Here is a 142,473-nt window from a genome sequence, read left to right as displayed (position 1 = left end):
GATCACCCGGCAACCATTATTTGTCCGGATAACTAATGGGCAGGCACCAGGGGAGTTGGAGGTGAAGGGGCTTCCAGAAGGAGGGTGGATTCGTTTTGGGCTAGGGGAGGCGGTTGTTGTTGTGTGTAGTGTTTCCGTTGGGGTGTTGCACTGTATCGCTTGGAAAGAACTGTTCGTTGGAGTGTTTCACTGTTTCGGTTGTGAAGTGGTGTTTAAAAAACTGTAAGTAAATAAAGTGTGTTTTTCAAAAAAACTATTTTTGAAATTTCAAAACTCTTTCATTGAAAACTGTTTTTTACACAAAATATGTTTTTGAAAAACTATATTTATAGTTTTTAAAGTTTCAAAATTATTTGTGTAAATACAATTCTTTCCAAATTTTTCAAAATTGTATTTATAGTTTTTAAGTGAACAAAGTGTGTGTCTTTTGAAAAACTATTTTTTCGTTCTAAATACTCTTTTTTTTTAACTGTTTCTAACATAAACTGTTTTTTTTCCTTCAAAAATCGCTTTTTCAAAAAATATGCGTAAAATTAAGAGAAAAAGTTTGGAGAGCCCATTGGTTTGGATTATGGGCAAAAAATAACCAACTTGGGATTTGACATTGTTAACTTTAGAAACCTATAAATGGATAATCAAAATTTGGTGTGTCATGTTTTGATTATTCGTATTTGTTTATTCCACTGCTGATACCCTTACTAACACGTCCACAATCAAATGCTATACAACTGCAATAAGCAGGTAACAACTAGAACCCTAGTAACGATCGAGAAAGAGAATATGAGAGAGAGAGATCAATGTAACAATCGAGAAAGAGACCATTTCAATCATTTGTTTTCTAATATCCTGAAACAAATATCGTGTCAAACGCCTGTGATTCTCCATTGTTGAGCAGTTGAGTTAGACAGCCTACGATTCTCTCTCTCTCTGGGTTTTCATTGTTTTTGTGCGAAGAAAGTCCACTTTTGAACAGGAAAGAGTCCCCTTAGTCAAAACACCCCTTCAACGTTTCTGACAAAAGAAACAGAAAAATTTCTCTCCGGATCACCCGGCAACCATTATTTGTCCGGATAACTAATGGGGAGGCGCCACGTCATCAAATTTTCCAAAAAATGTACTTTTTTCGACCGAGCATCATTTATTGTGGGTCCCCTCCTAAACTTAGATTCGTCTAGTCTACAGAATTAGCGACATTGGTGAGGGAAGGGGGAAGGGGAGAGTCTAGTCTTCGAAGGGACATTTTTGCCAAACAGTTGGTATGCGTATTTATGGTCTACAGAGGTGGACAAAGGGGAAAGGAGAGAATGTTTGCAATCAAAGACGGGGTGGAAATTTGAATGCGTGACTTACCTGTCTTGGCCTTGTGTCGGGATGCACTTGGATTCTGTCTGGTACGTTGTTGTTGTTATTGTTGGAGTCTTGGTTGTTGTTGTTTGAGCCTTGGTCGGAGGCTGCTAGAGTAATTAAGCAGGAGAACAGGGTGCTAGAAGGATGGTGCAATTGTTTTTTGGGGGGCCAGGGGAGTTGGAGGTGAAGGGGCTTCCAGAAGGAGGATGAGTTGGTTTTGGGCTAGGGGAGGCTGTTGTTGTTGTGTGTGGTGTTTCCGTTTGGGTGTTGCACTGTATCGCTTGGAAAGAACTGTTCGTTGGCGTGTTTCACTGTTTCGGTTAGGAAGAGGTGTTTCAAAAACTGTAAGTAAATAAAGTTTTTTTTTCAAGAAACTGTTTTTCAAATTTCAAAACTCTTTTATAGAAAACAGTTTTTTAAACAAAATCTGTTTTTAAAAAACTATATTTATAGTTTTTAAAATTTCAAAATTATTTATGTAAATACAATTCTTTCAAAATTTCTCAAAATTGTATTTATAGTTTTTAAGTGAACAAAGTGTGTGTTTTTTGAAAAAAAAAATTTTGGTTCGAAATTTTTTTTTTTTTTTGAACTGTTTCTAACATAAATTGTTTTTTTTCCTTCAAAAACCGTTTTTTCAAAAAATATGGGTAAAATGAAGAGAAAAAATTTGGAGGGCCCATTGGTTTTGATTATGGGCATAAAATAACCAATGTGGGATTTGACATTGTTAACTTTAACAACCCCTAAATGGATAATCAAAATTTGATGTGTCATGCTTTGATTATTCATATTTGTTTATTCCACTACTGATGCTCTTACTAACGCATCCTCAATCAAATGCTATATAACAGCAATAAGCAGGTAACAGCTAGAACCCTAATAACGATCAAGAAAGCGAATATGAGAGAGAGAGAGATCAATGTAACAATCGAGAAAAAGACCATTTCAATCATTTGTTTTCTGATATCCTGATACGAATATCGAGTCAAACGCCTATGATTCTCCATTGTTGAGCAGTTGAGTTAGACAGCCTACGATTCTCTCTCTCTGGGTTTTTATGGTTTTTTTCCGAAGGAAGTCCACTTTTGAACAGGAAGGAGTCCCCTTAGTCAAAACACCCCTTCAACGTTTCTGACAGAAGAAAGAGAAAAAGTTCTCTCCGGATCACCCGGCAACCATTATTTGTCCAGATAACTAATGCGGCGGCGCCACGTCATAAAATTTCCCAAAAAATGTTCTTTTGTTCGACCGAGCATCATTTATATTGGGTCCTCTCCTAACCGTGGGTTCGTCTGGTCCACAGAATTGGCGACATTGGTGGGCGAAGGGGGAAGGGGGAAGGGAGAGTCTGGTCTTCGAAAGGACATTTTTGCCAAACAGTTGGTATGCGTATTTATGGTCTACAGAGGTGAACAAAGGGCCACGGAGAGAATGTTTGCAATCAAAGACGGGGTGGAAATTTGAATGCGTGACTTACCTGTCTTGGCCTTGTGATGGGATGCACTTGGGTTCTGTCTGGTACGTTGTTGTTGTTGTTGTTGGAGTCTTGGTTATTGTTGGAGCCTTAGTCGGAGGCTACTGGAGTAATTAAGCAGGAGAACGGGGTGCCAGAAGGATGGTGCAATTGTTTTTTGGTAGGCCAAGGCAGTCGGAGGTGAAGGGGCTTCCAGAAGGAGGATGGATTGGTTTTGGGCTAGGGGAGGCGGTTGTTGTTGTGTGTAGTGTTTCCGTTGGGGTGTTGCACTGTATAGCTTGGAAAGAACTGTTCATTGGAGTGTTTCACTGTTCCGGTTGGGAAGAGGTGTTTTAAAAACTGTAAATAAATAAAGTGTGTTTTTCAAAAAACTGTTTTGAAATTTCAAAACTCTTTGATAGAAAACTGTTATTTATACAAAATCTGTTTTTAAAAAACTATATTTATAGTTTTTAAAATTTCAGTATTATTTGTGTAAATACAATTCTTTCAAAATTTCTCATAATTGTATGTATAGTTTTTAATTTTTTGGTTCGAAATACTTCTTTTTTTTTGGAACTATTTCTAACATAAACTGTTTTTTTTTCCTTCAAAAACCGTTTTTTCAAAAAATATGCGGGAAATAAAGAGAAAAAGTTTGGAGGGCCCATTGGTTTTGATTATGGGCAAAAAATATCCAACCTTGGATTTGACATTGTTAACTTTAGCAAACTTCTAAATGAATAATCAAAATTTGATGTGTCAAATTTTGATTATTCATATTTGTATATTCCACTACTAATGCTCTTACTAACACGTCCATAATCAAATGCTATATAACAGCAATAAGCACGGAACAACTAGAACCCTAATAATGATCGAGAAAGAGAACATGAGAGAGAGAGATCAATGTAACAATCGAGAAAGAGACCATTTCAATCATTTGTTTTCTAATATCCTGAAACAAATATCGAGTCAAACGCCTGTGATTCTCCATTGTTGAGCAGTTGAGTTAGACAGCCTACGATTCTCTCTCTCTGGGTTTACATGGTTTTTGTGCGAAGGAAGTCCACTTTTGAACAGGAAGGAGTCCCCTTAGTAAAAACACCCCTTCAACGTTTCTGACAGAAGAAAGAGAAAAAGTCCTCTCCGGATCACCCGGCAACCATTATTTGTCCGGATAACTAATGGGGAGGCGCTACGTCATCAAATTTCCCAAAAACTCTACTTTTGTTCGACCAAGCGTCATTTATTGTGGTACCCCTCCTAACCTTGGGTTCGTCTGGTCCACAGAATTGGCGACATTGGTGGGCGAAGAGGGAAGGGGAGAGTCTGGTCTTCGAAGGGACATTTTTGCCAAACAGTTGGTATGCGTATTTATGGTCTACAGAGGTGGACAAAGGGGAAAGGAGAGAATGTTTGCAATCAAAGACGGGGTGGAAATCTGAATGCGTGACTTACCTGTCTTGGCCTTGTGTTGGGATGCACTTTGGTTCTGTCTGGTACGTTGTTGTTATTGTTGTTGGAGTCTTGGTTGTTGTTGTTGAAGCCTTGGTCGGAGGCTGCTGGAGTAATTAAGGAGGAGAACGGGGTGGCAGAAGGATGGTGCAATTGTTTTTTAGGGGGCTAGGGGAGTCGGAGGTGAAGGGGCTTCCAGAAGGAGGATGGATTGGTTTTTGGCTAGGGGAGGCAGTTGTTGTTGTGTTTAGTGTTTCCCTTGGGGTGTTGCACTGTATCGCTTGGAAAGAGCTGTGCGTTGGAGTGTTTTTCTATTTCGGTTGGGAAAAGGTGTTTTAAAAACTGTAAGTAAATAAATTGTGTTTTTCGAAAAACTGTTTTTGAAATTTCAAAACTCTTTCATAGAAAACTGTGTTTTACACAAAATCTGTTTTTAAAAAACTATATTTATAGTTTTTATAATTTCAAAATTATTGCTGTAGATATAATTCTTTCAAAATTTCTCAAAATTGTATTTATAGTTTTTAAGTGAACAAAGTGTGTTTTTTTGAAGAACTGATTTTTGGTTGGAAAAACTTTTTTTTTTAAACTATTTCTTGCATAAACTGCTTTTTTTCCTTCAAAAATTGCTTTTTCAAAAAATATGCGGGAAATAAAGAGAAATAGTTTGGAGGGCCCATTGGTTTTGATTATGGGCAAAAAATATCCAACGTGGGATTTGATATTGTTAACTTTAGCAACCTCTAACTGCAAAATCAAAATTTGATGTGTCATGCTTTGATTATTCATATTTGTTTATTCCACTGTTGATGTTCTTACTAACACGTCCACATCAAATGCTATATAACAATAATAAGCAGGTAACACTTAGAACCCCAATAACGATCGAGAAAGAGAATATGAGAGAGAGATCAATGTAACAATCGAGAAAGAGACCATTTCAATCATTTGTTTTCTGATATCCTGAAACAAATATCGAGTCAAACGCCTGTGATTCTCCATTGTTGAGCAGTTGAGTTAGACAGCCTACGATTCTCTCTCTCTAGGTTTTCATGGTTTTTGTGCGAAGGAAGTCCACTTTTGAACTGGAAGGAGTCCCCTTAGTCAAAACACTCCTTCAACGTTTCTGACAGAAGAAAGAGAAAAAGTTCTCTCCGGATCACCAGGCAACTATTATTTGTCCAGATAACTAATGGGGAGGTGCCACGTCATCAAATTTCCCAAATAATGTACTTTTGTTCGACCAAGCATCATTTATTGTGGGTCCTCTCCTAACCTTGGGTTCATCTGGTCTACAGAATTGGCGACATTGGTGGGCGAAGGGGGAAGGGGAAAGTCTGGTCTTCGAAGGGACATTTTTGCTAAACAGTTGGTATGCGTATTTATGGTCTACAGAGGTGGACAAAAGGGAAAGGATAGAATGTTTGCAATCAAAGACGGGGTGGAAATTTGAATGCGTGACTTCTCTGTCTTGGCCTTGTGTTGGGATGGACTTGGGTTCTGTTTAGTACGTTGTTGTTGTTGTTGTTGTTGTTGTTGTTGTTGGAGTCTTGGTTGTTGTTGTTGTTGGAGTCTTGGTTGTTGTTGTTGGAGCTTTGGTCGAAGGCTGCTGGAATAATTAAGCAGGAGAACGGGGTGGCAGAAGGATGGTGCAATTGTTTTTTAGGGGGCCAGGGGAGTCGGAGGTGAAAGGGCTTCTAGAATGACGATGGATTGGTTTTTGGCTAAGGGAGGCAGTTGTTGTTGTGTGTAGTGTTTCCGTTGGGATGTTGCACTACATCGCTTGGAAAGAACTGTTCGTTGGAGTGTTTCACTGTTTCGGTTGGGAAGAGGTGTTTTAAAAACTGTAAGTAAATAAAGTGTGTTTTTCAAAAAATTGTTTTTGAAATTTCTAAACTTTTTCATAGAAAACTGTTTTTTACACAAAATCTGTTTTTAAAAAACTATATTTATAGTTTTTAAAATTTCAAAATTATTTGTGTAGATACAATTCTTTCAAAATTTCTCAAAATTGTATTTATAGTTTTTAAGTGAACAAAGTGTGTGTTTTTTGAAGAACTGATTTTTGGTTCGGAAAACTTTTTTTTTTTTTTTGAACTATTCTTGGCATAAACTATTTTTTTTCCCTTCAAAAACCGTTTTTTCAAAAAATATGCGGGAAATAAAGAGAAAAAGTTTGGAGGGCCCATTGGTTTTGATTATGGGCAAAAAATAACCAACGTGGGATTTCACATAGTTAACTTTAGCAACCTCTAAATGGATAATCAAAATTTGATGTGTCATGCTTTAATTATTCATATTTGTTTATTCCACTTCTGATGCTCTTACTAACATGTCCTCAATCAAATGCTATATAACAGCAATAAGCAGGTAACAGCTAGAACCCTAATAACGATCGAGAAAGAGAATATGAGAGAGAGATCAATGTAACAATCGAGAAAGAGACCATTTCAATCATTTGTTTTCTGATATCCTGAAACAAATATCGAGTCAAACGCCTGTGATTCTCCATTTGTTGAGTAGTTGAGTTAGACAGCCTACGATTCTCTCTCTCTAGGTTTTCATGGTTTTTGTGCGAAGGAAGTCCACTTTTGAAAAGGAAGGAGTCCACTTAGTCAAAACACTCCTTCAACGTTTCTGACAGAAGAAAGAGAAAAAGTTCTCTCTGGATCACCCAGCAACCATTATTTGTCCAGATAACTAATGGGGAGGCGCCACGTCTTCAAATTTCCCAAATAATGTATTTTTGTTCGACCGAGCATCATTTATTGTGCGTCCTCTCCTAACCTTGGGTTCGTCTGGTCTACAGAATTGGCGACATTGGTGGGCGAAGGGGGAAGGGGAGAGTCTGGTCTTCGAAGAGACATTTTTGCCAAACAGTTGGTATGCGTATTTATGGTCTACAGAGGTGGACAATGGGGAAAGGAGAGAATGTTTGCAATCAAAGACGGGGTGGAAATTTGAATGCATGACTTATCTGTCTTGGCCTTGTGTTGGGATGCACTTGGGTTCTGTCTGGTACGTTGTTGTTGTTGTTGTTGTTGTTGGATTCTTGGTTGTTGTTGTTGGAGCCTTGGTCGGAGGCTGCTGGAGTAATTAAGCAGGAGAACGGGGTGCCAGAAGGATGGTGCAATTGTTTTTTGGGAGGCCAGGGGAGTCGGAGGTGAAGGGGCTTCCAGAAGGAGGATGGATTGGTTTTGGGCTAGGGGAGGCGGTTGTTGTTGTGTGTAGTGTTTCCGTTGGGGTGTTACACTTTATCGCTTGGAAAGAACTGTTCGTTGGAGTGTTTCATTGTTTCGGTTGGGAATAGGTGTTTTAAAAACGGTAAGTAAATAAAATGTGTTTTTCAAAAAACTGTTTTTGAAACTTCAAAACTCTTTTATAGAAAACTGTTTTTTACACAAAATCTGTTTTTAAAAAACTATATTTATAGTTTTTAAAATTTCAAAATTATTTGTGTAAATACAATTCTTTCAAAATTTCTCAAAATTGTATTTATAGTTTTTAAGTGAACAAAGTGTGTGTTTTTTGAAAAATTGTTTTTTGGTTCGAAAAACTTTTTTTTTTTGGTACTGTTTCTAACATAAACTGTTTTTTTTTCTTCAAAAACCGCTTTTTCAAAAAATATGTGTGAAATGAAGAGAAAAAATTTGGAGGGACCATTGGTTTTGATTATGGGCAAAAAATAACCAACGTGGGATTTGACATTGTTATTTTAGCAATTTCTAAATGGATAATCAAAATTTGATGTGTCATGTATTGATTATTCATATTTGTTTATTCTACTGCTGATGCTCTTCCTTTCCAAATTAAGGCCATAATATGGGGCTAGCCTTTTAACGAGGGTTGTGAAATTGCTTGACAAATCACAGGAAATGGCAATGTCATTCATATTTCATACCTTATCTCAATACTTTCTATGTTATTACTTTGAAACAAATTCTTTTGCATGTTCAGATTTCAAAATAGAAAAAATTAGAAAAAAGACATTGATCCTGTGAAAGTGTAATCAGAGACGAAATCAGGATTTCTTTAATGCAGGGGCCGAACTACGAACAACAAGATTTTAAAATTTCAAGGTTCAAAAATCTAAAGGATTTAAACGTCTAAATAACGCCAAATACAAAACACAATATCTAAATGCTCTTAACAAACAAAAAAACAACTAGAAGGTGAAAAAATAAAAGTTTCTCAATGCATTACCTCAACCATGTATCAGAATGGAATGGGACGCTCCTTTAGATCCTTAAAGTCGTCGACAGAACCAAAATTTCTGTTAGTATTTCAGTGGCGGGGACCATCCATGTGCTTTGTTTTATTGAGTCACGTGAGATTGAAGACAATGATTGTTTCCAATTTCGGCCACCATGTTATCCTAAAAAAAAACTGAAACAACGGGATGGCTATGGCCCCCAGATGACCATTGGTAGATCCGTCGTTGAGTGTAACTATGTCCATGTTTGGTAAAATGGCAAGGTAGTCCATCAAAAAGCAATTTTGATTTTCTAAAAAATGCCTGATTTCATTTGGAAGACTTGTAGAGATTGATGTGGCCGGGTAACCACAATCCATTGCCAATTCGTCTCTATATAAAAGTACATGTTCTCAGCAAATTTTTTTTTTTTTTTGGGTCAAAATGAATCCTAAGGTAAAATCACTTTCGATTATGTATGGGCTCTTGGGCCCAAAGCTCTCTTCTTCGCCCCGAAAGTACTAGGCCCAGGCCCTGCGTCAGAACGCTTTCTATAATGTATGGGCTCTTGGGCCCGTCCTTTATTATCTTTAGAGAGAGGCCCAAAATGGTTGTTGGATGTATTGGGCTGGGCTAATGGCTTACGGGCTTTAGGATTTCTAACCCCTTTCCCATTTCACCTATTTTTCATTTTCATCCTTGAAGGGGCTGAATTACTTGATCCCATAACGCTGTCGTTTTGGATCGCAGCAAATCTGCAGCCCTTTCGCTCACGAATTTTTATAAAGGATTCATTGAAATAAAAGACTGGATTATAACACCCTTTATTGTATTTTGAATGTTTAAAAAAAAAAAGAATGCTCTTCTTTTCTAGTCCTGCTTCCAAGTCAAATAAAGGAAGGATCACCTAGTTTCGCGTCAAATTTTGTGAATTATTAGTTTGACTTGACAAGAAGAATTGAAAGAGTAAAAAAAAATATATATGATCTGATCCTAAATTTTCTTGAATAAAAGACAAAAAATTTACTAAAAAGCCAGATATTTTTGGCAGTGGTCCATAAAAATTGAACTTTGTTGCAAGCACAACGTTAGAAAGATGGTGGACCAGAATTGGAAAGCCATCCCATAGGGAAACTTCTTCTGGACTATGCTATTTTCTTCTGAGTGGGCCTTTTGCACTAATGTTTAAGTTAGTGAGATTAATTTATGCAGAATAATTTTTTAGTTTTGTCTTTATTCAATTTTTTTTTATATTTATTAGTTTTACGCCAAATTTTATGTGATATGGGCGAGTAAGAATGAGAGGAACCGAAAAAGTAAAAAATTATGATTTTTACACACAAGTATTTTTTGAAAATATCGAGATAAAAGCTCAATATGTCAATTTTTGGACCTTTTTTTTTGGATATTTCCAGAAATACTTGTTTAAAAGTCATAATTTTTTACTTTTCCGATTCCTCTTGTCCTTACTCACCCATATCACATAAAAATTTGGCGTAAAACTAACAAACACAAAAAAAAAAAAATGAATAATGACAAAAACCAAAATATTGCGGTGCATAAAGTAATCACTAGCGAGAACGGGGCAGCTGCACGAGAAGCTTTGGGTCGGTCTTTGGGTAATCTTTCATTCTCCAGGATTGAATTTTTGTCTCTTCCAAAAAAGACTATTGAAAATATCCCCAATTAGATAGCAGGCCGAATTAATGAATAAATTCTTTTGAAGGTTATGGGTGTACCTTTCCATCCCGTAACTTAGAACCAAAATAATATCAGGCAATGATGGGTAGATAATCTCGAAATTTGCATATTGACTTGGTTGCTTGGTTAACTTTAAAATTAAACAGCGGCAAAAACGAAAGCGACGTTCTAATTTTGAATAAAGCTTTCTCGCGGAGCATTCAAATGGCAGCACAATGGCAACTTCGCTGGAGAAAAACAAGAGTTAGAACTCAAAAAATATTTATGGAATGTTAATTTAGTATTTAATTTAATAAGTAGGCACATGTTCGATTTAATAGTCCCAGTCAGTGTGAGCAAATTAATGAATTTTGATGGTAGAGGATAATTGAATAATACCTCAATAGTTTAGGTGTCTAATTGAAGTTTCGTAAAGTTTAGGTGTCTATTAGACACCGAGGAAAAAGTTTGGGGGTATTTTAAAATATTTCCTTTATATTGGTACAATATCAAAGATTGGGGATTATTTTGAAATTAAGTGGTTCAAATTTTCAACTATTTAAATAATTGTATTTAAGATCACAGAGAAAAATAAAAAAATAGAAAAAACATGTAAGGGAGTATATGACAATTTTTTTCACAGAAGAGATGAGAACATATTAATTAACTAAAAGAAGCCCTTTTTAAAAAATAAAATAAAAAAGGGGAATAGGGACCCCATGTTTTACACGTACTCCCTCCGTCCCATAATATTTGTCCGGTCCGCGAAACGAGGACTACAAAATAACGCATTTCTTTCGAGAAAAAATTTAAATTTTTTTCATAAGTTAAAAGAACTCGTCGAGATCTAGTAAATTGTTGAATTTTTTTTCAACTTTTCTCACAAAAATAGTATTATTTTTATGTCTCCGTTTTGCGGACCAAACAAATAGTATGGGATGGAGGGAGTATTAGATATCTACATCTTACATCTAAATGGATCCCACTTTCTATTTTACTTAAATTAAGTTTGTGAAAAGAAATAAAAGAGAATTTATATTATTATTTTTTTGGAACAGAGGAGAATTTAAACTTATTGCGTGGAATTATATTTCTCTGAGCATGTGGTACATGTTGTGTGGCCCGTCTCTTCTGGCTTGAGTCCTTCCTCCGCTGGTACAGTGGTCTCCTAGCCTTCTCCCCGTAGCCTGCACAGTGAGCGCACGACTAAGACCTGGCCGGGGGTCGCCCGGCAAGGCCCTCCGGCGAGAGGATAAGTATGTGTAGGAAGAAAGGGAAGAGACTAGGGTTTTAAGTGGATATTCGCGTGTATGAGTGCGTACCTTTTCAGAGGCGTTATCCTTCAGTATTTATAGAGTCTCTCTGACTTACTCTCCAAGCACAGGCACGTGCCTTGAGCGGACCAGGCGATGTCACCGTGACGTCACCGAACAGATCTGGTAACCGCTTTTGGGGGTGAGCTGGCATGATTCATGTGCGCTCATGATTATCCCAGGGCGTAACCGTCTCCGCACGTGGGTGGGCACGTGGCCGCGCGGGTGGCCGAGCCCAGAAGAACTTGTCGGTTGCCTAGCTTGAAGGGAAGCCGAGCCCGAAGGGGATTCGGGCTAGGCGACATAGTCCGCGGGACCGGCCCCAAATGGTGGAATAACAATTAAGCTCGGCCCGCTACAATAGCCCCTCAATCTCAGCCGTCGCCGAGCGCGCGGTTGGGATTGATGTTAAACTTTAGCCGAGTCCTTTTAATGCCGAGCGCGGATCACAGTTTGCCGGACAGAATTTTGCCGAACCCAAATTTTTTCAACAAACCGTCATGGACATGGATCAATGGAGATGCGCCAGGTGTCCCTCTTCTGCTGGGTACAGCTGACGGGGGACAGTTGGCACGCGCAGGGCTCTGCCAAGCCGTCTAATCAGGCCACGCGTCAGGTGATCAATGGCTGTAGGTTCGGCGGTGCAATGATTTGGGCGGAAAACTCAAACTCCCAAACCCTAGCTCTATATATAGCGCTGGGGGTTGAGAGAAAAGTCACGATCTCTTTCTCTCTCTAAACCTCCATTGCTAGAGCTCTACCGCGCCTGTTCATCTTCCAGTTTCAATTTCCAAAGGATTCTGCATCTTCATCTTGCAAAAACTTCAGGTATTCGTTCAATATATCACTCCTTCTTCATTTCTGCATTTTTTACGCCCTGTTTCGTCATTTTTTTTGGGTTTTCTGGGGGCTTTCTGTTCTGTGTGAACAGTACGAGGGCTGAGATGAACGACTGTTCATCTTCGCCTTCATCCTGTTCTTCCGAGCCCCAACTTTGTTGTTGGCTGGTCTTGGCCGACGCCGAGCCCCACGACAAGAACTTTAGATTCTCCCGAGCTTAAATTCCTCATAAGACAAAGATAGAGTGGGCCAGTAGGGTAGCCGAGCGTGTGGAGATCCTCATCCGTCGCCGACGATAAGGTTTCTCATCATTTTCTTTTGTGTTGATAGGTCTGGCTCACCCAGTCATAGTCATTTCTTCCGACTCTGAAAGCTCGGGGGAAGGTTCTGGAGATTCATTTTTCTGTGAGTGGTTGGAACAACACAAGCGCCGACACCAAATATCGTCCATCGCCTCGAACATGTCTACCGACACCAATGATTCGAATGCCGAACGTGTGTTCGAGTACGGTGCCGACGAGTTTGACACCGAGCCTGAGATATCGTTCACTACGTCAATGCACTCTGAGGCCGAGCCTCGCCCAGGGCCAGAGGCCGAATCCAGATTCGTCCTTCATGCCGACGCCCCCTCCTCCGTTCGTTCCGGGCACAGTGAGTCTCAATCGGAGGGTAGAGGGGTCACCGATCTCTATGAGAGGGGCCAAGTTTGCCCTCATGCCCATTTCTTCAGTGGAGACCCTAGGGAGTACCAAAGTTTTTGTCGAGAATACAGTATTCCCGATGATGTAGTTGTTAGTCAAGTGGCCAGCAACCAAATCAAGGACCAGAGGGAGCAACGTCCCGAACATATCACAGTTCCCTTGATGGCCATTTGTGAAGCTAGGCTACGGTTCCCTCTTCACCCATTTTTGAGAGAACTTCTGGCTAGGTTCAGCATCGTCCCACACTACTTCGCCATTAACAGCTACCGAATAGTAATGTCGGTGATCAAGTTGAAGGAGCTTCGCGACCTTGAGTTCACCGCCGCTGACCTTTTCCACACCTACATTATGTCTAGGCACGGCCAGACCGAGCATCGATACTTATCAACATGTAGCAAGAAGCAACCCCTAGTAGATGGCTTGCCCGACACTGACAAATGGGCCAATTTTTATGTCGAAGTGAGTGGTAACTTTGAGTTTGGCAACCAGTCCAACCGTAGATTCATTGTTCCGAAGGTTAAAGACTTCAGAGGTAGCTTCAACCACTTTTTGTCACAGCCGAGCCCATTTATAACTTTTTCGATTGTTGACTGTTGTTTCTTCTTGCAGATCACCGAGCCATCACCAAGACTCAACAGTCTCTGTCCGTCGAGGCGCACGTCGATATCCTCTTGTCACAAGCTTGTAGAGACGCGCCGACGCTGCTTGGTTACGAGCCATCCTACAAGGGAAAGCTCAGGAGAAAAGGAAAGGAAACGAGACTGAGCACAGAAGGTCAAAGCCGAGGGAAGAAGGTAGGGTCGTCGGGAGGCACTAAGCAGCCGAGGGTCAAGTTGCCATCATTCCGGAAGCCAGCAGAGTTCTGGTTCCAAGAGAGTCGTCAAGCCGAGCAACTGGGAATTCACATTTTGCTTCAAACGCTTGTGCCCAAACCTAACAACGAGATGGGTCGACGTAACGTAGTCCGGGTGAACATCAGGATGGGAAAGCCGTCCATCAGGGGTCGGGTTCAGCCGAGCCTGCTAAAAAGAGGCAAAAAGTCACCCATGACTTCTTCCCGACCAAACCACCAAGTTCTCGCCCTAGCAAGCAAGAGAAGACCGAGTCGTCAGCTGCTGGTGGCTCAAAGGCAGCCGAACAACCTTTAGGCTCGGCTGGCCGTGTCGTCGCTCAGGAGTTCGCTCCATCCTACGCAATGGCCGAAGGCAGAGTCGTGACGGTGGAGGACTCTGTCAAAGTTGAACCTGGGCTGGCCATTGCCATTCTCCAAGGTCTAGCCTTGCCGAAGGACATGGCAAAAATTCCTGAGGGTCTCCAGCCGAGCTTGATTCATGCCGGTGCTTACCTTGTTTAGGTATGATCCGACCTTAGTCCTTCGCCATCATTTTTATCCTTTTGAGTATTTTCATGCCGACGTTCTCTTTGTTTATCAGGCCGGGCAGGCCTTGCTCCGCTCATTAAAAGATGCCAAACTCGTTCTCGCCGAGCACGCTCGCTTCCATGAGGACTTAAAGGTCGAGCGAGAAAAGGTGAGAAAATACAAGGGAAGTCTGAAGATGGTGAAAGCGCAGGTCGCCGAGTTCGAGAAGGAGATAGAAAAGATGGAGGAGAGAATGAAGAAGGCCGAGCGCGAAGTGGCCAAAGTTTTGAGGAGGGAGAAGAGAAAGATGAAGGAGGTTGATGGAGCGGCTTATCAGGTTGGATTTGATCGGGCTGGGGCCGAGTACATGCGGGAGGCTCGGTCAATGGTAAATAACGCCATCAGGATGAGGGTCCCCATCGCCTACCGAACGGGATATAAGGACGGCGTGAAGGCCGCTCGTGGAGTTATGCAGCTGGAGGCTGATACGAATTTGATGAAGTCAATTCCTGCTCCAGTAGCTCCCGAGCTCGTCCTCCCATATACTGAAGAGGAGTGTGCACCTCTCCCGCCAGAGGAATTTCCCGAGAGCGAGGATGACATTGAAGACCTGACCGACGCTGACGTCGTTGCAGTAGACTCGACAGGTTTGGAGCAGGCTGGTGATGGTGGCAAGAAAGCTGCTGCTCCTGCCGAGCAGGAGTTTGTGAATGTGGATAAAAATGCTCGGGCTGAGGATGCCGCTGCCAGTGGTGGTGCTGATGTCGACGCAGGTGCCGCTGGGCCTGGAGTTAGTGTTAAGGAGGCTGTCGAAGGTTGAGGATGCTATAGCCGAGGCTGAAGTTAAATTTTTTTTGTCTTTCTTTTGATTTTGAACTTTTTGGACTGGACGGATCCGAGTTTGGATTTTGCCGTTCCAGATGTATTGAATACTAGCTTTGAACATTTCGCCGAGCTTGAATGTATGGTCTTTTTTAATGAATGACTTATCTTTTTGCAACGCTTTGTTCGAATTTGTAGTTATCCATAGCCCCCACTTTGGTTTGGGTTCGGCTTAGTGGTAGGAATGTTTGTCCAATTGTTGAAGTTGCTAGCTGTGGGTATTGCCGAGCCTGGACCAAAGTAGTGTAGTAGAATGGAGAGTTTGCCGAGCGTGATGTTGTTCTTTGGCCAATTTGCTATTTTAGTGAATGATACTAAGGTTAGCCGCCGAGGTCTATGGAGTGTTTGTACCTGTGGTTTAGTGCTCGGCCAAGGTGCCAGCCCCTAGGAGAGGTTATGAGGTGTTGTAATGTTTGTGGGTGGTTTGCTCACCAAAATGTGAGTGTAACTGGGCTATGGCCGACCTCATTGTCTTGCCAAGCCGAACCGGAGCCCAAATTCCAGCCATATTGTGTGTCTTTGGGCTCGGTGGACCTGATGTCCGTTTTGCTTCTTTGGGCAGTAATAGTGGCCGAAACAGAGGCGTAGGAGTCGTTTGTGGGTGTAACCGAGGTCAACGTTTGTGGTCGGCCAAGTATGCCGAGGTAGAATATAAAGTAAGAAAAAGGAATTTGGAATTTGCAAATGACAACTGCCAGATAAAATTTCTTTGACTCCTCAAACATGAAGTACAGGTTGAAATGTAAAGACTTGGGCCGAAGCCAATAAAGAAAAATAGGATAGGTAGTGGCCAAACATGAGGCACACTGTTGGGATTTCGGCTACATGTATGCCTTCTTGAGGTTCTCTGCATTCCATGGGTTAATTAGAACTTTCCCATTCATGTCCTCTAGCACGTAGGCACCTTCACCAGCAATCTTGACGATACGAAAAGGTCCCTCCCAGTTGGGCTTGAATTTTGATTTCTTGCTGGCTTGCACAACTTTTCGCCAAACCAAATCGTCCGGCTTGAACTTTTTGATTCGCACGCTACGGTTGTATCCCTTGGCCACCTGCTGCTGGTATTCAGCGAGGTGCAGGCGAGCGTCGTCACGCTTCTCTTCTACCAAAATCAGCTCTTGTGCCATAGCGTCGTCGTTTGTTTTGGGGTCAAATGTTTCTGTTCTGAGTGTTGGAAACTTGGATTCTAACGGGATCACGGCTTTCATGCCAAACGCCATTGAAAATGGTGTCTGGCCCGTTGAACGCCTTGGTGTAGATCGGTAGGCCCATAGAACGAATGGCAATTCTTCAGCCCATTTTCCTCTTTTGGAGTTCAGCCGACGCTTGATGCCGGCGCAAACGGTTTTGTTTGTGGCCTCTGCCTGGCCATTTCCTTGGGGGTATGCTGGTGTGGAATTGAAGAAACGTATCCCAAACTCGGCATAAAGGTTGGTGAGGTCCTTGCCGACAAACTGAGTTCCGTTGTCAGAGACAATGGCGTATGGGACGCCGAACCTGGTAACAATGTTTCGCCATACGAATCTTCGGACATCAGCCTCAGTTGTCGTTGTCAGGGGTTTAGCTTCGACCCATTTGGAGAAGTAGTCCGTTGCTGTAATCAGAAATTTGAAGCCTCCTGGAGCAATTGGAAGCTTTCCCACGATATCAAGCCCCCATTAGGCAAAGGGCCAAGGACTAGTGATGGGGGAAAGGTTCTGGGCAGGCTGTTTCGGGATAGGTGAAAACAGCTGGCAGGGTCGGCATTTGCGGACAACTTCCTCGTAGTCTTTCTTCATGTTTTTCCAAAAGTAACCTTGGCTCATGGCACGTTGACAAAAGGAGCGGCCGCCAGAGTGGCAGCCGCAGCTACCTGCATGAAGTTCTGTCAGAATTTCAGGCACTTGGGTAGGGTGGACAACGAGGAGGTATGGTCCGGAGATGGATTTCCTGTATAGTTGGCCGCTTTCAGAAAGCCAGTAGTAAGCGGCTTTGTTTCTCACACGGTAAGCTTCTTTCTTGTCTGTGGGTAGGGTGTCGTGCTTTAGGAACGCAACGATCTCATCCATCCAGCTAGGACCGAGTTTGACATTGAGTATCTCTGGAGTGGGCTCAAAAGACGGGCGGTCAATGCTGCCGAAGTTGATGGTTCTGAATTCTGAGGCTGTGGACGCTGAGGCGAGGCCTGCAAGTGCGTCCGCGTGTGCGTTGTGCTTGCGGTTAATCTGTTCAATGCTGAAATTGCGGAACTGAGAGATGAGCTTAGCTGTTGTGGCTTGGTATTTCAACATTCGAGGATCCCGAGCTTCATAGTCACCGAGTACTTGGTTAACGATGAGTTGGGAGTCGCAGTAGACAATGAGGTTGGCGACTTTCATCACGATGGCTGAGCGTAAGCCAGCGAGGAGGGCTTCATATTCAGCTTCATTGTTGGTTGCTGGGAAGTCGATGGTGAAGGAGCTTTCATGAAGTGTTCCACAGAGTGAGACCAAGACTACCCCGGCTCCGGCTCCATTGCTATTGGAAGCCCCGTCGACGTTAAGTCGCCAAGTTTTGCCTTGAAAAAGGTGCCATGGTATGGTCACGGAGCTATGTTCGGCAACATCCAGTGGGGTTGGAGCATTGAGTGCCACTGTGTCTGCTGGAGTGAGTTCTGCTATGAAGTCGGCCAATACCTGGCCCTTAATTGCCGTTCGTGGCTCAAAGCTGATGTCGAAGTTCGCAAGTTCGATAGCCCATTTTGATACCCGATTGGAGAGGTCTGCTTTCCGAAAGAGAGCTTTGAGGGGGTGTTCTGTTAAGATGACGATAGGGCGTGATTGGAAGTAGGGCAGGAGTTTCCTGGCCGCTGAAACGAGAGCAAGGGCTAATTTTTCAAGTGGCAGGTAGCAAGTTTGAGCTGGAAAGAGCGTTTTGCTTGTGAAGTAGATTGGCATGTCAATGGCGCCATCTCGCCGCACGAGTGCAGAACTGGTTGCGTGGGCGGACACGGCGAGGTAGAGATATAAAGTTTCGAACTCTTTAGGTTTTACCAACAGCGGGGCCGAATTTAGGTAGTCTTTTAGTTCGGTCAAAGCAGAGTCACAATCCGGGGTCCATTCAAAGCTGCGTCAACTTTTTCCTTTCAAGGCATGGAAGAATGTGTGACACTTGTCTGAGGATTTGCTGATAAATCGGTTTAGAGCCGCTGCCATCCCAGTGAGCCTTTGTACTTCCTTGATTCTCCTTGGTGGGCGCAAATCTTTAATAGCCTTGATTTGGTTAGGGTCGGCCTCAATACCTCTTCGCGTGACTAGGTATCCGAGGAATTTTCCCACGCTCACCCCGAATGCGCATTTTTTGGGATTCAGCCGTAGCTTGTGTAGTTTGAGGATTTCAAAAACTTCGACCAAGTCTCGCAGGTGGTTGGATTCCTTCTTGCTTTTGATGACTAGGTCATCAATGTAAGCTTCCACGGTGTGACCGATTTGTTCTTGCAGCATCTTGAATATTGCTCTGTTGAATGTTGCGCCCGAATTCTTAAGTCCAAAGGGCATGACGCAGTAGCAGAAGATGCCATATGGTGTAATGAAAGCGGTTTTCTCCATGTCGTCGGGGTCCATGGCAATTTGGTGGTATCCACGGTAGGCGTCGAGGAAGCTTAACCGAGCATGGCCTGCTGTCGCGTCCACCAGTTGATCAATCTTCGGGAGTGGGAACCAATCCTTTGGACAAGCGTCGTTGAGATTGGTATAATCCACGCAAACTCGCCATTTGCCATTTTTCTTTTTGACGACCACCGTGTTGGACAACCATGTTGGGTATTATACTTCTTGGATGGCATTGGCTTCCAGTAAACGCTTGACCTCTTTGGTGACGGCGTCGGCGTGTTCGGCTGCAGAGCGCCGTGCCTTCTGGATGGCAGGTTTAGCGTCTTTCTTGATGTTGAGGGAGTGACTGATGAAATTGGGATCGACCCCCGGCATTTCGTTGGGGGTCCAAGCAAAGACTTCTACATTTTTCTTGAGGTATTGGAACATTTCTTCGCAGTCAGTCTCGCTGATTAGGAAGAAACGGGAGCCATCCTCGTTGATTAGCATTTGGACGAGGTCCTCTTCTGTTTTGTCTTCGGCTTTCTGGCCGACGTCGTTGATCACAGCCATGTCGGGAACTTCAACCCATTGTACTTCTTTGGCCTTGGCGGAGTTGTGGACAGCCGAGACGTAGCACTTTTTGGAGGCTACTTGGTCACCTCGCAGGTCTTCTTGTCGTCCGTTGGAGCCGATGAAGCGGACAACCTGGTGGTAAGTCGAAGCGATTGCTTGCATGTTGTGAAGCCAGGCTCGGCCAAGAATTGCGTTATACGGGCTCGGCACGTTGACGACGATGAACTCAACGGTCAACGTTTTCGAACCTGCGACGACCGGAAGAAAGATTCGTCCGAGTGGCCAAACCGGTGCTCCGTTGAATCCGATGAGAGGGACTTCGGCGGGTTGTAGGGCTGACTCAGGAAGGTCAAGCTTTTTAAACAAATCATAGTACATCACCTCTGCCGAGCCTCCCTGGTCGATGAGGATTCGCTTGACATCGTGGACCCCGATTTGCACGGTAACGACGAGAGCATCGGAGTGTGGTGTTTGTACGAACTCAAGGTCGCGCTCGGTGAAAGTTATGGTCCACTTGGTCTTTTAGTCCGGGCGCGGGCGCTTTGACCCGGGTCTTACCGCAAGTACCTGTTTAGAAGTGGAGGCGCGATCAAGGTCGGCTCGAAGGTGTGCTTCGGATTCTTTGGTCACTGGGCCATGGATGACATGTATCGTCGACCGTGGTTCATTGAGGTTGGGATTTTCGACAGGTGGGCGGGCGGGTGTTTTTGCTCGATCAATGTATTGGTCGAGATGGCCTTGGGCCGCTAATCATTCCAACAGCGCCTTGTACGGAGCACATGCCGTTGTGTAGTGGCCGAGCTCATTGTGATACGAGCACTTCTTCCTTGGGTTCTGATCCACTTGGCTGTTGTCCGTGCCGAGCTTGCCTTGCGGCCACTCGATCCATGGTTGCCTCATGATTTCTTTTAGGAATGACTAGATGGGTTCTTTAAAGTGGGTGGTTTCGGCTACATAGTCGTGCTCTTTTGGCTGGCGTTTCTTCCCTTCTTTGATGTTATTGACGTGTTTCTTTGGCTGGGATTGTTGAGTTACGATTGATATCTGCAGCTGAGGGGCTGTCGTCGGTAGGCAGGTTGTTGAATTGGGGATCCCCTGAGCGGCTCGGTCCGCATAGAACTCTTCAAGGGTACAAAATCGTTCTACGACACGCATCAACTCTCCCATGCCGTGTGGAGGTCGAATAGCCAGTTTATCTAGTATTTTGCTGCCAGATTCTAACCCATTTTTGAAGGTGCGCGCGGCCCAGTACTTGTTGATTCCGGGAATTTCATTGAAAAGTTGCCAGTAGCACTCGGCGTAGTGCCTGAGTGTTTCATTTGGGAGCTTCCTCATCTGGGACAAGGACGCTCCTTGGCTGTTCTGTTGCTGGTGATAAAGCGAGTGTTGAAGGTGCGTTCAAGGTCGGCCAGGTTCCGTATGGATCTAGCGGGCAATTTGTTGAACCACTAGAGTCCAAAAGAGCCGAGGCTGGATGGGAATGCTTTGCATTTGATTTCATCCTTCGTAGTGCACAGCTCGATGGTTTGGCGAAAGTGAATCAGGTGAGTGTAAGCTTCGCAGGTGCTTGGATCGAACTTCGTGAATTTTGGTAGGTGGAAGTTAGGTTCGGCAATGGTGTTGATGATGTGGGAGGTGAATGGTGAGATACCAAGGTCCTTTAGTTGCCGCTCAAATCCTGGACGCGGTGGTTTGCCGAGCTCGTCCGTGCTCGACTTCTTTGGGTGCTTTTCTATTTCTGAGGTTTTCTCGCGTACTCGGCTACGAAGCTTGTCCCGCAGGTCCGTTGTTTCCCTATGGGGGTGGTCGATGGACCTCTCCTTGTTGCAATAGGTTTTGTTCCCGTTCTCCACCCCTTCGATCCGTACGCCTCTCCCCTTCCACTAAACGTCGTTTTCATTATCCAAGTTTTCTGGTGGGATCCCCCCGAGGCGTTTAGAGACGTGGCGCCTGGTTTCTACAGAGTCTTAGCTTCGGCATGAGGCTGTTGTGCGAGAGAACTCCGCGCGACCAATCGAGTACGTGCTTGTGAAGGATTCGGTGTCCCGTGTGCGGGTTCGCTCGTGGTGGGACCTCGAGCGGTGCGTACCAGATGTTGTAGGTTGTTTGTAGAGGATAAGTTCCCTGGTGTCTCCCTTTTCTGGCGTAATCCCAAAACGGTCTTTGACGGAGACGCGGTGGCCTACCTCGTTGGGGTGGTCCCATGGTGGAGGGGGAGGAGGTGGAGAAGGAGAGCTTCTTCGCTTCCGTCGTCCGCCTCCGGTAGATCTTGAGGCGGCTGGGGTTGCTTCCTGCAAATGTTGCTTCATTTGGGCCACCTCAGCCCTTAGCGCCGCAAGTTCATTATCCCTTTCGTCATCTCGTCATTGCTGAAGGCGGACGTAGGCCGCTGTTATGTCGTCCGCGGCCGGAGATAGCCCGGAATTGGGGGGGAGCGAGATGGACATGTGCCTTTCGGAAAACGGTGGAAGAATTGCATTTCCACTAGCGTCTTTGGCCCCCGAAATGGAAACGTTTGGTGGATCTCCGCCCATTGCTGTTGAGTTTTTGACTGTCTTTTTGAGAGGAATGTGGTTTTGAAGAGAGTTTGAGCCGTTTGGATCAGAAGCTGAGAAGGTTTCACGTCGAGTTCACCAATTGTGTGGCCCATCTCTTCTGGCTTGAGTCCTTCCTCCGCTGTTACAGTGGTCTCCTAGCCTTCTCCCCGCAGCATGCATAGTGAGCGCACGACTAAGACCTGGCCGGGGGTCGCCCGGCAAGGCCCTCCGGCGAGAGGATAAGTATGTGTAGGAAGAAAGGGAAGAGACTAGGGTTTTGAGTGGATATTCGTGCGTATGAGTGCGTACCTTTTCAGAGGCGTTATCCTTCAGTATTTATAGAGTCTCCTTGACTTGCTTTCCAAGCACAGGCACGTGCCTTGCGCGGACTAGGCGATGTCACCGTGACGTCACCGAACAGATCTGGTAACCGCTTTTGGGGGTGAGCTGGCATGATTCATGTGCGCTCATGATTATCCCAGGGCGTAACCGTCTCCGCACGTGGGTGGGCACGTGGCCGCGCGGGTGGCCGAGCCCAGAAGAACTTGTCAGTTGCCTAGCTTGAAGGGAAGCCGAGCCCGAAGGGGATTCGGGCTAGGCGACATAGTCTGCGGAGCCGCCCCAAAATGGTGGAATAACAATTGAGCTCGGCCCGCTACACATGTCAACAATTAATTGTTATGCAATATAAGTCAACTCATTGGCTATAGGGAAAGCTACTCGTATTTGAGCCATTGATTTTGATTTCAAACCTCACCTAACATAATAGAGGCCATGGGGGAAAAATGGAAGTCCACATTCCGGAAAAACCATTGGAAATGATTTTTCTAGCACAATTATATGCAGTTCGATTATGTTCTCATTCATAACAAAACTAAACTCACAAGACATTAACGATTCTTTAAAAGCCAAACAGTCATGCCCTAATATCAAAAGGCGGATCCTTCGAGTTGGTACATGTTTGCACAATCGACGCCATGTATGATCCGATGATCACCTTGAAAAGATTTAGGCCAAGCCCCAACTGCAACCCATCACGAACAGCCATAGCTCCTGCAACCCTTTGACACCTGATTCCCGTTTGGATGTTTAAAGAAATCCCCAAGACCTTGCCATTACTCTCTTGGGCTACATAGCCCATTTGTACCACTTATTTTCATCTCCCGGACAACCCCGAATCCACGTTAATCTTCATTGTATTCAGTTCTTAACGTGGCCACCCACACACTCTGTTAGTATTTATCTCATATCGTTCATCTAAGTTATCCAAGTTCGGTTAATACATTTTAGAGACTACTCCACTTGTTACCAATTGATTTAAGGTTTGAATCTTCAATAAATCTAACAGTACACTTTGGTTTCATTTTGTGAAGTCTTGAAGAAGAGGGAGAAGCCTTTGAATTTGCTTCCATAAAAACTAGGAGTGATAGAAATCGCCCATCTAACACCTTAAAAAATAATATCGTTTCTCATCCGCCAAATCCACCAGCACCATTAAAAATAAAATCGTTTCTCATTGTAAATTCACCCGAAGATGAATGCAAAGAAATTCACCCTTGTTCATGGACCGTATCATTTCTCAATGACTTGGGCTCACAGGCTCTGTGTCAGAACGCTTTCTATTTTGTATGGGCTCTTGGGTCCTTCCTTTAAAGCGAGGCCCAAAACAGTTGTTAGGATATGTTGGGCTTGGCCGATGGCTTACGGGCTTTAGGACTTTCTAACCCCTTTCGATTCTTCCTATTTTTGCATCTTTGAAGGGGCAGAATTACTTGATCCCAAAGCGTTGTCGTTTTGGATCCATCGCTGCAAATCTTCAGCTCATTCGCTCTAGAATTTTTATAAAGTATTATTGAAATTCACCCAAAAGATGAATGCACAGAAATTCACCAATCCATGTTCATGGACCATATCATTCTCAAATGACTTGGGGTCTTAGGCCCAGGCCCTGTTTCCGAACGCTTTCTATTATGTAATGGGCTCTTGGTCCCTTCCTTTATCTTTAGAGAGAGGCCCAAAACGGTTGATAGGATGTGTTGGGCTTGGCCGATGGCTTATGGGCATTAGGACTTTCTAACCCCTTTTATTAGTTGTTCCAAGTAAAAACATAATATCACTAATAGCCTTGGTGGTTTGCGATGTAGGACTTGGGTTCGAATCACATGAATGTTTTTTCTTTAAAATTAGTTTTTTTTCTTATTTATTTTCTATGTATTTTCTTAAAAATCTTTATTAGATAAAACGCAATGCATATATGTGGTAATTGATATATTATCATGTTTATATTTTGATTCAAATTTTCTGAATCATATAAAATATTTAGAATCTTATTTTAGTTAAATAAAAGGAAAAGATTAATAAATTATTAGATTATCAAAAAATACATAGAAATAAAGTAAAATATAATCTGAAATCTCTTATTTATTTAATAACATTTTTTTTTTGGTTTTTCCATGCCTCGTGTCGTGCTGTGCCTAACAAGAACCGTGTTGTGTCGTGCATGTGCTGTGCCGTGCCCGACTACAACTGTCACTACAAGAAAATCGTTCTATAGCAACGGTCGAAAGCGTTGCCAAAAAACCCAAAAACCGTTGGTAGAGACCCGTTTAGGCTATACCAACGGTTCGGCCAAACCGTTGCAATATATCCGTTGCTATAGAGGTATAGCAACGATTTTGACGAGTGTTGCTACAGATTTTTTTTACCAACGGTTTCATTAGCAATTTTCATTTTTAAAAAAAACCAACCACTGTGTGACGTAAGCCTCCACGTGGCAGCCACGTGTCGCCCGCGTGGCGTTGACATGGCACCCGTGTGGCAGCCTACATGGCGCCCACGTGGCGCCCACGTGGCAGCCTACTTGGCACCCAATCCCACGTGGTGCCCACGTGGCGGGCAAAATATTCTTGCTCCTCCTGAGAATCGAACCTCCGACCTCGTGTGTGCGCGCGCGTGCGCGTGCGCAAACCAACTGTGCTAGCCTATTACTTGTAAAAAATCATACACCTTTTAATATTTATACTATACTAACCGGTTTTTTTTAATTCTTTTTTTTTAAATCCGGTTTCTAGTAACGGTTAATGAAAACCGATGCTATAAACTAGTTTATAGTAATGGTTATTGAAAACCGTTGCTAAAGGTCAGTTTTTAGCAACGGTTAATGAAAACCGTTGCTATAGTGCAGTTTTTAGCAACAGTTAATGAAAACCGTTGCTATAGTGTTGTAATTTACTAACGGTCACATGAAAACCGTTGCTATAGACCTGTTTCTAGTAATGTTTTGTAAACCGTTACTATACACCGTCTATACCAACGATTTTTTTAACCGTTGCTAAAAAACCGTTGGGAGATCCAAAATTTCTTGTAGTGCGTGTTATGTCGTGCTATGCCCGTCCTACTTCAGTGTCATGTCATGCCTGGCTAGAACCGTGTCGTGACTCGTGCCCCATCCCACTTCCGTGTCATGCCCTTCTAAGACCGTGTCGTGTTGTTTCCGTGCAAGGCCAACTTCCGTGCCCTGCCCGTGTTGTTCCCGCTCACTTTCGTGCTGCGTGCCCACTAAGACCGGACTGTGCCATGCCGTGTCAGGATTAAACTATGTCTGTGGTGTGTCGTGCTGCCTACAAACGTGTCATGCTCGTGCCATGCCCGTGTCGACCCGGCCTGTTTGACACCCCTAAACAAAGGGGTCGTGGCATTAGCCACACCCAAAAAAAATGTTAGTTGCACAATACGTATGATCGATATATGGCCAATACTACTTTTATCCCTCTCGAATCACTTCCCCCTATTTATGTTCTCTAGATGGCCAATATGAGTGTGTGAAATTAGGCATAATTAAAATTGCAATAAATCGGTACGTCATATATTTCAACAACGATCCCATATCAAGGGCATAAGAAAAGAACTAGTACTTGAGATTATTTAGCCACAACCAGGAACATAATCAATCTACTATTTCATGCATGGCGCCATGTCAAACTCCTAAATATTCATGGCGACAAATGGGGCATTTTGTGCTGCTCGATGTCAACCATTTGGTGATGCATTCATGGTGAAAGATATGATTGCATGCGGGGAGAAAGATATGATTGCATGCGGGGAGAACTCCTACTCCTTCCCCGTGCACAAACTCGTCATAGCATATCTGACAGCCAGATTCTCCAAATCCGACTGTTCCATTGCCTGGAAAAGAAAGCATCGGAAATATTTCGATTGCATGTTGATCGAGTCTCCGTGCTGCAATTCGCCCTACCACGACTGGTCCAGGGCCACCTACTTCTTGAGGATTCGCATGCATGCGTAACCTCCGGCAGGCATTGAAAATTAGCAAACCTAGCAAAACTGGTAATGTAATCGCTACAATTTTTGCTACCATATTCCCTAATAATATATACGTAGCGAATGCCTCATCTTCCCAAGAACGTGGAACTACCATTCAGTAGTGCTCTACTTGCGCTCCGACACAATGTGAAGAGAGGAGGACGGCCCAAATAGTGAGCGCTAAACTTGCTCGAATGATGAAAAATGAACCACTTCCTGACCTTGAACCTGATCAAACCACATCCGTTAATTAGTTCAACTATTATTGTCGTTGTATACAATTTTCATGTATGATGGATGTGTCATACTATTACGGATTGGGAAAATGTAAGAGTAAATTAACAAGCAAGGTGACTTAAGACTCCACTTCTAAACATGTATTAATTTTAATTTGGTTTTTTAAACTTTGGTACATTTTTTTGTATTTAAATATAATTATTTTCAAGGCGAACAATTAATTATTGAGGGGTACTTTACCAAATGTGCTAAACGTGCCAAAACTTTTTTTTTTTTTTAATTTAGTACTTTGAACACTTTTAGCGCATTTGAGAAACTCCCCCTAAAACGAATTTAACAAGTTAAAAAACAAAAAAGAAGACAGGATGAAACCCACCCTAAATATCAAGTAATTATTTAATGCTCCAAAGGCATTGCCAAATGGTGCCCCGACTTTTTTCCCATCACATATTTGTTTAGGCTCCACATACTTTGTGGTGGAGATCACATAAATGTGCGGTGAACCGAAGGATGGTGCTTGACGATTTCCTAATCCTAAAATAATGGGTTGTCCTAAGCGTAGGGCGGAGATGGACGCAGCATAATATTCGGTAAGCCCGGAGTCGAATCCACAAAAACGGTAATGTGTGCTAACTAAAAACTCGAATTGTTACTATTTAAACTGGCTCTTAAGTAGCCACCCCTTCAAGTTTGATGCTGAGATTAACTAAAACTAAGAAATAACTATTCTTTTCAAATAATTAAAATGAGGTACGGTCGTATGGTTCATAACACTCGCAACCAATCCGGATTTACCTGCTCCATTCAGTGTTCTTAAAAACATTCAACTTTAGATTGAAAAAGATATCCCGCTAGATGCGAACCCTAATGGTCGCCGTTTATCCATGCGCAGCGGAAAATGAGTTTTAAACCTTCATTCCCCCGTTCACATGAGCTCCGACAATGCCCGGGTTCGTCTGCGGAAAGTATTTTTTCAATCTAAAATTATCTTTTTCATTGTTTGAAAATAGGAGCAGTGCCCGAACCGGTCACAGCGTTCTAATCACCCGCGACCCTATCTAAACGACTACTCACTAATCATTGCACAAAAAACAAAAGAAACCCTAATTTAAAACATGCTTCTATTACTCAGTACGAAAAATAAATAAAAGATTCAAACCAAACAAAAATAAATGAACAACTTTTATTAAAAACAAAAATTAAAACGAGTTATCTCAATACGAGTAATTAAACAAAGCTTCAAATAACTTGAAAGTAAAAGAAACCCAAAAGAATATATGCTACAGCCCCGTCCGTCCGTAACTTTTCACAGCAGTAGCCTTTTTTTCTTTTTTTTCTGTTTCGTTCGAAACCCCTTTTTCCAAAGCTGCCGCTGATGACATTATCATATCTCTATTATAAAACAGAAGGGTGTGAGACAAGTTGTTGGAACGGCTTATATTCATTTGATCCAAAGGCTGTAGTGCATTCTCCCACTTCCCGATTAAATGCCCATAGTTTTCACCTAAATCACATAACTGTCATCCCCTTCCAATCGGGATGCGTAGTGCCGTAGGCACGAACTAGCACTAGATCCTTATATAGGGTAAATATGTTTTAATTACACAAAGCTTCCTTGAGCTATGTATAATAACAACTCATAAAATCAACTTTAAAGCATTTTACACTTTTAACCCCAAACTTCTTTAAAATCTTCTTTTTATCCAAAGTCTCGAACAACCTATAAATATAAAAACACATAATAAAAATCAGTTAACAAATATAAAAGACTAATAAATGTAGATTGGAGGGCTAAAATATGTATATTTTGACACTTATCATACCCTCCAACTTACACTTTGCTAGTCCCGAATAAAGAAAACAAAATGCAACTAAATAAAATAAATTAAAGTTGATAGTTCTTTTAAACCTCCAGGCGACCCCGATAGGACGAGTGAAGTCTCGTGAGGATTTTCAGCAGTGATCACCTGCAAAACACCACGAATCCTTTCACATGAAAGCCGAAAAACTGTAAGACAACTTAATGATACCTCAAACAAAGCCATCGTAAAGAGATAACGGGCATAAGCAGTTCTAGATACTATCAAAAGTTCTCTCCGGACCGAGTCTCGACTTAAAATCTCACCATGTCATGCACTCAACAAATAAAATCATTTGAAACAATGTGTATATTACTCTCAATATGTGCGGACGGACGTTATGTAAATGAAAGCAAAATACTTCCGCACTTAATGACACAAAAAGAACACTCTATAAAGTGAACACACGATCTCATAAAAGAAATACCAAGTATTAAAAATTCTCTCTATCTGCCAATTCACAGACCATTGCCCCTAGGATCAAATAGGATTCAAATCTGGTGATAACGTTAGGTAGGAGAAAGTATTTCAAGGCTAGGTAAAAATTCAAGTGTCCGAGAATAGGCTAACCACAACTCACATAAGACAAATATAACGATGAATGCCCTCTTTTTCTTCTTCTTTTTTTTTTTTCAACTCCGCCTCATTTTTCTTTCGTACCTTTCTTTCCCACATTTAGAACAAATATTTCTCTTTTTTCACAATAAGTTGGTGTCTTCACTTTTTACTTCTCTCTCTCTCTCTCTCTCTCTCTCTCTCTTTAATGGAATATTTAAATATTCATTCTCTTTATCCATGCTATGTAAGAATTCATCCCGTCATTTTTTTATATTTATATTTTCATCCTTTTAGTGTGTGAATTATCTTTTTTATCCTTTTCACTATGAAATACATATATTATGTTATATTGCTTTCCTAATTTAGTGGGATTGAATTGGATTGTTTTCTCAATTTAGTGGGATTGGATTGAATTATTTTCCTAATTCAATGAGATTTGGTAAATTTTAATATGATTCATTACTTCTTCTTTTTTAATCTTGGAATGTATTTGAGGAATCGATATTTTTAGGAATATAACATGATAAGTTGACCACATCTTTGCATTTTTTCTTCATTCTTCGAGTTGGCCAACAGAACATAACTAAATTACCATAAAAAAAATATAACATGATGTACTCAAACCGTTATATGGTTAAATTACCTTGATATTACATGGTAAATTACTTATGATTACATTCTAAAATTATCGGCCTATATAGACAAGAATTTTGAGATGTAAACATAATTATTTGTACATCTCAACCTATCCTTATATGAATTGGTCTGCGCAATGGCCTAACAAATTTCGCTAGACTGGTTTCATGGTAAACGGTCCAAATAATTAATCATGAAATAGTTTCATAGTAAATGGTCCAAATAATTAACCATTAAATGATAAAAACATACAGACATATTTCATGGTAAATGTTACAAATAATTTACTATGAAATCTAAAAGCTTGTATTACATATATGATTTAAAATATATAAATATATTAAATTAAATTAACAATACTAAAAGGGCAATATCGGCATTAAAAGTATGAATGATGAAATCATAAGTTGTTGAAGAGGATAGGATGAATTCATAAGTGAAGAGGACAATAAGTACAAATTTTTTCCCTTTTTTTAAAAATAATATTAATATTAATATTTTTTTTTCCAGAATACCTAAGTATTGTATTTTGTATTGGGTGTTATTTTTAGACATTTAATTGCTTTAAAAATATGTTTGTTTCGGATCTCAAATCCCAATTTTATCTCTGCGTACGGTCTTTCATAAGTTTTTCTTCAATTATTAATCTCATTTTTTTAATCTCTCTCGACTTAGTACCCAAAAAATCTTCCTCAAAATCTAAATCAACCGAACTAGTCCCTCATTCCCTAAATAAGTTTTCGGCGCGTAAATCTGGGCTTTACAAAATATGCATGTTTTTCGTTAAAAAATCTATTTCCTTTTTACAATCTAATATAACTCATTGTTATTTATTCATTTGTGAAAAAAATTAATTTTTTTAACAAAAAAATGCATCTTTTTAAAAACTTAGGTTTGCGCGCCGAATACTTATTTAGGGACGGAGAAAGTATTAGATTCTCGAACCTTGAAATTTTAAAATCTTGTTTATTGTTCGGCCCCCGCCTTTATAAAATCTCAGTTTCGTCCCTGCCGATGACTCTCCGGCGAGCTGAAACTCTCTCCCTCTCTTTTCCGGCGATGCACAGTCACTCATCCGACGAGGGGGTGGACCACACGCTCGGACGCTCCCCTTACTCCCGGAATCTAGCCATTTTTGGCGAGAAACAGAACTAGGCTCGGGAGGGGTTCTGGTCTCCCTCCATCTCTCACCCTTTCTCACCTTGTTCCCCTTCCAAACGAGGGAGAGATTGAGCTCTCTCTCAGTCTCTTTTCTTCTCGTGCGAACTCTCGCGTACCAAACGGGTTGTTAGAGTTAACACAGGGTGTCCACAGACTATTCATAGCCCTGACCCACAAAACTCCGCCTCTCGTGGGACTTGAACCTTGGTCACCACTGTGGGAAGGAAATGAGTTACCAATTTCATTAGAAGTGATTCTCGGGTGGGCCCACCTCTTAAAAAAGAATGGATTTGTAATGATATATTTGAATGCTTTTTTTAGAAAAGGATATGAAAAGTGAATATGATGGGATTAGATGTCAAATGACTGAATTGCCCCCACTTAAATTTTTAATGTTGTGTTCTTTTTAGTTTTCAAAAAAAAAAAATTCAAAAAATTTCTCCTAAATTTCTTTTACTTCCAACATTTCTCTCTCTATCTCTCTTCATTTATTATCCCTACTATTTTTCAAAAAAACTTTCAAAAACCAAACCAAACACAGTATAAATGATCAAAATTCGTTTATTTAATTATGATTATAATAAATACATATTTACCATTAATTATTGCATAAAATTAAATCAAATCAATATAATAAAATAAAACTGTGTTTGAATTTAAAAGATAACCAATGCTCTAAATTATTCTCATGCCTACCTAAATCTCTACCCTTCATCCTACGGAAGGCATTTTAGTAAATACCTAATCCATCTATCATAAATGGCAGAGAAACCCTAGCCGCACCAATCCATTATTTATTTATCGTTTATCTCCATTCCCCGCCCCCCCCCGCGTCTCTCTCTCTTCGATCGACCAACCACCACAGACCGACCGCACCACGGCATTCCTCTCTCCCCCTCCGACCAATCGCACCACCGCAAGCCCTTGGAACTCATCTCTGTAGAGCCCGATTGGATACCACTAGCACCACCGACCTACGCGACGAGTCACCACTGGAACATTACCAGCAACCATTCCGGGTAAGAAATTTCTGAAATCGAAAAGAGTTTTCAAAGTTTTAATTTCACTTTTTGAAGTTCTGATTGCAGTTCTCAATTACCTCTATGGTTCTATTCTGATTACAGATTGTGAAGAGAGTTGGCTAAATCTGGGTTCTCCTCTATGGTTCTATTTTGAAATTTCTGATTTGTTGATTGGCTTTTTGTTTCCTACTGATTCTGTATATTGCGCAGAAACATATATACACACGTACGTACCGATAGAGGCAGGGAGAAATGGCGGATCGGTTAACGCGCATAGCCATCGTCAGCTCCGATCGATGCAAGCCCAAAAAGTGTCGCCAGGAGTGCAAAAAGAGCTGTCCTGTTGTCAAGACCGGTAAGCTAAGCAAAAACGTTTTCTTTTCGATTTGTTATTGTTGCTTTTTGTTTATTTATCCTTAAATTTATACTTTTTGTTGTCTCCTTTTACATCCTTATTGATCCACTCTTCTTTGCTGGTCTAGCTTTAATTATTAGTGAATTTTGATCGTCTTTTGTTAAAACACGTCACTTGGCTGTCTTAGATCTCTCTGGTTTGACCATAGTAAGACGGGAATGTTAGAAGCATCTGATTGGAATTGTAACTTATATTGTGGATGTTGAATAATCTTTATTGGTACCCCATTTGAACCATATTTAGAGATTTTCTACGATGTTTTTTCATCTGTGGGACTGCTACTGTGGGTTTATAATAATCTTGCCGAATTGGGTTCTAGGAGCTTTGTATGTTGAATATTGTGGGGCTCTAGATCTCTGGCTAGGTAACCCTTCGAGCCTCTGTTCCAGCTGCACCTTCACCCTCACCCAGCCTGCACAAGCAAGGACGATTACAGACCAAGTCAGAGGAACTCCGGAATGGTCCTCCGGCGAGAGAGTAAGAATGTGCAGAGCAAGGAAGGGAAAGTACAGGGTTTAGAGTGTAGAAGATGATGTACCTCTTTAGGGTTGCCTTACTTCCTTTATATAGAGCGTCCTTGCTTGCTCCAAGTTTAGGCATGTGCCTCGCAAGCCTTAGCTGATGTCACCGATAAGGCATGTGTGAGCTGTCACCCCCAAGTGCGCTCATGATTACTTTGTTGCATAACTGTTTTGGATGATGTCATACCCGTCACACTAGATAAGGAGCACGGGGATGAGCTGGCATGAAGGGCTGGGCCATGGCCGAACATTGGGCCGACCCAGTAAGTTGGACTTCACGATAGACGGACAAACAACCCTTAGATGTCGGACCAGGCTCCTCCGTGGCCGAACTCTGATGCCGAGCCTATAAGCCTGTTCAGGGGTTTGATCGTCAGGTAGATCAAAGGGATCGGTCCCGGCCTTCTGCCAAACCTGATATTCGGCCCACTACAATTATGTTTTGTATAAAGTATTTTACTCTACTTATGAGGTTAATTTATGGGTTTTAAAAAGGAGTGTTGTTCACCACTGTCCACCTGTATTTGCAGGTAAACTGTGTATTGAGGTCAGTCCTCAATCTAAAATTGCTTACATCTCTGAGGAGTTGTGCATTGGATGCGGTATCTGTGTCAAGGTTTGTGGACTTCAATGTGCATTTTCGGTCTACATCTGTAGCTTATCAGAGTGTGGATTGTTAGTTAGTGCATCTTACCATTTTTTTACTGGTTCGTGTAGAAATGCCCATTTGAAGCTATTCAAATTATCAACCTACCGAAAGATCTGGATAAAGACACAACTCACCGTTATGGGCCCAACACCTTTAAATTACACAGGTTAGTTCATAGGTGCAGTTATGCTGCATAGTGGTTTCTTTTTACTTCCTGTTTGAGAAAGTATGCAATTGCAATTTCGAAATTATAGGTTACCAGTCCCGAGGCCAGGGCAAGTTCTTGGCTTGGTTGGCACAAATGGAATTGGGAAGTCGACTGCCCTTAAAGTTTTGGCTGGGAAGCTGAAACCTAATTTAGGCCGTTTCAAGGTACTCCTCTTATATATTTTGGTATCTCTATTTGGCCTTGTGCGTTCATTTTTTACCCATGTGGATGCTTCTTTTGCAGAATCCTCCAGATTGGCAAGAAATCCTGACATATTTTCGGGGGTCTGAGTTGCAGAATTATTTCACTCGTATTTTGGAAGATAATTTGAAGGTGCTATCTCAGTTAGGATGTCTTTATCATGTCTTTGCCTGGTCCACTTATTGATTAAATATTGACTGTTTGAAGGAGTATGATATCTGGATTGGTTATGCATAATTCATTGATTATGTACTTGTATGTAACATTATGTAAAAAGATTATCGAATTCATTTTAAAACAGAATCTATTCCTTAGCCACTCTGCTGAGGTGAATCTATCCTGTGATTGCTCATTAAAATATGACATCATTATGATTGCTCATTAGAAGATGTTAAGAGATGAAGTGGGGAAGTGGGTATTGTTCACATTTTTATGTCAATTTTGGTGAATTCGGAAAAGCTACCACTTGAAAATGCCACAAGATGATTTATGTGGCAATTTGTAGGGAAACACCGTGGACATAATGATGCACATGAAGGAAAAAGTTTCGATAATCAATGCTAGGTTTTTCCATTCCCTTTCAATCCAACCATTTTGTATACACTTTCTCATGAAACAAGCCACAGCACTTTCTGTGATGCAAAGAAGAGTGGGTTTATATATAAGTTATGTGACATTGACATTTCTTTGTGCTTGCTCAAGAGGGTGTCATTTTGTTAATTATCCTACCTCTGATGTAATTGTGTTTCATAGGCGATCATTAAACCCCAGTATGTTGATCACATCCCAAAAGCAGTGCAAGGCAATGTAGGGCAAGTGCTCGAACAGAAAGATGAAAGAGAGATGAAAGAACGACTTTGCGTTGATCTTGAACTGAATCAGGTACTGGATCGTAACGTAGGGGATTTGTCTGGTGGAGAGCTTCAGAGATTCGCTATTGCTGTCGTTGCCATACAGAATGCAGAGATATACATGTTTGATGAACCCTCGAGTTACCTTGATGTAAAACAGAGGCTTAAAGCTGCCCAAGTTGTTCGATCTCTGCTAAGGCCTAACAGGTATATGTTGCCTTGATTTCTGATTAATCTGAATGTTTATGAGATTTCTTTCTCGTATAAAGTAGAAATCTGTATTTGAATTTCAGTTATGTAATCGTCGTGGAGCATGACCTCAGTGTCCTAGATTACTTGTCGGACTTCATTTGCTGTCTTTATGGGAAGCCTGGTGCATATGGGGTTGTTACCCTTCCTTTTTCTGTCAGAGAAGGAATTAATATATTTTTGGCGGGATTTGTCCCCACAGAAAATCTGCGGTTTCGCGATGAATCTCTTACTTTTAAGGTAAATTGGTCACATCTTGGTTGTGTAGTGCCTAATATAGCATCCAGTGTTCACTTGTTTTTGATTCCCACAGGTTGCTGAAACTCCGCAAGAAAGTGCTGAGGAGATTGAAACATATGCACGTTATAGGTACCCGACGATGACCAAGACTCAGGGAAACTTTAGGCTTCGAGTGGTGGAGGGTGAGTTCACTGATTCTCAAATTATTGTAATGTTGGGTGAGAATGGTACGGGGAAGACAACATTCATCCGCATGCTGGTAAACTTTCTTTTTGTTTTGGTTTTCTACTCAATTCATAGCCAGGATTGTGATGTGGTCTAACTGGCAAAATATGCAGGCTGGTTTATTGAAACCTGATGTCATAGAGGATTCTGATGTGGAGATACCTGAGTTTAATGTCTCCTACAAGCCCCAAAAGATCAGTCCAAAGTTTCAACATAGTGTTAGGCACTTGCTACATCAAAAAATACGTGATTCCTATATGCATCCCCAGTTTGTGTCCGACGTGATGAAGCCTCTTCAGATTGAGCAGTTAATGGATCAAGAAGTTGTGAATCTTTCTGGTGGGGAGTTGCAAAGAGTTGCATTAACTCTGTGCCTTGGAAAGGTATTTTTTCTCATTGCAGTGTGCTGCACTGCCAAATACAGAGTATATAACTTTTGGCAGTAATCTTGTTTATTTTCTCTTTATTTGTATATGTCAACATATCTCTCTCTTAACGAGTTCTTTGTTCTAATGGACCAGCTCTTTTGGTAAGTATTGAACCCTACTATGTGATAAATTAGTCAGTGGGCAAGATTTATGCCTTCATTGCATGGGGATATTACTCCTCTATGCCTTGGTGTGAAGAAGGCACTAGAGGAGCCACCTCAAAAATTGCTTCTTAGTGGTTGAACTTGGGTTAGCTCTATATAAAGAGAGAAGAAACCACGATTACATAATCACAAGGGGCAATGCCCCAAGTCTTTACAAGCATGCCGTCCATTGGGATTTCTATCTGTCTAGCTCCCACTAATGAGTGGTGGAAGAAAAACCTAACCTAATCTAACCTAACAAAACTAATTCTTCGCACAGCCCGCAAGGCAAGGATTATCAATGATCCGCGACTTCAAGTCAGGGGAAAAGTATGAAATCCACCCCCAACCTCTGTTATTGTCTGGTTTGTGAATCATATCCTACGGTTCTCGACTTGTATCCTAAGGTTCTGTTCGACACATCAAGCTATCGATTCGTTTTGGTGAGGCAAATCACTAGAACACAAAAAATCTGTATGATACAGCTACAAAACGTCCGAACGGTTCAATGCACCTAAAAATCAACTCACTTTATCAACATTCTTCACTAGTAATAAGTTCTGCTAAAAAGTGGGACGCTTGAATAAGTGTGGCAATCTGAGTGTTGAAAGCCTTTTGAGGTGAGTAGTAGAATTGTATGGACTACTAGAATCTGATTAATGGAATTCACATTCCGTGTAATACTATGGTCTTCCCTATTAGAACATGTGATTCTCAATTCCTCACTTAGGACAAGCTTCTCATTGATGTAGGCCTAAAATAATTACTTCAAAGATAAGTTTTTCATCTTTCTAATCTGAAGATATCCTGTGGTATATATCAGGGTGGCAAACACCAAATATAAACACTTCGGATATACTATTCGGGGTGATAACATATCCGTCCCTTATATCCCGTCAGCAAACGGGCCGTAAGACTCTAAAATGAGTACTTCGGATAATTCTTGTAAATCCGACAAGGAACCATTATGTGGGCCTGGAGAGTAACGAGGCTATATGGAACTTATGGTATGAATCTTAACATATGACAGATTTTGTGCGCGGATCTGAGCATTCAAGATTTGATTCGATTCAGAATTCGGAAAAAAGGACCACTGATTTTTTTATTTGATTCACGATCTGAAAGTTATGCTGCCAACTATCCAGCCAATGCCATTAGGACTCCCAGGGACCATTGTAGAGGGTCGGAGTTTCCAAATAGTCAGCAGTGTACCCAGTCATAACCCGTAAACCCTTTTACAGTAGAAGCACATAATTTCTTTGGCATGCTAAACATTGCCATCTATGTAGCACGGGCACGGACGCGACACGACACCGACACCCCGACACGTAAATTTTCAGAAAATGGGGGACACGACATGTTTGGGGACACGTCGATATATATATATATATATATATATATATATATATATATATATATAGAGAGAGAGAGAGAGAGAGAGAGAGAGAGAGAGAGAGAGAGGAATTTTCAAGTGAGGGATCCCTCATTTTGTTAAAATGAGGGACTTACATTTCCCGATCAAAATTTGAAAATCCGAACCGTTCAATGTGTGCAGAACGTAATTTTAAAGGTCCCCGCGAGAAATCAGCAAAAAAAATGACCGGGAAGGGCGTCATCCGAGCAGTTTTTTTTGAACCGTTCAATGAAAACTGCTCGGATGAAGCCCTTCCCGGTCATTTTTTTTGCTGATTTCTCACGGAGACCCTTAAAATCACGTTCTGATCACTTTGAGCGGCTCGGATCATCGAAATTCAATCGGGAATGGGAGTCCCGCATTTTAATAAAATAAGGGATTCCTCACCGGAACCTAACTCTATATATATATATATCAAAAATAAAAAATAAATTCAAATAAGATAAAAGTTAATAATATTATATCCAGATAGCCTTGTTTTCACCTTTGCAGTACATTGTTTTCCAAGTAATTACATCTATTATCTATACCTTGCAACAAAAAGTGTCCCAAAAGTGTCTGGAAGTGTGTCAAAAGTGTCTGGAAAGTGTCCCAAAGTGTCTGTCAAGTGTTTGACTCCAAATATTGCCCAAAATAACAGGACACTTCTAAAGAAGTGTCTGACACGTGTCGGCCGCGTGTCCGGTGCGTGTCGGTGTCCGACACCGGTACGTCACCCCTGGTGGAGTGTCGGTGCTACATAGATTGCCGTCTTAAAGGCAAAACCAGAGGCTGGTGTCCCGAAACCAGGAATTTAAACTAGAACTCCTACCCTCCCATGCAGAACCCCAGCGTCCAGTGACTGAAGCACAAGTTTCATTGTCTTTGAGAACCGTCACTTGACAAAAGCTTTGTGGGGTAGTTCCTAGTTATAGATTAAAAGGCATTAGGATTTATAAAAAGATTCAGGGCCATTTATTTGGCTACGGAGCTCTGTGTTTTCCTTGGCTTGTGAGCATGGTTTTCTTTTGGATTCCTTGTGGTGTTTCTGTCTGCTTACATTAATATCTGACATATGATGTGTGTCGAGTATGTTGCAGCCTGCGGACATTTATCTGATCGACGAACCTAGTGCATATCTTGACTCTGAGCAGCGTATTGTTGCCTCAAAAGTTATAAAGAGATTCATCCTCCATGCGAAGAAGACTGCATTTGTGGTGGAGCACGATTTTATTATGGCAACTTATCTGGCAGATAGGGTCATTGTGTACGAGGGGCAGGCATCAGTAGATTGTACTGCAAATGCACCTCAGTCGCTCTTGACCGGGATGAATCTTTTCTTATCTGTAAGTGGTTGTTTAGTGTTTTTTTGGGAAATTATTGTGTCTCTTTCCAATCTAGCTGTTATGCTGGAAGAAAAGATAGATTAAAAGGGTTAGTGCAATATGAATATCACTCATCTGGTAATCCACTTGAAACTGGAGAAAGTTAACTCTGTTCACCGTTAGGTGACAGATTTTTGTGCTTGCAATTGTTTTGGTCATCTCCTATTTACCAATTTCCTCATGCCGGCATTCTGTTTTGTTTTTGTGTTAGCATTTGAACATCACATTTAGGCGGGACCCAACAAATTATCGCCCGAGAATCAACAAACTGGAATCTACCAAGGACAGGGAGCAAAAATCTGCTGGATCCTATTATTACCTGGATGATTGATTATGAACAGGTAGTAGCTCTGTGTGTGTGTGTGTGTGTGTGTGTGTGTGTGGGAAAAAGTGGATATTAAAATGAGTATAAGATGAGTTTTTCCCTGTTGCAGTGTCTCTTTATCGAAGTTAAAGGACATCTATGTCTGCCAGACATCATGGGCGCTTGGAATTCGGTTTTTGATTGAGAAAGAGGTGAGGCCCTTCTGCATGATAGTCATCATCGGGTGCGACGCAGATGAGAAAGTTGGGAATAATTTATTGATTTCCATTTAGTATTTTTGTTTCTCCATGTTATGTGTTGTATCACCGATTTTGACCATTTTGGGTGGGTGTCTGGTTCATTGTTTGTACTAGTGTCTTTTTTTGGGATAGCATCAATCAGAGTGTTTGACTAGATTTATGGAAAATTCTAATTTCAAAACTAGCAAGTTTTGGAATGTGTTCTAGCGAGTTGACTCGGCCCTTTGGTGTATGGCTCGGCCTGTTTTTCTGGGCTGGGCTTGTTTTTGGACTTCAATATTTCTTGTTAGGGCAGATAAGGCTCATAGGTGTTCGGGCTTGGCCCATTTTATGGATTTGGCTCTTGGGTGTTTTGGGTTTCGGCCCTCCAGGTGTTTATCCAATTTTTGGTTGGATTCTCCAATTTTATGTATCCGTTGTCAAAATTTTTCTAATAATATTTTTAGCCGCTTAAAAAAAGAGAGATGTTCTAACGAGTTTTATAATCATAATTGCACTTTGCAGTTGGCTTCGTGATGAACTTGCAAATTTAACTTGGGACTACTTGTTAGAACTATCTTGCCGAGTACAATTATATTGCGAAATGCAACTCTGTTGTTGGGTGGAAACACAAAATGATGATTTCTGGATTGAAAAGCAAACTCTGTTTGTATTTTTCTGAATCTAAACTGCTAAAAGTCCTACACGGAGCATGAACCATTTTCCAACAAATGTATTATTATCATCAAATTTCAGTTCTTTTTAATGGCGATGGTCTTACTCCAATTGGACTTGATCTTGGCCAGTAACACAAAGCTTTACCTCTATTTTTCCGATCAAATCGTATTATTGCAGCCATTCCGGCCTATTACTACTAATTTTGGCAGGTGGATATGATTTAGGTGGAAATGTAAGACGAGCGCTGATATGTTAAGAAGGGTGGCTCTATCTTACTCTTTCTTTTTTTGCTAATATTGTATACATTAGTGGAGGTGTTATAGCCCCTTTGGATGGAGAGGTGAGAAAAGAAAAAAAGAAAAAGGATGTGTTCTCTCTTATTAGTGAGAAAAGAAAAGAAAATAGTGATTTTTCACCCTCCCATCTAAATAGTAGTGAGAAATCAAATTCTCACAGGAGACTGGCCTCTTTTCGGTGACTCTCCGGCGAGCTAAAACTCTTTCACTCTCTTCTTCGGCAAACTTGGTACTCTCTCTCTCTTCTCCGGCGACGCACAGCCACTCGTCTGACGAGGGGGTGGACCACACACTCCCCTTACTCACGGAATCTCACCACTTTTGGCGAGAAACGGAATTGGGCTTGAGAGGGGTTCTGGTCTCCCTCCATCTCTCACCCTCTCTCGCCTTGTTCCCCTTCCAAACGAGGGAGAGATTGAGCTCTCCCCATCTCTTTTCTTCTCACGCGAACTCTCACGTACGAGCATCTCCAATCCACCGAAAATAGAGGATGGATGTGACACATTGAGGGGAGATTTCATAATTTATGCTCTTTTTTCTTCACTTTTTGTACTTTTTTGGAGAATTTTTGAGGGACCCACCGTCCTTTTTAGAATTTGGTCCTCCAAAAGTAAATTTGGTCCTCTAAAAATGGAGGACCAAAAGTAAATTTGGAGTACAAAATTCCTCCAAACTCTACAAAGGACGATGGGTCCCTCAAAGATTCTCCCAAAAAGTGAAGAAAAAATGGAATAAATTACAAAATCTTCCCTCAATGTGTTACATCCATCCTCTATTTTAGAAGAAATGGAGATAGATTGGAGATGCTCTACCAAACGGACTGGTAGAGTTAACATAGGGTTCCAAAAGGCTATTCATAGCCCTGGCCCCGACTGGGAGAAGATAGATGAGTTACCAACTTCACTATAAGTGGTTTTCGGGTGGCCCCACCTTTTAAAGAAGAGTGGAGTTGTAATGAGATGTTTGGATGATTTTTAAAAAAAAAGATATGGAAGATGGATATGATGGGATTAGATATCAAATGACTGAATGGCCCCCACTTAAATTTTTAAATGATCAAAATTCGTTTATTTAATTATGATTAGAGTAAAATACATATTTACCACTAATTATTGCATAAAATTAAATCAAATTATCTTTAAAATGTTTAAACCTTATTTTGATTTCCCCCAATTTGATCGATAAACCAGAGGATTGAGAGAACTTCACCACTCTTTCTACCTCTCTCCGTCCACTTCTCCAACTGATTCCCCCAACTACCAGCAACGAGAGCGACTCCGGCGATGATGGGTACGACGATGGCTGGTCTAGTGATCGAATCAGAGCCACCCCCAAATCTGCATTCAAAACTTCGGCCGTGACCATGACGACGGCTCAGGCAACGAACAGTACTCTCTCTCTCTCTCTCTCTCTCTCTCTCTCTCTCTCTCTCTCTCTCAGTTCTGTTGTGCTAGAGTTAGAGGGCATGTTCGTCATTTGGGAGCCCGGATATAGCAGCGACAGGGGTACCCCCATCGTTACCAAATCCACCTGCGGGTGGATTACAAATCCGGCTCGAGCCAAATCCGGGTGGGGTTTTTCGCAGCCAAACACCGGAGATGAGGAGGGGGAGATTAAATCAGGGCGCTTGGCATATCCGGCTGCAAATCCGGCCGCCAAACACTGTTGTTGTTGTTGCCTCAGATGCCCCTGCTGACTACTGTTGCCGTCCCCCATTCTTCAACTCTAGTACTCCACTATATACGCATGCTGTATGTATGTAGAGTCAACAAAATTCTGCAGCTTTCATTCCATCTTCCCAATTTGAAGACTGGTCCGTTTAACGAAACGAATCTGGAAAAAGAGAACATATATATATATATATATATATATATATATATATATATATATATTTATATATAAACAGAACGTCCTCCGGCTTGGCTTCTCTGTCGTTCAAACCCCTCTCGTGGCTTTCCAACCAATTCTCATTATGGACACTGTTCATGGTTTTTGTCAATTTCTTTTTGGCTTGAAATTCTCTTCAGAGTCTGTTTATATTGCGAGACGCCCTATGAAATATTTTAGATTTCCTATCTTATTCGATGCGTTAATTATATACTTGCTCAAACATGCATGACAGAGAACAAAACTTTAAATCTAATTGTTTCCTGCAACAACTGAAAAAAGGCTTTGTTTTTACTTATGCTAATGAGATTGAATTCTTTCGATTCATTGTTTCTGTGTCTTGTTCTTCCAGTTATTTAATCCACTTATGCTGGTTATTGTGGTATATTGATTGAGTAGTTATTGTATTGAATGTGGCCACCAACTAAGGATGGACGGAGGCCAGGGACGGATTTGTGTGGGGGCACGTGCCCTCACTCGAGACTAAAATGATTTTGTTATTTTTTTTGTATATATTAGAAAAATTATGAAAGTGTGCTACTATATAAATATACACACATGCTTATATCTCAAACATATACATATAGAATTAGTTTTATGTTTCAATTTCATCATATGATGCATTTTTACTTGTTGGTTTACGAAATGTTTATCCATTTGGAGCTATTCTTTCTTGATTTTTAAACATCTAGGAGAAATATATTAAAATTAAGTCATTAATAAAACGATCTCGATAATTCTAAAAATTGCCGATGTTCATGTAAAATATACCCTAAAATTTTGCCTAAGATTTTGTGCTAATTTTTACATAATTTGATTGAAAGTACGCGTTATAAACTTTTGTAGTTAGTAATTAATGCCTTAATTTTGTACGATCCTATTATGGTTGGCTAGAAAAAAATAAACTTTTGTCATTATAATTAACAAGGTGCCCCCACGAGGCTACATTATTGGATCCGTAGCTGATGGTGGCGACTAGATAGCTCAGGAAATTTTTATTCACCAGCTGCATTGTTGAGTCTTGAATTCGGAACATGCTTTGATATTCTTGCTTGAACGCAACTAAGATGTTGTCATGCTGCTATAGAAACTAGACATTTTTCTTTGAACATCTAGTAAGTAATTGTTTAGCTTCACCAGATTAGACATCACTCTTTGCTGCAAACAATCAAAACCCACTAATAAAAACTCTCTCTTGACTGATGATCTGTTATTTAGGTATGGAGATTTTATTGGAAACTGGAGAATGCAAGAGGCGAAAAGATAAATCTTTAGAGGAAAGCTTGGAAGTAGTTTGAATTATTACGTCTGTATGTAAGGAAACTGGAGAATTGGAAACTGCATAATTATATGGGTGAATGTTGAGACATAGCTCTTAGATCTGCACGTAAAAAGAAGCTGGGTGTAAACACGCATTCTGTTTTACGATTGTTGAAGTCATTACAAGGTGACATCATCTTTTTGTATTTCCATATATGGAAGTGTCAGCTGAAATAATGTGCTAATCCCTCACACAACTACTTGAGAAACACGAGCTGAGAGTTAGTCATTAGTTGCCATTTCTAAGGATTAGATAAATCAACACCAGAGCAATAAATTGTTTCATTGAAAAGTGTGTGCTTAGAGTTATTCTTGAAGTCTGTCGACTCTATATATCCTAATCCCATCCTTATTTTTTAACACTAAAAACTGTAAGTTACCATTGAAAACTGCTGTACAAATTCCAAACACATGTGCCTTTTGGTCTATACGCCTCAAAGGCCAAATGGATTTTGCATATCAGAAGAAAATAGTAGGAACTGGGATCATATAAAGGTATTGTATTCTACTGTTTACTTGTTGCAGTTCGTGCACTAAGAAGGGAAACGGTATTAAATGCAGTTATAAAGGGGAGTGCTTAGATGTACAATGCACATTTAACTCATCGCTGGGTTGAGAGTTTTTCCTGTTTCAGAAGCATTTAAGGCCTTTGATTTATGTCTTGATAATAGCTTACTCCCTCACTGGCGGACTGGCGCCATAATACACTGCTCTTCCTGCTGACTTGCATTGCGTTGAGGTGGATCTTCTCAAGAAAAACCCTAATAGGTTCTGGTTAAACATGGGACAATATGAAGGAAGATGGCAGAAAATCGTCTATGAGAAAGACTTATGGTATTGTATGTCTTGTTCCAAAGAAGGTCATGCAAAGTCAAACTGCCAACTTCATAGCTTACTCCCTCACTGGCGGACTGACGCTATAATACACTGCTCTTCCTGCTGACTTGCATTGTCTGGTGTTCCAATTCCGTCGTCATTTGGCCCTACCCCCACATACTGCTGCACCACCAGCACTGATGCAGCTGCTGCAAAATCTGCCGATGCCAGAAGGTCACCAATTACTCCAAGTTCAGGGCACTCACTCCACTCAGTGAGTCCTGCTGTTAGCGGCGATATTATTCCTTCTCCTCTTCCAACTAGGAAAAGATCATGGATGTTGTCTAGTGCCCTTATTACCGCCACTGTCTCCTCTCCATTGTTCACCACCTTTTCTATGTAAGAAAATGATTCGTCAGTAGCCTTCATCATCCTGAACTCTTTTATGCAGTCATCATCAAGCTGCTTGTCTTGCTCTTTGCCTATTTGCAGAGTTAGTATCCCAGTATCATTGAGATCATGACTCTGGTCCATTGTCGGCTCAACTGCATTCGGACCCTGAAAGAAACGAATAACATTGAGGCTATTCCCAGGATGCTCAGACATTCTCATTGCGTACGATAGTGCCTCTCTGTCATCTGGCCCACCAAAGAATAGCACAGCAATGTTGTGAGATACCTGACCCGCTGTCAAGCTTTTGGACCCACTTAGTCCTCTGTCAACCAAAATCCCAATGGAACAGGGTGCATTTACTAGTACGTTCTGATTCAACATTTGGATTTTGGAGTTGGCAGATTCCATCCCACCATCAACTGTCGGTTGCTTATGGAATGGAACGATGATGAAGGCAACTCGCTTATCCTCTGCCAAGTTGCAAATCTCTTCATGCATTGTGGAGTAAGGGGAAATGGAAGTGAGAGATTGGACAGAGACAAAATTGGTGTGCTGCTCCAAGGTCTTAAATGCATTTGTAATCTGGTCAGACTGCGCCTGCATTCTGTTTATGGCTGTACTGTCGGATTTTTGAGAGTTGTGGACAATGAGTGTAGCAGAACCATGACCAGTGAGTTCAACTAGGTGGAGTGAGAAGACAGATATTGGGGTTTTCTTGGTGGGATGGGAGGCTTCAAGGAGGCCGATGATTGTGGGGGCATTCCGAGGGGTGTGGATGCATGCCAGTATTCGCATCTCGGCATCTGCTTTTGTCTTTTGAATTGTTCTCCTTTTGTAAGGTACAAATTTCCTTGCCGGCCTATAAATTTGTATTAATAGAGGTGTGATGACTGCATTCATAAATATTGTTGTGATCACCATCATTGCGTATGCTGTATCATCTATAACCTGCAAAACATTGGTTTCTCTGGATGTCATGCCCGATAAACAAACAGATGCATGGTTGTGCACGCGCACACAGAGAGAGAGAGTGAGAGAGAGGGGGGGGGGGGGGGGGGGGGAGGGAGAGAGACCTTTTGATCTTTCCCATGGTTGAGGCCAATCAATTCAGCGAGGCCTTTGGAGTTCATGAGCAAACCAAGAGCAACTCCTTCACGAAAAGGCATCTTGACTGAGAGTGCAACGAGGACAGTTCCAGCAACTTTGGCAGCAGAGGATAGAATACTTGCCATAATTAGTGTAAACCAGGTTGAGGCTCCCTGGATTTTTGAAACATTAGTCTTTAACCCACTACTGACAAAGAAGAGAGGGAGCAGAAAACCCGTAATGATGTCTTCAAGCCTTTCTATGAGGGTGACTGCAAGAGGGCCGTTTGGAAAAACCAGGCCGAAAACAAAAGCTCCAAAACTTGGATGCACTCCAATGGAATCTGATATGAAACCAAAAATCATAACCCCACCGAGAGCAATGGATATGGTGAAATTGGTGAAGTTTTCATCCTCTGGGGTACTTCGCCTTGCTAGCCATGAGATTCCTGGTCGGACTACGAAAATGGAGAACACGACAAAAATTATGCTACTTGCGATCACCCAGAGGGTTGTTGAGAAAATAGTTTGTGACTCTGCTGTAGAAATGACAAACACTACGAAAGCTGCTCCGAAAGTGTTATTGAAGAGAGCAGCTGACTGGACTATTTTGCCAATCTCCATGTCAAGGAGTCTGTACTCTGAAAGGATCCTTGAAACCACAGGAAGTGCAGTGATGGAGAGAAAAATGGAGAAGAATATAAGGAATGTGTCTTCCTTCATGGTTGTTTTGTGATGCAAAAAGAAGGAGAAAGCACAGCCTACGAGGAAAGGCAAAAAGATCCCAGAAATGGCAAAGACGAAGGCCTTTTTCCCATTTTTCCGGATGACCGAGAGGTCCATTTCTAGTCCAATTATGAAGACGAAGTAAAGGATACCGATATTGGCTATTGTCTCAAGCAATACCAGCGTTCTCTTAGAAAATGCGACATCAGCTACCCACTTAAACCGTCCAATTGCTGATGGACCCAAAATTATGCCAGCCTGCAACCATTGAGCAAAACAGAGATGAAGTAGAAATATTATTTCAAGGAGTGTGTCAGAGCCAATAAATGCAATAGAGTATAAGTTAGTATTCAAAATTCAAGGGGCTAAAATTAAAGCAACTACTATAACTACTAGAAAAATTCATGTCCAAAGGTTGGTGTGGGAAATTCAGAGCCAAGTGCAAAGCACAATGCATGAAAATTGCTATCAATACCTTGATCATTATTACCCAACGTATGTGAGTGCAAAACAAAAAAAAAAGTTGTTAAAAAGTCATCCCTTGCATCCTTTTGTTCGCAGATTTAACACAATTTGGTGAGCTGAGATTGTGTGTTTGAACCCGTGTTTGGATGTCCTTAAACAGGTGCTGACTAAGGAATATCTTGCTTTGTCATCTTCTTCATGTCATTGCTTAGCTTTGCTTGCTAAACTTCGTACACCCCTTCATTCCTTTGTCTCGTGGGGTCTTTTACCTTTCTTTCATGTGTCCTTATTTTTTGCTCTGATTTTTAGGTTTTTAGCTGTCTCATTCGATGACCGAAGTGTGTCAATGAAAATCACCATGATAGAAGACATTTTTCATTTTCTTATACCAAATTGCTAGTTGTCAATTGGTCAAAACCATAGGATAAAGACCTACATGGCAATGCAAGTAATAAGTGTCATGAATTACGTTCAAAATGGTACAACGAACTTTGTTTGAACTTGTGTGAAAATATAGGATCTCATCAGTGGATAAACGAGGGTAGTAGAGAGCCTGTTGCTGAATTAGCTAAAAGAATCTAAACTTGAAGACTAACTCAGCCTAGAACATAGCTTGGAGAACCTGTCTTGGCACTGTTATGTAGAACATTTGGAAAGAAAGAAATAGGATTTTGTTTTGCGCCGCAGTTACACAATTACCCAAATGCCTAAAGGTTTTCCATTCTTCCAAAATATTGTGGCATGATTACTGTCTAGTTGTGAAGTGTATTTGGCCTCCCGTGGGGAAAATAAAGCTGAATGCATATGAAAGTGCTGCAGGATATCCAGGCTGAAAGAAGCTTGTGGGTTTATGGATACTATGGCAAAGAGAAAGTGGAACGGTTCATTAAAGCTGAAATTTTGGAACCTATATGAGGCCAACTCTTATCGTGGAGAAGAATTTCCTGGAAGTTCAAAAATTTTGCTATTGATTCTCATATAGTTGCCTCATGTCTGGTTGATCCAAGACGGTGCTGCTCAGAAGTTTTCTCCCAAAGCGCTTGTGGAGGATGCTAGAGTTCGAGTCCTCATGACCAGGTGCAGGTGCTCTATATCTCAATACAATTGTCTTCTTCTTCTTTTTTGGGTTTCTGGGAGATTGTGCATTCATTTCTTCCTATGTACCGGATACATAAAATAAGACGAGGAAATCAAGAATTTCAGGGATCTCTAAATGCATTTTCACGTTGAATCCACTATGTGTTAACATTCTAATTTACTTTCTTGAGTTTTGGTTCGTTTAAATTTGTAGGTTTCGAAGTAGGCGCATTCTATCTGAAAATTCATTATGAGATACATTATTGATCGTTTAATATCCCAATGTTTTCTTTTTGGTTCCCTTAACTGACAAAATATGTGGATGAATTTGGATGATTACAACTTTTGGCGTAATTTTTTCTTTTCTTCTTTCTAATATGATGTTCAGAATTGCAGTAGGACCTTTGGTTTGCTCTGATTAGTTGCAATGAGCTTCCTCTGTTCCTCATAGCTTGGAGTACATAACAAAGGAAGCTCTTTCAGAAAGCATTTTTTTGTTCTGCTGAATGTAATGACCCACCACCACATGTGATTATCACAATGTAATTCATGAGGGAAAAATTTCAAAATGACACCTGAACTTTGCACCAAATGTCACGGAGACACCTGAACTTAAGTTTATTTCAATTAAAGACATGTACTAACAAAATCCCCAAATTTAGTCACCTGAACTTAAGTTTATTTCAATTAAACACCTGTACTAACAAAATCCCCAAATTTAGACCCCGCCGTTATACTCCGTCCCCAAAATTGCTGATATGCTTAAGTTCAGGTGTCTAAATTTGGGGATTTTGTTAGTACAGGTGTTTAATTGAAATAAACTTAAGTTCAGGTGTCTCTGTGACATTTGGTACAAAGTTCATGTGTCATTTTGAAATTTATACCCAATTTACCTACACATATACATATGCATTTATGTAATATATAATTACATTTGACAACCATGTAATTATGACTTACACACTGCGTATTTAGTTATGAATGCAAAATGGAGCATGAAATGTCTTTTGGTAAATGTGACAGGAAGCTTACGATGAGCTCCGCCAAGATGCGAGGCTGGTTGAGAGGCTTAAGAAGAAGCATGAGCAGGCGACATGTGAGGACGATGAGCACCAATTGGAAGATGAAGATAGGCAGTGAAAATCCCATTGGATCCTCATTCACAAATATCCCATTCGTTGTTATCATGGTCCCCGAATAACATACTGTTTCGTTCCCAAGCAGGCCCGGAGCTGCCATGATCGGCGGCAATTGGTTCGTGCCCATTGTTACGTGTCCTGGAATTCAAACACCACCGCAGCCTCCTCGAAAAACAATTCCGGTCTTGTTCGGTTCCGCGCCCGGCACATGGAGGTTTCTTCTCATTTGGCAAAAATCAAATGAAACCGGAAGAAGATAAACAAGGAGGGAGGAGAAAAAGGAGGAGGAAGAAGACCAGATGGTCAAACTAGTTGTTTCTATTTCTTGACCGTTGGGATTGAAAAAGGGTAGTACAGCTCAGTCTTGCTATTTGTGGCTGCGCCCAGCCCTATTTTGGCTCCAACTGATCGTTTTGTCAAAGACATACTAAATAAGTACAACCTGGTCTTGTCTTTGAATTTCGTCAACTAATCCCCCTTTGCCTGTTAGTAGGATATCGGGAACTCTAAGGCCACCGACCATGGCCACCGACTTGATGGCCCCATTGACAGCAATTCTCGAATTTGTTTCATCTGCCTCAACTCGTTAGCAATTGTATACTTGATGCATGCCCTATTGACAGCAATTCTCTCATTTAGATCTTTCGTGGGTCTCGCTAATTATGAACTGAGGAAATGAGCCTATTTATTCAAAGCAGCATGGAAGCTGGGCGTAGTACGAAAAAGTTTAAACACGTGTTTTGTGAACAGTAAATTTTTCCTTCCGTTTTTCTCTCATTTCCCTCCCGTTTTCTTCTCTTTCCCTTTCTCCCATTTTCCCTAAGTTCCAAACAAAGCTTAAAGATTTCTGATAAATTTTGTCCATATAGCAGATTGGCAGGCTTCAATACACCGATAGAAGAGGTGTTGACAACCCACTCTCCTTTATCACCCATTCTCCTTCATCTTAATTTCTAGCTAGGCCAGGTAATTATTTAACATTTCTTTTTGCAATTCCATGAACTAAAACTAGGTAATACGAAGTCAAGGCCATATCTCCTTAGTTCGAGTTCTTCTAAGGGACTGCTTGTATTTTCTTTTCAATTATAGCTCACTCATTCTTCTAGTGCACATGTGTTTGTTTCCAAAAACCATACCGCGTAAATTTTAAAGTTAAGACGATGCACAAGTTCTTTTCTATAGTAATACTTACTGTAGAAAACGGGTACTTCATAAATTTGTTGTGAGCAATTCATATCATCGTATGCTCCTATGGCGTTTCGAGGGGCCAAATTTGGACGTGAACAACATTAAAGCACATAGCACCTCCATGGGCTGGGAAAAAAAGTCAAATTAGATTTGAAGTTTCATTTTGGTCAATTTTTTAGACTGGCAAATGAGGTTAGCAGCTCATATAAATGTTTCCTTTTGTGTTGTGCAACAGGCTCCGAAGGACCCAATCCCAACCCAATGATAGTTGAGCAATAGATTACTGGATTCGATTTTGGTTTATTCGGACTACTTCGGCCAACACAACAACAAAGAACCTTTATTTTTTTTTTCCAAAATCCAAAACCATATTGCACCCATAGCTCAGGAAAATTGAACAAAACAAAACTAAGTTTTAAACCGTTTCGAGTTTATTACAGTATAGTTTTTATTTCACCTTCAATCTTCGGGGTGCATCGAAATAAATATTTCTCGAGACATAACGTAGAACCACTTACCTTAGACAACACAAAGGAAGACAACCGCATCATAACTAGTGATTAATTTATGCACCACAATTTTTTGGTTTTGTCCTTATTATTATTATTATTTTTGCAATTGTTAATTTTATAACATTTTTATGTGATATGGGTGAGTAAGGACGAGAGAAATCGGAAAAGTGAAATTTTTTGACTTTTAAACAAGTATTTTGAAAAATATTCAAGAAAAAGTCAAAAAATTGACTTTTTGAGCTTTTCTTTGGATATTTTCCAAAATACTTGTGTAAAAGTTAAATTTTTTTACTTTTCCGATCCCTCACGTCCTTACTCACTTATATTACATAAAAGTTTGACGTAAAACTAATAAATGCAAAAAAAAATTAAATAAAGACAAAACTAAAAAATTATAGTGCATAATTTAATCACTAACGTGAAAGGGGGCCTAGTAGATCTAATAACTTTATGTGGTCATTGAATTGAAGGTAAGTTCTTTTTTTTTTTTAAATTTTTAATCTCATTGTTTGTTTTATTATCTTTCTTCATTGATTATAAAAAATTCTTCCTCAAAATCTAAGCCAAACAAATTTTTAAATTTCCAAATCTTTAAAATTTTAAAATTTTATTGTTCATTATCTGGCCCGCATTTCCAAAATCATGGTTCAGTCTCTGGTGCCACTGACCCGATTGACTAGTCTTAAGACAGCCACAGTTCTTCGACCTGCCGCAATTGCGTTCACTTTCTCTACCAAAATTCTCGATTCCCAGAAAATTCCCAGGTTAGTTTCTTCTCCTTTCCAAACATACAATTGATCGCATGACACCTGCAATCTTATCAGATGCTAATTTCCATTCATTTGGGTTCCTCGTCGTTGTTTGCTGAATTTCTGAAAAGTTGAGCGAAATTCGTATGTTTTCTTTTTTGGACTCTTTCTTGCTAAACTGATGGAAGGAAAACCCAACTGCAAATTATTGAACTTCTGTCGTCTTTACTGTGTTTTCTAACGGTGGGGATTGTAAGGAACAACTTGACTTATTAAGAAAGTTGTGATTTTTGGGGCCGGTTTGCCCGGCTATTAGACTTCAGGCCCGGAATTATTCGAGGTGCGTGCAAGCTGCCCTGGACATCCGGTTATCCCAAAAAAAGAAAAAGAAAAAGAAAGAAAGTTGTGATTTTTCTGCTTATGCTTTGTGGAAACTCCTCTATGTAATATTGGATTACCCTATTACGGCGCAGCGTTGCGTGCCTGTGCTTACAAACTTTGTGAAATCTGAAAATTTGGAAGTCTCTCTTATTGCCAGGAGAATTTATATTAGGGTTGCATGTATAATCTCAACTTCTAAGCAAGAGGAAGAGGTAAACCGTAAACGTTAAGTATGTCACAGGGAATTTAATTTGAACTTTGGAATTCGGTTTGTAGTTGACAGGTGATCAAAATGGAACATAAATCTTGACATACGGCCGGGTTGAACAGCTTGTACGTTGTAGCTGTAAATGTTGCCTACCTTAAGAAAGTTTGTTTTGTCATTTAACTCCATCGCTCGTTAGCAGGGAAAGACAAAATTAAGTGCTGTTTTAGAACTACGAACGATTAAGGAAACGAGGCGAATTAGAACTACGATTTGTTAGCATAGATAACTTTGAAAGACTAGAGAAGGAGAGATTGAAAAGTTGTTTCCTGTAGAAATCGGAAAACTAATTAATGTATTTGGGGTACCATGTAATCGAAAGAAAATGTCACCACTATATATGAAGACTCAACCAACGAAGTCACAATTTACTGATGCTTAAACGAGGAGAGGGTTTAATCTGCCATCCATTTCCCGTTCCATTAAATTTGTAATCAATGTAATGGCACTTCTACATTTAAACAAGCAATTTTCCCAAAGAACGTTTTTATCTGGAAATTTAATGCAGTCGTCAATAACTTTCGAGCTAGTCACCTTCAATCTAGCGTGCTTTGTTTATTTTAGAAGAGGCCGACCTTAGAGCTATATTTCTGGCTTGTTGCAGTGGTACCTCTCTGTTGGTGTTTTATGTGGTTATTTTGTGTTTCACATGCTCGATTTTTTTCCCCAAAATATTAAAAAATAGTGTAGGGACTCCAATGGTTTTCATGACAGTTGGAAAACAAATCTTTGCAGCTAATCTTGTACTAATATTTGCATCCCAAAACAGTCTTATTACCCTTCTAAACCATATTTTTCTGATACACTTAACTGGATCGGATATATATGGTTTAGTAGCGACTACTTAACTAATGCTATGTGTGACCACATCCATATGGACCCTCCCTGGCATCCCACATATTTCTATCCCCCACCCGTCAATCAACTGAAACGCGTACCCCACAGTACATGGATAATGTCAATTATTCGGACAGTAATGGAGCCGTAAGCTAGTTCAGATTCGTAATAATTAATTAGAATAACATGCAGTATTAACTAATAACTTCAACAAACATATTACTCCGCCATACCAACACGCAGAGAGAGAAAAGGATTTTGCATGTGGAGCTTAAATTAAACTCATACTAGAAAGTGCAAGAGTGGTCCTTAATTTGCATCGCATGTTGTCACGTCAACATCGTCAAATCTCTTCTGATAATTGTAAATGGTCCCCTCCTTATGCAAAATGAGAATTGAAAATAATTTAATAAATAACATTATTTAGTTTTTCGTATTTTATGTTTTAGTAATTTTGTTAGGAAGTTTTAATTTTAAGAATAAGTGTTCTAGAGTATTCAGTTTTCCAATTATAGTTTATTTAGTTTCCTTTATTCTCTGGTAATCAAATTTGGGAATAACTCAAATCTTTTGATTTTGGTAATTAATTAGTCAATTACCGGGATTCAGCTTCCTGTTTTGCTGTTTCATTTTCGGTCCAAGTTTTCTAGTATAAATTGAGTTGTAAGCCTTAGGGCAAATTAGTTATTTATTGAACTAAAGAAAATTGAGAATTTTCTCTTTATTGTGTGTTCGTAGATGGAGTATCTATAGTTCATATTTATTCATGATTGTCCTTGTTATGCATCCATCATTTTTCAACACGCCTCCCTGCATCACCTCCCATGGATTCAATTTTTGTCTCTTCCAAAAAAAAAAGTACCGAAAATTTCCCAAAATTAGATAGCTGGCCAAATTTCATATTACAACAACTAATGAACTTTTTGGTTGAGTTTTCTTCCGAAATTGGAGAGAAGCAGAACCCCCTAAATATATACATGAGCTCAACAGCTCAGTGCATTAATTCAACAAAATAAAAATAAACGACACATAATTAAAAGTCCATTTAACAAAGAGGAAAAGTGATATTATGTTTGCTTTTCGTCTTAATTTTCTACTAATTTATGTTTTTAATATTACTGTTTTTGTAGGGGCTAAACTGTTTTGCATTAAATATTACTGCTTTTTAATTTTACTGTTTTGATACTAAATTATTATAATTTACGGGTTTATTTCGCACAAAAATACCAGAAAAGTACAAAAATAAATAAATTGAACTTATAAAAATTTCAACAAAAGACAAATTTAATCTAAAACGTTTATTTGTTTTGGATTTACTTTGGTCTATAGGGAACAATTTCAAGTTTTTAATACTATTTCATATTTCTCTCGTCGAGACGAATTAATAGGTTACAATACAAAAAAATTGATACAAAAACTTAAAATTACTATTTTGCATTAAAAATTGCTACTCCTACTTTTTAATATTACTGTTTTCTATTAAGTTATTATGGATTATTGGTCCATATCGCACAAAAAAAAAAAGGTCACAAGAAGCATACGTCATAAGCGTAGACTGCACAGAAAAAGCACGAAAAAAGCACGGTCACAAAACTTTTAAACGGGAAAAATGCATCTTTTTAAAAGTCTAGAGTTACGCGCCAAACACTTATTTAAGGACGGAAGGAGTACTATTTGGTTTAGAGCATTAAGAAATCGTAGTCCCAATTTGTTCGAAATTAACCTTCATATTAATGACCGAAATATTTATCATCAAAAAAATTTAGAAAAAAAAACTTGCATCAATTGCAAATTCCACTTAACAAGATTACATGCAAATTGTGTGCAACGACAATAATAGTTGAACTAATTAACGAACGTGGTTTCCGGTTCAAGGTCTGGAAGTGGTTCATCATTCAACATGCTCGTAGTTCCAGTACATTCTCGGAAAGAGAAGCTATCCACTGTGTATATAGTAGTAGGGACTATTGTAGCAATTACATTACCAGTTTTGCTAGTTTTGCTATGTTTATATGCCTGCTGGAGGACACGCATACATCCTCAAGAAGCAGATGGCCCTGAACCAGCCGTGGTAGGGCGCCGGCCAGTCGCAGCACGGAGACTCGATCAACACGCGATTGAGTTATTTCCGATGCTTTCTTTTCCAGGCGACGGGACAGCCGGATTCGGAGAATCTGGTTGTCAGATATATTGTGACGAGTTTGTGCACGGGGAAGGAGTACGAGTTCTCCCTGCCTGCAATCATATCTTTCACAATGATTGCATCACCAAATGGTTGACGTCGAGCAGCAGAGAATGCCCCATTTGTCGCCATGATTATTTTGGAGTCTGACACGGCGCCATGCATGAAATAGTGAGTACCCCTGGACCTTTTCTCTCCTTGTTTTATTGGACTGCCTTTTGGCAGTGTGTATGTGTGCTAGAGACTTGAGTGAGAGCAGGGAGAGAGTTGAGTGAGGGCTCCTCCTTCGGGAGGAGCGGTGCTCGTGCTTCTCGGAGATGTTCGGATACTTTGTCGAAGAGCATCCGGATGAGGGAGTGTGAGAGAGAGGAGAGGGGAAGCCGGTTTGTGCTCTCCCGGAGAAGGTTTTTTCATACATGTATATGTGATTTATATATAGTGGAGTTTTTCTTAGGATATCTCTCGTTTGTACTTTGTTATTTTCGTGCTTGTGCTTAGAGGTGTGAATCGGGATCGGGCCGTGACCCAACAGCAATAACGGAGTATTTCCTATAGCAATAATATCTTACTATGCATAATTAAATGGAGAGATTCACACTAGCTAGCTAGAGTTGAAATATAAAATTAATCGCCGGCTATTCCACTTTTATTGAAAAAAAAAATGCTCAATATTGTTCTTTCGGATTCTAATTGGACAAAATATATTTTAGAATTAATTATAAAAAAGTTGTGCATCTAGCTAGTTTCCTTTTAGTCTTCCCTCACTTAAGGATGGACAGGGGAGCGTATGAGCTCCAGCATTCGCCCGGCTCATTTTTTTAGATTTTTAGTAGAAATTTAATGACCGAACCAGAAATTAGAATAGTTGAGATGCGCAAAAACTGAACCAAAATATCCTGGACCATTGAAACAGGGAAAAAAAAAAGTCATTGAAATTATCTCCGGCTACTTTCAACAGCTTGCTTTGTCTGCAATATCCGTCCATAACTCCTCTTCGCTCTGCTCGTTGGGGATTGCATACACCGCAAGAAAATCTAGTCTTATGTTTGGGCCATATTTGGTTCTCCTGCTTCTTGGAGAAAAACGCGTCAACATCTTCATAATCTTCCCTAATCTGTTTTGGCTACTCTGATTTTTAATACTCCAAAGCACTCACATTTACTTGGTTAGGGCCTCTTCAATAAAAATACTTGGTTAGGGGGGCCCATAAATGATAAAACCCAAATTCCTCTTCTTCGTCCCGAAAGTAATAGGCCCAGGCTCAGCATCAGTTGCTTTCTTTAATCTATGGGCTCTTGGGCCCCTCTTTTATCTTTAGAGAGAGGCCCAAAACGGTTGTTGGATGTCTTGCAATACAAGATTTTGTATTATGAGACCCATTTTTTGTTTTTTTTGATCCGCTATTAAGAGACCCATTAATTATTGTATTTTAAATGTTTGAAAACAGAGAGAGTAGGATGGACTTTTGGAAAGGACCACTTGAAAAAAAAGAACAAAATAAAGGCTCTTCTTTTCTAGTCTTCTGCTTCCAAGTCGAGATATCATTTGCGGATGTAATTAATTTCATAATCTCAACTCGCACGCACAACGTGCATTCCCGACTCGTATTAATAAAAAGGATTGAAGTAGTTAAATTCTCCAAGAAAATTCGTTAGGTTTACATGGCATGGTCCATAAAAATTGGACTTTCTTGGGAGCCACAATGTTAGAAAGATGGTGGGCTTGAACTGGAAAGCCATCCCATGCATGCTGAATGCATGTCTTTGGGGAAAACTAACAAATTTTGGCCCAAAGTGTTTTTGGAGGCCCAATATACTGGACTAGAGCATGCAATATTTTTTCTTTTTTGGGTGGGCCTTCTGGACTAAGGCTGCAATGCCCACTGGATTGAACCCCGAGCCCCGCCCGAGAAACTTTGGGCCGGTGTTCGGCTAATTTCTCATCGAGGCAAATTATCAATTGACGAAGAGACTATGGAAAACAAAATTCTCTCTGGAAATAACTTCATGGTTTATGTGGCGGTTGGCTGTGTTTGGAATGCACAAAGAAATTAGATTTTGGCTTCTTTTATCACCAGGAGCCAGCCAAAAGTCTCATAAAATTAACAGCCTTGAACTTGAGCACTTGCGGTGAGCGACAAAGTGCCTTGAGGCAACTGAGAAGAAACTGATCCATCTGAGCCACTCAATAATAGGCTTGGCCCCGTCCCGTATGGAGAATGACTCCTTTATGGCAGGGCTTATCCAGTTAATTATTATCGCAGTTCAGATAAGATTCGGACCGCCACTTTTTTTGTGCCAAGAGAACTTTTTTGTTCAGCTAACAAGTCTGTTTTAGTTGTCTTCGAACATTCTCGATTTTTCAGAATCTGTAGCCTCGATTAGATTTCTTGGAGATTAATGGCTTTGTTCTGACAGGAACAATATATACTTATTTAGGTTTGGTTTGGTTTGATTTGATTTGAGCTAAGCATCACTGTGAAGAAGATTATTTTTTTCCTATAATTTTGAAGATGTGTATTTTCTGCGCGCGTCATGATGCGGTGACAAATTCGAATAGCACTGTGAGAAATGACCAGTTATCTCGAGTCTTGATACAAAAGTAATGAAAAGAATTGAAGAGAATGGAACTATGTAAGTATTGTCCATGCAGTTTTTTTATTTGTTCGGGCGGGTGGAAAAGTAACAAACTTCATTGATAAAAAAGATTACAACCTACCGCGTCCATATAATACAACAGACAAAATACAAATTGAACATATAAATAAAATACAAAATGAACATGCGAAAGACAAATAACACATGCATATCAAACGACGGATAAATTCAACGATTGATCCGATGCTCAGATCGATTGTCCATGGAGTTGATGGAAGTGAAATATGCATTTGCAAATGAGAATCTAAAAGAATCCGATCCAGCCATGTAATAGTAGATTTTTTTTTTTCTTTTCAGGTCAAACGGAAATTCATAAAATACTTACGAAACAAAGTACCACATCAAGAGTATCAACATAATAAACATTGCGTGCAAGGAAGTAAAATAACTACTAAGCCTAGTCTAAAACTTGCGTAATGTTTAGGCTATCTCTAAGTACAAACTCTCGCATAACAATGGGCATTTCCATAAGGAATACAAGGTTGACATCTTGTTCAGCTCTCCATCGAGCAAGATAATCTGTGCATTAATTGGCTGTTCGGTAAGTATGACCAATCGTGATGTTGGTCCGATCCATGAGATGACGGGCTTCATTTATCATCACACTTTGGGGGTGTAATAGTAGATTTGGCTCCTGGTTGTAGCGAACAATATAATCTCATCTTCTATTTCATACGCCCTCCGGGTATTGGATCGATGTTGAAATACATACGTACCGATTTATTGCAATTGGACTTATGCCTAATTTCACAAACTCTTCTCGATCGGCCATATGTAGAAATAATCTGCAGCTGACTTTCTACACGAACAAAAAACTAATTACTACCAAAATATAGGAATACTACAGATCTCTCTCTGAGCCACGGTCTCCCATAAGTTTTTATTTCAATTATTTATCACATTTCTCTTTCTATCTCTCTTCACTTACTATCTGAAAAAACTTTCTCAAAACTTAAGTCAAATAAACTATTAGATGTCCGAACCTTGAAATTTCAAAATCGCATATCACAACATGTAACGGTTTCAGGGACCAAACATATTGGTTGCAAAAGCCAAAATTTTGGTTGGCAAAGGGAATTTGGGATAATAACAAGGTTTGAAGGTTTGTGCCTAAAGCATGGTCCAGAAAAGTAAAAAATCACTTTTAGAGACCAAATTATGGGTTTGTTGCTAATAGGGTGAACATTAGGGACCAAATGCCCAACTTGTCCCTAAAAACTTTGTTTTTGCGGTATGTATTTCAACATCGATCCAATACCATGGGCATATGAAATAGAAGATAAGATTATATTGTTCGCTACAATAAGGACAATCGATCTGACCATCGGATCTGTTAGACTTGTCCTATATCGCTCATCTAAGCCACCCAAGCTTGGTTAATAAAATCTAGAGGCTGCTTCACCTATTGCCAATTGATTTTAAGTTGGAACCCTCCAAGAAATCTAACATCAATCGCTAAATTTATCCGTCATTTGATATGCATGTGTTGTTTGTCTTTCCCATGTTCAATTTGTATTTTATATGTTCAATTTGTATTTTGTATGTTGTATTATATGGACTCGGTAGGTTGTAATCTTTTTTATCAATGAAGTTTGTTACTTTTCAACCCCGAACAAATAAAAAAACTGCATGGACAATACTTACAGAGTTCCATTCCATTCCATTCCTTTTCATTACTTTTGTATCAAAACTCGAGAAAATTGGTCATTTCTCGCAGTGCCATTGGAATTGTCACCGCATCATGACGCAGAAAATACACATCTTCAAAACTATAGGAAAAAAATAATCTTCATCACAATAGTTAGACTTGTCCCACATCGCTCATTTAAGTCACCCAAGCTTGGTTAATATATTTTAGAGGCTACTCCACCTATTGTCAATTGGTTTTAGGTTGGAACCCTCCAAGAAATCTATCATGGTATCAGAGCTATAAGATCTAGGCCCTGTGAAATTTTCACTCTCGGCGGGCGGCCTAAACTTCGTCGCCGTCTGCTGGGCACTCACAGTAATATGTAACTGACTTGTGCACTCGGATTTCACCTCAAATCTCTACTGTCATGGCTTCTCTCGCTTATGACTGTTTTTGGCTCTCCTAGCCGTTTCTCTTTCCCGGCTTCTTCTAGTTTGGTTTGGTTTGGTTTGGCTTGGCTTGGCATGGCATGGTTGCTCCTGGTTTCTCTTGGTTTTTTCAAACTCAAGTTAGTAGACTACTTGAGTTTGAGGGGGATGTTAACATAATATTAGGAAATATTATGTTGCCATATTTTCTAAGCTTTATTATTACATTTCCAATTTATAATATTAGGAAATATTATGTTGCCAAATTTTCTAAGTTTTATTATTACGTTTCCAGTTTATGAAGATTATTATTTATGTTTCCTAGTTAGTCTTGATTTCCTTATTATGCGTATTTTCTTGTTATGCGTCTTGTAGTTGTAGCCTATATAAAGGTGTGTTAGGGTTATGGTTTGAACACAATCAATAATACATCTTTCGATTTTCTTAATATGGTATCAGAGCTAGGTCTTGGGTGGCCTCACCTCTCGTGGAAAAGTCTCTGTCATCTCTGTCGCTCGAGTCAGTCAGTCAGCTCCTGGTTTGTCACATCCACGTGCATTCGGGTTGCACGTGAGGGGGAGTGTTAGACTTATCTCACATCGCTTATCTTATCTTCTATTTATGCGCATGTTTGATCATAAAAGAAAAGAAAAAAAACCGATTTATACGAATAGTAACAAAAAAAAAAACTTCTGTGTATTGCTAAATAAAAGGTGCACGGTAGCTTTCTCGAGTAATTTATCTCCAAGCCATATATCTGTCCAAATAAGAAATTTTTTTTTTGTAATCCATTTCTTACCATCTGGTCATCTTCATTTAGAAACACGCTTTTGATTATTGATATTTCTAATTGAAACAGGGTCTTATATTTTTGCAATTTCTTTAATACTGTTAATAGTTCCTTTAAACAGAATTAGAACAATACGATCTTTGAGCTAAGTCATGATACTTTGCTTTCATTGTCCAGATCAACGCATGGATATGATTTAAGTGCATTTCTCCTAGTCCTCTTTTTGTCCTCTCTCTTCGCGTGCCACAATGGAGTTGAAGGGAGCATAGAGTTATCCGCATGGGAAGATCTTGAGTTGGAGAATCAACTTAAATTTCTAAACAAGCCAGCGGTCAAGACTATACAGGTGTGTATATTCTAGTAGTTTTTTTTTTTTTTTTTTGGTATGTGTATATTCTAGTAGCTAGTTATGAGTTGCTTCGTTAGCAAAGGCAATAAATTACCAGACATGCATTGGACCGACGTTAATTCATTTGTGCATGAGTCATAAATTCTTGTTACTGTCGTGGTTCCGTGTACCTTTTGGCCATTTTTTTTTTTCACAGGATAACTGATCACCTAAAATTAAAATTAACAAATATCTTATCCGCAGTCATACTCGTATGTTCCTATTTCTGTTCTATTGTGGAATTTCACACTTGTTCTATTATGGGAGGGAAGTGCTACAATACACACCCTTTATTTGGGTGTGTATCATATGCACCCTCATTGAAATACACTAAAATGTTATGATTCCCAAAATGTTATGAATGTATTACTCAAAAGTTACGAATCATATGATGAAAAGTTACGAATTTTTAGTATAAAAGTTACGATACGAAATAAAATATTATGAATGATCGGTCCTACAAGTAATTTTTTTATGAGGTGGCACAATATGAACCACACAATAGGTGCATATGGTACACACCTTAAAGGGGTGTGTATTGAAGACTTTCCCATTATTTATGGGATTTCACACTAATTCATTTAAGTTCTCACCCTTGAAGTTTAAACCAAATGTTGGGCTTTGCGATAACTCCTTAGTATATAATCAAACCCTATATATGCTTGGGGACTCCTCCTTCCTTCAATCACTTTAGAGTGTGGAATCGACAAATGAAAGAGGCTTTAAAATTATTGGTTCATGTTTACTTTTTTTAATTGGTCATGTTTCTAGTTAAGAGATTTAATCAAATTCGAGGAGAAGAAATGGGACTGTTAAATTAGGTTCCTTTACAGGCCCAATGTTTGGTTTATGTTGGTGCCAATTTCTTTACTCTCATTCATGTCTTTTTATAATTTGGTCATCACATCGAGTTGGAAAAAAAAAAAAAAACATCACTTTCATGTTTCAAATTGATAGAGAAAAAACTTGATTAACTCTTAAGCAGTTAAAAAGTCACTAAAGGATTGTATTGTTTACAGACCGAGTATGGAGATAAATATGATTGTGTGAATTTCTACAATTAACCTGCCTTTAACCATCCTTTGCTGAAGAACCACAGTTTTTATTTTGAGGTATGTCTCTAAGTATCGTCCTACATCGTATATAAGGCAATGATTTTAATTGATTAATGGAAGCGAGCTGAATTGTAGATGAAACCAACTTCGTTGTTTAGAAGAAAAAAGATCAGGTTCGTTCAAAAGTTGAAGGATCCGTACATATAGGGCTGAAGAATGGAGGTTGCCCATTTGGCACTGTTCCGATTAGAAGAATCACTAAAGAAGATTTGATCAGAGAGAGAAATGTTTCGAAAATAAGACCTTTGGAAGAATTTGTTTTGGGTTCTCATGTAAGTTTTCCTCTACCTCTTTTTTTTTTTGGCAAAAGGTGAGAAAGTTGTTATTCATCTGATAGGCAAAGCCTAAACATTAGAGAGATGAGAACCCCATGGGGGTAAAATGGATGTCCACAGACCGGACATGCCATTGGAAAGGGCTTTTTGAGCACAACAGTGCGCAGCCCTATTACATTCACGTTTAACAAAGCCAAAAACACAGGAAGTGAAAGAATTCTTCCAGATTAAACAATCATGGATAACTACTGCTATATCGGAGGGAGGATTTTGATCATCACTGCAACTCCTCACAATCGCTTCCGCGTCCGATTCAATATGCACCTTAGGATACTTTAGAGCAGTCCCCAATTTTAACCCATTGCGAATGGCAAAAGCTTCAGCAATTCTGGAAGAGTTGATCCCCTCATGAATAGCTAGAAAAATACCAATAACTTGACTATTATCCCTTCGAGCCACTGCCTCTGTGCCAATAGAATTTGAGCTCCTGCAAACCGCCGCATCGACGTTTATCTTCAGCACATTCATTTCGGGTCGCTGCCACACCAAGGTCCCCATCAGAGAGGAATTCAATGGGGGATGGGGGACCTTAGTGTTAGCGTCCTGAAACTCGTAAAAATCACCTTGCGCTTTCCTACTAACAACATCCGTTGCCCATACTATTCCATTGAAAATAAAATCATTCCTTGCTCGCCATATCCACCAACAATAAAGTAAAGCCATACCTAGGAAGGGAGAGGGCAAACGACTTTGTGTTATACGATCATAGATGCATTCCCACCAATCAACCATGTGTCTACAATCGAGCAGGTTTTCAGGTCTTAGCCGAAATGGAGAGTGGATCCAGACTTTGATTGCAGCCTCACACTGAAAAAGAATATGTGCGATTGATTCATCCGCTTTACCACAACAAGTGCAAACTGGGTCAGCTTTGACTTTGCGTGATACCAATGCTGAATTTGTTGCCACCGCATTATTAAAACATTTCCAGATAAATATCTTCACCTTCGGATGGATTGAAAGTCCCCATAGCTTCTTCCACACTGTTGGTGAGACGCTTGAGGAGCTTGTTTGGCCTTCCTGAAAGTTGCGATGAGGACTTGAACTTTCCTTCGCTAGACGGTAAGCCAACTTGACTGAGAAGGTCCCATTCGGGGATGGGTGCCAAATTTTACGATCTCTTTGGCTGGTATAACTGATAGGAATAGAAAGAATCGCATCTGCATCCTCTTGATTGAAGGTCTCACGGATTAGAGAAATCTTCCTGGGCTTCGTATCAGAATCAATAAGATCCGCAACTTTCTTAATGTCCTCTCTTCTGGGTGTGGTTCCATTAATTCTGAAATCAGTATTCTTGGACAACCAAGGGTCTTCCCAAACACGTATATCTTTCCCGGATCGGACTTGCCACATCCATCCCTTGTCAATTAGTTCTCGGGCCCAGACTATGCTCTTCCAAGCCCATGAGGATTGGCTACTAGCGTTGGCATGCCAGAATGATGTACGAGGGAAATACCTTCCCTCAAAGATCTGTCTAAATAGAGAAGATGTACCAGAAATTAGTTTCCAGCCTTGTTTAGCTAATAAAGCTTGATTAAAAGTCTCCAAATCACGTAGCCCCAATCCACCATCACCTTTACACCTGCTCAGTTTTTCCCACTTAATCCAATGAATTTTCCGTTCCCCTTCCTTAGAACCCCACCAGAATCTTGCAATTTCGGATGAAATTTGTTGCAAAAGAGTTTTAGGCAACCGAAAACAGGACATAGCATAATTTGGATGCGACAAAAGAACTGATTTTAACAAAACCTCACGCCCTGCATGATTAATCTTGGATTCCTTGTAGCTTCGCAGCCGCTTAGTTGTTCTATCCTTGATGTATTGAAATAGATCACGCTTGGAGCGACCAAGGAATACTGGTAACCCCAAATATTTTGCACCGTACGCCTCCATCGATATACCCACCGTTGCTGATAAAAGATTCCGAGCCTGGACTGGAGTATTGGGACTGAAGAACACTGAGGATTTGTCTTTGTTGATCTTTTGGCCAGAGGCAGCTTCATAGGAAGCAAGGATCTGAGACAAAGCCTCGCAATCTTGAACTGTGGCACGACAAAATACAATAGAATCATCCGCAAACAATAAATGAGAGATAATAGGACAATGATTGTTAATCCGAAACCCCTGTAAAAGTCTTTTGCTTAAAAAATCGTGAAACAGGGCTGTGAAGCCTTCTCCGCACAAGAGGAATAAATACGGAGAGAGAGGGCACCCCTGGCGGATCCCCCGGCTTGGATAGAAAGTATCCCCTGCTTCCCCATTGATTGTGATAGAAAAAGAAACCGTCTTCACACACTCCATCACCCATCCAATCCATTTTTGATGAAAGCCCAACTGTGTCATCACCATCTCCAAATAGCTCCACTCTATTCGATCGTATGCCTTTGCCATATCCAATTTGAATGTAGCCACTCCATGAGAACCAGACCGTTTGTGCTTAATGTAGTGTGTGAGTTCGTGAGCAATGAGAACATTATCCGTTATTTGGCGACCCCCTACAAAAGCACTTTGGTTTTCGGAGACAATCGAAGGAAGGAAAGGCTTGAGCCGATTAGCCAAAACCTTTGCAATAATTTTGTAACTTATGGTGCATAGACTAATGGGGCGAAATTGGCTGACCTTTGTAGGAGTTTGAACCTTTGGAATGAGAACAATCTGAGTGCGGTTCACACTCCTAAGCATTCTGCCATCGTGGAAGAAACTACGCACTGCTCGACAAACATCAATACCAACTATTCCCCAATACCGCTGGAAAAAACCAGCCGTCATTCCGTCATAGCTAGGTGCTCTATTTGGGTGCATCTCGAACAAAGCAGCTTTGATTTCCCTTGATGTAAACGGTTTCAGCAAGCTATTATTCATTGTAGTAGAAACTCGGTGAGGAATAAAATTAGTAACCTGCTGGATGTTTTGAACTTCTTCACTGACATACAAATGCTGAAAGAAACTCTGGAATTCATGCACAATGCCTTGCTGATCCGATATCCAAGCCCCATACACATTCTCGATCCCCGAAATGTGATTACGCCTTCGTCGTTCAACTGTACTTGCGTGAAAATATGAAGTATTGCGATCCCCAGATTGTAGCCATTTGTGGTGGGATTTCTGTTGCCAGTACAATTCCTCTTTCGCCCATTCATTCGCCATCTAGTTCTCTAAATTCGTGAGCCTATCATGATGGAGCTCACGGCCCTCCGATTCAAGCACCTTTATCTCCTCGCACGCTTGATCAATCTTCTTCCTGGAATTGAGATTTTGTTTAACTCGCCATGATTTCAAAGCCAGCCTACACTTCCTGATTTTTTGATTCAAACAGAATAGGTGAGATCCCATAACCCCTTGCTCCCACTGGTTCTTTACAAGTGTTTGGACCTCCTCATTTCTTGTATTTTCTATGTCAATTTCTTTTTTGTTATATGTACTAGTATATATGTATATACAGTTAACTTTTTGTAAGGGATCCCTTACTTAGCTTAAGTGCAGACCTCATAGATCCCGATCGAATTTTGATGATCCAAACCGCTTAATGTGATAAGAACTACTCAATCACGTTCTGAATATATTGAACGGTTCGGATCATCGAAATTTGATCGGAAAAGGGAGGTCACTCAAGGACCTCACTTAAAGTCCTTACAAGAAGTTTTCAGTATGTGTATATACACACACACACTATCACGCAGTTCTATGCTTGAATATTCGTTGGGGAAATGTAGAATAGAATTTTTGCTTAAACATGTTGTTCGTATTGTTCAGTATGCTGTGGTTCGGACAAGAGCTGGCGCAGGCAAGTTCAATGGAGCTGGTGCGACGCTTAGCTTACACCGTCCGAGGGTTTCTAGAAGTCAGCACAGTGTAGCATGATTCAAGCTTCAAAACGGGGTTGAGGCTATACAAGTAGGGTGGACGGTATGCTTCTGCTTGTCTTTTGTGGTGCCCCATTTCTTCCTTGTAAAATTCTATGTCCAGCGGTTTAATGACATAAAAAAAATCACCTCATTAACTAGATTACTATGCCTCAGGTTGATCCTGATCTCTATGGCGGTGATACCCGCACTAGAGCATTTATACGTGTGGATGTAAGTTTCTCTCCATTGATTTTACATTTGCTTAAACGAATTGGCTTAACTTGCAGCAATTTTAATTTATTTTTTGTTTGTATACATCCAACAGGCACCTCAAGCTCACTGTTTCAATAAAAGATGCCCAGGATTCGTGCTAGTGAGATCGGACGTACCTCTTGATTTTGTTTATGAACAGACTTCTAAGTATGGAGGACCGATCTATGGAACACAGCTATATGTCAAACGAGTAAAGCCAACCATCTCTCATATCACTTCTCCATTGATCAGTTGGCTCGAGAAAGATGAAATAAAATGAGTAAAATGCAGCACTGAAGAGAAAGTAAGAACTTTCTAATTTGTTGTTCTCATATGTAATAGGACCTCGCTAATGGAAACTGGTGGCTGCTGGTTGGAAATGACTTCACCCTGGTTGGATTTTGGCCGAAGAGAATATTTAGCGAACTAGCGAACCCGGCTTCCTATGTTGAATGGGGAGGAAAGGTGTATAGTCCAGCAGGCACCCCTACACCTGAAATGGGCAGTGGTCATTTTCTGCAGCAAGACACAAAATATGATGCATACTTCAGGAATATTCAAGTTTTCAATGACTTTGGCTAGAACGTGGATGAGTTCAACACAGAGACCTTTAATGATATTGGAGTGTGTGATGTTGCTGATAAAAAAAATGCTCGGAACTTTGGGCATCTAGTCCTATATGGGGGCCCTTCACTGTAAGGTGTTTTGTTCTTCAAAGTAGTATTGTGACGGATTACTTTACTCCAGATCCCTTTTATTGCGTACGTCAATAAATAACAAAATTACAATGCAAAATATATAACGAAACTTTATTTGAATACCATGGAACGTTCTCAACTATTTCGTGTTTGTCTTCATGTATTCAAAAGATTATAAAGCATATTGTATTAAAGCAACTTCTATGCATAGATCTCCATTCTAGCCCAAGCCAAACTATATATGGCTATCTCCTTTTAACAAGGGTTGCGAAATTGCTTGACAAATCACAGGCAATGGAACGTTGTTGATACCACATCTCAATAAGACAACTTCTTTAACTCCGAGGGGTAGTGCACTTGGTGATCGATCAGAACGAAGGCGCCTACCACCCAAAAGTCCCAGGTTTAACTCTCCTGAACTGCGAAAAAACTCTTGGGGCCACCTATGGGTAATAACCCTTTGGGTTAGCAAAGGCTGATGAGGGTTATAGAGATTTAGTCCTGTGGTGCACACAAGCTAGTATGGGGACACTCTGCGTTATAAAAAAAAAAAGAAATAAAAAATTACAACTTCTTTTGATCTTATGTTGACAAGAAAAACAAGACATTGACCCTATGAAAGTTTAACAATGTCCATGTTTGATAAAACGGCACTGTAGTCAATCAAAAACCGATTTTGATTTTCTAAAGAATGCCGAATTTCATTTGAATACATGTTCCCAGCAAAGTGTGTTTGGGATCCGAATGTTCAAACCCACAAGCAAACATGCACACACAATCAAAGAACAAATTAACCAATAGCAAAAAACAATCACAACCAAGAAAGGAAAAGGACACAGATTTACGTGGTTACGACTTAAGTTGATAGATTAGCTGTATTGCACGCGTTCTGTAAGTGTTTTACTATGATGAAAGAATAAGAGAAACTCAACTTGGAGTGCCCTAACTATGGGTTAACAAGAGAAAGCCCCATAAAAAACCGTTAAAACTGCTCAAATGCGTATTTCCGCATACCCGATGGCCAAAATCGACTTTATCACGGTCAGGACCGAATAGACTACAGCTTCGATCCGATCTAATTTTACTTTCGCTTCATGACGGACAGGACCGAATTCACCTCAAACAAGGGTTGATAAAGCCTGGTCCCCCAACTGAATGCTTAGCTGTTTGCCTCAAAGAAACCTGAGTGCCTTGCATTGCGATCCTTCCCCAGCAAAGACTTCATTTCACGAATCTCCCAAGAAGAGTCCAAGCCCAGTGCTTTCGATCTCACTATTTCCGGTCTTATATCTCATTTTTTGAACGGCAATTTTTTTTTATTAATTAGTGTGAGGGCTCACAACCAATGTGAATGAGTTTGTGTGTGTAAATTTTGTGCTTCCATAACCATTGTTCACGCCTCATCCGTGTAAACGTTAAACTCAACAAACAATTCCTATAGTTTGTTTTTTTACAAACAAGATCATTCACTTGACATGAACAAATACAACAAAACAAAAACAAAATACGCCAAAACAACAAAAACAAACAAAAAAATAGAATAAAAAGCGGCCCAGCTCAGATGTCGGAATCCGCTCGACAAATACCACAATTCCTATAGTTGTGGTAATAATCACAAATCCTTTTTGTTTTTGTTTTTTTTTAATCGGCACAATTCCTACTGTTGCTGTTGCTATGCTTTGGTCGTCCATTGGTATTGCTAGATTTTAATGATTGCATCCATGGTGCTGTTGCTGGATTGAGATGCCTTAAAACCTTTGGTCCTTTTTGGGTTCGAATGCATGCTTGGAGCTTTAGAATTGTTCTCTCTTTTGGCCCGATTCAATTCTTCGTTGGATATATCTTTTCTACAAATTTTGAAACAATTCTTACCGCTATCGGATTGAGTTTTTTTTTTAGGAACTCGTAAAAAGACATATTACAAATAACTTGCGGTTTGAATCATCTTTGTAAGACCAGTAATGAGCCCTGCAAAAATTTAAAAAAAAAATCAACAGGAGTGCCCATTTTAGCTACACCAAACAGTGTCCACAAGGATAAATAAGCCAAACAACCACGAAATTGGCACTTAAATACTCTTGACTAATCATAGGATACATGTTATCAACCTACTCTCATTCATATCGATCTTAACAAAACTAATGCAGTATAAATTGTGGTCAAAACACCACAATTTGTTGCTAATTTAGCTTTTTTCTGGCTAGCTAAATGTTTTGTAATCATCGTAGAGAGATTTGTTCCCTCTGAATGCATCTTAATATTAGCATCCATTTTTGTTCCTGTGTATGCATACATTTGGAGAAGCATCCATATTTGTTCCTGTGTATGCATACATTTGGAGAATCTCTAATGTATATATGGCATCTAATTATCATATTCAGATACCATGTATTGGAATTGCATTAATTCCCTACTTTTAACACTGTTTTGACTAACTTTTTTTTGAAACGGCAACTATTTTGACTAACTATTATTAAGTTTTTACAAAATTTGGGATCCTTTTTTGACCAACTATTATTAAGTTTTTACCTATTCGTGCACTTAAAATTTGAGATCCTATTTTCATAGATACCATATATGACATTGCTTGCTTATTGGCAGGCGTGTGACAATCTCCACACATATATAAACTCCAAGGCAGGATTGGAATCCTCCCAACTTTCTTTCTGAAACACCATTCTTGAGTTACTCTACGGCATGTCAGGTGCGTTCACGATTCAATCTATTTTCTTATTTTCACATGCTCTCTTCGTCGTTTTTGCTGTTCTTGAAAATTTCTGTTACTTTCTTTGTCATTGTATTCCAAACTAGAGAGATGGAGTGAAGATTTTTCGGTTGTGATTCAGTCTAACTAGAGATGCATTTCGTTCTGCTCTTTGCCAACAATTTTATGCTCATGTTTGATATAAAAAAGAAAAAAGAAAAAAAACAAACGATTTATGCGCATTGTAACTAAAAAAACTAGTACTTTGTATTTTGCTAAATAAAAACTGCACAGTAGCTTTCTCGAGTAATTTATCTCCAAGCCATAGATCTGTCCAGAAAGAATTTTTTTTATCCATTTCATACCATCTGTAATGATCAGTATTTCTAGTTGAAACAGGGTATTGTATTTTTGCAATTCTTTAACACGATTAGAACAATACGATCTTGGACCTAACTGATACTTTGCTTTCATTGTCCAGATCAACGCATGGATTCAAGTGCATTTCTCCTAATCCTCTTTTTGTCCTCTCTCTTCGTGTGCCACAATGGAGTTGAAGGGAGCATAGAGTTATCCGCAAGCGAAGATCTGGAGTTGGAGAATCAAGTTAAACTTCTAAACAAGCCAGCGGTCAAGACTATACAGGTGTATATTCTAATAGCTAGTTACGAGTTGCTTCGTTAGCGAAGGCAATAAATTATTAGACATGCATATTGGATCGGCGTGGATTCATTTGTGTATGAGTCATAAATTTTTGTTATTGTCATGGTACCGTGTACCTTTGGGCCATGTGTTTTTTGGTCTGGGCCAAGAGATAGATAATCTCAAAGGGTAACTAATAACCTAAGGTTAAAATTAAGGGGACACTAATATCTTATCCCCAATCGTACAAGTATGTTCCTGTCTCTGTTCTATTGTGGGATTTCACACTGGCTCATTTCAGTTCTCACCCATGAAAATTAAACCAAATGTTGGGCTTTGCGATAACTCCTTGGTATATAATCAAACCCTATGCTATGATATCGACAAACGAAAGAGGCTTTAAAATTAATTGTCCATGTTTATTTTTTTTTACTGGGTCATGTTTCTAAATTACTTTCAGAGTTCATATACGTACCTAGTTAAGAGATTTATGTGGTATTGTAATCATATTCGAGGAGAAGAAATGGGTCATACCATCAGTGAACCAAGCAACCGTTTATAACTTATATATAAGAAGTTAAAATGTCTTTTTTTCTTGTCAAAAAAAAAAAATGTCTTTTTATAAATTGGTCATCACTTCGAGTTGGGGAAAAAAAAAAAAAAAACACTTTCATGTTTCAATTTGATAGAGAAAAAACTTGGTTAACTCTTAAGCAGTTAAAAAGTCACGAGACTAAAGGACTATATTGTTTACAGACCGAGTATGGAGATATATACGATTGTGTGGATTTCTACAATCAACCTGCCTTTGATCATCCTATGCTGAAGAACCACAGTTTTTATTTTGAGGTATGTCTCTAAATATCGTCCTACAAATCTTTATAAGGCAATAATTTTAATTGATTAATGGAAACGAGTTGAATTGTAGATGAAACCAACTCCATGGTTTCCAAGAAAGAGAGATCAAGTACGTTCAAAAGTTAGAGAATCCTTGCATATACGGCTGAAGGATGGAGGTTGCCCATTTGGCACAGTTCCGATCAGAAGAATCACTAAAGAAGATTTGATCAGAGAGAGAAATGTTTCAAATATCAGACCTTTGGACGAATTTGCTTTTGGTTCTCATGTAAGTTATCCTCAACCTCATTTTCTTATTTTTTTTTTCTACGTCTATTTCTTTTTTTGCTCTATATATTCGTTTACAAGAATGCACCTTCTCAATTTTTCAATACACAATATTCTTTGATAATGTTCTCTCAATAAATGGTCGAGAACATTTTACTTTAATAATACTCATAGAAACAATTTTTTTCATTAAAGGGCCGTTAAATTTCTCCTCCATTTGATGATGGCATGTGAATCGATAGAAACATGTAAAGTGTACGGCTAATCCAATAACGGAAGTTTCGTAAGGGGACTGGATCGAGAAGGCTACCCTTACACAAAAGATCTTCTTTCTAAAGAGATCCGATTAGGAACTATTCTATGTCCGATAGCAATTAATGATATCACTAATTAGTGCCTATAAAATTGCAAAAAATATCAGCAAACAATTGTTTTTGTAGAATAGAAATTCTTGCTTAAACGTGTTGTTTGTATTGTTCAGTTTGCTGTGGTTCGAACAAAACGTGGTGCAGGCAAGTACAATGGAGCTGGTGCGGCGCTTAGCATACACCGTCCGCGGCTTTTAAGAAATGATCAGTATAGTGCAGGACGAATCAGGATTCTAAACGGAGTTGACGCTATACAAGTAGGGTGGAGGGTATGCTTCTGCTTGTCTTTTGTGGATTCGCCATTTTTTTCCTTGTAAAATTCTATGTCCAGCAGTTTAATGACAAAAAAAAAAAAAAAAAATTCACCTCATTAACTAGATTACTATGCCTCAGGTTGATCCCGGTCTCTATGGCGGTGATACCCGCACTAGATCATTTATTCGTGTGGATGTAAGTTTCTCTCTATTGATTTTACATTTTCTTAAATGAATTAGCTTAACAATTGCCGCATTTTTGTTGACATTTTGTTTGTATACATCCAACAGGCACCTCAAGCTCACTGTTTCAATACAAGATGCCCAGGATTCGTTCTAGTGAGATCGGATATACCTCCTGATTTTGTTTACGAACAGACTTCTAAGTATGGAGGACCAATCTATCAAAAACAACTATATATCAAACGAGTAAGCCCAACCATATATCTCTCATGTCACTTCTCCATTGATCAGTTGGCTCAAGAAAGATGGAATAAAATGAGTAAAATGCAGTACTGAAGAAAGTAAGAGAACTTTCTAATTTGTTGTTGTCGTATATAATAGGACCTAGCTAATGGAAACTGGTGGCTGCTAATTGGAGATGACTTCACCCCGGTTGGTTTTTGGCCGAAGAGAATATTTAGCGATCTAGCGAACCTAGCTAACTATGTTGATTGGGGAGGACATGTGTATACTCCACTGGGCACCGGCTTTACACCTGAAATGGGCACTGGTCATTTTCTAAAGACAGACGGAAGATACGATGCATTCTGCAGGAATACTCAAGTAATCAACGAGTATGATCAGAACGTGGATGAGTTCAACACAGAGACCTTTCATGATATTGGATTGTATGAGGTTGTTGATCTAAAAAATGCTCGGAAGTATGGACATGTAGCCGTATATGGGGGCCCTCCGCAGAAGTAAGGTGCAAGATTTCCTTAACGAAACTTTGAAGAATACCATAGAACTATTCTCAACTGTTTCGTGTTTTTTCATCAATGATTCGAAAGATTATATATAAAGCATATTGTATTAAAGCAACTTGTATGCATAGATCTCCATTCTAGCCCAAGCCAAACTATATATCCATGGCTATCTCCTTCCTTTTAACAAGGGTTATGAAATTGCTTGACAAATCACAGGAAATCGCAATGTCATTCATACCACATCTCAACTTCTTTTGATCTTATGTTGACAAGAAAAACAAGACATTGATATATCCTGTGTTTGATAAAACGGCATTGCAGTCAATCAAAAAGCGAGCGATTTTGATTTTCTAAAAAATGTCAGCAACAACAATCTATTATACCAATCCATCTATTGATAAAATTACATGCTCCCAGAAAAGTGGGTTGGGGATCCAAACGTTCTAATTAACCGACAAACAAACACACATAATTGAAGAAACAAACCAATAACAAAAAACAATCACAACCAAGAAAAAAAAAAGACACAGATTTATGTTATTACGACTTAAGCTAATTGTTTAGTCGTGCGTACAACACGGGGTGCTGAAAGTGTTTTACTATGATGAAAGAATAACAGAAATACAACTTGGAGTGCCCTAACAAGAGAAAGCCCCACAAAAAATCCCAAGGACTCCTCAAAACGCGCATTTCCGCTTGCCCGATGGCCATAATCGACTTTATCATGGTCAGGAACGAATAGACTATCGCTTGAGAATTTTACTTTCTCTTCACAACGTACAGGACCGAATTCACCTCAACCAAGCGTTGATAAAGCCTGTCCCCTAACTGAATGCTTAGATGTTTGCCTCAAAGAAAATTTTGTAACCCCAAGAAACTGAGCAGCGAAGCAGTTTTACCGTGCGAATTCAAAAAACATATATGTCGATTTGCGATTAAGCTGATTTTTTTTACAAATCCCCGTAAAAACATATTTTAAAATTTATGAGTACCTTTTTGTATTTTTGTGGGGTCCGGAATGGACCCCACGTGAAGCGGTGGAAAAGAGGGGTGAAAAATGGAGGGGTGATCCTAGACTTTCTGAATCCCTAACGGGGATCGCAAAATCACGGGGAACGTGATTTGCAGAAATTCCAACGTCCTAACGCCCCTCTTCTTCTCTTTCCAATTCACAGAAATTGCTTGTTGTCGTGCAAAAGTCCCGCGGAGACTATTTTTGGGTTCATTTCGCTTCTAAAAATAAATAAATTTAAGGTTTCAATTAATTAATGTGAGGGCCCACAACCAATGTGAATGAGTTTGTGCACGTATGTAAATGTTTGTGCTTCCAAAACCACTGTTTACTCCTCATCCGTGTAAACTTTAAACTCAACAAACAATTCTTATAGTTTGTGTATTTTTTTTTTTACGAAAAAGATCATCCGCTCAACATGAACAAATGCAACAAAACAAAAATAAAATACACCAAAACAACAAGAACAAACAAAAAATACTCCCTCCGTCCCATAATGTTTGTACAGTCCGCAAAATGAGGACGTAAAAATAATACTCCCTCCGTCTCAAAAAGAATGACGATTTTTGAAACTCGTATCATTTTTCATCGCTTATATCTTTTGATCTATAATATTTTTCATGAGTTTAAAAATTTTGTGTAATAGAACTAATCGAAAACTATCAAACAAGATCTATATTGCATATTTTTTGAGATTCACATTAAAAGATATAAGAAATTGAAATTGGCACAGATATCAAAAATTGACATCCAATTTGGGACTGAGAGAGTTCAATTTTTGCAAGAAAAATTTAAATTTTTTTCTATAATTCACTAGATATCGATAAGTTCTTTTAATTTATGAAAAAACTTTGAATTTTTTCTTGAATTGAAAGAAGTGAATTATTTTTGAATCCTTATTTTACGGACCCGACAAATATTTTAGGACGGAGGTAGTAAAATAAAAAGTGGCTCAACTCAGATGTCGGAATCCGCTCGACTTATATACCACAATTCCTATAGTTGTGGTAATAATCCTATAGTTGCTGATGCTATGCATTGGTCGTCCATTGGTATTGCTGGATTTTAATGATTGCATTCATGGTACTGTTGCTGGATTGAGATGCCCTTCAACCTTTGGGCCTTCTTGGGTTCAAATGCATGCTTCGAGCTTTAGAATAACAATTCTCTTTTGGACCCATTCAATTCTTCATTTGATTTATCTTTTTTATGATTTTGAAATAGTTCTTATTAATATCGGAATGAGCTAATTTTTTTCAAAAAATTTTAATTTTTTTTTTAAGAATATCTTGTTATTTGAATCATCTTTATAAGATTTGTAATGAGCTCTGCAAAAAAAAAAAAAAAAAAAAAAAAAAAACATCAATAGGAGTGCCTATTTTAGTTGTGCCAAACAGGGCCCTTATCCATATTGGATTGAGCCAAATTTTTTTAAAAATCCATACAAAAATTTAAAAATAACTTGCGATGTGAATCATCTTTTGTAAGACTTGTAATGGGCCCTGCAAAAAAAAAAATCATCAACACATTTTAGCTGTACTAAACAGGGCCCTTGTACAACAAATGAACTCCCCCTTCTTAGCAAAAAATTGAACTCCTCCCTACAAGGCTCCGACACAGCACGGTGCACAACACTGTCTGCACCAAACAAGGCCCTTGTGCAACAAATGAACTCCCCCTTCTTTGCAAAAAAATGAACTCCTCCCTACAAGGCCCCGGCACAGCACGGTGCACAACACCATCTGCCAGCACTATCCCCGAGTTCGTTGATGTGCACCTATTTTTCGAGTCGTCTCCTATGGGCCGGCTATGGCATCAAATCATATGTGTATGTTTTCTATTCTTCTTCTTCTTCCTTTTTTCCAGCTTATTATGTACTGAAACACCACAAAGTTTCATAACGCCATCAGAACCAATTTGGTTTTATCATAAAGTGTTTGGAAAGGAAAAGAGGACATTTGACATATTGCATACTATCTACAAGCTAGTCGGTTTACATAGTTTTCGGGATTGTGGTTTTGAACATTTACCACAAAGCGCGGATGTAAGAGTTCCTATAAATTACGAGGGTTCACATGTTGTCATTTTCTGTTTTAAAAGAAATGTTGTCATTTTCGTCTACAGGAATGCTATATATATGTACATACTGTTGGGGTGCTTGGTTATATTTTGAAGTAAATTGGACAAGAGAGTGGGAAAGGATGAGTGAGAGATGTTATAAGGAGGAGTTGTGAAAGGCTTTTAGTATATTTTCATTACACAAAATGAGTACAACAAGGCTCTATTTATAGAGCACTTCTACCAACCTACACTTCTCTAGAATTGTCTAGAGATAAGCACATGTGCTTAATTTCATGAAAGATCTCCCATCTTCTAGAATCATCTAATTCTACCCATGTGCATAAATAAAATTACTACTTCTACACACTTCTAATACAATTATTACTTCCACACACTTCTAATTATTTTTAACTTAGACACTTATTCTACATTATTCTAGAAGATTACAAATTACATTTTTTTAACACATACATCGTGACGATCTCGTACATACGCATTTTGAATCCGTCTCATGTGTCAAAAAAACGATCCAAGGTGCTCAGTAGGTTGTGGCCTGAATTTTGATCATGTACTCGGTAGATTGTGTTACTAGCTGGAAGCAATTTCGTATTGTAGTCTACTCCATATTATTGTGACAGAGGAAATGTACGTACCTAGTTTCACGAGGACATGCATATTCTTTGGAACGGATTAGGACCAGATTTTGGTGCATGTGTGTAATAAGTACGCGCGCTATTGTTTGGTTTTCTCCTCTTTGCTAGGGTTGATAAACGAATCCAAGTTGTTGAAATTCGAATTCGTGCTCGCTCATTAGAAACACATTTGACATTGGAAAGTGTATATCGATCCCGAAATCCTCTCTTATTATTTCGAGAATAAAAAATGATAAAACTATCGATCGTGTTTTTTATTCAAATTTCTAATAGGGTTTGCCATTTCAAATTTCTCTGTAGTCTATGCATTTCCACTCCGATGTCACTGTCTGCATTTCTTCTCGTTCTCTTTTTGTCTTCTATCCCTGTAAGCCATAGTGGAGTTGAAGGACGTTGTGACTGGGAAAATCAACTTAAAATTCTGAACAAGCTAGCCAACAGTCCAGACTATGCAGGTAAACATTCTAATAGTATGCATCCTGTATTTGGTTGTCCGAAATTTTGTACTAAGCATTTGGGTTGCACCCAAAGTTCTATTGGCAAAATGTTTCTGTGAAGCTTGAAGTGTTTTTGAATGAAGGTTTATGTGTTTGGTCTATGAACTTCGTGCTCCGCGTACGTAGTAGCCCATCTCAACTGGAAACCCACCACCCAAATCCCTTCTCCATTCCGAAATGCGCTGGGACTTCTCAGCTGCCATCGCTAACCATTTACGACTAACCACTAATTCCACAGCACTCCATATTGGAATGAGTCTTCATGCATACAGATTTGGAAAAAAAAAAAAAAAAAAAAGATAACTTCAAAGAAGAAGATGTAATTCCATATGTATTATTGTGCTAGCTAGGTTTGTGGAAAAACAGGTCCAACTGGAAGTATTAATTGGACTTGCCCGATTCACTGAATGGGCCTAAATTTAGAGCTAGATTGATTGTACTACCTATGGCATTCACTTACAGGCCATGTCCAAATGGAAGAAAGAAACAAGGTCTAATGAGATCAGTTGTACCACTCTTCATACTATTATAAACTCTTTTTAATACGTTCATTGTAGATTTTACTCTGACTTTTCTGGCATCCAACTATTGAAATAACAGAGTTGAGAGAGAACGAGGGGGGTACCATGACTTGAACCCCTGACCTAGGGGGACATCACAAAGGCGCCACCATCAGGGAACTCAGACCATTTGGTGTGAATAACAGAGTTGGTCAGCGAGAGATTAATTAAAGTGCACGTAAGCATGATCCAACACATCGATCGCCAGCTTGAAAAATAGTGTAGCCCGTATAACTGTGGAAGCCTTATACGGGAAAGGAGGTGCTTAGATTGAATTAATATTTCTTTGAAACGGTAATTTACTCTCGTAGTTAACAAGATTAAAAACAAGATCAAGATTTGTAACTTTATGTAGGACGAATACCTTCTAAATTACTACCTCGGAACGGTCCGCCCCTTGTTGGAGTGATCCATTTAAGGCTAACAAATGTAAGACCAATGTTACACAAACGTTTAAGAAACAACTCCAGACAGCATCCTATTCGGAACTGTTAGATGTTCATGAATTCACATACAACTAACTGTTTCAAACACAATTGTTTTTCAGAGTTGTACTTTAAAGATGTGTTCTAGAGGCTACTTTGTTTGGTAGCTAGCTACACAAATCCAATCAAATCCACCTTCAGCGGAATGGAAAAGTTATTTGGCGGTCTTTGGGTCGAGTAATAAGTGTACAGATTTCACAAAAGTATGTGGGGTTGTTAGAATAAATGCATATACAAAATAATATCGCGATTAAATCGTGATCTTGAGATTGTAATTTGACTGTAATTAGGATAATTTTCTTCCATAGTTAATTAGTATGATTTCATTTCATAATTAGGCTCCCTCTCCTATATAAATAGAGGGCTCATTGTAAGGTTTTATAATCGAATTTAATATTTCTTCTCTCATATTTAATATGGTATCAGAGCTAAGTCTTGGGTGGCCTCACCTCGCGTGAAAAAATCTTTGTCATCTCTGTCGTCCGAGTCAGTCAGTCAGCTCTTGGTCTTCTGGTCTGTTACCTCTACGTGCATCTGGGCTGCACGTGAGGGGGAGTGTTAGATTTGTCCCACATCACTCATTTAAGTCACCCAAGTTTAGTTAATAAATTTTAGAGGCTACTCTATCTATTGCCAATTGATTTTAGGTTGGAACCCTCCAAGAAATCTAATATGGTATCAAAGTTATAAGATTTAGACCCTGTGAAATTTTCGCTCTCAGCGGGCGGACTCAAGTTGGTAGACCTACTTGAATTTGAGGGGGATGCTAATATTGAGAAATATTATGTTACCTCAAGTTGGTAGACCTACTTGAATTTGAGGGGGATGCTAATATTGAGAAATATTATGTTACCATGTTTTGTAGGGTCTATTATTCATGTTTCCTAGTTGTTTTAGATTTCTTAATAATCAAGAACATTGTAGCCTATATAAGAGCATGTTAGGATTATGGTTTGACACAATCAATAATACATCTTTTGCTTTTTTAAACATGGTATCAGAGCTATAAGATTTAGGCACTGTAGATATTCGCTCATGGCGGGTGGCTTAAGACTTGCTGCCGTCCACCGGGCATTTAGTTACTTTGTCAATCTCCTCCACGCTTTCCGGTTACTTTCACCCACCAAAACATCTCTTCATCACCATCACGTCTCTTCATAATTAGCGCTCGTGGCTTTTCGATTCATGGCTTCTTTGTTTCATTTCTTTCAAACTCAAGTTGGTAGACTTACTTGAGTTTTGCTTGGCTAGCTTGGCTTGACTTGGCGTGGCGTGGCGGCTCCTAGTTTCTTTTTGCTTGGATGTTGCTAATTTCTCTTAACTTTTTCAAATTCAAGTTGGTAGACCTACTTGAGTTTGAGGGAGGATGTTGTACAAAATAATATCGCGATCAAATCGTGATCTTGAGATTGTAATTATGATAATTTTCTTCCATAGTTAATTAGTATGATTTCATTCCATAATTAGGCTCCCTCTCTTATATAAATAAAGGGCTCATTGTAAGGTTTTATAAATTGAATTCAATATTTCTTCTCTCATATTTAACAAGGGTGATGAAGATTTTGAAAATCACGTGGGCGTGCCCCAAGATCAATGAATTAAGTACTATACATACCAACGTGGCACGGTCACTTGCCGAATTCTGATTTTGGAAAAAAGATTCGCTATGTTAAGGGAAAGATTTTGGATCTTTCAAGTACATGAAATCACCAGTACAAAAATAAATAAAAAAGTACATGAAATCATGCATGGGCCAGGTGAAATCTGATATGTTAATGTGACAAATACCCTAGTGAGAGATGAAGCACTAAATGTTTCAGTTTCTCTATCCCCATTTTGTGATAAAAAGACACAGAAATGCTACATACATTGCAGAAAGATTGCATGGAATCTTATCTGGATTTTTATGTTTGCTAGGCTTGAAGGGATATCAATTCCAAAAGAGGGAGACAGATAAAATCTGCCACGTTACTCCTGGCATGATTTTGTTTGAAATTTGAATTCTTCCTTGTATATTGCTCTCAGTAGAGAGAGCCATGTGCTATTGCATCATTTGATGCAATAAGGTGAAACAACCAATTGTTCGACACTGGTAAAATCACATCTACTCTAGGCTATGGGTTTGTCGTCGTTTGATCCCTCTTCATTGGATGTTTGCATTGGGATTTTGTCACAGTGGCATAATCAAAAGCAAATTATTTTTAAAGTTAACAATATTGGGGTAAAATATGATTCACAATGGTATAATCAAACTTAACAACATTCTTAGAAATAATCAAATTTTTGGCTTTGGATAACCAAAACTAGCAACCTTTTTCAAAAATCAAAATTTGTGAATCTCACACCACATAAGTTAACTGGTTCTAAAATTTATATACACACTTGTTTCAAATGGTATTTTCTTCACCTGCTCTATATCTCATTTTCTTCAGCCACAAACTCTTTCTTTTTCTTTCCCTCCAAAAGTGAAGCTCATATCTTTCAATCATTTACAATTAAACTCATTGTCGCCGGATTAAGGTATTTCACTTTTTTTTCCGTTTTTATTTTATTCTTTTTCATTTCTCTCTTTATGGTTGAGTACATGAAGAACCTTGCATTCATTTACAAATCCAAGACACATCTGGCCTTTTTTTTTTTTTTGAGTACATGATTTTTTTTCCAAATTCATAATATGAGGGAAGGAAGTCACCAATTTTTTCTCCAAAATTAAGGGAGAAAATCGATATGTTTTTGCCAAAAAAAAAAACGTAATGGAGGGAAGTGATCAATGGTGGAAAGCATTTGTCGCTGCATTAAGGTATTTCACTTTTTTTTTTCCGTTTTTATTTTATTCTTTTTTCGTTCCTCTCCCTGTGATTGAGTACATAAATAACCTTACATTTTTTTACAAATTCAAGAACACTTTTTTTTTTTGAGTACATGATTTTTTTTTCCAAATTCATAATATTAGGGAAGAAAGTCACCAATTTTTTTCCCAAAATTAAAGGAGAAAATCGATATATTTTTGCCAAAAAAAAGTGTAATGGAGGGAAGTGATCTGTAACGCCCCGATTTCTCAAAGGATTTCGGAAACATTAACCCAAAAATACACTAAATTTTACAAACTATTAGGCCCCTGTTTATCCTTATACAAAAATTACAATTTCAAAATAATACAAAAATCTATGTACATTTACTTAATAAAAGCAACTCCAGAGCGACTCTAATTTTGACACGAATTCCAAGCAACGTTGGCCCAGACTCCATTCCAGGGGTCCCACCTGTATCAACTGCTCCATTGTGAAATCCTGCACACTCTGGCAAATTGAACGCCGAAGCAAACGATTTGCCAGGATACAAACGTATCCTGAGTGATAATTCACTAAGTAGAAATCCTAAAACCCAATACCACAATATGCAGATCAACAATATAATAATTCATAATACACCGAAGGTACAAAATAATAACACATCGTCTTTTTCTTTACTATCCATCATCTTACATGTAATCTAAGGATTCTCTCCGCGAGATCCTTTCCTCCCACATCCACTAACTACAATCGTCTCATGGGTCCACCCTTCCTCTTGCTTGTCCTGCACCAGGGTCCTAGGTGAGCGCATCTAAGTTATGTACCGAGTATGTTCTCACTTAAGACCATAACAGGAGGATTGAGTCATCCCATGACGTATCGTACATTAGGGTCGGACATCCACTACCCCACGCTAACTATAACCGTCTCATGAGACCCATTCTCTTTCTCCAAGAGAAACTTCCCATGACGTATCATACATTAACGTCTTACTAACTATAACCGTCTCATGGGACCCATTCTCTTCCTCGAAGAGAAACTTCCCATGACGTATCATACGTTAGCGTCACAACACCGGGCCCCTCAGGTAACCCATTTCAACACAGGGCCCCATAGGTTACCCTTGCCATCACCATGGCTCAAATCACAATCCACACAATCACACTTCCAACACTTTATCAATTTCCATTTACTTAACATCGTCTACATGAGTCACTACTCGTAACCACCCAGGGAACCTATTTGTCCAATCTACAGCCACAACAAAATATCACACGGTTCAACATTTCAACTAAAAGTACTAACAACACATAACCATGCGATAAAATTATTCATGTCATAGAATTAATCATGCGAGTAATAAAATAATATTCAGTCAAACAATTAATTATTACACTTAAAATTAAGTCTATTTCTCTCGTTTAGAAATTTTATAAAATATTTCTACTATTTAAATATTTTCTTTAACTCTCATATTATTTATAGATTTTACAAATAAATTTTTTTATTGAAAAATACTTATTGCTAAATTTAGTATTTACTAACTGTATTAAATATTAATATGAGATTTTCATAACAACAAAATTATGCAAGGCTATTCTAGTAAATATTTATTAGAGTTAAAGATTACTAATATATAATCTAAAATATTTATTGTTTACAATTTAAAAAAAATTTTACTAGTAAAATATTCTTGTGAATATTTCATAAACATTGATCTATCCCAATAATTTATTAAACACGTAAACGTCCACTCAAATACAAATCAATAATGCATCATTAATAGTAATTTCACAATCAAACACTTGTTACACGATCATAAATTTTCACAGGGTATAACACTAATCATTTTAGCACAACCGGACTAAATTTTAATATAAATAGGGCTAAAAATAAATTAACAATTTAACAGCAGATCATCATCTTCAATAAACTTTAAATCTAAGTAACTCAATTAAAATGCAGATAAAGGTTTCGGATTTCCAGAAAACTACCTCAAACGCGATTCTAAGTTCGGATAAGTGTTGTACGGTGTCCGTAGATCGCCATGGTGATTTTGAAATCTCGGGGCTGCGTCCGGCGGCATTCCAACAGGGCCCGCAGCAGCGGTGTGCACACACCTACGGCCACAACTCTCTCTCTCTCTCTCTCTATTCTAGACTCAACAATAAAATTGGGAGTGAAATAATATACTGGTGTTCAATTTTCGGATTATGTGGGTATGTATAATGAGAGAGAATAAAGTAGTGAGAATGTGAGATGATAAGTGTAGAAGTGGTGGAATGAGGAAGGAAAGTGATACTGATAATGATAAAAAGATAAGGGACAAGTGCCACATTTGGAGGGGTGTTTCAATTCTAATGTATGTGGACGCATGTATGTACATGGTGAGAATGTATCTGGACGCTTTTATGTATAGGATGAGAGATAGAGAAGTGGAGAGTTAGTTTGAATAGAGTTCTACTTAGGGTTTAGATAGAAAAGATAAGAGATGAATATGAATCACTGATTTCTTGTATATCTAAAGTTTAAATACATATCTTATACAATAATGCAAATAATATCAATTATACCCATAATAATATATTTTAATTATTCAATCTAATTAATTATTGAATTAGGAATTTAAAAATATAAATTTGTATTAAAAAAAATTGGGTCAAAAATCCGGATCGTTACATGATCAATGGTGGAAAACACAAGGGGAGAGAGAGTGAAATTGTAGTGTATCTCTTATTTTAGTTATGGACTAGAAGTGACCATTGTGGACCTCAACATTGTTAAGCTTAGCAACCTCTTAAATGGATAATCAAAAGCTGATGTGTCAACTTTTAGTTATCCATTTTTGATTATGCCACTGTGGATGGCCTTAGAAAGTGCCTTTAGCAATAGGCAACTACGGCAAGTCACTATTTATGTGATATATTAAACTATTAATTCCATGTCTGCTAAAATCACCCAAATTTAGACTCGTTAGATCAAGCAACATACATGTTGAAGTGCTTTTGAAAAGTAAGGGGGGGAAAATTGTTTCTGATGCTTAAATCAAACATGCGGCTTACTTAACTATCATATGATTTTCAAGAGATATTAAACCTCAATCGTTTCATGATGGATTTCGTTTGGAACCTAAATTCCATCATTGGCAACATGTAGTGCTGGTGTTTAGAATCAAAATAGAAAATGCAATTGGTTGGTGAATTTATATGGGCAAATTTCTCAAACAATCCCTGAGGTTTAACTTAATGCCATTCCCTACGTAAAGGGAATAAGAATAAATTAATTTCTCATCGTTTATATATAAGTTTCACCTACACCCCAATCGAAAATTGTTTATCCAAAAACGTGATGGAATAAGTCAAAAATGACTTATATTTTAAAGTTAAAAAAACAACAAAAAAGACTGATAAAAACTCATCAAAAAATTAGACCGAAAGAGGCCTTAGTACTTTAATCAGAATATCTATATTTTGTTTTGCAGATAAAAAAAAAACTATATTTTGTTGTTATGAGTCAGGAGAAGCAGCGGATCAAAAAAGAAAGAGTCAGGAGAAGCATGGGTCCATAAGCCCATCCACAAATTAGTGCAAGTGACAGCCCAGTAACAATATACGGGCCCAACCTTAACAGGATCACCATAATTGGTGACCCTCTTTCAGTATATACCTCCAGCCCGTTTCTCACAAAACAAATAGATGGTGTCGATAATGACCCTTCTAAATGAAGTGAAGGATCTCTTCGCAGCAGATTTGGCGGCGGCTTTCTGTGAGAGACTCAAGTTGTCTGGTTTTTTTTTTTTTCTCTAGTTCGCCTAAAAAAAGACAAATATTTTGAAGAGGATCTTTATAAATTGGGCCTTTCTTGCTTTTGGTCCAGATCCCACTCTTTTTCGGGGTGAACTATCCTTCCCAGCCTCCTCTTTTAATGAAGAGATGGTTTGGGGGAAAGTGGTACAGATTTGGTGTGTTCCGCTAAAAAGGATATTTGGACTCTCTGGTTTAAGGATTGTAGTCACAGTCAGAGGCGGCTCCATGTGTTGCATTCCATGGTCAATTGAACACTCAAACAAATTTCATTTGCTTAGAATACATGTAAAAATTATGGACAAGTCTTTCTTTGAATATCCAACTCAAATATCAATGAATACCCAAATTCTAACAGTCTTGAACACGTAAGCCAAAAAAAATTGAACACCCAACCTAAAATCAATCGAACCCTCAATCACAACCCACTTACAGCACATCAATCCAGGTAGCTTATATTTAAATACCTAATACATTACCTCAAATAAAGCTCATAATCATAATAAAAAAGTTGAAAAAAGAAATAGAAAAAGAAGAATATATTAGTGTAAGTATTATGTTCTGTGTTCTCTCTCCATCTTTATTGTCGATAATCTAAATGTATTGATTTTGCATTCATAATAATAACTACTTTTTTTTTGGTCTAGTTAGCTTATAGAATTACGGACAAAACTTTAGAAAAATTCAAATACATTGCAAACCTTGTTAACTTGAACAATATCCCTTCAAATTTGAGACTATGATAGAAAATCTCCTCACGTCATCCTAAAGATCAACATATTTTCGAGTACCCCAACATATTCGCTACAATTTATTTCACAAGGGTTTTAGTAGATTGATACGCTAGTTAAATGTTGGACACAAAATATGAGAATTCATCCAGGACAACTGTAAAATTTTATCCTCTCAATTATAAATGTTGACACTGTCTATCACATAATAAGACAACTTTCAAAAATTTATTTAAAAAAAAAAAAAATGTATTTTTAAGTTTTTATTTTGCCTTGTAGTTAATTTTTTTAAAATAAAGCTATGTTTTTTGACCACACTATTTATACAACTATATGAGATTTTGTACATATATTGTTGGTTAATAGATTAGCTGGTAGCGTTAAGGTAATTTTCGAACACCCTATTAAAAATTCCTAGAGCCGCCACTGGTCACAGTAATGAAACTCACTCGGTTTGGGCTTTAGAACTACCTTATGGGAAGCCCAAAAATGCAAATAAACAAACAAAAGTAAAGTGAAGGAAATCTTCTTCCTTTTTATATTTTTTCTTGAAAATAAAAAGGAAATCTACACGAATGGAGCGCAAGCAGTGATGACCATTGGCTACGTCCGCCACCAAATCTATCTGTACATCAAACACAATGATGTCTCAGAGGGTTCGGATTGTTCTCATCCCTGTAACTCTATATGTAAAGAGGGCTCAAATTCTAATATTTTAGCTTGCTTAAAGACGTTAGCTAGTTATCGTAAATAGGTTTTTATGAGGTGGGGAATGCCAATTGATCCTCAATGCATCCTTTGCTCACAACATGATGAAGTCACCTTGCACCTTTTCTTTGATTGCAGCTTTTCCGGACAAATTTGGGAGGCATGCTTCATGAATTCTATATTAGAAGTCAATATTAGGCTAGGAGTCCGTTCTTGGAAGCATTTTTTGAACTCTGTTGAGAACTAAAGATTGTGTCGTCTTTGGGGCATCTCCACTAGAGTTCTGGAAACTTAGGTTCCGTTTGTTTCGATATAAAATGTTTTACAATATAAAATATTTTTCATCTAAAATATCTTTTTAGAAAACAAATTTCAAACTTTTATTTTTCAGTATTTGGTTGGCACTTGAAAATATTTTTAGAAATCAACAAAATAGTGTAGAGAGGGGTGGGCTTAAACGGTGGAGAAATATGAAAATATTAGAATTGAACGTGGGTCAGGACTGACGATCGAGGAAACTGAATAGTGAGAATTGCAGCAGAAGGCAGCGGGTTCATTTCGGAAAATACCTTACGGAAGATTTAAAGGTAAGTCATTTTCATTCAATTGATGAAAAATGTTTTCCTAATTTTTTACACAACCAAACACCAAAAAATAAATAAAATATTTTACCAGAAAATATTTTACGCCCAAACAAACGGAGCCATGTCATGGGGCCTTATTGCAATTATATTATTATATTTACCACAATTTGGGTGGAAACTCTCACGAATTTTTTTTATTGGTCATAAATTATTGGGTAGTAGAATGTACCTCGCAATTATTTAATCAGGGCTTGCCTTTTATGTTTAATAAAAAGATCCGGTCAATTTTGAATTTTCTATGTATCAATAGTAATATTGCATCAAATAAGTAAAAAAAAAGGCTGTCTTTTTTTACTTGTTTTTGTTTTTATCCAAAAAATTATGAGTTTTAATCAAAAATTTTTACTTTTCCGATTCCTTTGCTCGAGACGAATCAATAAATCACAAAAGTTTGACGCAAAATAAACAAACAAATTTTTTTTTGAATAAAAACGAAAAAAAAAAGTCACTTGAATTTTTAGTCAGGACTAACTCACTTGGCAAGTACTACTTCATTTTCTTGTTAAGAGTTCAAATCTCCGTATTTGTGTGGGTGTTACTCATGTTTTAATTCTGAAACTCAAACCGAAAAATTTATAATTTTTTGCAATTAAAAAAGTATGCAATATATTCTAATTTGGGAAGGAGAGGTGCTATTCACACAGACAAAGGAAGCACAGATCGTGCACAGATCTTGATGTGGGACCCACTATGGGTCCCACACAAACGATCCGAGCCGTTTATTAAATTTGTAACATTTTTTCAAGGGCTCCTGCAAAAAATCAGCTCAATCCAATATCTAGAAATAATCGATCTAATCATCTAATTTTTCATTCAACTTTGAAACTGAATGAAAACTTATATGATTAGATCGAATACTTATAAGTACCGGATTGAAGTGATTTTTCATGGAAGCCTTTGAAAAAATGTTTTAAATCTAATGAACGGCTCAGATTTTTTGTGTGGGACCCATAGTGGACCCCACATTGGGATCTGTGCACACTTTGTCTGTGTCAACAGACTTACGCTTTGGGAAGTACGTACATAACAATGAATTCAAGAGACCACTATAAAAGTAAACAAAAAGTCTTTGCATACAGATGTTTTAGTCCACGCCAGGTCCCACGCAAATGATCTGAACCGTTCATTAATTTAAAACATTTTCTTAAGTGTACCCATGTGAAATTATTTGAAGCCGATATCTGTAGGTACTCGATCTAATCATCTAACTTTTCATTCAAATTGTAGGGATAACTTTTCATTCACATTATAGATCCCTACAATTTGAATGAAAAGTTCGAGCAAATACCTACACTTGTCGGATTAAGTTGATTGTTTGGGAGAAATTTTTTTTTATCGGCAAAGCAAACTTTCATAAAACTCGACTGGATTACATCGAGGGGAAGGCACGGAGCACAAAAGTACTACAATGCCAAAGGAAAGAGAAATACAACAGAAAACATCCAACCGAGAGTTGGAGGAAAAGAAAAAAAAAAAGACTCCTCATGAACACAACTAAAGCTTTAACTTTCGGATACCATCCAAGAAGCCCTTAAATTCCTCCACCATATAGATCTTGATATCAAATTTGGTTTTCATCCACATTGCCACTTTAGTTTTGATGCCATTGACCCCCAACTTCCCTGATCATCACTGGAACAACATTGTTAAAAACCAGGTAATTCCTTGTTAGCCACAAAGACCATATAGTAGCAAACAAGCAAGCTTCTCAAATGTGCTTCTCCAATTTACAGAATTCGTTGTCAAACCACGAGACAACAAGGTGTGCCAAAGGAGGGCAAACCCAAATCATGTGTCACCAGTCCATAATAATTGACCAGACCCTCCAGGAAACATTACAAAACAGAAACAAATGTTGGGGAGTCTCGGCCTGTTCAGAACGTACACTCGAAAAAATATTTTAAATTTACTGAATGATTCAGATTATCTGCATGAGACTCGATGTAGGTCCCACATTGTGATCTGTGCACAATCCGTGCACATAAAATCCTTGCATATTCTCGAGTTGAAAAGTCAAAATAACAATTCGAAAAAGAATACAGAAGAGTGCGAAAGACAAGTGGGTCTGAGCTGGTCTGTCTATTTTCCTTCCATTTTCGAATATGGGTAGCAGTATTCTGCAAATGATTAGAAATGCCATTTTCGTTCGCATTGGGAATTCTATTTTCCAAACCCCAGTAACCATAGAACCCAATTGTTTTGGGGTTCGACGTTGATGGGAGTTTTGGACAGCTTACGCGTAACTCGATTAATTGTTTTCTTGATTTAGTTAAAGGCGGATCCATTCATGACGGGATTGAGGGTTTCACAAGAAATTAATTACTTTCTCGCGGCATGATCCCGTTAATCAAACCATAATCAATTGTATGGGAAGCAAAGCAAGCCCACTAACCCACTCTGCCACTCAAACCATTTGAACCCATTTCTCTCTCTAGGCATAGACTCCATGAATCATAAACAAATCAACCTAAATATACAATCTTTTTACTAGACCTCTGATTTTGCTTAGTGGTTTTTTTTTTTATTATCTTTTTTAAGCTCGTGAACGTCCTCCGAAAATGAAAGTTTAATTAAAGATGATCTTCGCATTCTCCAATTTCTTTAATTAAAGTTCAAACTACAAAAATTAATACTCATGATTAATGAATGACGTCTACCCTGGCATGCCTTTTGTACACTAATGATTTAGCTGTGGACCACTCTACGAGGTGTCTGTCAAAACCTTGGATTTCATAGCAATTGAGGAAGAAGCCACTGAACACATCATGAACCAAGCTAGGTGTGCTTTTCTGGCATTTTTGTTTGAGAATCAGAATCCAAAAGTACTAAAATTGATGTTTTCTGTAATTATTTTTCAATTACTCGAGATAGTTGAGGCAAAAAAACTTTGCAAACTAGACTGTTCCGATAAGATTTTTATTTTTTAAGTACTATTTTTCACTTTACGAGACATGTCATTCTCTCATAATACATTGTCTTTAATTTTGAAAATAACTACTTATTTGAAAAATAAATACTTATTTTATTTAGTAGAGCACACCCTAATCCTAACGTAAAGGTTAGCTGCAAATGTGTGGGACATAGAAGTTTATACTTCCTCTTAAAGTTTCCAGTTCAACTCACTTTGCTAGTAGTTTTTCTGATCACCTCACTAATTTGCTCGTAATTCCATATTGAAAGACCCGAAAAACTCTCACAAATATGCCCTGTAGTTTACGAGAATGCTGAATAATCACTCTGATGTTGGCTAGATAGAAATATACGATTGCGTATCAATTAGACCGAATCACATACGTTGGATCCCAATATGTATAGCCGCATTTTCACACTTTCCTTATTCATGTAGAAATATTCGGTTACGTAACCCACACGTGAGCCGAATAACCATGGTTACAAAATTTTGGATGTAGCTTTGAAAAAAGATCAGTCAACCGTTAACACGATTTGTAATCAAACTCCGAAATGGCGCTCAGTTTGATTTTCAGGACCTTTAATTAGTGGAAAGTCTGTTGACACAAATTTTTTAGACACATATTTTACATAGATCCGTTATGGAATCCACTATGGGTCCCACATAAACGATCCAAACACTTCAGTAAATGTAGAACTTTCAAGGATTCTCGCGAAAAATTAGCTCAATCCGATACCTTTAGATGCTCGATCAATCATCCAACTTCTGATTATCGTGACATCCGAATAAAAAGTTAAATGATTAAATCGAGCATCTAAAGATATCATATTGAGCTAATTTTATATATTTAATGAGTGGTTCGGATCTATTTTATGGAACCCATAGTGGATCCCACATCAGATCTGTGCATGATATCTGTGTATTATTGTTGTGTGGGTAGCACTGCTGTTTAATTAGTGGGACATCTGCCTTAGTCATAAACTACAAGGGTGGTTGATGTAATTTTTACCCTTTCTAAAATGGGGCACTTATTTGCCAAGTTGTCTCACTGATCCTGCATCTACATTTGTTCCTGCTGAAAAACTTAAACTCCAACTTGAATGGTGACAATTTCACTGCTACAACTGTCATCCAGAATTGATAAACGACAGGAGCTTATCTTATGTAACAAGTTAAGAATTTTGAAGTGTGCAAGGAATTTATATAACATCTTTATTTATCTAATCGATGGTGAACGAGTTTTTAAAAATTCAAACATTAAAATTTATCAAGCTCGACTAGTAGTAGATTATTTGAATACTAATAAATTAAGAAAGTAACATGTTTTAATTAATTATACATGTGTTTGAGTTTGACTTGTTTGTTAATTAAACCACTCAAAGAATGAGCTTTTAACTACGCAAACAAAAACATGAATCGAGATCAAAGATTTTGGTTATTTAACAGCCCTACATTCTTCGACTATTGTCGATCTCTAAAGCAGGGAGATTATTGGGCAGTTATCGGGCACATTCTAGTAACATTCCAACTTACTTGAACCATGATTGTGTAGTGAAGAAGGGGTTGAAGATGAGCCATCATTCAAAGCCGCATACCCGTGTTCACAACCCTTGCTTCTTGTTAGTTTAGTTTACTTCTAATTTTTTACTTTACAAATTTCTTTCATCAAGATGAATGAATAATTTACGAAAAATTTGATGCTAAATTAAAAATTCACAATTTTTTTCAAAATAAAGCAAAAAAAAAAAAATTGAAAAGAATTATTGATAAAAACCAGACCTTACTACACCACGTGATCAACTCCTCTTAACTCACCAACTCTCCCCTTTAAAAAGTAGGCCAACTCAAAATGTCATCATTTATTTCCCTCTTCCTCTCCCTCTGGACCCTCTCACTCCTCACTCTCTCTCCAGTTCTGAAGTTTCCACAGTTGGAAAAAAAGTATACATCTACTAACTTATATCACTATCAGCAACGCCAACCCCAACCCCAACCCCAACGTTTTTTCCTAGATTTACGACACACATGCCTTCTCTTCGATCTGAAACAAGATAATTAAGCCCTCAAGAAAGCCAGAAAGGAGGTTGCGCTCCATCACCAGCTAGCTAGCTCTCTCTCTCTTTCTCTTTCTCTCTCTCAATACAAAACCCTTTGGCATTACCAATATCTGCCATCACCTACATCAGTCATTAAAAAGGAACCAAGAATTAAAACCCCTTGCCGGAATCGAGTTTGCATATCTTCTCTTCTCTTCTCTTCTCCACATTTCCCTCTCTTCTCTTCTCTGCCCCTAATTGTAAGAAACGAGTTCTACTGTTTTAGGGTTCGGTAAGAATCGTACTCCCCCTTTGCCGAGCTAATTTCTCCAATTTTGGTGAGTTATTGTGTGAAATGGCTTGAGTACTGAGGCCACTCTACTGCATTGCACTTCTGTTTTTGCTTCGGGCGGTTGTTAGCTCCAGAGTACACGGAGTTTACAATGGCGGGTAGTTGGAGACCGCCCATGCCACCGTCTACGGCAGCAATCACGGCCCTGGCACTATGGGTAAAATTCCATTTACTATCTTTTTCTGATTTACTCTCTGTGCGATTCAACCGTTATAAATGTGTCTTGTTTTACTCTTTTCTTGAATCTTGACTCATTATGGATTAGATTTCCCAACGTTATCTGCTAGTCCTCTGTTTTTTTTCCAACCCATTTCAAAAGCTCAGTGCCCGTGCTTTTTCTGTGCTTTTTTTGTGCTCGTGCTTTTTTCGTACCCTTGCCGTGCCTGTGCCACATTTTTCAAACCAACACACCAACCATACTCACCTAGAGTGCTTGGCTACTACAATCAGAAATAATACATTCACTAACATATAGAGAAAAGGGTTTAGAAAAAGAGAGAGGATTGATTATCCAAGCAGAAATAGTTGCTCGAAAGATAGATTAGCCACATGAAGTTGCCCTTGGTTGGATATGTTTTACAACACCACAAACAATTTGTTCTTATGCTTGAATCTAACATGCAGATTAGTTAACATTAATATGATTTTCATGGGATGAGAATATTAAACCTCAGTACGTAGGCTTGTTTCATGATGAATTTCTTTCAGATTCTGAATTTCAGGAATAGAACATTGAAAATAAATATTGTGGCGGGCGTGGCTCGGCGAAGGGACCAAGTCGGTCATGCCATGCATACGCCGGACCCCATGGGCTCATGGTTGGTATGGGTCGGCACTTCAACGTTCGGCAGATTTCAACCCTTTCTAATATGCCGAACCGGGTTTGTTCACCCCGGAAGAACCATGAATCCGGTTACTGAATGCGACTATTAGCTCAGCGGAGCCCTGCCGGTCCGATTGATGATTTTACGGAAGCTTGAGTACAGCCGTACCCTATGATCGGCGGGGCCGAGGATAGCCGAGCCTTCCCGTGCCCCCTGATTTGAAGTCATAAAGAGCTGGGCAAGGGAGGCCAACCTCATTTCCTATCCCCCCCATTATAGGAGCTGAACGTGGGGATAAAAGCTTATCCCAGATCCTTTATTATAGGAGCGGAACGCGGGAGCTTGAGTTTATCTGAGATAGGAAAACCTATCCAGAGCCGGGACTGGCGGACCCCATCACCGAGCGCGTGATGGATACGCATGGGTTGATCACCACGTTCCCTTTGCCTATAAAAGGAGGAATCCTCCTCAGGAAGTAGGGATTGAACTCCAACCCTCTTAAACCCTAAACACATTTCCAGAGCTCTTCTTCCCTTTCGCTTACTAGACGTCGGAGTGCCTATCTTGGACCACCATAATCCAGGCTTGGGCACTAACGCGGGTGCTACATGTGCAGGTTTTACCCACGCTCAAAATAACCTGAGCCACCTCAATACTTAGGTCCGATCAGAGAAAGCTCACCCCCACAATTGGCGACTCTGCTGGGGAAGAGTTTGAACTCAGATCCGGTGGTCAGGCTTTCTCCTCACCTTCCAACTTCGTCTAAACAATGACTGGCGCGGGCGGACGACTTTTTGGTCTCGCGCACTTTAACCCGAACCTAATGGCTCACCAAGCCTCCTCAATGACCCAGTAGGTAGAAGTGGATTTATGGCTTGTGGGAACCCCGGCTAGGGGACCCGACGGCTCCGTAATAATGGGTTCAACCATTGCTGGGACGAGTAGCCATGCAATAGGAACGGCCTCGTTCTACATTGATAGGATGGACCACTCGGCAGCTAGCCTGACGGCCCCCCCTCCTAATCCAAACCTCCTGGTGAGTATGGAAGAGGAGCTGCTGCAACTAAAGACGTAGGTGCAAGAGCTCCAAGCGCACCGAGAGGTCCTTCATGTCTCCAGGTCTCGAAAATGGCGCCGAAGGAGGAATGCAACATAACCAACCCAAACGGCGGACACAGCAAGGGCCTCCGCCTTCACAAAGCTGAGCCCATTATGTCGCCTTGATGCAAATGGTCGCATATATCAGGAGCCACGACGCCGAACAAATTCCCAAAATGCCCCATCCGGCAATGGCCCTACCAGCCAAACATTACTTCCGGAAATGAGCGCCACAGCATCGAGCACTCGATCTAGGTCTTGAGCAGAGACACAAACCGAGGGGGCACCTCGGCCTGTTAACAGGAGGAATAGCGCATTGAATTCCCACAGCCACCGTGCTGGATCCCAACGCCACAAAGACAATCGATATACTACCAGGTCGGAGGGACGACGACACAAAGATTGTGGAAAAGGAGTGGCCAATCGCCCTTAGCAACTTTCGCCGGGACATTCTGCCCGTCATTCCCAACGGCGCTCGCCTAGGCAGTCGGTCGACCCGTCACAGATACAAAGGGAGGACAGCAAGAGGCTGCTCCCAGAGGAAATGTGCGACGTCAACAGCGGTGGCGGAGCCCTAATAGTAGTAAATACCCAGACCAGAGAGAACCGCCTACCGAGCGACCTAAAATCAAGTGGAAACACCCACCCCCCCCCCAAGGAAGGAAAACGAGAGGGTAGCATGGTCAAAGAGGAGGCATTCACCGGAGCTGAGTGTCGGCGGCCGAGGGATCAAAGCCCCCCTTTCTAATAAGCGGTCCAGGGATGCCATCCACGAAACCAATGTTGTCCCTTCGGCAGTCAATGTGTCAAACAGGAAGGATACGGTAATGGCAACGACCGAGAAGAACGGTTCACCCTTTTCCAAGGCCATAACATTAGAGGTCCCTCCCTCAAACTTCAAAGTCTTGAAGTTCAACGTTTACAACCCCAAGTAAGATGCTCCAACCCATGTGCAGTAGTTTCGAACAATGGCTGCACTCTGTGGGCTTAGTGAGGCAATGATGTGCCGAACCTTCTTCTTCAGTCTCTCAGATGCTGCTATGCTGTGGTATACGCAGCTCAGGTCAGGATCGATCAATAGTTTTGGCGAGCTAGAACGATCCTTCAAGTTTCGGTTTGTTGCTAGCAATCGGCGACCGAAGACTGTTGAGGCATTGACGGATCTAAGGAGGAAGGTCGGTGAGATGTTGAAGGATTACTCTGACCGTTTCTACAATGTCTATAACATGGTTGAAAGTTGTGACCAGAAGACCGTCACCATTTCATTCAAGCGTGGCCTAGATCGAACCTCCGATCTCTCCAAGGAATTGATGCTTCGACTGTCGAATGATATGTCAGACCTGAGGCAAATCGTTGCCCGCTATATAGATCTGTAGGAATATATCGGAGGCTCTAACACCCCCGATGTTGCTGATCCGATCATATCGGCACCGATGGAGGTGAAGAAACAGGTCAACATCATTTCTAAGAAAGAGGGCATCGAAAATAGGAGCGGTGGCAAGACATGGGTCTGACCGCTGAGTGATGGAAGGGATCACTTTGCCATCACCACCTACTTGAAGGAGCCAATCTTCCGAATGCTCCGAGAATACAGACGGCTCCCTGGGTTCCAATGGCCAATAGGATCAGCGAAAAAGTTAGGAACCGCTGATGGACGAGAGACGAACCAGCGGGTATACTGTTCATTCCACAATGAGCAAGGCCATTATACAATAGCATGCCAGCCGTTCAAACTCTGCCTCAAAAAGCTCGTTCAACAGAGGAAGATGGACTGGTGGATCAACCGTACTAATTCACCTGATGCTGGAGTCCAGTAAAAGGCTCGGGTTCTGGACGGCGTGGTACAGTGTATACACGGATCGATGGATCAGAGTCGGGCCAATGAACTCCACAAAGAGCTATACCAGCCTTCCTCCGAGGTTATGATGATACAACCCTCGTCGAAGCGGAAGATGGATGCTCGTTACACATGGGAGATCTCGTTTACCGAACAGAATATGGAAGGAATCTCTTTTACCCATAATGACGCCCTGGTCCTTTCCATCCCCAGTCAACAGAAGATGGTTCACCAAGTACTGATCGATCAGGGGAGCTCGACGGAGATTTTATATTACTCGGCGTTCAAGGCCCTTGGCCTCACCAAGGAACAATTGACCCCGGTGGATGCCCCCTGGTTGGCATTACGGGGATTTCGGTCTACTCACTTGGCAAGGTCGTACTCCGGTCTATGCTGGCTGGGTGCAGCTGGACGTGGAATTCATTGTGGTCAGTTCGCCGAGCCCTTATAACGCTATCCTGGGTTGCAACTGGCTGCATGACATGAAGTCTGTTGTATCCACACTCCACTAGTGCTATCAGTATATAAGCGAATCTGGGAGATAGGAGACTAATAGGGGCGATCAGATGGCCTCCAAGAGGTGTTTTGTTAACTCCGTCCGCGGGAACGGCAAAACAATGGAGGTCCAGTGCATCGAGATCCCTTAGCTGCCGGAGGGGGCTGCCCCCAGCGAGGAGATGAGGGCATTACAGGGTCCAGATGAAGTAGGAAGACTGGCTAGTAATAGGGCCGCGGGAGATTTGATTCGGGTGCCAATATATCAGCGAGGATGGGACAAGTGGGTCTGAGCTGGTCTGTCTATTTTCCTTCCATTTTCTAATACAGGCAGCAGTATTCTGCAAATGATTGCAGAAATGCCATTTTCGTTCGCACTGGGGATTCTATTTTCCAAACCCCATTAACCACAAAACCCAATTGTTTTGGGGTTCGACGTTGATGGGAGTTTTGGATAGCTTAAGCGTAACTCGATTAATTGTTTTCTTGGTTTAGTTAAAGGCGGGTCCATTCACGACGAGATTGAGGGTTTCACAAGAAATTAATTACTTTGTCGCTGCATGATCCTGTTAATCAACCCATAGTCAATTGTACGGGAAGCAAAGCAAGCCCACCAACCCACTCTGCCACTCAAACCATTTGAACCCATTTCTCTCTCTACGCATAGACTCCATGAATCATAAACAAATCAACCTAAATATACCATCTTTTTACTAAACCTCTGATTTTGCTGAGTGGGTTTTTTTTGTTATATTTTTTAAGCTCGTGATCGTCCTCCGAAAATGAAAGTTTAATTAAAGATAGTGATTTTTGCATTCTCCAATTTCCTTAATTAAAGTTCAAACTACAAAAATTAATACTCATGATTAATGAACGACGTCTACCCTAGCACGCCTTTTGTACACTAATGATTTAGCTGTGGACCACTCTACGAGGTGTTTGTCAAAACCTTGGATTTCTTAGCAATTGAGGAAGGAGCCACTGAACACATCATGAACTAAGCTAGGTGTGCTTTTCTGGCGTTTTCGTTTGAGAATCAGAATCTAAAAGCACTAAAATTAATGTTTTCTGTAATTATTTTTCAATTACTCGAGATAGTTGAGGCAAAAAAACTTTTCAAACTAGACTGTTCCGAAAAGATTTTTATTTTTTACGTACTATTTTTCACTTTACGAGACATGTCATTCTCTCAAAATATATTGCATTTAATTTTAAAAATAACTACTTGTTTGAAAAATAAATACTTATTTTAGTAAGTGGAACACACCCTAATCCCAAAGTAAAGGTCAGCTGTAAAATGTGTGGGACATAGAAGTTTATACTTCCTCTCAAAGTTTCCAGTTCAACTCACTTTGCTAGTAATTTTTCTGATCACCTCACTAATTTGGGCGTAATCGCACATTGAAAGTCCCAAAAAACTCTCACAAATATGCCCCGTAGTGTTTTCCTCACTTGGGCCACCATAATCTTGGTTAAACCGTACATTTACGAGAATGCTGAATAATTACTCTGATGTTAGCTAGATAAAAATGAATGGCTAGAAAGAAATGTACGATTATGTATCAATTAGACCGAATCACATACGCTGGATCCCAATATGTATAGCTGCATTTTCACACTTTCCTAATTCATGTAGAAATGTCCAGTTACGTATCTCCACACGTGAGCCGAATAACCATGGTTATAAAATTTTGGATGTAGCTTTGAAAAAATTAAGATCAGTCAACCGTTAACACGATTTGTAATCAAACTCCGAAATGGGGCTCAGTTTGATTTTCAGGACCTTTAATTAGTGGAAAGTCTGTTGACATAGACTTTTTAGACTCACGTTGTACATAGATCCGTTATGGGATCCACTATGGGTCCCACATAAATGATTCAAACAATTCATTAAATGTAGAACGTCTTTTCAAGGATCCTCGCGAAAAATTAACTCAATCCGATATCTCTAGATGCTCGATTCAATCATCTAAAATTTCATTATCGTGACATCCGAATAAAAAGTTAAATGATTAAATCGAGCATCTAAAGATATCGTATTTAGCTAATTTTATATATTTAATGAACGGTTCGGATCGTTTCTATGGAACTCATAATGGATCTCACATCAGATCTGTGCATGATATCTGTGTATTCATCTGCCTTAGTCATAAACTGCAGGGGTGGTTAATGTAATTTTTACCCTTTCTAAAATGGGGCTCTTATTTGCCAAGTTGTCTCACTAACCCTGCATCGACATTTGTTCTTGCTGAAAAACTTAAACTCCATTTCGAAAGGTGACAATTTCACTGCTACAACTGTCATCCAGAATTGATAAATGATAGGAGCTTATCTTATGTAACAAGTTAAGAGTTTCGAAGTGTGCAAGGAATTTATATAACATCTTTATTTATCTAATCGATGTTGAACGAGTTTTTAACGATTCAAACATTAAAATTTATCAAGCCGACAAGTAGTAGATTATTTGAATACTAATAAATTAAGAAAGTAACATGTTCTAATTAATTATACATGTGTTTGAGTTTGACTTGTTTGTTAATTAAACCACTCAAAGAATGAGCTTTTAACTACGCAACTCAAAACATGAATCCAGATCAAACAATTTGGTTATTTAACAGCCTTACGTTCTTCGACTCTTGTCGATCTCTAAAGCGGGGAGATTACTGGGCAGTTGTCGGGCATGTTCTAGTAACATTCCAGCTTACTTGAACCATGATTGTGCTGTGGAGAAGGGATTGAAGATGAGCCATTATTCAAAGCCGGATACCCGTGTCCACAACCCTAGCTCTTGTTAGTTTAGTTTACTTCTAATTTTTTACTTTACAGATTTCTTTCATCGAGAAGAATAAATAATTTATGAAAAAATTGATGCTAAATTAAAAATTCACAATTTTTTTCATTATTAAGCGAAAAAAAATTTGAAAAGAATTATTGATAAAAACCAGACCTTACTGCACCACGTGATCACTCCTCTTTAACTCACCAACTCTCCCCTTTAAAAGGAAGGCAAACTCAAAATGTCACCATTTCTTTCCCTCTCCCTCTCCCACTGGACCCTCTCACTCCTCACTCTCTCTCCAGTTCGAAAGTTTCCACAGTTGGAAAAAAAATACATCTACTAACTTATATCACTATCACCAACGCCAACCCCAACCCCAACCCCAACCCCAGCGTTCTTTCCTAGATTTAAGACACACCTGCCTTCTCTTCGATCTGAAACAAGATGTAACGACCCGGATTTTTGACCCAAATTTTTTTCCTAAATATAATATTATTAGAATTATTTTCCTTAATGCAATTCTTTTTTTTAAATACAATTATGCATGCAATATATACATGCATTCTTTTTAAATTTTTTCTACACACACATGCGTGCGTGCACACTCCTTCTCCTCCCTCACCTCAAACTCCTTCTGTCTCTCCGTCTCCTACTCAGTCTCTACTTCCTCCCTAACCCTAAAATCAAGCCAAATTCGTCCATTTCAAATCCCATGAACCCAACCCCATTAAATTCACTCTTATCCTCTTTTGCCAAAATTCTCCTATAAATACCTCACCCTATTGACCCACGAAAATATCACAATATTTCCCACACTCCACCGACCAGAAAAGAAGAGAAAAAGCAGAAGAAACCAAAACTCCAATCAATGGAGTTTTAGAGAGAGAAAAGTGGGTTTCATAGCTACACCCAACCGAAACTCAATTCAACTATCCCGATCACCTCTTACAACCCAGAGCATCTCCAAACAAGCCTCAATCCGATTCCAAAGTCTCCCGATCAAAGAACCCGAAGTCTTCTTCCCCAAAATGCAAGATTCGTTTTTAAATCAATTCGATCTTATTCAAGGTATTATAATCCATTTCAACCCCTTCTCCAAGTATATTAAGTGTTTATATGCTTAACCTTATATCCCGAACGAAAAAAATATATAGTTAATTGCGCGTTTTCTGCCGTAATCACCAATTTGATGTTATTTTTGAGTCCAACACTTTATTTTTAATTATTTACGAAGAAGATGACCCTTATGATATTTATTTTACAATCTTTTTGATATTAATATTATAAAAAACTACTGACGTGATATTATTTTCTTACAATATAATATCATCTTAGTACAAAACGTATTAATTATATCAATTTAATTTATCTGGTAGATTGAGTTGGTTTTAAACGTTTCGAAACAACTTTGCGACCTTCCGAATATCATTTTTGACCCCCGAACTATTTTTTCTAGACTTTTTATACCTCAAAGATCATAACTTGTTAAGGTCATATTTTTTTATTTAATTATCTATTTATTAAATTATTTATTAGTTATCTTTCAAAGTTTACAAACAAAAAATAGTTACGACCTTCCAAACAACGTATTAACAACCAAACTATTTTTTTCCAGACTCCTTGCATCTCAAAGATGATAACTTGTTAATTCAATAATTTTTTAATTTATTATTTATTGTTATTTTTATAGTATTTCCAATCGAAATTACTTTACGACCTTATAAACCTTATTATTAACGCCCGAGTAATTTTATTTAGACTCCATACATCCTGAAGATGAAACTTTATTAATCTCAACATATTTTTAATAGTAAATTATTTATTATCTATTTACTTCACTTTCGGTCACTTTATTTAACGCTTTCATTTAAATTAATTCCACGACCCTCCGAACCCAACTTTTTTTACACGCAACTGGTTGCATAGGACCTTTAGGACTCTTATTAAGGTCATGTTAATTATTCTAATATTTTTATCTAATTATTGTATTTAATTAGTTTTTAATAAATCTAATTACTTAGAAATAATTAATAAGAGCCTAGAAAATATTTTATTAATTTTTTTATAAAAATTCCACTTCATTATTGACATTGTACCATACAAGAATAAGGGCAACGGCCCATTCATAAAAAGTTGTGTGATAGCATTGCTCGTTAATTGTTTTAATTATTATTTGATTTAATTGTATATTGCACCGACACTTGATTTGAATATTAGAATAGACCCTAGAGACATGGGGTGATATGCGAATAGAGTTCACTTAGACGATGTTAGGTAATGGATGAATTGGAAAGTTTTGTTTTCTTTAGAATGCCTGCAGGCGGGATTTTGAGATGTGATGAGTTGGATGTGATGGTTTGAAACTGGCAAAGTAAGCCCAATGATGAATTGAAACAGGTGGGTGTCCAGTCATGAATTGATACTGGCAAAGTAAGCCCAGTGATGTATATGATGATTGTGATGTGGTGCAATAAGATAGGCGAACCCTAGTTATTATTCGGGCATGATAAGCTTTCTTTTGTTGTAATAAGAGGGATACACACTGGGTACATAACTTAGGTGCAATCCGCGACAGTAAAAGAAAGTGAGCTCATGGGACATGGCATAGCTAGCGGTTGGGAAGGAAAGATCCCGCGGAGGAGATCTTAGATTACACATCAAGTTAATGGATAGTAATAATCTGTTTATGTGGAACACACTCTATTTTACTTTTTCGCACTACTATTATCCTGCTGCTTGGTAACTGTAAAGTAGTTGGGTTGGATTATTCTACTGGGTGATTTATCACTCACGGATACGTTTGTATCCTGGCAAATCGTTTGCTTCGGCGATCAATTTGCCAGAAGGCGCAGGATTCAATGGAGAGGATTCAAAGATGGTGCAGATCGACACAGAAAGAATATTAGGAAAGAAGATTGAGTATTCTTCGGATTTGTATCAAGCCTAGAGTCAGTTATGAAGTTAATGTATTTTGAATCAGTAAATTTATCTTGTGATTGTAATAGCTAAACTTTATTTTGAAAAATTATATTTATTTAGCAAATTTTCTTAAAATTTTATTTTATATTGCTTCCGAAAAATCGAAGCGTTACACAAGATAATTAAGCCCTTAAGAAAGCCAGAAAGGAGCTCCATCTCCATCTCCATCTCCATCTCTATCTTCATCTCTCTCTTTCTCGCTCTCTCTCTCTCCTTCTTACAAAACTCATTGGCATTACCAACATCTGCCATTACCAACATCACTCATTAAAATGGAACCAAGGATTAAAACCCCTTGCCGGAAACGAGTTTGCATCTCTTCTCTTCTTACATTTCCATCTCTTCTCTTCTCTGCCCCTAATTGTAAGAAAGGAGTTAATTTCTCCAGTTTTGCGAGTGATTGTACGAAATGGCTTGAGTACTGAGGCCGCTCTACTGCGTTGCACTTTTTGCTCTCGCTTCAGGCGGTTGTTAGCGCCGGAGTCCACGGAGTATACACCGGTGGGCAGTGGGAGACCGCCCATGCCACCGCCTATGGTAGCAACCATGCCTCTGGCACTATGGGTTAAATTCCATTTACTCTCTTTTTCCGATTTACTCTCTGTGCGATTCAACCGTTACAAATGTGTCCTGTTTTACTCTTTTCTTGAATCTTGACTCCTTATGGATTAGATTTCCCTACGTTATCTGCTAGTCCTCTGTTTTTTTTTCCAACCCATTTCAAAAGCTCTGTATAACTTCATGAAAAAGCTCGTGTCCTCTGTTCTTTTTAATGTTCCTGTGTTATTTATTTGATTATTTCGCATGTGCATGAGTTAACGTGTATTAATGTTTGCATAAAAGAAGACGAGTATTGAAAGATCTCGATCTCCTAAAGTCTTTCAAGTTCGAAATCTCTTATGTACAATCAGTCCTTATGGGGGCATCCTGAGATATCAAAAACAAGGTTTACTCACATACTTTAGGAGTAACATTTATTGGAACATTTCCTAGTAAACAAAAATTCGAGAATTTGCACACGATTGTTTACTCCATATTTTTTTTTAATAAATGCACGCCAAAAATTATTTTTTGGTTATTCGAATTATATATAACAAAAGTTTCAGCGTTTACTAGAAGAAATTTTTTAAAATGGATTTATAAAAAAAAAAGAAAAAAAAGTGCCAGAATCATCACCCCCAGTACGCATAGTTTTCCCTTTCCTCTCTATGTATAGCACCACAAAATTTTAAAGAGTGATTATATTTTAACGTCCCAATAAATGATATTTTAACTCCATTAATGTTCTTGCACATGCATTTAATTTCTTCGTCAAATCCATGAAAGGATTTGTTTTCCATCTCAACTAAACTTAAGGAGTATTTAAACCATCCCACCAACTACCTTCTACGAACATTATTACTGACACAAAAACTCACAAAATGGAATAAAATTAATCTGGCTCCCAAAACACACTGGATGGATTTTAATCTAATTAATTAATATTCTCTTTTAGCAGGAAACTCGTAGAGCACAATTCAATTCACAACATGAATTTCATTTAAAAATGCCACCCTCTCTGTCAGTCCCTGATCCAAATTAAAGCAAAAAGATATAAAAGCAAATGTATAACCGCATTAAGAGGATTTCGAGGTTGGAAGTTCCGGAAGAAAAATTGTAAACAAATTAGTACCGGTACTGTCACTGGTACGTAATTGGTGGGTTCAAACCAATATTAAAGATATAAGGAATCACTTGATTAGACGACAGAGAAGAAGATGTGAGCGTCCAAAGTGTAAGCAGAAATGTGCAGTGGCTAGCTATATATGGTGGCATGCACGGGGTGAGCATGGGTAGACAGTAGAGTAAAATTAGGTTTAGGGTTAGAGTAAGCTTGAATGATGAGGCTATTGTTGAATTGTTGACAAGAATTATTTGAATTGGTATACTTAGAGATTGGGGCCGAGAAATTATCGTTTTTTTTTTGTTCAAATAAATTCACTCATTTTTAGAATGAAATACATTATGTTCACTGGACGTATGTTGCATGCAAATTTTGTAGAACGATTTAGCAATTTTAATTATATCCCAACTTGTAAGTATATCACAGAACCCATCTTTCCATAGTTACAATTATTTTTTCGTGTTAGGGTGTTCCTACATTAATTAGGTTGGCTTGCAATAAGGTGGGGACCATATTACATGCCTTTGAACACACTACGGACCCTCGATTATCCCATGCCTTAATTTGAACACACTACGGACCCTTGATCGTGTGCTTGTCGACTATTGTTAACTATTATAACAACATTTGATAGCATAAAAACTAATACTGATATTTTCATTTTTGTGTTTACTCCTAATGGCCTAGCTTCAGGAGAGGCGTCTAAATCATCTCCACTTCAGTTTGGTTCCACAACTCCAGGTTTCATGAATGGAATCCAGGTGGTTTACTGTTCTCATCATGCTCTGGTTAACAAATTTAGTCCTATGTTTGGTTGAATTTGCTAATTCACGTTTTTATTGGTCCTTAATTTGTTTTTTAAATGGTTTCCATCAAATTCAATTTGTTTTCAGATACCAACTGCCCAGACTAACACAGCTCCACTGAATTTGGATGAGCAGCACGACACGGTGAGTTTGTCATCCTTTGTTGCCAATACTTATACGTACGTGCATGTTTGATGGTTGTTAATTAGTTTATATTAGATGGTTTGTAATTGGTCCCGTTTGCGTCCCAATTGATAATCAAAACCATCAAGTATTGCTTACCCATTTATAATTACGTACCAAAAATTGAATATGGATGGATTGGGCTGGTTATAATTGGGCGATTATGGGTGGGTAAATGAATTTAGATTTGACATTGCCACCTCGAAGTACGATACTGAAAGAGTGAAATAACGCTCCTCTTGACAAAAAAAAAAAAGAAGAGAAAAATAATGCTCCACGTAAAATTGATTTGGCTTGAGCTTGCCATGTTAAGTTTTTGGATTTGTATACTTTTCAAAATAAAATCTACAACTTTCGTGTTTTGCATAAAGCCTAAATATGTCGTTACGTGGGGTAAAAAATGGGTTTTAAGAAAGTACCACGAATCTGCCTAAAATCTGCACAACACAGCCCCTTTGAAAAATCATTATAAATTTTTCTGATCTCGGATAAATAAACTTTATACCAAAGTTGGGGAGCTTATCAAAACCAGAATTGCGACGTGGATGAAGTCAAAATTTGACATTAAGGTTTATACGGTGGAGGATTTTAAGGGATATCTCGATGGAATCCGAAAAGTGAAATTGTAATTTAGATTTAGGTGTGTTTACATCCAATTATCCGTTGGATGTTTGTTTTATTTTATTTTCTTTCACTCCCTTTATGTATCCCTTTCGAGTTTATAAAAGTTTCGTTTGCCGAAAAAAAAAAAAAACTTTATACCAAAGTTGCTTATAATTTAGAGGGCTACGACATTTCCCTGTTTCGGCTCCTAAGAGACCCGAAAAATCCAGACAGAGGTGAAAGTAGTTTTACATTGTTCAATTCGTATCCATCTACATATGCATTATCGGGTTGGGTCACTATGATCCGACACAAACTTTGTGTAAAACTAAACCGTGTAAAAATAGAAATTCTACAAATAGATTGTTAGAAACTACTAATTTGAAGCATAAAATTGTTGCCTTCTAAAGATATTACCTACTTAGAGCATCAACAGTGGAATAAGCAAATGTGAATAATCAAAACATGCAACATCAGATTTTGATTATCCATTTAGAGGTTGCTAAAGTTAGCAATGTCAAATCCCACATTGGTTATTTTTTTTGCCCATAATCAAAATCAATGGACCCTCCAAACTTTTTCCCTTCATTTCACACATATTTTTTGAAAAAACGGTTTTTGAAGGAAAAAAAAAAAACAGCTTATGTTAGAAACAGTTTTTCAAAAAACAAAATTTTTTTTTTGATAGGCAACAAAATTTTATTAAAAGCTCGCCAGAGGGTACATCGAGAGAGGACCAATTACAGACTTCAAAGATAGAAATCCATAAAAGAGCAAAAAGAAAAAGGCAATACAAAAAGATTACGTTTAATGAAACTTGAATAAGCCCTCGATTAAAGGTCATTCAACCACCGTCCCATATCAAAAATGTTGGCCTTGAGAGTCGCCATACAAAATCAACCTCAACCCCATTCAGCAACCCATTAATGATAGCACAATATATGAGTCGTTTCAAAACACACACTTTGTTCAGTTAAAAACTATAAATACAATTTTGAGAAATTTTGAAAGAATTATATTTACACAAATAGTTTTGAAATTTTAAAAACTATAAATATAGTTTTTTAAAAACAGATTTTGTGTGAAAAACAGTTTTCTATAAAAGAATTTTGAAATTTCAAAAACAGATTTTTGAAAAACACACTTTATATACTTATAGTTTGTAAATTTTTTGAAAGAATTGTTTTTTGTAAAAAAAAAAGGTTTCTGAAAAAAATAGAAAAAAAAAATCTGAAAGTTACAGTCTTTTAAAATTATTTTTTCAAAACATTGTTGAGAGAGAGATAGAGAATAGAAGAGAGAAGGTTTTTTTGTAATATTGATGTACTTTTATTGAGAGATAAAATTTGGTTATTGACAAAATATTGCTAACTTTGATTATTGAAAAGTCAAAATTTGATGAGTTGTTAAGAGGTTGCTAAGTTTGGTTATTTCAATGTGAGCACTTTTTTTATCCAACATTGCTAACTTTAACAATTTTTTGTTTTGCTTATTCCACTGTGGATGCTTCTATAATTTGCTACCGATAGACTCGTAACATAAACTTTGTTTTGACCGGTCTTGTAACACAAACTTGTGTGTTTATTTTTTAAAAATCAGGTTGTAAAGAGCCAGTGGCATCAAGCTACCCAATTGCGCAGGCCAAGGAATTCTCACATTCTTGAAACAGTAGCTCCAATCGTTAGCTTTTTGGTATTTTTGGTATTTTGTTATTGTTGTTGGAGGATGTGTGCAAATGATGATACTGAAGAAGTAGCTGATCCCGAGCCAGAAGTTGAGCTAGTCGTGGCAGAGCCAGTCGGGGTAGGGCCTGCAGTAGAAGTGGGACTCAATCCAAACGTGATTGATCTGTTCCCAGTACTACTCCCTTTTATGATCGACGGACCAGTTGGTTTCGAGGGATCTGAGTGCCAGATTTGTTTGGAGCAATTTGTGCACGGGGAGAATGTAAGAATTCTCCCCACATGTAGGCTTGCATCAAAATGTGGTTGGCCAGCCGAAAAGAATGCGCTGTTTGTCGCCATGAGTACTTAGGTTGGGAAGCCGAAATGGTGCCACCCGATGCTCCTTGACAACCCTAGATGGTTTGAACCATTTTTTCAACTCTTAGTTCTTTTTTTTTTTTGTCCTACTTGGATAAATTGGTATGAATTGGCAATTAATTATGTACATGCATCATTTCTGAACTCAAGTTTGGCTTAAGAAATGATACAGACTATTCAATTGGTGATTTGTCTAGTTAAAATGGAACGCATGGGAGTTGCTTTATAATCTTCAGAATTGTAATGACAATGACACAGCCAGAGAACCTAATAGCAATTCAATTGCATTCATTATCTTTTGGACTGTCGTTCACTTATTTTATTGGCATTAGTAAGAGACTATCAAAAACATAACCTAGAAGATCAATCACGTCAGCCTGAAGGAGGGCCTCCATACACAACCAAATGTCTCAAACTTGTGTGTTCGATCTTCATCAAAAACTTTATATCGTGTCATATTTTCTGCAAAGGACTTTGTGTTAGAGGCGTCGATATTTCGCCCACCACCATCAATGACTTCAAGATTTTTGAAGTATGAGTCGTAAAGTGTATCATCTGTAGGAAAACTACTATTGCCCATTCCAGGAGAAGGAGTGCCCGGGGGTCCAAACACCTCTCCTCCCCATTCAGCAATGGAAGCCATGTCTGCTAGTCCAGTGAATAATCTCTTTGGCCAAAATCCAAGCTGGGTATTGTCATCTCCAACTAAAAGCCACCAGTTTCCATTAGCTAGGTCCTATTATGACAAAACAACTTAATAAGTTCCTTGTTGCAAATAATTGTCTAATTCCTTTTTCCCAACAAAATAAGAAATTGAGAAGCACGATGAGGGATAATTAACCATACCCGGTCGATGTAAAGTTGCACTTCATACACCACTTTTCCGGGAATAGAAATTTGTGGATAGACTAAGTCCACAGGTATATCCGATCTCACATGAACGAATCCAGGACATCGAGTATTGAAACAATGTATAGACTAAGTCCACAGGTATATCCGATCTTATATCCGATCTCACATGAACGAATCCAGAAAAGTAGAACCAAAACAGAGAATCTTACATCCAATCGTATAAATTGTCTAGTCTTAGAATCACCATACAACGTTGGATCAACCTGAAACATAAAAATTTGCTTACGGTGAGAACTCTTATATGATGTTAAAATCGAATCTTAACAATTCGCAAACAACAACAGTGACTCCACCCTACTTGTATGGTATCGGCCCCGTTTTGAAGCATGAATCTTGCTGCACTATATTGTCTTCCGGAAACACGGGGATTATGTAAGCGAAGTGTCGTTCCAGCTCCATTGAACTTGTTTTGCCCACCTCTTGTTCGAGCCACGGCGTACTGAGCAATATGAAAAAATACACACTAAATGTAAGCAAGATTTCTACCCCTCCTTTCCACCACATAATATTTGTATTAGTTATATCTTTGGCATATATGATGTTTCAAGCTCCAATAGGCTTGAGCCTTTCGATTCTTGAGGATTTTCAGAGTTGGTGGTGCTTATTGCTTTGTAATTTCGATCATGCTACGTACTCAAAGGGATGTCATTATGTCAATATTTTTTCCTGATAACATGATGTCTTAACCAATTTGTGGGCCCCTCGAATAATTTCGAGGCTCTGAAAGTAACGACCTGGCAAACCGAAGGAGTTTATAGCACCCGTCCAACCTTGGGGGTTAAGTGTAAAATAAATATTGCTTTGATTGCTTCTACTAACAACAAATTAAAACCTGCCCATTTCAAAAGAATTATTTTAAGAACATGATGAGAGTAATACAAATGTTGAGAAAGGTGCTTTGCAAAAACATACATATAACCAAAAGAGAGCCATGGCACCAAAATTAATTCACAAATAACTTAGATGCGGCTAAGAATAACTTACATGAGTACCGAGAGTATTATCTGCAAAAGACATTACTTTCGAAGCATTTCTCTCTCTAATAAGATCTTCCTTTGTGACTCTTCCAATAGGAACTGTACCAAGAGGACAGCCTCCCCCAATCAGCCCTATATGTACAGGTTCTACATCTTTAGAGGAGACTTGATCTCTTTTTCTTTTAGGCAATGAAATAGGTTTCATCTGTAGTTCAAGAGTAAATGTGCATTAAATATGTTGTATTTAAGTCTTTAGATTGGAGACATGAGAATATATAGATACAAACCTCAAAATGAAAACTGTGGTTCTTCAACAAAGGATGATCAAATGCTGGTTGTTTGTAGAAATCCACGCAATCATATATATCCCCATACTACGTCTGCGAACATTACAATCTTCTATTAATTTTGATGAGGATATGAATGTAACCAATTGCTCAGTTGAAAGTGATGTCCAATTCGTGAAAAGTGATGATTTGAGCAATTGGTGAAGGGTTGCTAAGTTTACAGATTGTATGGCTCAAAGTTCAGTACATGATCGATCATAAAGACATCGAGACTAATTGAAACCAAATATTTCACCCCGGAAGAAAATAAACTTAACAATACCAATACATCAACTTGAATTGGGAACAAATTTCAGTGTCAGACTGGTATCACGTGGGATATACTCACCCGGCACGGAAAAATTTCTCCTTGAATTGGGTCTTACTGGTACAATTTTAACTTGCCATTTTCTAGGCCCATTGCTGTCCGAGAATTCGGCCTTAATAATATGAGACATATTACCCAAGTGGGCTTTTGTGAGGACCCAATTAACGTTTGGATTTGTCTCAATCCCAAAAAATTATTCTGGTTAGAGCATTAACGGGCAGAAAATCGGTTTGGATTTTGGGATTTTTAGGAGAGTAATCCCACACGTTTTCTACTCCTAAGTATTAATTTTTCAAATAATTAGGTGATTCCTAAGAGTTAGGAAGTGCCAATAAAAATGAGGGTGAACAAAATCAGACTAGTCAAATTTGAAGGGAGTACTACAATAATTGTTTTGCCTAAAATATCGAGGATTTATCAATCCTACAAAGTTGACCCAATGTACGTCATACATTGTAATGCCTTGCCAAAAAAAAAGAGAAAGATATAAGAAGCTATTGACCGTTAGATTATATACCTTTATAGTCTTGATTGAAGGTTTGTTCATAAGCTTAAGTTGCTTTTCCAACTCTAGATCTTCCCTTTCGAATAAATTCCTTATTCCTTCAACTCCATTGTAGCCAAAAAGTTGAAACGACCATAAGAGAACTAGGAGCGATCAAGGTAAACCCATCTATTGATTTGGATAGCAAAAGCAGAGTAGCGATGAGTGATCAGAGATTGCATTATGCTAATTGTGTTTAAGAAACTATAAGCATGTTAGAAATGTATACATTACTATAATTGAACACCTTATTAAAAAATATTTGCCCGAAATCATTCTAAAAGGTATGAAAGGTAGCAACGACGAGAACGAAGTTCATTTGCGCTTGTGTAATTCACTACTAAGAAATCGTTACTTCCTCCCCCGGTTTGGTTTACGGGTTTAATATTTTGTAGTCTAAAGAAAGCCGTAGAAGTTTCTATGAAAAACAAAACTAAATTGAAAACATGGGAATGAGAAAATGGCTAGATTCAATAACAGATCTGACATGTCGTACAGTGATAACACAAGAACGATGTTGTCGGGAAAAAGCTGTGTGGACAAACGTCCTACATTAGAGATTATTTATATTTATATTGATTGTTACTCATGAATTGCCCATTAAGAATGCAATGCTATATATGGTATCTATGAAATTCATATCTTCAAATTAATTGGTAACATATATACGTGCATTGAAGTCTGAAGATGCGTATCATGAGAGATTATTCCATGCCCCCGGGGCATAGCCACGTGGTGCTCCCCGGGCTTTCTGCACCACACATTTCAGTGGGGGCCACTGAAATGTGTGGTGCAGAAAGCCCGGGGGCACCACGTGGCTATGCCCTTGGGGCATAGTATAATTTTTCCTCAACAAATTAAGTTGATTGACAACTGATTTGATTTTTCTTATTCACACAAAATATCTTCTTATTTCTTCAATTTTATGAGTTCATATTTTGTGAATAAGTGTTTGGATGCTTATTAGATAAAACGAGAACCGAACCAAAATTGGATTGGTCTTGCGGTTTGGTTCTGGTTAGGATCCATGCATATATTGGTTAGGTTCTGGTTCCCAATTTTCTAAAATTGTTTGAAACGGTCTGATTACTGATTTTTTAGAGAACCGGACCAATTCCGACCGTGTACACCCCTAATTACATGAATGATTTGATTATGCCTGCGAAGAATCTTCTATTTTGTTCCACTTGTCTAGAGGACCGAGAATAAGTGCCGATTTTGTATCCTTCTATATTTTCTTGTATAAGAGCGTAAAAGCCAATCTAAAGTTCAGTTATGTAATTATTGTAATTAAAAAATACGCAATATATTCTAATTTGGGAAGTACGTACATAACAATGAATTCAAGGGACCACAATAAAAGTAAACAGAAAGTCTTTGCACACAGATGTTTTAGTCCACGTCAGGTCCCACGCAAATGATCCGAGTCGTTCATTAAATTTAAAACATTTTCTTAAGTGCCCCGGTGTGAAATCATCTCTAGCCGATATCTGTAGGTACTCGATCTAATCATTTAACTTTTCATTCAATTTGTAGGGGATCCCTATAATTTGAATGAAAAGTTCAAGCAAATACCTATACTTATCGGATTAAGTTGATTGTTCGGGAGAATTTGGGAGAATACTCAAAAAAAATATTTTAAATTTAACAAACGATTCGGATCATTTGTATGAGACCCGATGTAGGTCCCAAATCGTGATCCGTGCATAATCTGTGCACATAAAATCTGTGCATATACTCGAGTTGAAAAGCAAAATAACAATTCGAAAAAGAATACAGAAGAGAGCGAAAGGCAAGTGGGTCTGAGTTGGTCTGTCTATTTTCCTTCCATTTTCAAATACGGGTAGCAGTATTTTGCAAATGACTACAGAAAAGCCATTTTCGTTTGCACTGGGGATTCTATTTTTCAAACTCCATTAACCACAAAACCCAATTTTTTGGGGGTTCGACATTGATGGGGAGTTTTGGATAGCTTACGCGTAGCTCGATTAATTGTTTTCTTGGTCTAGTTAAAGGCGGGTCCATTCACGACGGAATTGAGGGTTTTACAAGAAATTAATTACTTTCTTGCAGCATAATCCCGTAAATCAAACTATAGTAATCAATTGTACCAGAAGCAAAGCAAGCCCACCAACCCACTCTACCACTCAAACCATTTGAACCCATTTCTTTCTCAAGGCATAGACTTCATGAATCATAAACAAATCAACCTAAATATACCATATTTTTACTAAAACTCTGATTTTGCTTAGTGGGGTTTTTTGTTATTTTTTTTAAGCTCGTGATCGTCCTTCGAAAATGAAAGTTCAATTAAAGATAGTGATTTTTGCATTCTCCAATTTCCTTAATTAAAGTTTAAATTAAAAAAATTAATACTCATGATTAATGAACGACGTCTAACCTAGCACGCCTTTTGTACACTGATGATTTAGCTGTGGACCACTCTACGAGGTGTCTGTCAAAACCTTGGATTTCATAGCAATTGAGGAAGAAGCCACTGAACACATCATGAACTGAGCTAGGTGTGCTTTTCTGGTATTTTTGTTTGAGAATCAGAATCCAAAAGCACTAAAATTGATGTTTTCTGTAATTATTTTTCAATTATTCTAGATAGTTGATGCAAAAAACTTCGCAAACTAGACTGTTTTGTTAAGATTTTTATTTTCTAAGTATTATTTTCCGCTTTACAAAATAGGTCATTCTCTCATAGTACATCACCTTTAATTTAAAAATAACTACTTATTTGAAAAATAAATACTTATTTTAGTTAGTGGAACACACCCTAAACCCAACGTAAAGGTTAGCTGCGAATGTGTGGACATAGAAGTTTATACTTCCTCTTAAAGTTTCAAGTTCAACTCACTTTGCTAGTAATTTTTCTGATCACCTCACTCAATTTGCGCGTAATCGCATATTGAAAGACCCTAAAACTCTCACAAATATGCCCTGTGGTTTTTTTCTCACTTGGGGCCACCCTAATATTGGATTAAACCGTACATTTACGAGAACGCTAAATAATTACTCTGATGTTGGCTAGATAGAAATGTATTATTACGTACCAATTAGATCGAATATTGACATATGTTGGATCCCAATATGTATAGCCGCATTTTCACACTTTCGTAATTCATGTAGAAATGTCTTGTTATGTATCCCCACACGTGAGCCGAATAACCATGGTTGCGAATTTTTTGCATTTCTCTCATGTTTTTTCTGCGATGAATAAAATGACGTCTCTTTTGATTTCGCCAAACAAACAAAATCGCTATTGTACAAGTTATAATGTAGCATATGGTGTTAAATGTTAATAGCATGTATACCTTTTTCTGTAGTTCTAAATGTAAATTGTATTAGATATATATTTTGGATGGAACTTTGAAAAAAGATCAGTCAACACTCAACAGTTAACACCATTTATAAACAAACTCCGAAAGGGGACTCAGTATGACCTTTAATTAGTGTCATAAACCGCAGGGGTGGTTTATGTAATTTACCCTTTCTAAAATGGGGCTCTTTTTGGCTTTTGCCAAGTTGTCTCACTGACCCTGCATCTGCACTTGTTCCTGCTGAAAAAGTTTTCTCCCATTTTATAGTAGTAGGAGTAGTACAACACAACCACCCTGGCCAGTTTTGAATACTATACAGTACACACAATGGTTGTGTAAAACACAACACACAATCAATCTCTAATCGTCCATTACTGTAATAAATGGCTAGGATTCGATCAAAATTTTCCCTGGAAGAGTTTTTTAAAATCTAAACCGTCCAAATATATTTGAACGGTCAGAATTACGCGCACAATCAACACAACGGGTGTACGCGTAGCATTTTTGTTTGCTATCACCTAGGATCTTTGCAAAGAAGACAACAATAAACCACGAGGAAAGCACACTTGGCACAAGGTGGGTCCCAAATCTCCCTTCCCTATTTTTTTTTTTGTGTCAATCGATAAGAAGGGATAGTAGAAAATGTGTTGCAGCAATAAGACTTGAACCCATATATTTTAATTGGTGAGGGAGTGCCACAACCATTAGGCCGACGTTCTCTCTCCAATTTTTTCTGGTAAAAAATAGTTCCCTTAAAGTAAGGAAATAATAATAATAATGAATAAAAACAATCTCTAAATATTTCTTGGACTGCACTTGTTGTGTGCGGCTCTCCAACTTACCACATGTGTCACCAAAGTTATACGGAGTATAAAAGTTTTTTTTTTTCTTCCTTAGAGATGCAATGATAGATTTTGCACAAGGGTAATATGTAGATTTATAATGATAATCCAAAAAGCTGGTCAAAAAGGTGACTTCTAGATTCTGCATTCTCCATTTTATTTTTCAAAATGCATTATCGTAAAATACATTTTATAATTTGCTCATAAAAACCTAAATTGCAAACACCATAGAGCAGAGCCTACAATCCATACTTGGAATGAGATTTGTGATTAAGTTAACTCGAAAACATTTGGCCAAGTGAGTATGAAAAAACAAATAAGTACTTATCCTCAACAAGATCATATCTTTGAATCCCGCAGAGGCCGAACAAGAACATGAATCGAGATCAAACAATTTGGTTATTTAACTACCCTACATTCTTCGACTATTGTCGATCTCTAAAGCGGGGAGATTATTTGGTTATTTAACGTTTCTGTAACATTCCAACTTACTTGAACAAAGATTGTGTGGTGGAGAAGGAGTTGAAGATGAGTCATCATTCAAAGCCGCATACCGGTGTCCACAGGCCTAGCTTGTTAGTTTAGTTTACTTCTATTTTTTTACTTTTCAGATTTCTTTCGTCGAGACGAATGAATAATTCATAAAAAAATTATTGCTAAATTAAAAATTCACAATTTTTTTCAAAAAAAAAAAACTACTAATTGAAAAGAATTATTGATACAAACTAGACCTTAGTGGTGTACTACACAACACAGTGTGATATTAAAGGGTCTTAATACACCACGTGATCAACTCCTCTTAACTCACCAACTCTCCCCTTTAAAAGGAAGGTCAACTCAAAATGTCACCATTTCTTTCCCTCTCCCTCTGGACCCTCTCACTCCTCACTCTCCCTCTCTCTAGTTCTGAAGTTTCCACATTAGGAAAAACAAGTACACATCTACTAACTTATATCACTATCACCAATGCCAACCAGGATTAAAAAAAAAACCAACGCCAACCCCAACGTTCTTTCCTAGATTTAGGACACCCCTGCCTTCTCTTTGATCTGAAACTAGATAATTAAGCCCTCAAGAAAGCCAGAAATTCCATTGATCAAGACCCATTATTACTTTCCTCGGCTGTTGGACCATTTCACTTTCCAGACCCAGAGTACCAAAATCCTCTGGCACCAAGGTGGTTCCATCCCATGCTCTGCTTGTCTTCATTGAGGTATATTTATTCCAATACAAATTGCTCTACTTTTGATGGGTTTTGAAGATATTTGCTTCTTTTTATTTGCTCTACCATGTTTGTGTGATCTTCACAGCAGAGCCTGAAGAATTCATAGGAGAAAATGGTGGAAAAAATGAGCAAGTTCTTCTCTGGGCGGCTTTGGCGCATCTCATTACTTCTTCTCTGGGGGATGTTGGCTTCTGTTCAGGGATCAAGATACAGAACCAGTTTGTGGCAGACATTACATGGTAACTCTCTTTTTCCTCTCCTAATTAATTTTTCTTCTTGTACTGCTCTCTTGATCTCTGTTTGGTTGCTGAGAATCCTCTTGGAAATCATGAAGAAGCAAAGATGCCATAGTTAAAAGGAAGTACCTGAGTTTTGTTCTGTTTTTCATCTTTCAAAAAGAGCTCATGACCAGTGAAAATTATCTTGGTTAAGGTGACCCTCTTAAGATTTAGCACCACTTAGTGCATCTCCAACAATACTGTTATGGGTGAAGCCTGCTTGGGCTAGAGCCGGGATGGCTCTACACGAAAGCCAGCCGGGTTTGGGCCCAAGACCGGGCCGGCTCCTGACATGAAGTCGATTTGTTCACCTATAAATACGTTCCAAAATTATTTTTAGAGTTAGAGAGCGCCTTGAGAGACTTTCGAAAACGAGAGAAACTGTGGTAACTCTTGAGAGAGCTTGAGAGAGAACTTGTAAGGTTATTCTATCAATCAATAGTGAATTAGTGTGGCTCCCAAGGACGTAGACAAGTTGCCGAACATCGTATATCTGGTGTCTTGCTTTCTTTTCTTGCTTTTGATTTCTCTTGCGTATTTATTCTGTGATTCATACCATTTAAGATCCTATTTTTGTGTTTGTTGGTGAGATTAAACACGTAGTTTATTCCGTTGTATTCCCAACAAATACCAAACTCCTGCCGATAAAAAAAAAATACCAAACTCCCTGATCCAAATTAAAGCAAATGTATGAACACATTATTGACACCAATATCAACTAAAAGAGGATTTTGAGGTTGGCAGTTCCGGAAGAAAAACTATGAACGGAGTACCGGTACAGTCACTGGTAATTAGCGGGTTCAAACCAATATTAAAGAAGATGTTAGCGTGCAAGGGTAGGGAAAAATGCCAAATGCTACGCGCACAACTTACACAACGGTTGTGTAACTAATTCCGGCAGTTTGGATGTGTTTGGATGGTCCAAATTTAAAAAAAAAAAAAAAAAACTCTTTCACATAAAAGATACGGAGTAACTTTTTCGGAGAAGAGTTTAAGCGAATCTTGACCATTAATTACAACAATGGACGGTTAGATATTGGTTGTGTTTCTTGTTGTGCATATAGTACTGTTGGGGAGAAATGTGCAGTGGCTAGTGATGGTTGCACGCGGTGTGCATGGTTAGACTAAAATTAGGTTTAAGGTTAGAGTAAGCTTGAACGATGAGAGGGTATTGTTGAATTGTTGACAAGAATTATTTGAATAGGTATACTTAGAGATTGGGGCCGAGAAATTATCGTTTTTTTTTTTTGTTCAAATAAATTCACTCATTTTTAGAATGAAATAGATTATGATCACTGGACGTACGTATGTGGCATGCAAATTTTGTAGAATGATTTAGCAATTTTACTTGTAAGTACGTATATCACAGAACCCATCTTTCCTTAGTTACAGTTATTTTTCGTGTTAGGGTGTTTCTACTTTAATTAGGTTGGCTTGCAATAAGGCGGGGACCATATTACAATATGGCTCCAATAAGCAAATAAGTCGGCCCATATATTTTATTTTTTTTTGTAATTAGTGTCCCGGACTAGCTTTCGCGCATTTCTACAGATCCTCGATCCCATGCTTTTAAACACACTTACGGGTGAGGATTAGATGGCCTCAAGATTTGCTGGAAGGGGATCTGAGAACTGGAGATCTTAAGTGGCCGGGAGCAAATCCCAGCAGTTTTCCTGTAACAGTTTCCTATATGATCGCGCGCTTGTCGACTATTGTTAACTATTATAACACTTGATAGCATGCATACTAATACTGATTTTTTTGTTTTGTTTACTCCTAATGGCCTAGCTTCAGGAGAGGCGTCTAAATCATCTCCTCTTCAGTTTGGGTCCACAACTCCAGGTTTCATGAATGGAATCCAGGTGGTTAACAGAAATCCTATTGGTACCGACGGTACCATAAGGAAAATGCACCGACGGCCACCGGACGGCTCGGATCGGCCGTCTGGTGGCCGTCGGTGCATTTTTCCTACGGTACCGTCGGTACCAATAGCAGTACTCTTACTATTCCCATCGTGCTCTTATTAACAAATTTAGTCCTATGTTTGATTGCATTGTGCTAATTAACATTTTTATGAACGCTGCTACAGGTACAGCAGGTTGTGCACAGCAGCCGCGCACAGACCGTTTTTGCGCCCGTCTCGGGCTCCGCAAAGATGATCGGAGCTGCTCATTTTGTTCAAAATACTTTGTTTAGGGTCCCTGTAAAAAATTCTCAATCCGATATCGGGAAGGGTGTTTACGAATCATCCAACTTTGCTTCAAAATTTAGGCTTTATTTTGAAGCAAAGTTGGATGATTCGTAAACACCCTTCCCGATATCGGATTGAGGTGATTTTTTACAGGGACTCTAAACGAAGTATTTTGAACAAAATGAGCGGCTCCGATCATTTTTGCAGAGCCCGAGACGGGCGCAAAAACAGTCTGTGCGCAGCTGCTGTGCACGACCTGCTGTACCTTTAGCTTTACTGCATTTTTATTGGTCCTTAATTTGTTTTTTAAATGGTTTCCATTAAATTCAATTTGTTTCCAGATGCCAGCTGCCCAGGCTAACACAGCTCCACCAAATTTGGATGAGCAGCACAACACGGTGAGTTTGTCATCCTTTGTTGCAAATACTTATACGTACGTGCATGTTTGATGGTTGTTAATTAGTTTCTATTAGATGGTTTATAATTGGTTCCATTTGTGACCCAATTGATAATCAAATTAAACCATCAAGTAATGTTTACCCATTAATTTATAATTACGTAACCATAATTGAATATGGATGGATTTGGGCGGGTTATAATTGGACGGTTATGGGTCGGTAAATGGATTTAGATTGACATTGCCACCTCGAACTACGAATACTGAGAGAGTGAAAAAAGAAAAGAAAAGAAATAACGCTCCACGTGAAATTGATTTGGCTTGAACTTGTCATGTTATATAAGTTTTTGAATTTGTATACTTTTTCAAAACAAAAGAACATTCTCTGTTTTATTCACTCTTAAGCAGTTAGCATGCTAATTAATTGTGGTTTCCCACCCCGACCCCAAATTAGTACTTCTCTTAAACAGTTGAACTGATGTGTAATTTCACTACAATTATGTTGGCTGGTAGAGCCACTTTGATTGGGACAAAATCTGCATGTAAGTCGCATAAAATTCATAGTAAATTCCCCTGACCTTGAATTGGGACAAAATCTGCATGTAAGTCGCACAAAATCTCAGTTTCTACAACTTTCGTGTTTTGCATAAAGCCTAAATACGTCGTGACGTGAGGTAAAAACGGGTTTTAAGACAGTAGCACGAATCTGCCTAAAATCTGCACATCACAACCCCTTTGAAAAATCATACTCCCTCCGTCCCTTTTTAAGTGTCCCGCTTCGTAACTCCAACTTATTAAAAAAATATCATCATTACACTTTTCACATTAACTTTTACCTCCATTTTCTCTACTTACCCTCTATGGAGACATCATCATTACACTTTTACTCACTAACTTTTCAAAATGGAATCTACTTTTAGGGGCAAAATGGAAAATGTACCCACTTTTACCCACTAACTTTACAAAATAGACACTTATTAAGGGACAGCCCAAAATGGAATACTGGACATTAAAAATGGGACGGAGAGAGTAATAAAATTTTCCGATTTCGGATTAGATAAACTTTATACCAAATTAGGTGCACCTTCGTGCACAGCACAAATGCATGCCCGTTGAAGTGAATAAGTTTTGATATATGCTTGAGATGTCTTGTTTGTAATTTTAGAGCCGGAATCAATAGAAGAGTATGGAAATTTGTAGGAAGATATATTACATAGATTGATGAAAGTAGCAAAAGCATTAGTTGATTTACATACGGACGACACAGTGTGTAGTCTATTTATCAGCTCACGACCTAATTCAAAAATTAGAAGTTAGCTAGAAGTATATCATCTTCAGCAATAAAGTGATCTTATTTTTGAAATAAAGTGATATATTACATAGATTGCTCAAGTGATCTTATTTATTCCTACAGCCCTCTCATAAAAGCCATTGGATAATAAAGTGATCTGATTTTTGAAAATTTTCCTTAGTCTTGATGATCTATCCAAGAAGGACGATGAATATATGTAGGAGGGATTGATTATTGGTGGTGAACAGTAGTTGATTATTGGTAGTTGGTATGTACGAGGGCTTGAACAGCAGTTATCCGCCTTTTAGGATCCATTGTCAACATTTTCCTGATAATATCCTTTTGCACCAGTTGATATAGAAGGCCAAGGGGAGCTTTCAAAGTCGATATGGCCTTTTAAAATCTCATTAAACACTACAAGAAAAATGAAAATTAGTGACGAAAAAGTGGCGACGAAATTGAATTTTGTCACTAAATGAGTATATTTGGCGACGAAAAAATAAATTCGTCACTATTTTGATAACTTTCGTGACGAAATAATTTCGTCACCAATTATGCATGTTTAGCGACGAAAAAAATATTTTCGTCACTAAAGGTACCCATTTGGCGATAAAATATATTTTTCGTCGCCGAAAACTTAAAAAAGGTGACAAAATTATTTTTTGTCGCCAAAGATAATCATTTGGTGACAAAAAATATATTTCGTCGCCAAATGTGAGCAATTTAGTAACGAAATATTTTTTTTGTCACCAAATGCTTAACTTTGGTGACGAAAAATAATTTCGTCACCATTTTAACGCTTTCAGCGACAAAAAATATATTTCGTTGTCAAATGGGTACCTTTCGTGACGAAATTTATGAATTACGCTTTGTCACTAAATGTATTTCGGACATAACTCTTTACTAAAATCTCCGATTTAGATAATTCAAATTGGGTTTGAACAATAACTCAATTGCCTACAACTCTATACTAAAATTTTCGTCACCAATTATTCACTTTTTTGTGACGACATATTTCGTCATCAAAAGGCACTATAGGTGACGAAAAATAGATTTCGTCACCAGGTAGGAATCCTCGACAACCTTTAGTCGACAAATTTTTTTTCGTCACCTATATTATTTGTGACGAAAAATATGCAATTTGTGACGATTTTCATTCGTCACCCAATTGAATTTTTCTTATAGTGAAAGATGTCTTTCTCGGTGTCTTTCTTGACAGATAGATATAGGTTTCATATCAGTTAGACTTTAGGCATCCTAAAGGGGCTTGGCACAAGCACCGCTAATGAAATTACAAAGAGCCAAATTTCATAAAAGGATTAGGAGGGATGCTTAAGTCTTCACTTGGAAAACAAAAGCTGGTTAATGCAATAAGAAATCCTTGGTTCTGAGTGAAACGACTTGGACTCCATGAAACTTAGCGACCATTTTGACAACTCAAATAGTCCAAACACAAATTGGCCGAACAGATATTCAAGATACATTATACTCAAGAATAAATGTATTCTTTTAGGCACTGGTATATAAATGAAAAACAGGTATTTACCAGCCTAAAATGGAGGCACTCTGCTTAGGAGGATGTATAGAATGACTCCTGCACTCCAAACAATCTTCTTCCCATAGTTCCTCTTCAACACTTCCGGAGCAATGTAATAAGCACTCCCAACAATGCCCGAGCACAACCACCATTTGAATATAAGTCAGTTAATCAGAAAATCAGGTCAAAAAAGAAAACGGACCAACCTAAAGAAGCAAGGAAGTAAAACAACAAACTCTATGACAATTTTTCTTTCAATAATTCACAGTTCAAAATTTTGTTATAATAGCTTGGTTTATACCAGCATAAATAAACTGAACTCAATATCCAAAATTCAGCTCTTGTAAACATTTGGAGAACAATCTTAGTAATCAGAAGCTCAATTTAGAGATTCAAGAACCACAACTTAGAATTTAGACTCAAACTTAACAAAAGAGGGAAAAGAACACAGTTATCCGACAAATACTACGTACAAAATTAGAACAAAAGCTCAATATTGGATCACCCCTGAAAAATGAAATACTAAACTTAGATGAATACTTGAAACCAGAAAAGCTAATAAGGAAATATCAAATTTAAATTGGGGTATATAGCACACATGTGAGGGTTGGTTGTAGTGTCATTAAAGTAAAACTCTTAAACAACCAATCATGAGTATAATTTATAAACACTGCAAGATAAGTTAGTGGGATACTACATCCAGGCCGTTGCTTTGTAATTAGCAAAAGTAATGTTTGGTAAATAAAAAGAATCACATTTCAATTCAAGGGATCAACAAGATAAGTTAAGCGATTACTGATCAATCACATTTCTTTCCAAGACAACTACTTGTTTTCTCCCTCAAGTAGAATTGCTCCAACTGATTAGTGTAAACCTACAGTCATTGAAGGACAGTTTTAAGCACTAATCCTTCCACGATCAAAAAACCATAACAAAGAAGTAATTTTACTGAAAGGCGGTAAAAAACAAATCATACTATAAGAAGATCATTGTCTTTCGGGTTAATTGTTGGGTCACTTCGCAACCCCACTTCATACTCTACTTTTAAAATCAAACAATTAATCTGCAAAAATCCAAAAATCTTATAAAAGATTAATAAAAACCCTTCAAAAACAAAATTCGATGCATGAAAAATTAGAAGCCTAAAAGAATAGTCAGAGAGTGATTAAACCTAACGAACATTAATTGCCATTTGAGATGGAATAGCATTGAATGATAATGAGATGTAGAATGGGATAGATAGTTCAAATTTAACAATGTGTCACAAACAACTCTAATAACAAATAGTTCATGTTATTATTTTCCATGAGTTCACCGCACCAACAGAAATTGTATTGCCACAGCGTTGGAGTATAACAAAGACGTGGAAAGCCAACAAATCAAAAAAAACAAACATTCAAATGAAACCCTAGAAGACAGCAAGAAGGACTGAGAGAGTAAGAGACGTTACATGGAAGAAAACTCTAGAAATAGCATGAAAGACGCCAAGATCTCGCATCTAACCTCTCCCTCTTTCGATCTCCAAACCTGTTCGTTTTTCGCTGCCTCTGTTCGTCTGTGTTGCGTGGGGGCAAAAAATAGAGACGTGGGCGAAAGGGAAGGGGTGTGCTGGTGGTTGCCGGAGGTGGTGGTGGGCCAGTAGCGGTGGTGGTCGTCGCCGCCAATGGGTGCATGGCTCGGTGGTGGTCGGCGATCGCTCCTCCTCCTCTCTCTCTCTCTCTCTCTCTCTCTCTCGAATCCACGTATGTACGCGCACGTGGGTTGTGTGTGAGAAAAAAGAGGGAGGGGAAGCTTGCTACGTGGCAGCATCATGTGGTCCACTACCTCAAGCCCGCGGGAAATTACGATTTTAGACACCAAAACCCTCTAGCTTGGAACCTCCGGGGACATTATTGGAAAAATTGGACCAAAAAATGGCATCTCCCAATCCTGTTCTTATTATTTAGGAGGATGGAAAAGTTGCTTATAATTTAGAGGGCTACGAGCTAGTTTCCCTGTTTCGGCTCCTAAGAGTCCCGAAAAATCCATGTTTCGGCTCCTAAGAGTCCTGAAAAATCCAGACAGAAGTGAAAGTAGTATTACATTGTTCAATGCGTATCCATCTACATATGCATTATCGGGTCGGGTCACGATGATCCGACACAAACTTAATTTGTGTAAAACTAAACCGTGTAAAAATAGAAATTCTACAAATAGATTTGCTAGAAACTATTACTTTGAAGCATGAAGTCGTTGTCTTGTAAAGATATTACCTACTTATTCGCTACCTATAGACTTGTAACATAAACTTTTTTTTGACCAGTCTTGTAACACAAACTTGTGTGTTTATTTTTTAAAATCAGGTTGTAAAGAACGAGTGGCATCAAGATACCCAATTTCGCAAGCCAAGGAATTCTCTCATTGCTGAAACAGTAGCTCCGATTGTTGGCATTTTGGTACTTTTAGGATGTTGTTATTGTTGTTGGAGGATGTGCGCAAATAATAATCCTGAAGAAGCAGCTGACCCTGAGCCAGAAGTTGAGATAGTCGGGGCAGGGCCTACCGTAGAAGTGGGACTCGATTCAAACGTGATTGATATTTTCCCACTACTTCCTTTTATGATCGATGGACCAGTTGGTTTCGGGGAATCTGAGTGCCAGATATGCTTGGAGCAATTTGTGCACGGGGAGAATGTAAGAGTTCTCCCCACATGTAGGCATATATTTCATGATCATTGCATCAAAACGTGGTTGGCCAGCCGAACAGAATGCGCTGTTTGTCGCCACGAGTATTTAGGTTGGGAAGCCGAAATGGTGCCACCGGATGCTCTTGGACAACCCTAGATGGTTTGAGCCATTTTTTCAAATCCTAGTTCTTTTTCTTTTTTTCTACTTGGATAAATTGTTGTGAATTGGCAATTAATTATGTACATGCATCATTTCTGAACTCAAGTTTGGCTAAAGAAATGATATAGACTTTTCAATTGGTGATTTGTCTAGTTAAAATGGAACACGTGGGAGTTGCTTTATAATCTTCAGAATTACACAGCCAGAGAACCTAATAGTAATTCAATTGCATTCATTATCTTTTGGATTGTTGTTCACTTATTTTATTGGCGATAGTAAGAAACTATCAAAACATAATCTAGAAGATCAATCACTTCAGCCTGAAGGAGGGCCTCCATACACGACCAAATGTCTCAAACTTGTGTGTTCTTCATCAAAAACTTTATATCGTGTCATATTGTCTGCAAAGGACTCTGTGTTAGAGGCGTCGATATTTTGCCCGCCACCATCAATGACTTCGAGATTTTTGAAGTATGAATTGTAAAGTGTATCATCTGTAGGGAAATCACTATTGCCCATTCCAGGAGAAGGTGTGCCCAGGGGTCCAAACACCTCTCCTCCCTATTCGGCATAGGAAGCCATGTCTGCTAGTTCAGTGAATAATCTCTTTGGCCAGAATCCAACCTGGGTATTGTCATCTCCAGCTAAAAGCCACCAGTTTCCATTAGCTAGGTCCTTTTATGACAAAACAATTTAATAAGTTCCTTGTTGCAAATAATTGTCTAATACCTTTTTCCCAACCAAATAAGAAATTTAGAAGCGCGATGAGAGGTAATTAACCGTACCGGGTAGATGTAAAGTTGCACTTCATACACCACTTTTCCGGGAATAGAAATTTGTGGATAGACTAAGTCCAAAGGTATATCCGATCTCACATGAACGAATCCAGGACATCTAGTATTGAAACAATGAGATTGACCTGCCTGTTGGTACAAACAAACAAAGATTTAATATGTGTAACAAGGTGTAGCACATCCATTTAGGAAAAGTAGAACCAAAACAGAGAATGTTACATCCAATCGTATAAATTGTCTAGTCTTAGAATCACCATACAACATTGGATCAACCTGAAACATAAAAATTTGCTTACGGTGAGAACTCTTATATGATGTTAAAATTGAATATTAACAATTCGCAAACAACAACAATGACTTACCCTCCAACCTACTTGTATGGTATCGGCCCCATTTTGAAACATGAATCTTGCTGCACTATATTGTCTTCCGGAAACATGGGGATTATGTAAGCTAAGTGTCGCTCCAGCTCCATCAACTTGTTTTGGCCTCCTCATGTTTGAACCACGGCAAACTGAGCAATATGAAAAAAGTACACACTAAATGTTAGCAAGATTGATCTACCCCTCCTTTCCAACACAATATATTTGTATTAGTTATACCTCTGGCATATATGATGTTACAAGCTCCACATAGGCTTGAGCATTTCGATTCTTAAAAAAAAAAGGAAAAGAAGTCTTGAGGATTTTCAGAGTTGGTAATGCTTTGGAACGTAAGTACACGATTAGCTTTATAATCCTAACTTTCCACGCATGTATGATCTATATCGATTGATTTGAAGTACGGAACTGTTGTCTACTTCTATGTTACTGCTTTGCAATTTCGATCATGCTACGTACTCAAAGGGATGTCATTATGTCAATATTTTTTTTTTCTGATAAGTGAACCAATTTTCGAGGCTCTTAAAGGAACGACCTGGCAAACCAAAGGAGTTTATAGCATCTTGGAGAGACTTCAAAGAGACATTAAGAAGGAACAAATTTACTCTTAAATCTCAAGTCTTGACTACCCATCCAACCCTAGGGGTTAAGAGTAAAATAAATATTGCTCTGATTGCTTCTACTAACAACAAATTGAAACCTGCCCATTTCAAAAGAATTATTTTAAGAACAGGATGAGAGTAATACAAATGTTGAGAAAGGTGCTTTGCAAAAACATACATATAACCAAAAGAGAGCCATGGCACCAAAATTAATTCACAAATAACTTAGATGTGGCTAAGAATAACTTACATGATTACCGAGAGTATTATCTGCAAAAGACATTACTATCGAAGCATTTCTCTCTCTAATAAGATCTTCTAATAGGAACTGTACCAACAGGACAGCCTCCCCCAATCAGCCCTATATGCACAGGTTCTTCATCTTTAGAGGAGACTTGATCTCTTTTTCTTTTAGGCAATGAAATAGGTTTCATCTGTAGTTCAAGAGTAAATGTGCATTACATATGTTGTATTTAAGTCTTTAGATTAGAGACATAAGAATATATAGATACAAACCTCAAAATGAAAACTGTGGTTCTTCAACAAAGGATGATCAAATGCTGGTTGTTTGTAGAAATCCACGCAATCATATATATCCCCATACTGCGTCTGCAAACATTGCAATCTTCTTAAATTTTGAAGAGGATTTGAATGTAACCAATTACTCAGTCGAAAGTGATGTCCAATTCGTGAAAAGTGATGTTTTGACCAATTGGTGAAGGGTTGCTCAGTTTATAGATTGTATGGCTCAAAGTTCAGTACATGATCGATCATAAAGACATCGAGACTAATTGAAACCAAATATTTCACCCCGGAAGAAAATAAACTTAACAATACCAATACATCAACTTGAATTGGGAAAAAATTTCAGTATTGGACGGGTACCACGTGGGATATACTCACCCCGCACCGAATTTTTTTCTTTGAATTGGGTCTTACTGGTACAATTTTAACTTGCCATTTCTGTTAACTTTTGCCATTTTCTAGGCCCATTGCTGTCCGAGAATTCGGCCTTAATAATAGGAGACATATTACCCAAGTGGGCTTTTGTGAGGACCCAATTAACGTTTGGATTTGTCTCAATCTCAACAAATTATTCTAGTCAGAGCAATAACGGGCAAAAAATCTGTTTGGATTTTGGGATTTTTAGGAGAGTAATCCCACACGTTTTCTACTCCTTAGTAGTAATTTTCCAAATAATTAGGTGATTCCTAAGAGTTAGAAAGTGCCGATAAAAATGAGGGTGAACAAAATCAGACTAGTTGAAGTTGAAGGTAGTACGAAAACAATTGTTTTGCCTAAAATTTCGAGGATTTATCAATCCTACAAAATTGACCCAATGTACGTCATATGTTGTAATGCCTTGCCAAAAAAAAGAGAGAAGAAGAAGCTATTGACCGTTAGATTATATACCTTTATAGTCTTTGATTGAAGGCTTGTTCATAAGCTTAAGTTGCTTTTCCAACTCTAGATCTTCCCTTTCGAATAAATTCCTCATTCCTTCAACTCCATTGTAGCCGAAAAGCTGAAATGACAATAAGAGAACTAGGAGATTTGACGTAAACCCATCTATTGATCTGGATAGCAAAAGTAGAGTAGCAATGAGTGATCAGAGATTGCATTATGCGAATATTGTTTAAGAAACTATAAGCATGTTAGGAACGTATACAGACCTGACATGTCTTATAATGATAACACAAGAACAGTGTTCTCGGGAGAAAGCTGTGTGGACAAATGTCCTACATTGGAGATTATTTATATTTATATTGATTGTCTCTCATGAATTGCCCGGCCATTAAGATTGCAATGCTATATATGGTAGATATCTATGAAATTCATATCTTCAAATTAATTGGCAGCATATATACGTGCATTGAAGTCTGAAGATGCGTATCATGCATTTAGAAGGAAATCCTAGGGGTAACAAGAGGTTGCGCATGAAATAATTGCATACCCTCAACAAATTATGTTGATTGACAAATGATTTGATTTTTCTTATTTGATTTTTTTACGTTATTTTTGGTAAAAAAAAAAAATGAATCAAAAGTGGTTGATTACATGAATGATTTGATTATGCATGTGCAGAATCTTCTATTTTCTTTCACTTTTCTAGAGGATCGAGAATAAGTGCCGATTTTGTAACCTTCTATATTTTCATGTATAAGAGCGTAAATCTAAAATTCACTTATGTATTATTGTGTTCCCTAAAAATTAAGAGTTGAATTTTCGAGGTTGGACAAAAAAATTGAAACGAAGGAAATATTAAATATGTCTCGAGGTGTTCGTGGACGAACAAGACACGATCCAAGTCCCCTCTACGTGCATGGCCACCTTTCAGTCTTTCACCAAATCATTTCGTGCTTGGTCCATATATGGGGTGCGCGCGCGCACACACACACACACACACACACACACACACACACACACATATATATACATACATACAGTTGTTTTCATATCCGGTCGTCCGGATTTTATACGGTCCGGATTTGGGGGCCCCCACTGCTGTGGGGAAATAAAATAGAAAGAAAAAGACCCCAGCCTCCCGAAAGCCCCATTCGGTCCACAACCAAAGAGAGAAACAGAAAAGGGAGGGCGACTGTGTTCTGTTCGAAACACCGATCGTAGACGACGAACGTAAGGTCTGTCTTTCTCTCTCGTTCTCTCTCTCTCTCTCTCTCTCTCTCGGTTCTCTCTCTCCCGGTTCTCTCTCTCCCGGTTCTCTTTGATTTTCGAAACCCTAACTGTGATTGTAGGGGCTAATTTCTGTGATTTGTACACGGAGGCGACGATATACGAGTCACCCAAGTGAAGACGAAGAAGGACGACCCAAGCTAAGGTGTCTCCCTCTCTGCCTCTCGTTCTCTTTCTCTCTCTCTCTCTCTCGTTTTCTATGATTGTTGAAACTCTAATTCTGATTTTAGGGATAATTTCTGTGATTTGTACACAGAGGTGACGATATACGAGCGAAGATATACGAAAATCCAAAGCCGAGATCAGCCCTAAGGTCTCTCTCTCGTTCTATCTCTCTCGTTGTTGTTGTCAGTGAATTTTTTGCATTTTTTCGGATATTCGAGCGAATGATTCTGTTTTGGCGATATGGGGAAAAAAAAAAGTTAGATTGTTGATGCTTAACCTAATAACATGGTTCAGGCGGAAGAGATGCTGATGTACTTGCATAACTTTGAGAATGGTAATCAACTATTAAAGCTACCTTACCTTGAATGATCTGTCAATCATACACACATTTTGGTTTTAAAAAAAAGAGGCACAACCACGCATAACATTAAAAGAATTTTCTGCAGTTCAAAAAAAACGAAGTTTAGTACATTCGGGGCTCGTATTTACATATGATTATGAAAATGCGTGGGATGTGGGATAGACGAAGTTAAGTACATTCAGGGCTCGTGTTTACACTATATATGTGTGCCACTTATGCTGATTTTTTGTTTTTGTTTTGGTATTTGGGATAATGTCTGCAATTGGTTGCCATTGGTAGGTTTGCCATTGGTAGGTTACCAATAAGTAGCTCAGAAATTGATAAAATGGAAGAACAAGATCGAACCAATATTGATCCAACCCCTTTGTTTAGAGCACCACCACCGAGGTATCTCTTTCCCTCTCTCAAAAATTTGTTGCATATTATAGCATAAAGGGAGACACATAGACTATTATTTGTTGTAATTGTTTGTTTGCATGTTAGTAATTGTTTTGTATTTTGATTTTTAGAATGCAATCTTTGGATGACATAGCAGTATCACCGTCACCATCCCAACCGTGTCAATCATCTGTGAATTCTTGTCAAGAATTTTATACTCCTCAAGTTAAAAATGAAGTGATACCGAAAATTGACCAACAATTTCTCAAATTAGACGATGTTTGGGAATTTTACAACGAATATGCTAGACAAGCTAGATTTAGTGTCCGAATCAATTCTAGTAGGTTGGGTGAGAATGGTAAAGTAATGAGGAAGGAGTACGTTTGTTTTAAAGAAGGGGAGAGAAAAAATTCTAAGGCCACTATACGCCGTCGGGGTTTAACGAGAGAGAAATGTGGTGCAAAACTTGCTGTCGTAAGAAAAGGTGAAGTGTTTGTTGTATCAAAATTTGTTGAGGGTCATAACCATGAGCTTACAACGCCAAGAAAGGTGCATTTGTTAAAATCTCATCGCCGAGTATCAGCCGCACAAAAAGCTTTAACGCAACAATTATCTGCTGCTAATGTGCCAACATGCCAACAAATGAGTATTTTTGAGTTGCAAGCAGGGGGTATTGAAAATGTTGAATTTTTAGCACGAGATCTTTACAATGATAAAAGAGATAAGAAGAATGTAGTACATGGTCATGATGCGAATATTTTGTATGAGCATTTCGAGATGGAACAACAAAAGAATCCGGGTTTTAGGTTCACATTTGAGAGAGATGATAAGGATAGAATGACTCATTGTTTTTGGGCGGATGCGACATCTAGAAAGTCATATCAATATTTTGGGGACGTGGTAGTGTTTGATACTACGTACTACACAAACAAATATTCCTTGATATTTGCACCTATATTGGGGGTCAACCACCACAGGCAGACAACACTTCTTGAGTGTGCGTTCTTGAGTGATGAAAAAACTGATTCGTTTGTGTGGCTCTTCAATGAATGGTTAAAAGCGATGCCAGGTGGACCACCCAAAATGATCATAACTGATCAAGATCCGGCAATGACAAGAGCGATTGCTTCTGCTCTTCCAAATACGTTTCATCGATATTGTATTTGGCACATTGTGAGCAAATTTTCTGAAAAATTGGGTGCATTGTCATATAAGGAATATTATGATGAGTTGAAGAATTGTATATGGAATTCTGAAACACCTGAAGAGTTCGATGCAAAATGGGCAACTATCGTAGGAAACTCTAAGTTGTCTAGTAATAAATGGTTGCAGGACATGTATGAAATTCGTGATAGATGGGTTCCCGCATATACGAACCACATGTTTTCTGCCCACATGACTAGTAGTCAACGGGCTGAAATTTCTCATTCGTTTTTCAAGAGGTATGTGTCCAAAGAAAATTCAATGATGGATTTTGTGACGCGATTCAATAGGGCACTTGCGAAAGTCCGACATAATGAATTGAATTTGGACCATAAAGATGTTAATGAGAGGCCTCTCTTGAAAACCTCGTGGGCAATGGAAAAGAAAATGAGTGAAATATATACACGGAGCATATTTGAGAGGTTTCAAGAGGAGATCTTTCAAATTAATGCGTATGTGGTTACGTTCATACGCGAGAATGAACATTGGTGTTTTTGGAATGTTCAGAGAGAAGAAATTGAAGGTGCGAGAACCCGTGAGATTTCGGTGGATAAGTCATCCAACCTTGTGAGTTGTAGCTGTAAGTTGTTTGAATTTGATGGAATTCCATGTCGGCACCTGTTGGCGTACCTTTTTAGAATGCAAATTAGGGAACTCCCTAGTGAATACATCTTGCATAGGTGGACGAAAACAGCAAAAGCGGGCAGGGTGATGGATGACTTAGGTAGTGGTGTGAAAGAAATATGTAACAGTTCACTTATTGTGAGGCGACAAGGTCTCTTCCAACTTGCTTGTACAATTATCGATGATGCTGTATTAGATGAAGAAGAAAGTGAAGTTGTGCGAGAAGCTTTGGAATCTAGTCAAATGAAGATTGCATTGATGAGGAGTTCTCGCCAAGATGGTTCAATGAATCGTATCCAAGTGCCGCCTTCTCTCGGAAGCCAACATAGTTTGAAAGAACCACTTCAAGTTAGGGCAAAGGGTTGTGGTAAGCGTTTGAAAGGAGGAAAAGAGAAGGCCGTCAACAAGATGAGGAAATGTAATGGTTGTGGGTTAACGGGACAATCGCATGACAAAAGGAATTGTCCAAAACTTATGAACATGTAAGTGGATGTTAAATTGTACTATGAATTTCATTGTTTATACATGGAATACATCTTAATTGTTGTCTTATTTTATTAGGTCTTCACAAGATGTTAGGTTGAGTGATGACGAGGATGATGACAAGGATGATGTTGACGATGAGTGTAAGTGTTTGTGATACATCTACGTTTAATTGTTTACTTGTTCTTGTCTTTTGTTTCGTACATTCATGTTAGTATTTTTTTTGGGTTGCAGGATGGATTAGTGATTGAAGGAACAGATGACACCGTTGTCCGATTACGAGTAATGACATAGCAGTGTTTTTTTTGGGTTGCAGAATGTTTGATAAGACTGTAGTGTTTTTTGGTTTTTAAATTTGGTTTCGGAAACATCTCAAAACGGATGGAAGACAGATGGAAACTTTATTTGTATTATGTATTAAATTTGGTTTCTGTTAAATTTGGTTTTTAACTAATGCAAATGATGGGGTAGCAGCGGAAGCAGGAGAGGTTGAAAACTATTATTGAGATTCAAAACTCTCGTTTCATTTTCTTATTTACCAGTTGTTGCGTGTTGTTATTAGGATGTGTTTGAACGCCGATAATGTTGAGTGACTACTCATTTGGAATCAACATATTGAGATGCAATGTAATTAAGCATCTCGAATCCTTTCCTTTTTCCTACAAGAACTCAAAAGTAGTAAAAATGCTGAAAACTCATCTCCAATGGCATACCCTTTTGCTTATACCCTTTTTCTTACCCAAATGAGGGGAACCTAAATCCAAACCCTTTTTCTCAATCCCTCTTTTGACTTTCCTACTATTTGCACGTATGCAATTTTGACCCAAGAAGATGATGCCCAAATAAAGTGTGCTAAGCCGTTTGTGTTGTACTGATTGGTCTTCCTTTAATTAAAAAATTTGGGTAAGCCCCGTTTACCTATTGAATACTTTAATATTTACATACACCCAAATACCCTTTCCAGTTCCATACAGCACCATTTGTCTGCACCTATTTTCGAGTCTAAAAGGCCACGAGATTGAGTTCAAACCCAAGCTAGCTTGGCCAGTCCTTGTTTACCAGGATTGATGTACAAATTCACGCACACGTACACACACTCAAATTCACGCACACGTACACACACACGTACACTAGTATCATACAATCATTACAGAGCCAAATCAAAGAATTCAAACTTTCGATAAATAAGTGACGCATTTCAATTATTCGATTTCGTTTCTTCTTATCACTTTTTTTCCCCCTGTTTTCTTAACCTTTCATCGATCATTAACCTTTCTCAGGAGCATTACATTCATCCACATAGTTGCATTACATTCATCCACATAGTTGCATTACATTCATTCTTTGAGCAAGTCAATACATTTTGAGAACTAAGGTTTTAAACTACCGGTTACAATAAATACGAACGAATACAAATTACATTCACTTAAGAAGTGCAATGATAGCCACTACGAAGGCTAACACACTTAAGAATTGAAATACAAACAGCATGTGCTTTAAATTAGCCACGGTGACCTCAATGGCGTCAAGGCGTGCATCATTCTTAACCAATTTCACATCTGCTGCAACATGTGGGTTGGGTTGGTGACACTCAATTGGATAGCACCACTCCCACATCTTGCATTTACTTTTATCCTTTGAATCCTTTGGACACCAGTGGTAGAGCCTTCCAGGATTCTTTTCTGACTCTGAAATGTGCACAGCAGCTCTCAATCCACACCAACATGTCTTGTTTTCAAATGTAGAGTGATGAGATTGAATGGTACTCCTGTTGCTTAAACTGGACATGACTATTTTAACACAATTACTGCACACACTCACACAATGTATACACACACTCACACTCACATAATGTCTACACACACTCATACAAATGTCCAACACAACTATAAACTACAAGTAACTCATTACAAATTTTGAGAGTTTTGGCTCAGAAAATTTTCATCATAGCCAAATAAAGTGAGTCAAATAAACGAAATGTTCAAGACACCACATTTTTAAGGCACTAAGACGGCAACATTAGTTACCAATTGACCATCTAATGTTTCCAAGCCTTAGTACACATTGCATGTTAATATGTCGTCATAGCCAACAAATAGGAGCAAACAAATCTGAAAATAGGGGCAAATTATTCCAACGGCTCAGAAAATTTTCATCATAGCCAATTAAAGTGGCTCAGATAAATGAAATGTTCACTACACATTTTTAAGGCACTAAGGTGGCACCATTACTTGCCAATTGACTATCTAATGTTTCCAAGCCTTAGTACACATTATATATACAGTTCTTTTTAGATCCAGTCGTCCGGATTTTAGTTTGGTCCGGATTTGAGGCCCCCCACTGCTGTGGGAAATTAAATAGAAAGAAAAAAGACCCCTCCAGCCCCCCTCCAGCCCCATTCGTTCCACAACCAGTGAGGGAAAGATAAAAAGGGAGGGCGACTGTGTACGAATGGGCGACAATGTCCAACACAGTTACAAGTAACTCATACAGCAAATTTAGATAGGCAATTTTGGCTCAGAAAATTTTCATCATAGCCAAATAAGGTGGCTCAGATTAATAAAATGATCAAGACACCACATTTTTAAGGCACTAAGGCGGCAACATTAGTTGCCAAATGACCATCTAATGTTTCCAGGCCTACGTACACATTGCATGTTCATTTATCGTCATAGCCAACAAATAGGACCAAACAAATCTAAAAATAGGGGCAAATTATCCCAACGGCTCAGAAAATTTTCATCATAGCCAACAAATTGGGGTAAACTCATACAAAATCCGATCTGAACCATAACAAAATCCAGCCGACTGAACCTGAAAACAACTGATGTAGATCACAGTTCAAAATCATACACTGATAACACCAAATAAACACCACTTCAAAATTATCTGGCCAAAATCAGCATAAGTTACACACAAAACCAATCCAAATAGCAACTTATCATAAAAAAATCTAACGGCTCAAACACAAATCCGAACCATAAATGCCCCAAATTGGATATCATACATACAACCCCAAAATACTGTTAGGGTTTCGAAAATCAATCAATTAGTAGAAATCAGCCTTCCCGATGTCCAAACAAATCACCACACAAACAAATCACAGAAATCAGGCCCTGTTCTTCATTTAGGGTTTCTAAAATCGAAGATCTTCTTTTAGGGTTTCGAAAATCATAGAAAACGAGCGAGAGAGAGAGAGAGAGAGAGAGAGAGAGAGAGACCTTAGGGCTGATCGTAGCTCTGATCGTAGCTCTGATTGTTCATCGTCGGCCATCCCGAGATCGATCGAAACCACACAAAAAATCACACAAATGAGTTCGAAAATCAAAAAGAACCGGGAGAGAGAGAACCGAGAGAGAGAGAGAGAGAGAGAGAGAAAGACAGACCTTACGTTCGTCGTCTACGATCGGTGTTCGTCGTCTACGATCGGTGTTTCGAACAGAACACAGTCGCCCTCCCTTTTCTCCCTTTTCTGTTTCTCTCTCTGGTTGTGGACCGAATGGGGCTTTTGGGAGGCTGGGGTCTTTTTGGGAGGCTGGGGTCTTTTTCATTCTATTTTATTTCCCCATAGCAGTGGGGGCCCCCAAATCCGGATCGTATAAAATCCGGACGACCGGATATGAAAACAACTGTATATATATATATATATATATATATATATATATATATATTATAAAACAGAAGGGTGTGGGGACAAGTTATTGCAACGGCTCAGATTTGTTTGATCCAATGGTTGATATGTCCTCTCCAACTCTCTTAAGAAAGTGCCCACAATTTTTCAAATATTTTACAAAAATGTCATCTCTTCTTTTTACCCAGCTTCTGTTATTGACATAATAAAATAAATAAATTCTAGCTCCTATCGTTTGGGTTCCCCTCTCTCTCTCTCTCTCTCCCTCTCTCTCTCTTGTCATCTCTCGAATCCCCATCGAGGTTTACAAATCCAATCGGAAGTTAGGCCAAGGAACATTCCTTTCGATTATCAAAAAAAAAAGAAACATTCCTTTGGGATTTTTGATTTATTTCGGCGAAATTGGTTGAAGAAAGCTGCGTGAAAGCTAGGCCAAGAAAGCTCCGTGAAAGCAAAAGTAATGGGTCTAACAAAGAAATCATTTTTTGAAAGTCGTGTGAAACATTCCTTTGGGATTTTTTTTGAAATTTTTTGGTGTCTGATTCTTTTCAGGGTACAAGTAGTGTTTAAATTTTAATTTAGTTGCTCTTTCAGGTGGAATTTGTGCCTGTTATGAGTATTCAAGAAATTTGGATGATTTTTTTGGTATGGGTGGGTGGGTGTGTATTGTTAAATGTTACACATAATCGAGTTTTGTTATTTTGACTCATTTTGACGTTCCATTTTGAATGATAGTTTAGTAATGTACCACGCCCAGATCCATGTGTTTTTAGATTCTTCTCTTTTTTTTTCTCCCTTCCTTTTTCTATTATTATCGGGTTGCCTGTGCCTACATGGGTAGAAATTGATGTAAGTCTTGGCAGAAATTGAACTTCTGAATAGTAACTCCATTGGGTAATTTTCAGCAAATTGAGTCAATTTCAATCGGAATGGATAGTGCCATAGGCACATACAAACACTATGCCTTCAATATCGCTTACACTAAGGTATTTCAACCAAAGCGGAGTTCTCTGTAGCTTTTTTCGATAGTCTGTTTTTTTCTCACAGTTCAAACTAATTTTTTTTTACTTTTTATATGGTTAATTTATGGCATTTGATAACTATTAGTGATTGAAGTTACATTGAGGTTTTTGATTTCTGGGTTCTAATATGTTCTTTCATTTCTGCAAATAGGTTTAATGTATGTGGTGGGGGATCCAGAGTAGTGCTATTTTAACTTTTTTACTTGGTATTTACTTGAATTCCATAAGCAAATTGATATTTTTTGTAACTAACTTAAAAGTTTAGTTGGGGAGTGCCGTAAGCACGAATAATTCTCTTTCGTGTCACTAAAAAAAGAATCACATACTACATACTAATGAATTGATTTAGTGTTTGAGCCACTAGCTAACAAGTGTCATAGGCACCGGTAATTCCAACCGGGGTGTGTAGTGCCGTAGGCACGGGTAAACACTAGTATATATATATATATATATATATATATATATATCCTATTCTAATAAGGACCACCTCATTTTAATAAAGTGCGGACCTTCCTTTCCTGATCGAATTTTGACGATCCGAGCAGCTCAATGTGTTCAAAACGTGATTTTAAGAGTACCCGCGAGGAATCAAGAAAAAAAAAAGACTGGAAAGGATTTCATCCGAGCAGTTTTTGTTTGTTTTTTATCGAACGGTTCAAATAAAAACTGCTCAAATCAAGCCCTTCCCGGTCATTTTTTCTGCCGATTTCTCGCGAGTACCCTTAAAATCACGTTCTGAACATATTGAGTGGCTCGGATCATCAAAATTCGATCGAAAAATGCGAAAAATGGGGAGGTCCGCATATAAGGTCCTTATTTTAATGCTATTACTTGAAGATTTATATATATATATATATATATATATATATATATATACACACACAAAATTTCTTATAAGGGCGCCCTTACCGTATTACGGTAAAGACGTCCATTTTCCGACCAATTTGTGATGATCCGAGCCGCTCAATGTGTTCAGAACATGATTTTAAGGGTACCCGCGAGAAATTAGCAAAAAAAAAGACCGGAAAGGGCTTGATCCGAGCAGTTTTTGTTTGTATTTTATCGAACGGTTCAAATAAAAACTGCTCAAATCAAGCTTTTCCCGGTCTTTTTTTTTGCTGATTTCTCGCGAGTACTCTTAAAATCACGTTCTGAACACATTGAGCGGCTCGGATCATCAAAATTTGGTCGGGAAAGGAGAGAAAAGGGGAAGCCCTTACCGTAATACGGTAAGGGCGCCCTTATAAGAAGTGGATTGTGTGTGTGTGTGTGTATATATATATATATATATATATATATATATATATATATATATATATATATATATATATTGTTTGTCACCATCAATACATATTGTTAGAACATGTGTGAACATTAAGTTCCACATCGAATAAACAGAAAAAGAGTTAGATTTTAATATGCAATTGAATGACTCACCACTTACAAAGCTAAGCTTTGTAAATGGTGAGTCATTCAATGTATATTGAGCCCAAACGATGTGGTAGATTCTCTACCGTTACTTCCATACAAATTGAACTTTAAGCACGCAGTAGCGGGTTTCTGCATCAGACAAGCTCCCAAAACATATCAAGTCTTGGAAGCCGAAGGAGTGCTATATACCTAACGCAGTTTGAGTTTTGTGGGTCCCTTTCCTTTCCTCCTAATTTTTCCATGCGAATTATGTGTAATCCAGTGGCGGTTCTACTATATATGGATGGGGCACAGTCAATCATAAATTTAAAGTTTAATTGCTTCATAAAAGAATATGTTTTACATTAATCAACCCTAGCATTTAATTTAATTTAATTTAATTGTCGATTTATATACTCCTCAAATCTTATTTTCTTAAACTTAAAACTAAAAAACCTTTGCATATGGTGCATCTTGACGAGAAAAACCCAGGCATTAATCAACTCTCTCATGGATTGGGTTCTTCCCCCACCCACCAGTTGCATGTATTCGTACTGGTGCAACTGATATTAGAGAGAGAGAATAAATTCAAAATACCGAGATGAGAGAGAGAGAGAGAGAGAGAGAGAGGAGATGAGGCTGAGCAGAGAAATTCTACAATACTCGTGGACAATCTCCCAAATGGGATTCGGAAAGGTTTTGTTCACAACCTATTTTCGAGATTCGGAAGGATTTGGGACTGCCATATCCCAAATAAGAGAACCAAGAGTACGGGGCAGAGATTTGGTTTTGTTAGATTTGAATCTAGCAGAGATGCATTTCAAGCTGTACAATCTACAAATGGATCTTGGATCTGGGCTCAAGAGCTAGTGGTGAACATGGCGAAATTTCTGAAGAAGCAAGATAGTCGTCCAAATCAGATCTATAACCGATACAACAAGGAAAACCTAGATGATGGAGATATCTTCAGAAATCAGGGGGGGTATAATAATCAACGCCCAACTCAGGTCTACAATCGATATAACCAGGAAACCCTAGAAGATGGAGTCTTCAGAAATTAGTGGAGGTATAACAATCAACGCTCACATTTCAGACCATTAGCGAACAGCAGCAACTCGTCAGGTAATGGGACTCAGCTTGTTATTTATCAGAAGAAATCTCAGATCCAGAAGAATAACCTACCTTTGAAGAAAGTCGAAGAAAGGGGCAAGGAGGTATGGAGGAGAAAAGGGTATCCAGAATCAAGTAAACAGGGAGAAAATTCAAGATTGGCAACCCAAGAAAATGAGGGCAAGGATGAAGGTAATACAATAAGCATTCAAGCAGTGGGAAATGGATGGCTAAATAGAAGTGCAGTTGGAAAGACGAGACGATTAATCTCAGCACATGAATTGGAATCTTTGTTTAAGAAGGGTTTGGCAGGGAATGTGCAGATTAAACCTATGGGAGGGAGGTTCGTGATTATTACTTTCTTGAGTGAAGATCAAAGAAATGAAACTTCGAAGGAGAAATGGCTCGAATTGTGGTTTGAAGAGGTTAAACCTTGGAATGGTGAATTAGCGAAAAGTGAGAGATTTGTGTGGATTGCTTGCTATAGGATGCCTCTCAATGCTTGTGTTAGTATGATTGGCATTTTCCGGATTTTGTCAAAACCATTGGAGTCTGTATTGTTCTTTTTTCATTTGGGTTTGGGAGAGAGTTTTTATTTTATCTTGTCTAGATACTCCGCCCGGTGAATGAAGAAATATTGAGAAGCTCTTGCCTTGAAGGATGCTCAGATTATGTTCAAAAGAGGTATATGCATTCATATGCATTTGGTGTAATATTTTTCATGCATCTCTTCTAAGTTTTATGCATAAACTTCAATACAGTAACCACGCCTTTTAATTCCATGGAATTAGTTTTCTTTGTTTGCATTGGTGGGTGATGGAGAAAATTTGCTAAGGCATGAGAAAAGCTTTGCTGGCCTTGCTTGAACGAAGAAAATTTTTCTAAGGCATTAAAGGGATCAGAACCGTGTGCCACCGGGGCGCTCTTGTAGCGCGGTAGCACTCGTTAGCGCCCTAAGAGTGCCAGAGCTCTCCGGTGGCGCTATTCAAAGTGTTCTTGATTTTTGATTTAATTTTAAATGCCAGAGTTTGAATGGCGCTCGCGGAGCGCCCTAGCAGCGCGCTAGCGCCAGCTCGCGTGCTAAGAGCGCCCCAGCAGCGCGCTAGCGCCCGTCGTGTCTGTTTCTCATTGGTTAGCTCTAGGTTTCGGTTCAGCACATATATATTCCGAATTTTCACTCTTTTAGGGTAACCCACTCTTGCATTAGCCCATTTTAGAGAGAGAAAATCAATTTCACTCATATCCCTTGTGTGCTTATGCATTTGAGATGATCTAAATTGAGTATTTGATCATCCTTTGTCATCCTAGAGAAATACTCTAATATTCAATGTATTCTCTCTAGGTTGATTTGTTTTTTTCACAAAAAACTTCATCTCCTTTTTAAATCCATACATTGTTGCCTATGACTCTACATGGCCGGATGATTCCGGAGCCGGCTTGACCCGGAGATCGAGGTGGTGAACTCGTGGTGGCTATGGAATCAAGAAGGGGCTCAGAGAGCTATATCAAAGAGTGGAGTTAGGTGTCATAAGAGGCTTGTGGGTAATTCCTAATGTGTATTCTCTTTGTAAACCTTTTGATTTATAACATTTTGGTAGATTAGGCCGTGGTTTTATGCTTAGGGTGAGTTTACCCTAAGTAGTTTCCACGTATATCTTTGCGTTCGAGTTCTTTAGTTTTATTGCTATTGTCTTTAGTTGTTGAATTGATAGAATAGTATGGAACTTGATTAATGGATTAAGATAGGAGGTTACATGAATTTTAATCGATCGTCCTATTCACCCCCCCTCTAGGACTCTTTTGGTGCTTAGTATAATTTCAGCTTGGAATGTCCAAACATTCAGAGCAATTGGAAGTCTTTGGGGCTATTTTATTGAAGTAGACAACGACACATTGAGGGAAGTATCGTTTGCTAAAGGCGGAATTCTTATATCTACAGAGAATCCAAACAAAATTAGAGGGGAGGTGCAACTGATGGTGGATAGAAGAAAATACATTGTCAGAATGGAAGAGGAGGAATCTTTCAGAATGGTGATTTCGACAAACCAAGCTTCAAACTGTGTAGCAAATCCTGAACGTGAGGAAGAAGATGATGAGGTGGATAATGCGGATGGTGACATGGGTGCCAGCAAGAAAAAGAAAGATAATTCAGTGGATGACATGGAAAAGCAAAGAAATAAAAATCCGGATGACAGGGCTAAGAATAACGAAGAGGAAGCTGAAAAGTTTGAGAACAATGGTTTTAATGGCAACCACCAATCAGGGTTGGAGAAAGAACCAGCTCACAAAAAGCAAGCTGTCCAAGGGGCTATGCCTATTGGGAATCCAAATGCTATTGAGAGCAGTAATTCTACTCATGGACTGGATTCTATTGTACTGGATTCCCAAAGCCCAATAAATGAAGAATGTCTCGTATCTCCTGCAAACAATAGAAGCCAAGTCCAAAATGCAGAGGTCCGAGTAGATGACAAAAAGGAGCAAGAAAAAGTCAGTGGAACTAAGGCTAACAATCCAATGCAGTGCGACTCCAACATTATTGTAAGGGCATCTCTAGTGCATGGCATTAACCTGCATGTAGATTTAAATCCAAGTGCCGTGAGACGAAATGTTAGAAGCCAACAGTTGGAAGCATCATTGAGTTCAGAAGGGGACGATATTGAAGAGTATATTATTGCTTCTCAAGAACAGGAACAGAATGAAATTGACAAGGCGGTGCAGAGTACTATCATAGCAGGTAAAACACTTGGCATTAAATTTGGGGACTCTGGTA

At 38.7% G+C, this 142,473-nt stretch overlaps 9 protein-coding genes and 3 long non-coding RNA genes across 19 annotated transcripts; 7 read left to right on the top strand and 5 right to left on the bottom strand.

Moving 5' to 3' along the window:
* Positions 1-31,448: 31,448 nt before the first annotated feature.
* Positions 31,449-39,355, top strand: LOC131318194 (ABC transporter E family member 2). 4 transcript variants are annotated; one of them, XM_058348027.1, is made up of 12 exons: positions 31,449-32,041; positions 33,153-33,238; positions 33,340-33,437; positions 33,526-33,643; positions 33,723-33,812; positions 34,434-34,738; positions 34,825-35,020; positions 35,094-35,279; positions 35,359-35,628; positions 38,310-38,555; positions 38,806-38,935; positions 39,029-39,355. In XM_058348027.1, exons 1-11 carry the CDS (start codon positions 31,939-31,941, stop codon positions 38,923-38,925), a joined length of 1,818 nt encoding a protein of 605 aa, XP_058204010.1. In that variant the 5' UTR covers positions 31,449-31,938; the 3' UTR covers positions 38,926-38,935; positions 39,029-39,355. The 4 variants fall into 4 exon arrangements, with proteins under 4 accessions (XP_058204010.1, XP_058204012.1, XP_058204011.1 ...); XM_058348029.1 differs by having other exon boundaries at positions 31,459-32,041; positions 39,069-39,355; XM_058348028.1 differs by having other exon boundaries at positions 31,459-32,041; positions 39,013-39,355.
* A 1,927-nt stretch (positions 39,356-41,282) lies between these two features.
* LOC131318199 (uncharacterized) lies at positions 41,283-49,601 on the top strand. 4 transcript variants are annotated; one of them, XR_009197545.1, is made up of 4 exons: positions 41,283-41,499; positions 43,217-45,366; positions 47,623-47,880; positions 48,904-49,601. It is a non-coding gene; the product is annotated as an uncharacterized LOC131318199 (long non-coding RNA). The 4 variants fall into 4 exon arrangements; XR_009197547.1 differs by lacking the exon at positions 41,283-41,499 and adding an exon at positions 41,513-41,862 and having other exon boundaries at positions 43,880-45,366; XR_009197546.1 differs by lacking the exon at positions 41,283-41,499 and adding an exon at positions 42,013-42,099 and having other exon boundaries at positions 43,880-45,366.
* Positions 44,163-49,146, bottom strand: LOC131318197 (cation/H(+) antiporter 15-like). The gene is made up of 3 exons (XM_058348032.1): positions 48,913-49,146; positions 45,601-46,596; positions 44,163-45,475 (listed from the first exon to the last, which is right to left on the bottom strand). The coding sequence occupies exons 1-3, from the start codon at positions 49,144-49,146 to the stop codon at positions 44,219-44,221; spliced, it is 2,487 nt and encodes an 828-aa protein (XP_058204015.1). The 3' UTR covers positions 44,163-44,218.
* Positions 49,602-66,354: 16,753 nt separating the features above from the next.
* Positions 66,355-67,393, top strand: LOC131318196 (protein neprosin-like). The gene is made up of 3 exons (XM_058348031.1): positions 66,355-66,552; positions 66,647-66,784; positions 66,916-67,393. Exons 1-3 carry the CDS (start codon positions 66,487-66,489, stop codon positions 67,153-67,155), a joined length of 444 nt encoding a protein of 147 aa, XP_058204014.1. The 5' UTR covers positions 66,355-66,486; the 3' UTR covers positions 67,156-67,393.
* A 2,460-nt stretch (positions 67,394-69,853) lies between these two features.
* LOC131318195 (protein neprosin-like) lies at positions 69,854-73,332 on the top strand. The gene is made up of 8 exons (XM_058348030.1): positions 69,854-69,975; positions 70,457-70,620; positions 71,374-71,466; positions 71,546-71,743; positions 72,224-72,379; positions 72,504-72,560; positions 72,656-72,793; positions 72,929-73,332. The coding sequence occupies exons 1-8, from the start codon at positions 69,969-69,971 to the stop codon at positions 73,289-73,291; spliced, it is 1,176 nt and encodes a 391-aa protein (XP_058204013.1). The 5' UTR covers positions 69,854-69,968; the 3' UTR covers positions 73,292-73,332.
* Positions 73,333-103,096: 29,764 nt separating this feature from the next.
* On the top strand, positions 103,097-108,109 carry LOC131317574 (uncharacterized). Its single transcript, XM_058347112.1, has 4 exons — positions 103,097-103,182; positions 104,848-104,974; positions 105,107-105,163; positions 107,405-108,109. The coding sequence occupies exons 1-4, from the start codon at positions 103,097-103,099 to the stop codon at positions 107,837-107,839; spliced, it is 705 nt and encodes a 234-aa protein (XP_058203095.1). The 3' UTR covers positions 107,840-108,109.
* Positions 108,110-108,214: 105 nt separating this feature from the next.
* LOC131317573 (protein neprosin-like) lies at positions 108,215-108,971 on the bottom strand. The gene is made up of 3 exons (XM_058347111.1): positions 108,909-108,971; positions 108,694-108,825; positions 108,215-108,583 (listed from the first exon to the last, which is right to left on the bottom strand). The coding sequence occupies exons 1-3, from the start codon at positions 108,969-108,971 to the stop codon at positions 108,215-108,217; spliced, it is 564 nt and encodes a 187-aa protein (XP_058203094.1).
* An 81-nt stretch (positions 108,972-109,052) lies between these two features.
* LOC131316741 (uncharacterized) lies at positions 109,053-111,073 on the bottom strand. The gene is made up of 4 exons (XR_009197259.1): positions 110,908-111,073; positions 110,024-110,116; positions 109,744-109,941; positions 109,053-109,198 (listed from the first exon to the last, which is right to left on the bottom strand). It is a non-coding gene; the product is annotated as an uncharacterized LOC131316741 (long non-coding RNA).
* A 5,025-nt stretch (positions 111,074-116,098) lies between these two features.
* On the top strand, positions 116,099-124,983 carry LOC131316739 (RING-H2 finger protein ATL79-like). 2 transcript variants are annotated; one of them, XM_058346169.1, is made up of 5 exons: positions 116,099-116,315; positions 116,416-116,566; positions 118,394-118,467; positions 119,138-119,194; positions 124,364-124,983. In XM_058346169.1, exons 2-5 carry the CDS (start codon positions 116,440-116,442, stop codon positions 124,841-124,843), a joined length of 738 nt encoding a protein of 245 aa, XP_058202152.1. In that variant the 5' UTR covers positions 116,099-116,315; positions 116,416-116,439; the 3' UTR covers positions 124,844-124,983. The 2 variants fall into 2 exon arrangements, with proteins under 2 accessions (XP_058202152.1, XP_058202151.1); XM_058346168.1 differs by having other exon boundaries at positions 116,413-116,566.
* On the bottom strand, positions 122,654-123,749 carry LOC131316740 (uncharacterized). Its single transcript, XR_009197258.1, has 3 exons — positions 123,472-123,749; positions 122,998-123,084; positions 122,654-122,895 (listed from the first exon to the last, which is right to left on the bottom strand). It is a non-coding gene; the product is annotated as an uncharacterized LOC131316740 (long non-coding RNA).
* Positions 124,984-125,104: 121 nt separating the features above from the next.
* Positions 125,105-126,109, bottom strand: LOC131316723 (protein neprosin-like). The gene is made up of 4 exons (XM_058346154.1): positions 126,003-126,109; positions 125,860-125,913; positions 125,632-125,769; positions 125,105-125,521 (listed from the first exon to the last, which is right to left on the bottom strand). Exons 1-4 carry the CDS (start codon positions 126,042-126,044, stop codon positions 125,408-125,410), a joined length of 348 nt encoding a protein of 115 aa, XP_058202137.1. The 5' UTR covers positions 126,045-126,109; the 3' UTR covers positions 125,105-125,407.
* Positions 126,110-129,766: 3,657 nt separating this feature from the next.
* On the top strand, positions 129,767-132,687 carry LOC131317572 (protein FAR1-RELATED SEQUENCE 5-like). Its single transcript, XM_058347110.1, has 4 exons — positions 129,767-129,792; positions 130,122-130,229; positions 130,352-132,529; positions 132,609-132,687. Exons 1-4 carry the CDS (start codon positions 129,767-129,769, stop codon positions 132,685-132,687), a joined length of 2,391 nt encoding a protein of 796 aa, XP_058203093.1.
* Positions 132,688-142,473: the final 9,786 nt, after the last annotated feature.

Source organism: Rhododendron vialii, chromosome 2a (genome assembly GCF_030253575.1).
Source record: "Rhododendron vialii isolate Sample 1 chromosome 2a, ASM3025357v1".
NCBI classification, from domain to species: domain Eukaryota; kingdom Viridiplantae; phylum Streptophyta; class Magnoliopsida; order Ericales; family Ericaceae; genus Rhododendron; species Rhododendron vialii.
This window is presented reverse-complemented; position numbering and strand designations above follow the sequence as displayed.

What these genes read in the sequence shown, in the direction of transcription:
- LOC131318194 (XM_058348027.1), top strand. Translation starts at nt 31,939, where the DNA reads ATGGCGGATCGGTTAACGCGCATAGCCATCGTCAGCTCCGATCGATGC. An exon ending in CTGTCCTGTTGTCAAGACCG is followed by an intron (nt 32,042 to 33,152) that starts GTAAGCTAAGCA and finishes CTGTATTTGCAG; the next exon opens with GTAAACTGTGTATTGAGGTC. An exon ending in GATGCGGTATCTGTGTCAAG is followed by an intron (nt 33,239 to 33,339) that starts GTTTGTGGACTT and finishes TGGTTCGTGTAG; the next exon opens with AAATGCCCATTTGAAGCTAT.
- LOC131318197 (XM_058348032.1), bottom strand. Translation starts at nt 49,146, where the DNA reads ATGGGCACGAACCAATTGCCGCCGATCATGGCAGCTCCGGGCCTGCTT. An exon ending in GCATCTTGGCGGAGCTCATC is followed by an intron (nt 46,597 to 48,912) that starts GTAAGCTTCCTG and finishes CAATGGTTGCAG; the next exon opens with GCTGGCATAATTTTGGGTCC. An exon ending in ACCATGGGAAAGATCAAAAG is followed by an intron (nt 45,476 to 45,600) that starts GTCTCTCTCCCT and finishes AATGTTTTGCAG; the next exon opens with GTTATAGATGATACAGCATA.
- LOC131318196 (XM_058348031.1), top strand. Translation starts at nt 66,487, where the DNA reads ATGCCTCAGGTTGATCCTGATCTCTATGGCGGTGATACCCGCACTAGA. An exon ending in GAGCATTTATACGTGTGGAT is followed by an intron (nt 66,553 to 66,646) that starts GTAAGTTTCTCT and finishes TACATCCAACAG; the next exon opens with GCACCTCAAGCTCACTGTTT. An exon ending in CACAGCTATATGTCAAACGA is followed by an intron (nt 66,785 to 66,915) that starts GTAAAGCCAACC and finishes CATATGTAATAG; the next exon opens with GACCTCGCTAATGGAAACTG.
- LOC131318195 (XM_058348030.1), top strand. An exon ending in CAGCGGTCAAGACTATACAG is followed by an intron (nt 70,621 to 71,373) that starts GTGTATATTCTA and finishes TATTGTTTACAG; the next exon opens with ACCGAGTATGGAGATATATA. An exon ending in AATTTGCTTTTGGTTCTCAT is followed by an intron (nt 71,744 to 72,223) that starts GTAAGTTATCCT and finishes TGTATTGTTCAG; the next exon opens with TTTGCTGTGGTTCGAACAAA.
- LOC131317574 (XM_058347112.1), top strand. Translation starts at nt 103,097, where the DNA reads ATGCCTCTGGCACTATGGGTTAAATTCCATTTACTCTCTTTTTCCGAT. An exon ending in AACCGTTACAAATGTGTCCT is followed by an intron (nt 103,183 to 104,847) that starts GTTTTACTCTTT and finishes AACATTTGATAG; the next exon opens with CATAAAAACTAATACTGATA. An exon ending in TGGATGAGCAGCACGACACG is followed by an intron (nt 105,164 to 107,404) that starts GTGAGTTTGTCA and finishes TTTAAAAATCAG; the next exon opens with GTTGTAAAGAGCCAGTGGCA.
- LOC131317573 (XM_058347111.1), bottom strand. Translation starts at nt 108,971, where the DNA reads ATGTTTCAGGTTGATCCAACGTTGTATGGTGATTCTAAGACTAGACAA. An exon ending in GACAATTTATACGATTGGAT is followed by an intron (nt 108,826 to 108,908) that starts GTAAGATTCTCT and finishes CTGTGGACTTAG; the next exon opens with TCTATACATTGTTTCAATAC. An exon ending in TGCAACTTTACATCGACCGG is followed by an intron (nt 108,584 to 108,693) that starts GTATGGTTAATT and finishes TTGTCATAATAG; the next exon opens with GACCTAGCTAATGGAAACTG.
- LOC131316739 (XM_058346169.1), top strand. Translation starts at nt 116,440, where the DNA reads ATGGTGGAAAAAATGAGCAAGTTCTTCTCTGGGCGGCTTTGGCGCATC. An exon ending in GTTTCATGAATGGAATCCAG is followed by an intron (nt 118,468 to 119,137) that starts GTGGTTAACAGA and finishes ATTTGTTTCCAG; the next exon opens with ATGCCAGCTGCCCAGGCTAA. An exon ending in TGGATGAGCAGCACAACACG is followed by an intron (nt 119,195 to 124,363) that starts GTGAGTTTGTCA and finishes TTTTAAAATCAG; the next exon opens with GTTGTAAAGAACGAGTGGCA.
- LOC131316723 (XM_058346154.1), bottom strand. Translation starts at nt 126,044, where the DNA reads ATGTTTCAAAATGGGGCCGATACCATACAAGTAGGTTGGAGG. An exon ending in CCATACAAGTAGGTTGGAGG is followed by an intron (nt 125,914 to 126,002) that starts GTAAGTCATTGT and finishes TTTATGTTTCAG; the next exon opens with GTTGATCCAATGTTGTATGG. An exon ending in GACAATTTATACGATTGGAT is followed by an intron (nt 125,770 to 125,859) that starts GTAACATTCTCT and finishes TTGTACCAACAG; the next exon opens with GCAGGTCAATCTCATTGTTT.
- LOC131317572 (XM_058347110.1), top strand. Translation starts at nt 129,767, where the DNA reads ATGGTTCAGGCGGAAGAGATGCTGAT. An exon ending in CAGGCGGAAGAGATGCTGAT is followed by an intron (nt 129,793 to 130,121) that starts GTACTTGCATAA and finishes TGCCATTGGTAG; the next exon opens with GTTTGCCATTGGTAGGTTAC. An exon ending in TGTCCAAAACTTATGAACAT is followed by an intron (nt 132,530 to 132,608) that starts GTAAGTGGATGT and finishes TTATTTTATTAG; the next exon opens with GTCTTCACAAGATGTTAGGT.